This window comes from Salmo salar, chromosome 20 (genome assembly GCF_965601325.2).
Source record: "Salmo salar chromosome 20, fSalSal1, whole genome shotgun sequence".
NCBI classification, from domain to species: domain Eukaryota; kingdom Metazoa; phylum Chordata; class Actinopteri; order Salmoniformes; family Salmonidae; genus Salmo; species Salmo salar.
The window spans coordinates 63,672,000-63,807,561 of NC_138310.1; the positions used below are offsets into that span (position 1 = coordinate 63,672,000).

General features: G+C 44.1%; 4 protein-coding genes across 19 annotated transcripts; 3 read left to right on the top strand and 1 right to left on the bottom strand.

Annotated features, from left to right (window-relative positions):
* The first annotated feature begins 17,447 nt into the window (after window positions 1-17,447).
* LOC123729331 (uncharacterized) lies at window positions 17,448-20,287 on the top strand. 3 transcript variants are annotated; one of them, XM_082966639.1, is made up of 5 exons: window positions 17,448-17,866; window positions 18,655-18,747; window positions 18,887-18,993; window positions 19,090-19,133; window positions 19,309-20,287. In XM_082966639.1, the coding sequence occupies exon 5, from the start codon at window positions 19,489-19,491 to the stop codon at window positions 19,963-19,965; it is 477 nt and encodes a 158-aa protein (XP_082822765.1). In that variant the 5' UTR covers window positions 17,448-17,866; window positions 18,655-18,747; window positions 18,887-18,993; window positions 19,090-19,133; window positions 19,309-19,488; the 3' UTR covers window positions 19,966-20,287. The 3 variants fall into 3 exon arrangements, 2 of the variants coding, with proteins under 2 accessions (XP_082822765.1, XP_082822766.1); XM_082966640.1 differs by having other exon boundaries at window positions 17,449-17,866; window positions 19,375-20,287; XR_006761097.2 differs by having other exon boundaries at window positions 17,478-17,866; window positions 19,326-20,287.
* A 9,394-nt stretch (window positions 20,288-29,681) lies between these two features.
* On the top strand, window positions 29,682-43,265 carry LOC106581187 (transcriptional adapter 2-alpha). Its single transcript, XM_014163083.3, has 15 exons — window positions 29,682-29,921; window positions 30,892-30,998; window positions 31,117-31,176; window positions 31,317-31,408; window positions 33,169-33,326; window positions 35,451-35,539; window positions 35,866-35,938; window positions 36,068-36,131; window positions 38,270-38,313; window positions 40,214-40,324; window positions 40,909-40,980; window positions 41,240-41,372; window positions 41,808-41,851; window positions 42,222-42,301; window positions 42,651-43,265. The coding sequence occupies exons 1-15, from the start codon at window positions 29,897-29,899 to the stop codon at window positions 42,834-42,836; spliced, it is 1,338 nt and encodes a 445-aa protein (XP_014018558.1). The 5' UTR covers window positions 29,682-29,896; the 3' UTR covers window positions 42,837-43,265.
* An 11,137-nt stretch (window positions 43,266-54,402) lies between these two features.
* Window positions 54,403-65,663, top strand: LOC106581186 (dual specificity protein phosphatase 14). The gene is made up of 2 exons (XM_014163081.3): window positions 54,403-54,737; window positions 63,493-65,663. Exon 2 carries the CDS (start codon window positions 63,615-63,617, stop codon window positions 64,242-64,244), a length of 630 nt encoding a protein of 209 aa, XP_014018556.1. The 5' UTR covers window positions 54,403-54,737; window positions 63,493-63,614; the 3' UTR covers window positions 64,245-65,663.
* A 4,578-nt stretch (window positions 65,664-70,241) lies between these two features.
* LOC106581184 (synergin gamma) lies at window positions 70,242-120,186 on the bottom strand. 14 transcript variants are annotated; one of them, XM_045703781.2, is made up of 25 exons: window positions 120,103-120,186; window positions 106,474-106,514; window positions 105,444-105,586; window positions 104,559-104,686; window positions 104,279-104,384; window positions 104,006-104,120; window positions 103,086-103,352; window positions 101,676-101,954; window positions 100,224-100,304; window positions 99,861-100,057; window positions 98,063-98,329; window positions 97,756-97,892; window positions 96,727-96,842; window positions 96,405-96,470; window positions 94,252-95,250; window positions 87,257-87,829; window positions 85,957-86,123; window positions 82,685-82,738; window positions 82,485-82,581; window positions 79,148-79,296; window positions 77,168-77,278; window positions 76,822-76,860; window positions 72,849-72,881; window positions 72,705-72,768; window positions 70,242-71,539 (listed from the first exon to the last, which is right to left on the bottom strand). In XM_045703781.2, exons 1-24 carry the CDS (start codon window positions 120,135-120,137, stop codon window positions 72,733-72,735), a joined length of 4,236 nt encoding a protein of 1,411 aa, XP_045559737.2. In that variant the 5' UTR covers window positions 120,138-120,186; the 3' UTR covers window positions 70,242-71,539; window positions 72,705-72,732. The 14 variants fall into 14 exon arrangements, with proteins under 14 accessions (XP_045559737.2, XP_045559732.2, XP_045559739.2 ...); XM_045703776.2 differs by lacking the exon at window positions 72,705-72,768 and having other exon boundaries at window positions 100,224-100,301; XM_045703783.2 differs by lacking the exon at window positions 76,822-76,860.
* Between the last annotated feature and the right edge of the window lie 15,376 nt (window positions 120,187-135,562).

The window sequence follows — 135,562 nt, forward strand, 5'->3', positions numbered from 1 at the left end:
CAGTTTATCCCTAAGCCTCCTTCACTCATGCCGCCAAACATACCCTCGTAAAACTGACTATCCTACCGATCCTTGACTTCGGCGATGTAATTTACAAAATAGCCTCCAACACTCTACTCAGCAAACTGGATGCAGTCTATCACAGTGCCATCCGTTTTGTCACCAAAGCCCCATATACTTCCCACCACTGCGACCTGTATGATCTCGTTGGCTGGCCCTCACTACATATTCGTCGCAAAACCCACTGGCTCCAGGTCATCTATAAGTCTTTGCTTGGTAAAGCTCCACCTTATCTCAGCTCACTGGTCACCATAGCAGCACCCACCCGTAGCACGCGCTCCAGCAGGTATATTTCACTGATTATCCCCAAAGCCAACACTTCCTTTCGCCTTTCCTTACAGTTCTCTGCTGCCAATGACTGGAAAGAATTGCAAAAATCACTGAAGCTGGAGTCTTATATCTCCCTCTCTAACTTTAAGCATCAGCTGTCAGAGCAGCTTACCGATCACTGTACCTGTACACAGCCAATCTGTAAATAGCAAACCCAACTACCTCATCCCCATATTGTTATTTATCCTCTTGCACCCCAGTATCTCTACTTGCACATCATCATCTGCACATCTGTCACTCCAGTGTTAATGCTAAATTGTAATTATTTCACCTCTATGGCCTATTTATTGCCTTACCGCCCTTCTCTTCTACATTTGCACACACTGTACATACATTTTTCTATTGTGTTATTGACTGTACGTTTGTTTGTGTGTAACTCTGTGTTGTTGTTTTTGTTGCACTGCTTTGCTTTATCTTGGCCAGGTCGCAGTTGTAAATGAGAACTTGTTCTCAATGGGCCTACCTAGTTAAATAAAGGTGAAATTAAAAAATTCACAACTCTTACTGTCATAAATGTTGAAGGCGTGTTGAAGAGACCAAACTGCATGCGGAACGTGGATACTCATCTTTTAATATAATTAAGTAAAGTATACACAGAAAACAATAAACCCTCACAACATGCTAACATGCTACTTACAAACAAACAAAACAAACCCACCAACCAACCAACCAACCAACCAACCAACCAACCAACCAACCAACCAACCAACCAACCAAATAGCAGTGTTAACTCACAACCACCCACAAACCCAAGTGACAAACATACTCCTAAATATATGACTCCCAATCAGGAACAACGATAACCAGCTGTCCCTGATCGGGAGCCACACAGACCAACATAGAAACACAACACCCAGAACAAACATACACAGACATCTTCTGCCACGTCCTGACCAAAATACTACACAACTACACCCTCTGCTGGTCAGGACGTGACACTTACATTGTCCCAAATGACCATTTGCTGTTATTACTATACAATCTGTCAGACCCCTCCCTAGATAATACCCCAAGCACATCACCATTCTTCCCTCAGATTAGTGTTAGGGGGATATTGTGTTAGAGAGTGCGCTGAGACCCGGGATGCGTATTCCCTTTATAGTGCACTATTTTTGACCAGGGCCCTGGTCAAGAATAATGCACTATAAAGACAATAGGACGCCATTTGGGACACAACCCCAGAGAGGGTCAATGGGCTGGTGTGACCAGGCTGTGAGAAAGCAGGAGTGTGGGAGCGATCAGGCCCTCCTCTACTGATGTGCTCTGACAGTGTTGTGGCAGAGCCGCTCTGCCGTGAGAGGTACAGAGAAAACAACAGGGCCACTCACATCGGGTACTCTCTGTCTCTACGGCTGCAGTTGTAGCTTAACCTCCATGGGGTGGACTGTGCGTGTTTGTGTGTGTTGTGCACAAGCGAAAGGAACGCATTTCTTCATTCCAGAAACACACATTATCCACCAGTCCCTTCTAGACTCTCTTCACATTTGTCTCACTCCTCTCGCTCCCTCTCTCTCTCTCTGTGTTTCATTTAACCCAGTGGCTCCTCAAAAACTGTGGCTCATTGGATGCAACCCCAGGGCAGCCCCTTGGCATTCCAGTCTGCTGGGCAGAGGCCCGACACGTGTTTTCTCAGAGCTTATGTGTGTGTGGAGTGTGGAGGTGATCACCGTGTGGGAAACGCGCACATTCCACACTCACTTGTTGACCTTCCTGAACTCTCACTCTCACTGGACTGACTCACGCAGAATCTTCAGGGCTACCTTGGCCGCGGGGAGAGGATGTCCTAGAGAGAACCCCCCCCCCCCACACACACACACACACACACATACTGTAGGGAAAATAAACACACAACATATCTGTGTGGGAGACCATAGGTTTAGTTGGCTCGCTGTGGATATACCATATCCATATAACAATGCCTGCAGTAACGTTACACTGGCTGTGTACGTAGGAGGTCGACAGAGGACAGATTCCTAATGATATTAACATTGCACTGTAGTAGTTGTGCCTCCGGGAACTTCAGCCCCAATCTTTTATATCCTAAATTAATTAAAAGGCATGGCATTAAGGGGGCTTCAAACACCCTCCCAGGCTTTGTTCAGGGGGTAATTAGTGACATCAAGTGACATATGTCATTAACTCAAGTGCTCATTAGACTATTAAGCACATCTCACTCCCTCAGCAGCAGGAAATACCCTATGTCAGATTATCAGGATATTGACAGGAAGTTGAGTTGAAAGCAAACAAGTAAAACAGGAAGGTGGACTCCAGTAGAGACTCTCACTATTTTCAGACCTAAACATCAGGGTTGTATTCACAAAGAATCACAGAGGAGTGCTGGTCTAGGCTCAGTTTAGTCTTTTAGATCATAATAAATATGATTATGGGGAACTGATTTTATATCAGCACTCCTAATCTGAGATAAGTTACAGGCAGTATGTATGATCAAAATATGAAATGCTAGTGCCACCCTGAGACCCTGTGTATTGTCTGACTGAGAGGTGCTCCTACATGTGATGGTCAGCTCCCTGTCTGACTGAGAGGTGCTCCTACATGTGATGGTCAGCTCCCTGTCTGACTGAGAGGTGCTCCTACATGTGATGGTCAGCTCCCTGTCTGACTGAGAGGTGCTCCTACATGTGATGGTCAGCTCCTTGTCTGACTGAGAGGTGCTGCTACATGTGATGGTCAGCTCCCTGTCTGACTGAGAGGTGCTCCTACATGTGATGGTCAGCTCCCTGTCTGACTGAGAGGTGCTCCTACATGTGATGGTCAGCTCCCTGTCTGACTGAGAGGTGCTCCTACATGTGATGGTCAGCTCCCTGTCTGACTGAGAGGTGCTCCTACATGTGATGGTCAGCTCTCTGTGTGACTGAGAGGTGCTCCTACATGTGATGGTCAGCTCCCTGTCTGACTGAGAGGTGCTCCTACATGTGATGGTCAGCTCCCTGTCTGACTGAGAGGTGCTCCTACATGTGATGGTCAGCTCCCTGTCTGACTGAGAGGTGCTCCGACATGTGATGGTCAGCTCCCTGTCTGACTGAGAGGTGCTCCTACATGTGATGGTCAGCTCTCTGTGTGACTGAGAGGTGCTCCTACATGTGATGGTCAGCTCCCTGTCTGACTGAGAGGTGCTCCTACATGTGATGGTCAGCTCCCTGTCTGACTGAGAGGTGCTCCTACATGTGATGGTCAGCTCCCTGTCTGACTGAGAGGTGCTCCTACATGTGATGGTCAGCTCCCTGTCTGACTGAGAGGTGCTCCTACATGTGATGGTCAGCTCCCTGCCATGCCCAGGGTCACTGTTGGAATGTCAGCCTCTTTCCCTGCCATTTTGACCACGTTTCTTTCGCAACATAAGACTTCTCTGACAGCTGAGATTAACATGTGATTAACATGGTATGTGTCCGAAATGGCACCCTATTCCCTTTATAGTGCATTACTTTTAACAAGGGTCCATGGTCAAAAGTAGTGCACTGTATAGGAAATAGGGTGCCATTTGGGAATCATACATGGCCTTTAGGATAAACTCTCCTCTTGTTTTAATAAAGCACATGGTGGGTCAATGCATTGGTTCAAAGAGGTCTGTTGATGTTCAACCTTTGCATTTGTTTTTTCTTTATCACATACTGGGCCAAATGTAGGGCTTTCATTAAAACAACTAGCTAAAGAAAAACAGTGAGATTCATGCTGATTAACAAAGGGGTGTTTCACACACAGTCATTCAAGACTAATATTAAATCCCATAAGAAATCTTTGTGGCTCTGGAGCCCATCCATCAGATCGGCCTGGGGTCATGACATGAACATTACCGTCTCCTCCACCCGGCCCCTCCCCCAGCCCCGAACAATCACCACCAGAGAGTAATGCAGAATCCCTATTCATCTTCATTTCCCCCAAGCCATGTCTGACATCATACTATTACCCATGTTATTATGCTGCTTTTTGTTAATGAAATATTGACTCCTGTTCTTTTCATTTTAGATATTTGTTGTGATGTTTGATGTATTTTGATGGAAGGTCCTGCTTTATTACCATAATGTATCTTTATTGAACTTTTTGATCGTTTTCAACATATGAATGATGTATTAGGAGTCAGATACAGTATCTGTATGTGTTTTCACAATGAACACAAGCTGTATGTCTCAGGTGAAACTGATAAAAATGCATGGAGACAAAAGTGGAAATGAACACCCTTGGACACTGTTGCTGGTTGGTCATGATACATGAGGTAAAGAAGATTTGCTGAGATTTTGAGAGGTTGTGAGGTAGAGCGGTAGAGAGAGGTAGAGAGCGGTAGAGAGAGGTAGAGAGCGGTAGAGAGAGGTAGAGAGCGGTAGAGAGAGGTAGAGCGGTAGAGAGAGGTAGAGCGGTAGAGAGAGGTAGAGAGAGAGACATACTGAACCCTCTCCTGCCAGCATACATGCAGCTAGTTAAGCAGCAGCTGTGTGTTAATTAGAGCGAATGGGCAGGTATCTTAATTAATCAGAGGTGAAAGCAGCCTTTACAGAGGGATTACACATTTACTGCCAACAGATCATTAGCTTAATCCTAAATTAAAGAAATGAAGACAAAAAGGGTTTTGGCGATAACCTTACTGTTTCATCCATTAAACACAGGATACAGCATGTTGTGTTTGTAAACACAGGGATGATGGATCCATCTGTATGGCTACAGTGTATGGCCACATCATTTTGATCCCCTCCACACTAATCAAAGTGTATAGGGGAAACTCAACATCCACTGAACACTATGACCTCCACATTTCAGAAGAGGCTAGTGGGAGGAGCTATAGGAGGACAGGCTCATTGTACTTGATGGAATGGAATTAATGGAACAGAGTCAAACATGTGGTTTCCATATGTTTGATGTGTTTGATACCGTTCCATTGATTCCGTTACAGCCATTACAATGAGCCCCATCCTCCTATTCCGCCTCCCACCAGCCTCCTCTGATGCATTTGCTTCTCATGGCTTATTATGAGTCTGGATTAGAGGGTAGGTAGGCTTTTCTAGGCACTATCAACCACTCCTGTTAGGATTGGTCCCAGGATCTAATGTCTGTTAAACTGGTCTGATCTGATTGGCAGATGCCGTACTGATCAGAGATATAGCTCGAGCTTCAGTCCCTCTCTTTTACTTTTTTATTTAACCTTTATTTAACTAGGCAAGTCAGTTAAGAACAAATTATTATTTACAATGACGGCTTTCCCCCCCGGCCAAACCCTCCCCTAACCCGGACGACGCTAGGCCAATTGTGCGCATACCCTATGGGACTCCCGATCATGGCCGTTTGTGACACAGCCTGGGAACGAACCAGGGTCTGTAGTGATGCCTCTAGCACTGCAATGCAGTGCCGTAGACCGCTGTGCCACTCTCTGCCTGGCTGGTGCATTAATGCAGTGGTGAGGTTGTAACGCCATGCCGTGCTCATCATCATTAAGGGACCGCGTTTCTGTGAGGGACTGTAAAAGCAGAAAAGCATAATGGACCAGACATGATCAGAGAGAGGAGAGATAATGAGATCATTGTTAGTGCTATCTGGCTTCCTTGGGACGTCCCTACCCTAAACCCTAACCCCTACCCTAATCTTAACCATAACTCATACCTTAACCATTTGAAATGTCAACTTCAATGGGGTGGGGATGTCCCAAGGTACCGGATAGCAAGGACCATGAGATCATGGCAATGGGAAAGACTATTAATGATTGAACACATCATCCCTCTCTCTCATCTGAATTGATATAAAACATTACCATACATACAGAACTTGTTCCAGGTACTTGAACAAATTCAGTATTCAGTGCAGTGCTGTACACACTTCAAATATGGTTTCAGGACACTTGGTTTTGATCGTCTAATTGTTTTGTTTTTTCAGCTGCCCTAATGCAGCTCCATATCTAATCTCTCATTTGGTGGATAATGACATCACCCAGGTGCCTTCTGCTGCCATCCCTGTCCTAAAGCTTCAGCTCCAATTCAAAAGTGTATGCACCCATCCATTCCATTTTAGCCCACTTTACTTTTTCAAATGACTTCATCTTGTTACAGGACATCTCCATGAGAGGGAAGCTTTAAATGTGCCTTTTTCTCTGAGGAGAGGCTCTTGAGCATGTGGCAGATGCCCTCCTTTCTTCATGGGGCCCCCATTTAAATCACAGCAGCTGGGGAGTGCAGGGGTGAGGGGAGACAGTAGGGAGGGATGGGGAGTGATGGGGGGTGGAGGAGGGGAATGTGGAGTGATGGGGGGTGGAGGAGGGGAATGGAGAGTGGGGGGCATCTGTTTGGCTAGTGCTTAATCTGGCACACTTCTATACACTGGAACCCCAAGGCTCTGCATCCTTTGATCCACAAAGGGGCCTGCAGGCTGGGGCAGGGGTGTGCCTGGTCTGTCTGGCCTTTCCCCAGGGCTAGGAAGCAGGGAGTCGGAGCCACAGGGTAGGGGCGGGGGGCCATGGATGGAGAGATGGCAGGTTGTCTGTCCACAGACAGTGATGCTGCCGCGGGGGATGTACAGAAGCACACGCGTCAGTCGGAGTGATGCTCACTTTATTCCCTTTGTTAGCCCACGCTGCACTCTCTAGATGTGATTTTATATGCCACCGCATATGGTAACCCTGGCAGGAGTAACGGAGAACTGCAGTGGCAATTTCATTTATTTTCTGAATAGGTTGACGCATGGTGAGTGCATGCTCTCCTGAGGCAGACAGTAGGCTAGACTATATGTCAGGTTCCTGCAGCTTATCTTTGTTGTTTGTCTGTTGTAGCAGCATTTAAACAGGCCTAGAATGATTCAGGCATCTATCTCATAAGTAGTTGTATGAGTTCCAATGTGCAGGAGCAATACTTCATGATCATATAGAAAAACCATTGTAAACAATTGAGTAACAACATGCCACTTTTTAATTTAAGTATGCTCTCTAAAAGGTATTTAGTCTGTCACTGAATGATAAATTGATCATGTGTTCTGAGAGGGTCGTTCAACACACTGAGGTCTATCAGAAAGTGGGTATCCCAGTGAAATTGAAAGTGCTATTGTCCTTTTTATTGTGCTCAATCTGTTGGGAGCCTTTTCTTGGTGATGGTATAGGATGGCTGTCAGCACTCCCGTCCTGTTGCAGCTGGTAAGACGCTGAAGAGGTCTTGCCCCCCAGATTTGCATTTTTTTTGTACCAGAGGGGCAGTTAAAGTGGTAGAGGGGCTCAGGGACCCACTTGTCAGTGTGGGTCTCCTTGGTCTCAGTGCTGCCTCAGGGGGAAAGAAGAGGAGCCTCATCCTTGAGGGGCCTTTGGGATTATGGCTCCTACTGGAGTAGATTTTATATATATATAAATAAATAAGAGAGAGAGGAGAGAGACAGAAGAGAGAAGAGAGATGAGAGAGAGATAGAGAGAGAGAGAGACTGGTTGAGGAAATAGAGTTGTGCAGTCAAACAAAGAGAATGAGAATCTCCAAACGAGGTTAGAGAGAGGGAACCTTGAGAGAAGTGCCCCCATGTGTGAGAGGGAGAGAGAGAGGTAGTTGTAGTTCACCGCTCTATGACTGGTGAGATAACTTGTGCACCATCAGAAAATGACTGGTGCAGGATCATCACCTTGTGGTAAGAAAGAGAATGGCCCGAAAGAACGGCAGGGACAACCAGGCTCGGTGGTCTCCCATTCCTAGTATTTACATTCTTTGTTCATGAAAACTAAAAGACACCAAGTTTCCCACTGCTTTTCCATTATGATCAAGCCGAATGCCATGGTTTGACAAGGCAGTGTAGCTTGTGGACAATGCTCTCAATCAGTCTAAATTACACATTTAAGCCAGCCTTCTGACCATAAGTAAGAGTTACTGTATAAACATTCTGCAGTGAGCAATCTAATTACATAACCACGTCCATGATAAGTATCTGTTCCTGTTCTTAAGTATTTGTTCCTGGACACTCCTCGGAATTCAGAGTATGAAAAGGAAGTCTTGAAAATCTTTTGATCAACAGGCTCATGATCTCAAGCTTTGTTTACCGGAGAAAAGGAACATGAACAACATTTGGATAGATAATAATAATGTTTAACTGAGTCAGTGTGAACTGAAAGGGCATCCATGCAATAACTAGTGGAGTTTTACTCAAGGGCACTATCCTACGGTAAGGAAACTGTGGTTACATACCATCTTCATTCTCAGCATTGGTAACGTTTTATTTGGATAGTCTCAAGTAGATGATTTGTAGACGTTCAGTAGATGTTCAGTAACTGTCAACAACATTTCTACTAACTATCCACTAACCCTAGCCCTAACCTTAACCTTAACCCTTAGCCTAACCAAGTGTGACCTCAGCATTTCTTGAATAATTAATTCAACCGAACACTTATCTTATGTGCAAATTCAAAACAGGTACATTTTATTTATAAATATACACTTTTCAGCTTTAGAAACAAATGACAAATTAGTATGGAGTTCAGACTACGGTAGTGGCATTGATTACGTAGGTCACAGTGACACTTTCATAGTGACACCCTTTTGCATCCGCAAAAAACAATGGCGCACGAGAGTGTTCTTGAAGAAATGGTAAAGTTTTGACTTTGAAGTATTATGCTTATTTTGGTCGCTAAATTAATGAAAAATTAGGCAGAATAGGTTAACCTACTAGATTGTACATTATTGGAACACAGGTGTACATTATGGTGCCTCTAGAGCTCATCCTCTCAAACCTAAATCTATCGTAATGGCGGTAAACATAGTTGAATAAACCACTAATAAGCAGCTTGATAATAACATGACTATGTTCATTATAGTGCACTGCAAACATTAGTTTAGTCATTACACTCAATAATGACTAAAATATACTAGGCATATTTGTTCTTAGAAGGATGTCTTAATGACAATAACAGCAAAAGTAGGAAGCGGTGCCGAACGTGAATTCTTTTCATTTGCCCAGCGTGACTATAATATAACAGTTCAAAACACTGTGAGTGGTGCAATATGCTGTGAAGCCAACCGCTTTAGACTCCAGAATGATACTATGATGTTATTGCTCAGTTGTATTACTACCTTTTTGTTAGATTGGAAGCATAGCTATTTATTCCTTCGATTTTTCTTTTAAAAAACACCAGGTATTGTCTATATATAATTATGGATACATTGTGGCATATTACAGGACCCTACCCAGTGTGTGGACAATGCAGAGCCCAATTCATATGTAGTAGTTTCTGAAACTGACACCTACCATTACTCACGAGATGCACTGGTATGTTTGTTTTACTTTGATTTATCATATACTTACTGAAAGAAGCTTGTAAAATACTTTCTTTGAATGACCGTAATGTCAGGACACTAACTAAATATTTAACTAAAGATGGTTCTTTTTTATAGGTTTCATTGCAGTGTGAGGATGACCAATTTGGTTTCAATGCGGTCATGGTTACAGAAGAGGGGACTTTTTCTTTACGGAGATGTACTCCATTTATAAGCTATAACAGGTGAGTTGTCTGTACATTATATTTTAATTACCAGATAACTAAAATATGTATGAGGTTTGTTCAACTTGGAGGGAAACAGCGATGAGCAGGTAGGACTATGTGATTCTGCTTCTATAAGCACTTTGAAATGAAAGGTCATTGTTTTTATTTTTAGACCAAACAACCTTGCAGAAGCAGACAGAGGTCTGTCTGGAAATAATGTTGAGTTTACCAATTATTATCAGGAAACAGTTATGTAATATATATCAAACCAATATTTGGCAAGACGTGTCACAACGTCTATAGAAGAGGTGTATCAGCCTCTTTCTCATTGATTCCCCGGCGTTACTAGTGGTACTGGGAATTCCCTGGCTGGCCACTCACAATCCTAACATTTCGGGGAGACAGAGGGCTCTTAAGGGGGGGTCGAGGGAGTGCTCGGGCAGGTGTATAGGGGTTTCCATCGGTGCGATTACGGTGGAGAGTCCAGACCAAGTCTCTACCGTGCACATTCCCTCAGAATATGCCGATTTGGCTATCGCCTTCGAAGGCGACTCAATTACCACCTCATCGACGAGGAGATTGTGCGATAAACCTCCAGGCTAAAGCTGCACTTCCCAGGAGTCACATGTATCCTCTGTCTCAGGAGGAGACAGTGGCTATGGAGACATACGTCACTGAGTCCTTGAGACAGGGATACATTCGGCCCTCTAAATCACCCGTCTCCTCAAGCTTCTTTTTTGTGAAGAAGAAGGAGGGAGGTCTGCACCCGTGCATTGACTATAGAGGTCTTAATGCCATCACAGTGGGTTTCAGTTACCCACTACCTCTCATCGCATCGGCGATAGAGTCATTTCACGGGCGCGCTTCTTCACGAAATTGGATCTCAGGAGTGCATATAATTTGGTGCGTATCCGAGGAGGGGACGAGTGGAAAACTGCATTTAGTACCACATCTGGCCATTATGAGTACCTCGTCATGCCGTATGGGTTAAAGAATGCTCCCGCAGTCTTCCAATCCTTTGTGGACGAGATTCTCCGGGACCTGCTCGGTCAGGGTGTAGTGGTGTACATCGATGACATTCTGGTCTACTCCGCTACATGCGCCGAGCATGTGTCTCTGGTGCGTAAAGTGCTTGGGCGACTGGTGGAGCATGACCTATACGTCAAGGCTGAGAAATGTGAGTTTTCCAAACCAGCCGTCTCTTTCTTGGGGTATCGCATTTCCACATCAGGGGTAGTGATGGAATGTGACCGCATAGCAGCCGTGCGTAATTGGCCGACTCCCACCACGGTGAAGGAGGTGCAGCGGTTTTTGGGATTTGCTAATTACTACCGGAGGTTTATCCGGGGCTTTGGGCAGGTGGCGGCTCCCATTACCTCACTGATGAAGGGGGGCCCGGTGCGGTTGCGGTGGTCAGCGGAGGCGGACAGGGCCTTTAGTCGTCTGAAGGTTTTGTTCACCGACGCTCCAGTGCTGGCGCATCCGGATCCCTCTTTGCCCTTCATAGTGGAGAAGGACGCGTCCGAGGCTGGGGTAGGAGCCGTGCTATCCCAGCGCTCGGGCACCCCTCCCAAGCTCCGCCCCTGCGCCTTCTTCTCTAGGAAGTTGAGTCCGGCGGAGCGTAACTATGATGTGGGGGACAGGGAGTTGTTGGCTGTGGTCAGAGCCCTGAAGGTGTGGAGACATTGGCTTGAGGGGGCGCGTCACCCTTTTCTCATCTGGACTGACCACCGCAATCTGGAGTACATCCGGGCAGCGAGGAGACTGAACCCGCGTCAAGCCAGGTGGGCGATGTTCTTTACTCGATTTCAGTTTAACATCTCGTATATCCCAGGTTCCCGGAACACTAAGGCCGACGCACTGTCTCGTCTCCATGATGCCGAGGAACGGTCCACCGATCCCACTCCCATACTTCCAGCCTCCTGCCTGGTGGCACCGGTGGTCTGGGAGGTGGACGCGGACATCGAGCGGGCGTTACGGACGGAGCCTACTCCTCCGCAGTGTCCAGTGGGTCGTAAGTACGTTCCGCTCGGTGTTCGCGATCGTCTGATTCGGTGGACGCACACGCTTCCCTCCTCGGGTCACCCAGGGGTTGAGCGGACAGTGTGTGGTCTTAGTGGTAGATACTGGTGGCCCACCTTGGTGAGGGACGTGAGGCACTATGTCTCCTCCTGTTCGGTGTGCGCCCAGTGTAAGGCTCCCAGGCACCTGCCTAGAGGGAAATTACAGCCCCTCCCGGTTCCACAGCGACCATGGTCCCACCTGGCGGTGGATTTCCTGACCGATCTCCCGCCGTCTCAGGGCAACACCACGATCCTGGTCGTTGTGGACCGGTTCTCTAAGTCCTGCCGTCTGCTTCCTTTACCCGGTCTTCCTACGGCCCTGCAGACCGCGGAAGCCTTATTCACCCACGTCTTCCGGCACTACGTGGTGCCCGAGGATATCGTCTCAGATCGAGGCCCCCAGTTCACGTCCCGAGTGTGGCGGGTGTTTATGGAGCGACTGGGGGTTTCAGTCAGTTTGACCTCAGGGTTTCACCCCGAAAGTAATGGGCAGGTAGAAAGGGTAAACCAGGAAGTGGGCAGGTTCCTGTGGTCCTAGTGCCAGGACCTGCCAGGGGAGTGGGCAAGGTTCGTGCCATGGGCCGAAATGGCTCAGAACTCTTTGCGCCACTCCTCTACCAACATGTCGCCGTTCCAATGTGTGTTGGGTTATCAGCCGGTCCTGGGGCCATGGCATCAGAGCCAGACGGAAGCCCCTGCAGTAGAGGAATGGGTTCAGTGCTCTAGGGAGAACTGGGATGCTGTTCAGGAATCCCTGGAACGAGGCCGGTGTCGGCGCGGTGCGGGAGCCGCGCGTCAGAGGGGGAGTACTGTCACGACACCGACGGATGGTGGCGCCCCTCCTCGACCGGGCGGCGCTTGGCGGTCGTCGTCGCCGGCCTACTAGCTGCCATCGATCCTTTTTGTTTCACTTTCTGTTGGTTAGGTCTAGGTAGGCACGCACCTGTTTTGGTTTAGTTATTAGTAGGGGGGGTTATTTAGTTTAGCAAGGTATGTCTGTGTTTGTGCGTGATTATGTTCCTTGTCAGGTTTGTGGAATCTTGAGGAACGTGTGTTTTTTTCCCCTCTGCCTGTGGTTGTTTTGTGTTTTATCACCGCAGAGGTATTTATGGGCTGCGTCCCTATTTTGGACGTCTATAAGGGTTTTACATTTACATTTACATTTAAGTCATTTAGCACAGGGTTTTGGAGCGTAGTATCTGTTTGGCGCCCTGCCCTGCCGTGTTTGGACTGTCTTTATTTTTTGTGCATACGGATTAAAGTGTGTTCAAGAATTTACTGTCTCCTGCGCTTGTCACGTCCTGACCAGTATAAGGGTTCATTGTTATTGTAGTTTGGTCAGGACGTGGCAGAGGGTATTTGTTTTATGTGGTTCAGGGTGGTGGTTGATTTAGTAGGGCATTTGATTTATGTATTCCGGTGGTTTTGGGCACTGTGTTATGTTTATGTATTTCTATGTTTAGTCTAGTGAATCTGTTTCTATGTTTAGTTAATTGGGGTAGGGACTAGTCCTATATATTAGGGTGTGTTTGAAGTTGTGGGAGATTGTTTCTTGTTTAGCGTGTGTAAGCCTGTTTTGTTGATCGTGAGTTCGTTATGTTGGTGTTCACTTTGTTATTTAAAATAAATCACGATGAGCATCCACATTCCTGCTGCATTTTGGTCCTCCTTTCCCGACGACAACCGTGACAGCGCTTGACTCTACCTCTCCTGCCTCCTTGAGCCAGCCCTGACAGCAGTACAACAGTGGTAAGCAGAATGGCATCTCAGAACACACAACTTGTTGATCCTTGTCACGGATGGGCTATTGCAGCAGACGACCATACCGGGTTTCACTCCTATCAGCTAAAAACAAGAAGAATGTCTGCACTATTTCCTATGCATTCTTCTTAAATGTAGTTAACAGAGTATATATGAGAAGGTATTATGCTGTACCAGATTTGTGTTTGATCATCAAGATTTATCTCCCCTCCAGAAATACTGGATCTGGTGGCAGTAGAAGAACAATCTTTTCAAAACTTCACTCCAAGACCTTCTCACCATGTGCATCTACCTCATACCATTCCTATTGTGAACAACTATCTCACTCAAGGTCAAGGGTATGGCTCACTACAACAAGGTACATACAGCCACAATATCTGTTCCCTAAATAAATAATCATTGAACTATAACTGTTACTACGAATGACGCCTGAAATATCTAAACATCTGGTAAACCAAATGACTTAATCATTTGTGTTGTTATACAATCAAATACACAGAAGCCAAATGGTCCACTGAGCAATCAGTCCAAATGATGTCAAGCAATATTTTTATTTTTTAATTTATTTCACCTTTATTTAACCAGGTAGGCAAGTTGAGAACAAGTTCTCATTTACAATTGCGACCTGGCCAAGATAAAGCAAAGCAGTTCGACACATACAACAACAGAGTTACACATGGAGTAAAACAAACTTACAGTCAATAATACAGTAGAAAAAAAAGTCTATATACAATGTGAGCAAATGAGGTGAGATAAGGGAGGTAAAGGCAAAGGCCATGGTGGCAACGTAAATACAATATAGCAAGTAAAACACTGGAATGGTAGATTTGTAGTGTAAGAAAGTAGAAATATAAATAATGGGGTGCAAAGGAGCTAAATAAATAAATACAGTAGGGGAAGAGGTAGTTGTTTGGGCTAAATTATAGATGGGCTATGTACAGGTGCAGTGATCTATGAGCTGCTCTGACAGCTGGTGCTTAAAGCTAGTGAGGGAGATGTGTTTCAAGTTTCAGAGATTTTTGGAGTTCGTTCCAGTCATTGGCAGCAGAGAACTGGAAGGAGAGACGGCCAAAGGAGGAATTGGCTTTGGGGGTGACCAGAGATATACCTGCTGGAACGCGTGCTACAGGTGGGTGCTGCTATGGTGACCAGTGAGCTGAGATAAGGGGGAACTTTACCAAGCAGGGTCTTGTAGATGGCCTGGAGCCAGTGGGTTTGGCGAACTCTGCATTTTCATTAGCTTTAACGCTGTCCAGAGAACAAATAACTAAAGCCAACCTGCTATGTCTGGTTGCATGTCTTGGTAGATATGGAGCCCTCAGGACTGATCGAGCGTTGGCATGAAGAACCGAACACGGTGGATGATGACAAACAGGATCGGGAGGAATACTGAGTTAAAGTGGCGTGATGTTGTCTGAGCATCAGCATAACTGAACATCACAGAAAGCAAAATTATGTTCATCAGCAAAGGGGGTCATGAAGTGGTGGTTGTCACACAACAGCGTGCTAAGTGCAAGACGTCACGTTAAACGTTTGACAATAACATACAATACTGTAACCTTCCTATTTTCTTTGCTTCCTGCTCCTGTGTTTGTATTGTACAGTTTAACGTTCCTGTAAATAATTATTAAACAACTCTTTTGTTAATAAAGAACAAAAATGTGAATGTTTTGTCCCTCTGGTTCCTAGGGATAGCTGTCAGTAGATCTGTAAAGTAATTTGATCCTTTTACTCACCACCCCTAATAACACTTGACAAACATGATGTTTATTCATAAGTAAACAGTTAACAGCATATACAGTTGAAGTCGGAAGTTTACATACACTTGAGACAAATACATTTAAACTCAGTTTTTCACAATTCCTGACATGTAATCCTAGTAAAAATTCCCTGTCTTAGGTCAGTTAGGATCACCACTTTTATTTTAAGAATGACATTTCAGAATAATAGTAGAGAGAAATATTTATTTCAGCTTTTATTTCTTTCATCACATTCCCAGGGGGTCAGAAGTTTACATACACTCAATTAGTATTTGGTAGCATTGCCTTTAAATTGTTTAACTTGGGTCAAACGTTTCGGGTAGCCTTCCACAAGCTTCCCACAATAAGTTGGGTGAATTTTGGCCCAATCCTCCTGACAGAGCTGGTGTAACTGAGTCAGTTTTGTAGGCCTCCTTGCTTTCATACATTTTTTCAGTTCTGCCCACAAATTTTCTATAGGATGAGGTCAGGGCTTTGTGATGGCCACTCCAATACCTTGACTTTGTTGTCCTTTAGCCATTTTGACAACTTTTGAAGTATCCTAGGGGTCAGTGCTTCTTCCTTGAGCAGCCTTTCAGGTTGTCGATATAGGACCCGTTTTACTGTGGATATAGATACTTTTGTACCTGTTTCCTCCAGCATCTTCACAAGGTCCTTTGCTGTTGTTCTGGGATTGATTTGCACTTTTCACACCAAAGTACGTTCATCTCTAGGAGACAGAACGCGTCTCCTTCCTGAGCGGTATGACGGCTGCGTGGTCCCATGGTGTTTATACTTGCGTACTATTGTTTGTACAGATGAACGTGGTACCTTCAGGCGCTTGGAAATTGCTCCCAAGGATGAACCAGACTTGTGGAGGTCTACCATTTTTTTCTGAGGTCTTGGCTGATTTATTTTGATTTTCCAATGATGTCAAGCAAAGAGGCACTGAGTTGGAAGGTAGGCCTTGAAATACATCCACAGGTACACCTCCAGTTGACTCAAATTATGTCAATTAGCCTATCAGAAGCTTCTAAAGTCATGACTTGGAATTTTCCAAGCTGTTTAAAGGCACAGTCAACTTAGTGTATGTAAACTTCTGACCCACTGGAATTGTGATTCAGTGAATTATAAGTGAAATAATCTGTCTGTAAACAATTGTTGGAAAAATGATTGTGCACAAAGTAGATGTCCTAACTGACTTGCCAAAACTATAGTTTGCTAACAAGAAATTTGTGGAGTGGTTGAAAAAGGAATTTTAATGACTCTAACCTAAGTGTATGTAAACTTCCGACTTCAACTGTAGTTATTCTGGGTACCAGTCTGTTTAGCTATCATTCCACTCTTTGCAACTAACATACGGCATATGACACTGAATACAACGAGTAGAATGTTAGCTAAACAGATGGGTACCCATGCTAGCATATTGCATTATAAGTCAGACGATTGTGAAATAGCAGACTCAGGCATAATGCAATGTCAGTGTGGGCCTAGAGTACAACTTCAGGGGGAAAGGAGGGAAGCCTCTCACGCTAAACCTGGGTCTTTATTTAGCTTTTGAGTGAGTTTGAGCGTGAGCATGTGTGTGAGACCACCACTGTGCTGTGCCATTTTCTCATTTGACTTCAAGAGTGGCGATAACAAGAATGGTCACATAAGGCTTGACAAGTAGTTTACCGCCAAGGTTGGAGTTGGACTTAGTTATGTATGTTAACTTAATATGAATAGTTTCCCATGGCTTCTTATTGACATTATAACAAATACGTGGAGTCTTACAAACCTCATCAAGTCAAATTAAACAATTAATGATGATCAGCAAAATGTTAATGGTTCCACAGTTCTCCTCTGCTCCCACAATCAAGTCTATACAACCCAGGTTCTTTTAATTAACAAAGTCTATACAACCCAGGTTCTTTTAATTAACAAAGTCTATACAACCCAGGTTCTTTTAATTAACAAAGTCTATACAACCCAGGTTCTTTTAATTAACAAAGTCTATACAACCCAGGTTCTTTTAATTAACAAAGTCTATACAACCCAGGTTCTTTTAATTAACAAAGTCTATACAACCCAGGTTCTTTTAATTAACAAAGTAAGCCTAAAACCTGTTTGTTTCTCAATAATGATGACCATGGTGGTTTATTTCCGAACAAGTTTCATTTCCTCTTGTAAAATAACTAGCTACAGATTTAACTCAAATCATGACACGAATGGGAACTAAGCAGCATCGCACAGAGCACAGTGTATATTATAAAACCAGAACATATTTTTGGCAAGAGTTAATTAGTCCAGTATTACTTATGCAGGCCTTTGAACATCCCGTAAGTGCCTTCCGGGTTTTTATTTATCGATCTTTGATGGAGGACACCAAAACAGGTTTTAGTTGGAAGAATACTTTTTCAAAAGCTCCCTGACAGCATATTAAGCCTTTATTTGACTTGGGAATTGGACAATGAACAACATTTGGCACAGTAAGTAACTTATATAAGGATTCATGTAAGGAAACAGATGTATTGCATGGTTTCAATCAGTTTCAATCGGTTTCATCTTAAATATTCAAAATACTGAAATGTCTTCAAAAAATATACAGTTTATTCTATAGTTACTAAATACTAATACAAAAAGTTAAGATTAAGTAAATGAGGCACAGTGGCGCCAAACGTACAGTCACAGTACGAACGTAGGTTGGTGGGCGGTACCTTTCTTCATCCACAACGACTGCAAACATGGCGATCAAACATTTTGATGCCGAAAAGGTAGTGTTTTGTGTTTAAAACTCAAAAAAATATTTATTTCTCTATACATATAGAAATGAAGAACGTTGACCTACATTAAACATAGGCTATGTGCATACATGCATGTAGATTTTTGGCAAGATAGAGATCAACAACATATTGTGTGTGCTATGCTACTCAACAAGTGCAATATAATTACGTAACTTTTATATAATTTTTGCTATAATTTCAAAAGATATTTGGTAATTTTGCACAATAGTTTAGACGGGAGGTTTGACAACCTTTAGACTATAGGGATCATTCGTCCCTCAGGGTATGGCACAAGAAACCGCCTCGGAGACTACAGTCAAAGTCAGTTTTGGCGAGGGTTGCACAAGCAGACCTACTACAATATCCATTGAGTTCCAAATGAGTAAACTACAACAATTTAACTCTATGATAAAGAAAATTAACTTCTTCACTTTATTATGTTTCATTCAATATAGTGGTTATTAAAGTTATGAATGCATTTTGTGATGTTGCAGACCCAGAGTGAGGCTCAGTGTGAGGACAATCCAGGCGTCGGCCCCTCTGAGGTTGAGAATTGTGATGATTGGCATCCTCACCAACCTCTAATGGTATTGGTTTCAACTACAAAACTGTCCAAATACTTATCACTGAATTTCAAATGTTACAATAACAAATGAATTGAATGTGTAAATGAATTAGCTTATATTTTCTGTAACATCAAATTGGTGGCTATGACTATTTTTCTAGATCTCACAACAATGTGAAGAAAACCCATTTGCTTTCAATACAGAGGTGTATTATGAAAATCGATACTTTCCTCAGAGGAGGTGTACTCCATTTAACATCCCAGCCATGTGAGTTGTCTGTGTATTTTTTTTATGACTGGAATGAACCAAAAATGTATAAATTAACTAATGTTTTATATCTAGGTCTACTTTTTTTCTTTTTAGAATTCAGAACAACCATATGGAGTCAACCATGCTTGAAAACAGCAGTGAGTAAACCTAGTGGAATTAAAATAGAATACTTTCTAGTAGGCTATCTACTTGTATGTCTTAAAAATATTTTGATTTCAAAATCTTACCAATTGCCCGTGTGAACATTGTATGATATCATATTACATACTGTTATCACTTTACCTTTAATTTATTCTAATCTACTCACAACAGCGGTGGTCCCATTTCAGGCTGGGGTGGCCGCTGTGAATATACCTCATCTAGGCTTCTTCCCAATAGGACCATCTCCAGACTCAGCCTGGAGCCTCCAGCGATGCTCCTCAGCCTGGAGCCTCCAGTGCTCCCCCACAGCCCGGTCTATCCTGTGCCTGCTCCCAGAGCCAGGCCTCCTGCATGTCTCCCCAGCCTGGTGAGTCCTGTGCCTGCTCCCAGAGCCAGGCCTCCTGCATGTCTCCCCAGCCTGGTGAATCCTGTGCCTGCGCCCAGAGCCAGGCCTCCTGCATGTCTTCCCAGCCTGGTGAATCCTGTGCCTGCGCCCAGAGCCAGGCCTCCTGCATGTCTCCCCAGCCTGGTGAATCCTGTGCCTGCGCCCAGAGCCAGGCCTCCTGCATGTCTCCCCAGCCTGGTGAATCCTGTGCCTGCGCCCAGAGCCAGGCCTACTGCAAGTCCCGCCTGTCCGGCGCTGCCAGAGCCGCCCGCCAGTCCGGCGCTGCCCGAGCCGCCCGCCAGTCCGGCGCTGCCCGAGCCGCCCGCCAGTCCGGCGCTGCCCGAGCCGCCCGACTGTCCGGCGCTGCCAGAGTCGCCCGACTGTCTGCGTCCCGCTCCAGAGCCGCCACCGCGGAGAAATGCCCACCAGACCCTCCTCTATAGGTTCAGGGTTTGCGGCCGGAGTCCGCACCTTTGGGGTGGGGTACTGTCACGCCCTGACCTGAGAGAGTCTTTTTATGTCTCTATTTAGGTTTGGTCAGGGTGTGATTTGGGTGGGCATTCTATGTCCTTTTTCTATTTTTTTGTATTTCTTTGTTTTGGCCTGGTATGGCTCTCAATTGGGAGTCATACTTAGGCAGCCTGTTTTCCTTTGGGGTTTTGTGGGTCGTTGTTTTCTGTCTTGTGTGTGTTCACCTGGCAGAACTGTTGGCTTTCGCTTTCTTGTTTGTTTTAAAGTGTTTCATTAAATATAATTATGACCACTTACCATGCTGCATCTTGGTCCCCTCTTCCAGACGATCGTTACACAGCGCTTCATTTGCACCACATTTTTCCTAATAAGAGTGAATAACAACAGAATTTGGTCAACATTTTTGCATTTGTAATTGATCCCTTCTATCTCTACAAGTTACCACAAAGATATACATAACAGCTGATGGAATTGTTCAATTATGATTTTTAAAACACTGACCTAACAGGGTGGAATGAAGCATAACAGGGTAGAAAGCAATAACAGGGTGGAACTAACACCAATAATTAACAAAATATTTAAACAATTAAAGATATTTTATGAACTTTGAAATCTGTGAAATGGTAAAAAAAAAATGTTTAGTTAATTTTCAATTTACTTCCTTGTCTTTTTGACAACATTGTCAACCTAAGTTTGTTAAACAACAGAAAAACAGATTATTAAAACACGAGTATTGCATTAGAACAACATAGCAAGATGTAAAACAATTGGATTGTATTTGAAAATCATTGTTAGTTCAAGTTTTATAACACTAATCAGGCATTTTATGATAAACAGCCCTACTCATTTTGCTCTTAATAATTCTGTGTTCACGCTTAATAAAATGGTTATTCAAAAAGTTTATAAAATATGTTATACATATAAGGATACATGACCCTTTAAAAAGTGCCGTCATGTGGGCTTGGCCAGAATTATTAGTTTATTCCATTACGGAGCATGCACTTGACCTGGATGTTATCCTTCTCCACATCTGTTATGATTCCTGGGTATGGCTCATTGTCGTAGGACACCACACACTAATGACCAATATGCTGAGAGTGAATGGCCTCTGGTCGCCACAGGGTTTCAATGGTGCACACAGATCTTGGAGCCTCGGCAGCTTCTAAAGTTGCTTCTTTTAACTCAAAGCAGGGACAGGCCATGACCCCTTCATCTCTTTTGGCAGGAACAGGCTATGTCTCTGTACTTGATGTGACCTGGCAACACACTTATCACTTGATGCATCTTCATTGTGCCTTTCACTGCAGTTTTTGGATGACAAAAGTCCACAGCTGTAAAAGCTGCTAGCCATGAATTGGAGATTCTCGTGGGTTTTACGTTGGCACGTCTCACGGTCAGCTTCCGTTGGTGCCACAACCGAAAATGGCCTAAAGGTGCAGAAGAAAGAGTAGGAGATCGAGTCTTGACTTTCTGACAGGAACTTCCTGTGTAGATTCTTCATTGTCTGTCAGCATCCTTTTTTGCATCTTCTGTTTGTTTCGCGTGACAGTTTGTTTCCTCCCTGTAGTCATGCGACTCACATCATCCCTTCTTGGATTCAGCAGTTGCCCAGATTCTCTTCGTCCACACAAAGGTACAAATATATACATCCAATCCAGCCCTCTCCTTTGAAAAACCTAGAGTAGTCTGGGTGAGCCTTTGCATTCGGTACTTCTTCACTATGTTCCCAATAGTTACTCTTGCAATCATCTGCCTCTCCTTTTCTTTTCTGGTGTTGCGATATTTAGTTCTAATGTTTTCAACCAATGAGTGCAACAGAAGGGTTATTCTAGTGGTTGGATGGACAGGAGGATGTTTCAGCATGGCATTCACTTTTCAGCGAGGAGATTTGGAATTTCCTTTAATGCGTTGGAATCTCTTGTACTTTTCCTTTTTCCAAAGTGGCTTTACGTTTCTTGATCTCTTTCGTCAGCCTTTTATTTGTATTGTTGGTCTTTCTTTGACCTTGATGTTACATGTAAGGGATTAAAAAAAAAGTTAACTGTAATCCGGTACGTTACCAGCAAAAATATTGCAATCAGATTACAGATACTTTTGAAAAACTAGATGCTTACTTCGAGGATTACTTTTAAATTCAGAATGTTTTTGCAAACCTTTCTCATTGACATTCAAATCAGCATTGAAAAAAGGCGCATGTTTAAATTTGTTCCACCTGAGCGAGTCTGACCACAAATCAGAGAACACTATGATGACACTCCAAATATGTTTGATGGATCGTGGGAGAATAGCAGGAATAGCCTACAAAAGCCTACAGTCCAAGCAATGTCTTCCGATGGTACGACTGCTGTCGGCATCCAAAGATTATCCAACTTGAACAAATGTTTGGAGGTAAGGATGACAGCAGTGTAATCTATGGCGATACGGATATCACTAATTATTGATATCTACATAGCGCATTGATGTGAATCACACTGCTGCTCTCTCATTTAGCTATTTGCGCCTTACGGATTGTGGTCGTTGTGGATGGCTGTTCACAAATCTGAATGTGTATTTGAACCCAATAATGGTTGAATTCAAGAAGCTTAAGCTGCCTATCAATCATTGTTTTTGAAACCAGTTGACAGCCAGTGAAAATGCGCTCTTGCAACAGCTGAACAGTACGGATCCCATCCTATGGAATAAAAGTGGGGCTTTTTTTTCCTCAACCCATAGCCCTAATGTACACATGTTCAAACTTGCACACTTTTGATAGACTTAAAAGAGGGCAATGTGTAGTTGCTACATCAATTTTTGGATATATAAATGATATACACTACCTGTCAAAAGTTTTGGAACACCTACTCATTCAAGGGTTTTTCTTTATCTTTACTATTTTTTACATTGTATAATAATAGTGAAGACATTAAAACTATGAAATAACCCATATGGAATCATGTAGTAACCAAAAGTGTTAAACAAATATATTGAATATTGAGATTCTTCAATGTAGCCCCCCTTTGCCTTGATGTCAGCGTTGCATACTCTTGGCATTCTCTCAATCAGCTTCACCTGGAATGCTTTTCCAACAGTCTTGAAGGAGTTCCCACATATGCTGAGCACTTGTTGGCTGCTTTTCCTTCACTCTGCAGTCCAACTCATCCCAAACCATCTCAATTGGGTTGAGGTCGGTTGATTGTGGAGGTCAGGTCATCTGATGCAGCACTCCCATCACTCTCCTTCTTGGTCAAATAGCCCTTACACAGCCTGGAGGTGTGTTTTGGGTCATTGTCCTGTTGAAAAACAAATGATAGTCCCACTAAGCGCAAACCAGATGGGATGGCATATCTTTGCAGAATGCTGTGGTAGCCATGCAGGTTAAGTGTGCCTTGAATTCTAAATAAATCACTGATAGTGTCACCATTAAAGCACCCCCACAACATAACACCTCCTCCTCCATGCTTCACGGTGGGAAATACACATGCGGAGACCATCCATTCACCACACTGCGTCTTACAGAGACACGGCGGTTGGAACCATAAATCTCCATAAATGTCCATTGCTCATGTTTCTTGGCCCAAGCAAGTCTCTTCTTCTTATTGGTGTCCTTTAGTAGTGGTTTCTTTGCAGCAATTCGACCATGAAGGCCTGATTCACACAATCTCATCTGAACAGTTGATGTTGAGATGTGTCTTGAACTCTGTGAAGCATTTATTGTAGTTGCAATTTCTGAGGTTGGTAACTCTAATGAACTTATCCTCTGCAACAGAGGTAACTCTGGGTCTTCCATTCCTGTGGCGGTCCTCATGAGAGCCAGTTCTATCATAGCGCTTGATGGTTTCTGCAACTGCACTTGAAGAAACTTTCAAAGTTCTTGAAATGTTCCATGTTGACTGACCTTCATGTCTTAAAGTAATGATGGACTGTTGTTTCCCTTTGCTTATTTGAACTGTTATTGCCATAATATGGGCTTGGTCTTTTACCAAATAAGGCTTTCTTGTAACAACACAACTGATGGGCTCAAACGCATTAAGGAAAGAAATTCCACAAATTAACAAGGCACACCTGTTAATTGAAATGCATTCCAGGTGACTACATCATGAAGCTGGTTGAGAGAATGCCAAGACTGTGCAAAGCTGTCAAGGCAAAAAGGTGGCTATTTGAAGAATCTCAAATATATTGTTTAACACCTTTTTGGTTTATACATGATTCCATATGAGTTATTTCATAATTTTGATGTCTTCACTATTAATCTACAATGTAGAAAACAGTAAAAATATAGAAAAACCTTTGAATGGGTAGGTGTTCTAAAACTTTTGACCGGTAGAGTGGGTGGGTGTGTGTGTATATATATATATATATATATATATATATATATATAGCAAAAAAAGAAACGTCCTCTCACTGTCAACTGCGTTTATTTTCAGCAAACTTAAGATTTGTAAATAGTTGTATGAACATAACAAGATTCAACAACTGATACATAAACTGAACAAGTTCCACAGACATGTGACTAACAGAAATTGAATAATGTGTTCCTGAACAATGGGGGGGTCAAAATCAAAAGTAACAGTCAGTATCTGGTGTGGCCACCTGCTGCATTAAGTTACTGCAGTGCATCTCCTCCTCATGGACTGCACCAGATTAGCCAGTTCTTGCTGTGAGATGTTACCCCCCTCTTCCACCAAGGCACCTGCAAGTTCCGGACATTTCTGGGGTGAATGGCCCTAGCCCTCACCCTCCGATCCAACAGGTCCCAGATGTGCTAAATGGGATTGAGATCTAGGCTCTTTGCTGGCAATGGCAGAACACTGACATTCCTGTCTTGCAGGAAATCACGCACAGAACGAGCAGTACGGCTGGTGGCATTGTCATGCTGGAGGGTCATGTCAGGATAAGCCTGCAGGAAGGGAACCACATGAGGGAGGAGGATGTCTTCCCTGTAACGCACAGCGTTGAGATTGCCTGCAATGACAACAAGCTCAGTCCGATGATGCTGTGACACACTGCCCCAAACCATGACGAACCCTCCACCTCGATCCCGCTCCAGAGTACAGGCCTTGGTGTAACGCTCGTCCTGAAAAAGGGACGTTTCTTTTTTTGCTGAGTTTATATACACTACCGTTCAAAAGTTTGGGGCCACTTACAAATTTCCTTGTTTTTGAAAGAAAAGCGCATTTTTTGTCCATTAAATAACATCAAATTGATCAGAAATACAGTGTAGACATTGTTAATGTTGTAAATGGCTATTGTAGCTGGAAACTGATGATTTTTTATGGAATATATACACATAGGCGTACAGAGGCCCATTATCAGCAACCATCACTCCTGTGTTCCAATGGCACGTTGTGTTAGCTAATCCAAGTTGATCATTTTAAAAGGCTAAACTGTTGTTCTGATTAAAGAAGCAATACAACTGGCCTTCTTTAGACTAATTGAGTATCTGGATCATCAGCATTTGTGGGTTTGATTACAGGCTCAAAAATCGCTAGAAACAAAGAACTTTGTCCCTGAAACTCATCAGTCTATTCTTGTTCTGAGAAATGAAGGCTTGTGAGAAATTACCAAGAAACTGAAGATCTCGTACAACACTGTGCACTACTCCCTTCACAGAACAGCCCAAACTGGCTCTAACCAGAATAGAAAGAGGAGTGGGAGGCCCCGGTGCTCAACTGAGCAAGAGGACAAGTACATTAGAGTGTCTAGTTTGAGAAACAGATGCCTCACAAGTCCTCAACTGGCAGCTTCATTAAATAGTACCCGCAAAACACCAGTCTCAACAGTGAAGAGGCAACTACAGGATGCTGGCCTTCTAGGCAGACTTGCAAAGAAAATGCCATATCTCTGACTCATATATATATATATATAGCCTAGTCGTTGTATATATAGCCTAGTCATTGTAATTGGAAACAAATATGTATCTAAATATACTGTACATAAAATAGAAATGTATCATGTAAATGGTAAGTCGCTCTGGATAAGAGCATCTGCTAAATGACGTAAATATATATATATATATATATATATATATATATATATATATATATATATATAAGGAATGGTATCAACCACATGTAAAACATGTTTGATGTGTTCGATGCCATTCCATTATTCCATTCTAGCCATTACTATGAGCCCGTCCTCCCCAATTAAGGTGCCACCAGCCGCCTGTGATACACACATTGTTGCTAATTACATTACAATTACTAATTAAATGTGATATATACAATTACATATATCACATTTAAGTAAATGTAAATAGGCCTTGTGTAATTAGAAACAAATATGTATCTAAATATACGGTACATAAAATATAAATGCATTATGTAAATAGTAATAAATATTTACATAAGCAATTCCTTTTCTATCTTTTCTGACAAAATGTCCACCCTGATAGGTGTATGTTCCACCCTGTTAGGTGCATCAGTGCATTTGGAAAGTATTCCGACCCGTTGACTTTTTCCACATTTTGTTAGGTTACAGCCTTTTTCTGAAATTGATTAAATCGTTTTTTTCCCTCAATCTGCACACAATACCCCATAATGACAAAGCAAAAACAGATGTTTTAGAAATGTTTGCAAATGTATTAACAAAAAAAACTGAAATATTACATTACCTTAGTATTCAGACTCAGTACTATTTTGAAGCACCTTTGTCAGTGATTGCAGCCTCGAGTCTTCGTGGGTATGATGCTACAAGCTTGGCACACCTGTATTTGGGGAGTTTCTCCCATTCTCCTCTGCAGATCCTCTCAAGCTGTCAGGTTGGATGGTGAGCATCGCTGCACAGCTATTTCCGGGTCTCTCCAGAAATGTTCAATCGGGTTCAAGTCTGGGCTCTGGCTGGTCCACTCAAGGACATTCAGAGACTTGTCCCAAAGCCACTCCTGCGTTGTCTTGACTGTGTGTTTAGGGTCGTTGTCCTGTTGGAAGGGGGACCTTCACCCTAGTCTGAGGTCCTGAGCACTCCGGAGCAGGTTTTCATCAAGGATCCCTCTGAACTTTGCTCTGTTAATCTTTCCCTTAATACTGACTAGTTTTCCAGTCCCTGCCGCTGAAAAATCAAATAAAATGCTATTGGTCACATACACATGGTTAGCAGATGTTATTGCAAGTGCAGCGAAATGTTTGTGATTCTAGTGCAGCAATATCTAACAATTCCACAACAAATACCTAATGGAATAAGGAATGGAATAAGAATATATAAATATATGGATGAGCAATGACAGAGCGGCATAGGCTAAGATGCAATAGATGGTATAGAATACAGTATATACATATGAGATGAGTAATACAAGATATGTAAACATTATTAAAGTGGCATTATTAAAGTGACTAGTGTTCCATTTATTTTACTAGGCGTCAGTTAAGAACACATTCTTATTTTCAATGACGGCCTATGAACAGTGGGTTAACTGCCTTGTTCAGGGGCAGAACGACAGATTTGTACCTAGTCAGCTCGGGGATTTGATCTTGCAACTTTTCGGTTACTAGTCCAACGCTCTAACGACTAGGCTACGCAGCCTCTGTGCTAGTGATGGCTGTTTAACAGTCTGATTGCCTTGATGTAGAAGCTGTTTTTCAGCTCACGGTCCCAGCTTTATTGAACCTGTACTGACCTCTCCTTCTGGATGGTAGTGGGGTGAACAGGCAGTGCCTCAGGTGGTTGTTATCCTTGATCTTTTAGACCTTCCCGTGACATCGGGTGCTGTAGGTATCCTGGAGGGCAGGTAGTTTGACCCCGGTGATGTGTTGTGCAGACCACACCACCCTCGGTTGTGGGTGGTGCAGTTGCAGTACCAGGCAGTGATACAACCCGACAGGATGCTCTCAATTGTGCATCGGTTAAAGTTTGTGAGGTTTTTAGGTGACAAGCCAAATTTCTTCAGCCTAGGTTGAAGAGGCGCTGTCCCGTCGATGTGGATAGGGGGGTGCTCCCTCTGCTGTTTCCTGTAGTCCACGATCATCTCCTTTGTTTTGTTGACGTTGAGTGAGAGGTTATTTTCCTGACACCACACTCCGAAAGACCTCACCTCCTCCCTGTAGGCTGTCTTGTCATTGTTGGTAATCAAGCCTACTACTGTTGTGTCGTCTGCAAAACATCCCCACAGCATGATGCTGCCTCCACACTTCATCGTAGGGATGGTGCCAGGTTTCCTCCAGACATGATGCTTGGCATTCAGGCCAAAGAGTCCAATCTTTGTTTCATCAGACCAGAGAATCTTGTTTCTTATGGTCTGAGAGTCCTTTAGGTGCCTTTTGGCAAACTCCAAGCGGGCTGTCGTGTGCCTTTTACAGAGGAGTGGCTTCCATCTGGCCACTCTACCATAAAGGCCTGATTGGTGGAGTGCTGCAGAGATGGTGCTCCCATCTCCACAGAGGAACTCTGGAGCTCTTTCAGAGTGACCATCGGGTCCTTGGTCACCTCCCTGACCAAGGCCCTTCTCCCCCGAATGCTCAGTTTGGCTAGGCAGCCAGCTCTAGGAAGAGTAATGGTGGTTCCAAACTTCTTCCATTTAAAAATGATGGAGGCCACTGTGTTCTGGGGGACCTTCAATGTTGCAGACATTTTTTTAGTACCCTTCCCCAGATCTGTGCCTCGTCACAATCCTGTCTCGGAGCTCTACGGACAATTCCTTTGAACACATGGCTGTTTTTTTTTTCTCTGACATGCACTGCCAAATGTGGGACCTTATATAGACCATGTCCAATCAATTTAATTTACCACAGGTGAACTCCAATCAAATTAACAGGATGGAAATTTGGAGGCTAAGTTAGCCATAGCACTGTGAGTGATCAAGATCCAGCTAGCATAATGGGGATCACTTGAAGAGAATTGTAACTTTTCTGTCAAACATATTTTGCCTAGTTAAATAAAGGTCAAATAAAAAATAAAAATATTTAGAAATTCAAAAAATGTATAACATGTTAATCTAATGTAGCCTAAGAGGGTGGAAATTTAAGAGTAAGACATACTGACTAACATCATGAAACATTAAAATATAGATTAAAACCGGGTGTTGATACTTACATAGCTATGCACTGTTGTTTTTTCGCCCAAAAAATAATTGACACTTCTTGAATGTGATATCATTGTGGGAAGGGGCTGTTTTTTAAAGGAGTATTACTGCAAACTAACAGGGTGGAAAGTGAAATCACACACAGGAAAAAAACTATAAATACAATAATGAGAGAAAAAAAATATTGATGACAGATATTTTAAGTAGGACTATAAAATAATGAATAAATATTTTATTATTTAATTGCTTATATTTATCGTTGAAGTTGATGAATTAGCAACCGGGGACATGTCAAAAACGTCAACATCCACTGAAAACAAAATGGTCAAAATGCATAAAATTCCCTTTGAGATCCATATCTTTGTATTTTTATTTCAAAGGACATCTAACTTTATATTTTACACTAAATAAGAGGTATTATTAACTGGGGACAGAAAAGGCATAGCATAACACTAATGACCCTGGTGTCCCACTCTGGTTGCAGATACATGAGTTAGACTTCAAAATGTTTTTATTTTGAGCATGAAAGGTGCAGCATTTGCGCGAATACAGTGCATTGATCTAGCCATATTATCCCCTCGATCATACCGACATTGTTTGCGTATTGGTACACCAGAAGTAACCTTACATCAACTTGCAGCGCGTTCTGATTTATCGAACAAATGCATCAAATTGTATGCGTAGACGACTTTACAGAAATGGTAGCAGAAGATGAATGTTGAAGTTTGTTGCACACATATGAAGATGACGCTGCGTACCATTTTTCCTCAAACAGTGTAGGTGTGTTCCATGTGTAGAATCAACAAAGTTGCGCCAACGCTGCGTTTTCAGACACGCTTAATCGAACGCGAAGCAATACACATTGGCAACAAACAACAAATCCAGGCTTCAGCTGTTTGGTTGATCTTATGGACCACTTGGCATCTTTTGGAAGTAAGTGTTGGCTAAAATGCACAGTTAAAAACAGCGTACAAGCATAAATAGTTTGCACGAAATATCGGTATCCATCTAACTAGCTTATTGCTCAGCTCGTCGTGCTACATAGCTAGCTAACGTTAGCTAGGTAGAAGGCAACGCAACTCAGCTAGCGAGATTTCTAACAATTAGCCCAGAGTTAGCCGTTTAGCTAGCTAAACTACATGTGTAATTTTCTTTCGTGTAGCTAATCCATTCAACCAGCTAACTAATCCATCACTTAATTGTCTCCTAGCTTCCGACTTTAAGTACCTAGCTAGCTACATTATCTAGCTAACGTTAACTGTGTTGTTAGCTACTGCTAAATTTATGATGCTGGTTTTAAATCTGACCAATAACACATATTTTAACAGAGGATTTACAGTATCTAAAGTCTGTACGTATTCTTACCAGTAAAACTGGCAAGTTTTGCGACATAACTCTGACTTATTTTCAGATGACACTTTTTTAACATTATTATTCATAGGACATGCATTTAATTCTAATCAGCAGAACAAGATTCACATCATTCAGAAAATCTGAGCATTAAGCCAACACATTTCACTCAGTGGAACATCATCCTTGCAGCGATCACGTCTTCCATTCAGGTTGCAGTATAAATACAAACGAGGAATATCCCCGGTCTCCTGGACAGCCGGCCACCAACGAAACACACTTATTATATGGAGTTATATTACATCTTGAATCCAAGCGCCTTCATACAATCCTTATGTGCCTCGATGAGATCTGTGCAACTTTCTTCACCCTTCTCAATGATGCAAACATCCCTGACTTTCTTCCTCTCAGGGCATGCACAACCGGGTTTCAGTGGTTTCTTCCCTGTGCTCTCAATGGCCAGACACTGGCTGCATACACTGAGGACATTTTTCAGGTTAACTAGCTAGCTGTTACGCCTTCATGCGCATGGATGCCGATTTATGTCTTTCAGATGACCCTTCTGACAAGCCCCCATGTCGAGGTTGCTCATCTAACTTGGTGGAACCCTACATAAAATGTGCAGAGTGTGGACCCTCACCTTTCCTTCTGTGTCTCCAGGTGAGGGGCGTACATTGCTTCCTCGGGCATGCGCATAAAACTGTTGATACATTTTGCCTAGCTTGATAACTTTGCATCTCTACTGACACTTGAATTGTTTTATCCAAATATGTTTCAGTGTTTTACCAGAGGGTTTGAGTTCAAGAAACATGAGAGTAATCACAAGTATGAAATCATGGTAAGACATTGGTAATTGTGCTGTCCATTCTGATTAACATATATAATATTGACTCTTCAGTTATCCATTATTTACCAAAAGTATGCTTCTGGCAAAACTATTGTGATCATGCTCAATACCATGCCTCCTCCCTCACACAGACATCAGACTTCCCTGTGCTGGAACCTAGCTGGACAGCACAGGAGGAGATGGCCCTTCTGGAAGCAGTCATGGACTGTGGCTTTGGGAACTGGTAAGTAGACACACACACTGACTCTCTCGCTCAAGTGTCATATACAGTTGAATTCGGAAGTTTACATACACTTTAGCCAAATACATTTAAACTCAGTTTTTCACAATTCCTGACACTTAATCCTAGTAAAAATTCCCAGTCTTAGGTCAGTTAGGATCACCAGAGAGAATTATTTCAGCTTTTATTTCTTTCATCACATTCCCAGTGGGTCAGAAGTTTACATACACTCAATTAGTATTTGGTAGCATTGCCTTTAAATTGTTTAACTTGGGTCAAACGTTTTGGGTAGCCTTCCACAAGCTTCCCACAATAAGTTGGGTGAATTTTGGCCCATTCCTCCTTACAGAGCTGGTGTAACTGAGTCAGGTTTGTAGGCCTCCTTGCTCGCACACGCTTTTTCAGTTCTTCCCACACATTTACTATGGGATTGAGGTCAGGGATTTGTGATGGCTACTCCAATACCTTGACTTTGTTGTCCTTAAGCCATTTTGCCACAACTTTGGAAGTATGCTTGGGGTCATTGTCCATTTGGAAGACCCATTTGCGACCAAGCTTTAACTTCCTGACTGATGTCTTGAGATGTTGCTTCAATATATCCACATCATTTTCCTGCCTCATGATGCCATCTATTTTGTGAAGTGCACCAGTCCCTCCTGCAGCAAAGCACCCCCACAACATGATGCTGCCACCCCCGTGCTTTACGGTTGGGATGGTGTTCTTTGGCTTCCAAGCCTCCTCTTTTTTCCTCCAAACATAATGATGGTCATTATGGACAAACAGTTCTATTTTTGTTTCATCAGAGCAGAGGACATTTCTCCAAAAAGTACGATCTTTGTCCCCATGTGCAGTTGCATACCGTAGTCTGGCTTTTTTATGGCGGTTTTGGAGCAGTGGCTTCTTCCTTGCTGAGCGGCCTTTCAGGTTATGTCGATATAGGACTCTTTACTATGGATATAGATACTTTTGTACCTGTTTCCTCCAGCATCTTCACAAGGTCCTTTGCTGTTCTGGGATTGATTTGTACTTTTCGCACTAAAGTACGTTCCTCTCTAGGAGACAGAACGCGTCTCCTTCCTGAGCGGTATGACGGCTGCGTGGTCCCATGGTGTTTATACTTGCGTACTATTGTTTGTACAGATGAACATGGTACTTTCAAGCATTTGGAAATTGCTCCCAAGGATGAACCAGACTTGTGGAGGTCTACAATTTTTTTCCTGAGGTCTTGGCTGATTTCTTTGGATTTTCCCATGCTGTCAAGCAAAGAGGCACTGAGTTTGAAGGTAGGCCTTGAAATACATCCCCAAGTACACCTCCAATTGACTCAAATTATGTCAACTAGCCTATCAGAAGCTTCTAAAGCAATGACATAATTTTCCAGGCTGTTTAAAGGCACAGTCAACTTACTGTATGTAAACTTCTGACCCACTGGAATTGTGATACAGTGAAATAATCTGTCTGTAAACAATTGTTGGAAAAATGACTTGTCATGCACAAAGTACATGTCCTAACCGACTTGCCAAAACTATAGTTTGTTAACAAGAAATTTGTGTAGTGGTTGAAAAAGGAGTTTTAATGACTCCAACCTAAGTGTATGTAAACTTCCTACTTCAACTGTATTACAAACTTGCAGACTAGGTGCCATTTGCAGTCTGATTTGTTTCGTAGCATCCCTCACTTGTACTGCCTGACAATATCAATATTAACATGTTCAAATTGATATCAAAACCATAACTGTCACTTTCCTGTTTGACTCTGCACAGGCAGGATGTGGCGTATCAGATGCGCACCAAAAACAAGGAGGAGTGTGAGGCCCACTACATGAAGAACTTCATCAACAATCCCCTGTTCTCCTCCACCCTGCTCAACCTCAGACAGATAGAGGAGGCCCGTACTGCAGACACAGCCATTCCCTTCAAACGTCAGTATACACACCTACTCCTCTGGATTTCTCTCTTTATAGTAATAAGGAGAGTTTGTTTGTCACACAAGTTATAGTAGAATTCTGAAGCCATACAACAAATACACTGCTCAAAAAAATAAAGGGAACACTTAAACAACACAATGTAACTCCAAGTCAATCACACTTCTGTGAAATCAAACTGTCCACTTAGGAAGCAACACTGATTGACAATACATTTCACATGCTGTTGTGCAAATGGAATAGACAACAGGTGGAAATTATAGGCAATTAGCAAGACACTCCCAATAAAGGAGTGGTTCTGCAGGTGGGGACCACAGACCACTTCTCAGTTCCTATGCTTCCTGGCTGATGTTTTGGTCACTTTTGAATGCTGGCGGTGCTTTCACTCTAGTGGTAGCATGAGACGGAGTCTACAACCCACACAAGTGGCTCAGGTAGTGCAGCTCATCCAGGATGGCACATCAATGCAAGCTGTGGCAAGAAGGTTTGCTGTGTCTGTCAGCGTAGTGTCCAGAGCATGGAGGCGCTACCAGGAGACAGGCCAGTACATCAGGAGACGTGGAGGAGGCCGTAGGAGGGCAACAACCCAGCAGCAGGACTGCTACCTCCGCCTTTGTGCAAGGAGGAGCAGGAGGAGCACTGCCAGAGCCCTGCAAAATGACGTCTAGCAGGCCACAAATGTGCATGTGTCTGCTCAAACGGTCAGAAACAGACTCCATGAGGGTGGTATGAGGGCCCGACGTCCACAGGTGGGGGTTGTGCTTACAGCCCAACACCGTGCAGGACGTTTGGCATTTGCCAGAGAACACCAAGATTGGCAAATTCGCCACTGGCGCCCTGTGCTCTTCACAGATGAAAGCAGGTTGACACTGAGCACATGTGACAGACGTGACAGAGACTGGAGACGCCGTGGAGAACGTTCTGCTGCCTGCAACATCCTCCAGCATGACCGGTTTGGCGGTGGGTCAGTCATGGTGTTGGGTGGCATTTCTTTGGGAGGCCGCACAGCCCTCCATGTGCTCGCCAGAGGTAGCCTGACTGCCATTAGGTACCGAGATGAGATCCTCAGACCCCTTGTGAGACCATATGCTGGTGCGGTTGGCCCTGGGTTCCTCCTAATGCAAGACAATGCTAGACCTCATGTGGCTGGAGTGTGTCAGCAGTTCCTGCAAGAGGAAGGCATTGATGCTATGGACTGGCCCGCCCGTTCCCCAGACCTGATCCAATTGAGCACATCTGGGACATCATGTCTCGCTCCATCCACCAACGCCACGTTGCACCACAGACTGTCCAGGAGTTGGCGGATGCTTTAGTCCAGGTCTGGGAGGAGATCCCTCAGGAGACCATCCGCCACCTCATCAGGAGCATGCCCAGGCGTTGTAGGGAGGTCATACAGGCACGTGGAGGCCACACACACTACTGAGCCTCATTTTGACTTGTTTTAAGGACATTACATCAAAGTTGGATCAGCCTGTAGTGTGGTTTTCCACTTTAATTTTGAGTGTGACTCCAAATCCAGACCTCCATGGGTTGATAAATTGGATTTCCATTGATTATTTTTGTGTGATTTTGTTGTCAGCACATTCAACTATGTAAAGAAAAAAGTATTTAATAAGATTATTTCATTCATTCAGATCTAGGATGTGTTATTTTAGTGTTCCCTTAATTTTTTTGAGCAGTGTACAATTTAGGGTATGCTTTAAAAGATAGACTTTTGTGTATGACCTCGACTAACCTGTACCCCCGCACATTGACTTGGTACTGGTACCCCTTGTATATAACCTCAGTATTGTTATTTTGTGTTACTTTTTATTTTTTTACTTTAGTTTATTTAGTAAATATTTTCTTAACCAACAATGCATTTCAAGAAATAGAGTTAAGGCCATGTAAGTAAGCGTTTCACAGGAAGGTCTACCTACACCTGTTGTGTTCAGCACACATTTGATTTGATGTCCAGCTGATAAAGGCAGGGAGGAATACATGGCTTTTTTTCATTTATTATCTGATATGCAACTACATCGTTCTTCATTTATGCTTTCTTTCTTACACAGTAATAACTTGACTGTCATGATAGACTTTTCAGATCACTAGGTAAAAATACTCTGTTGGTTTTCCTCCCAGCTACTGATGACCCCCCCAGGCCCACCTTTGACTCCCTGTTGTCTCGAGACATGGCTGGATACATGCCTGCCAGAGCAGACTTCATGGAGGTGAGAGGAACTAGGGTCTTAAAGCGTCCATGCCTTTAGTAGTTCCAATCTCACGAGCCATAGTCGGACATAGACATTCCATTTTTCTGTTCTGCATGTTCAAGGAATATATCCCCATGTTATAATGAGTATGTTCTCATACTCCTGGCATATTATGATTGGAATCATAGGAATTACTTAAAGATCACCAAGACAGAACCCTTGCCACCCATGCATGAATGAAGATATTAGTTCTCCTGATGGCCGCCTCACTGCAGTCTTATTGAACTCTGACTCATCTCCTTGTACCTCTGTGATTCTCTCCTGCTATTTGTCATCCTGTCTAGGAATTTGACAACTATGCTGAGTGGGATCTGAAAGACATTGATTTTGTGGATGATGACTCAGACATACTACATGGTGAGTTGAAAGTGCTATCATTGTATTTGAATTGAGAGAAAAGTCCAACCCCGCTTATGTTGATTGTACATGTACTGTGTTTTAATATCATCATTGCCTTGTCTGACATATTTGTCTGGTTCTTTCTAGCGCTGAAGATTGCCGTTGTTGACATTTACCATTCAAGGTTAAAGGAGAGAGGAAGAAGAAAGAAGTAAGTTGAAATGTTTTGCATTTAACTATGAAGATGTAATGGACTTATTCAGGTCAAAATTCTTAAAGCTTTGCCCTTCATCATATGCCTGTAATACTCTGCAAATGTTGCCACAATTACATTTTAATTGCTTTCCAAAATCAGAAATGTGATACCTACACAAGTAACATAACACTCTACACTAGCCTGTTAAGATAAAAAAATATATATTTTACCTTTATTTAACTAGGCAAGTCAGTTAAGAACAAATTCTTATTTTCAATGACGGCCTAAGAACAGTGGGTTAACTGCCTTGTTCAGGGGCAGAACAACAGATTTGTACCTTGTCAGCTAACCCTAATCACTGAAGCACTGGTTCAGAATCACCGGTTGCTATTAATGCTGAAAGGCTTAAACATTACACAACTGAAATATATGTATTGTTTGACCTGGCCACCTTTTTAGATGAATATGAGATGTTCATGGATTGTCACTTTCCGTCCACTGCCCCATTCAGTGTGTGTCAGTACTGGTCTTGGCCACGGTGGTCAGTCCATTCATGTGGTAATGCATCCATCATTAAATCAGACTTAACGAGTTGCTGCTTCCCTAACTCTGTGGAATGGCATGTGAGGCAGGTATGGTATGTTAGCTGGCCAGAGCTCCCAGGACCATGCATGTCTGGATATGTCCCAAATGGCATCCTATTCCCTACATAGTGCACTACTTTTGGTGGGCCCTGGTCAAAAGTAGTGCACTATGTAGGGAATAGGGTGCCATTTGGGATGCAAACACTGCTAGCCTCCCCACTGCCCCTCAAGCTGCCCACCCCCAGCTGGTGACATTTTTTATTTTATTTAACTAGGCAAGTCAGTTAATAACAAATTCTTATTTACAATGACAGCCTACCCCAGCTAAACCCTAACCCGGACGACGCTGGGCCAATTGGGCGCCGCCCTATGGGACTCAATCACAGCTGGTTGAATTGAACCAGGGTCTGTTGTGACGCCTCTAGCACTGAGATGCAGTGCCTTACACGGAACCCAAACTGGCTGCGTGCGTGCGCTATCGTGCATACATTTATTTTGTCACCCCACACCAAACACGATCACGACACGCAGGTTAAAATATCAAAACAAACTCTGAACCAATGACATTTAATTTGGGGACAGGTCGAAAAGCATTAAACATGTTGGCAATTTAGCTAGTTAGCTTGCACTTGCTAGCTAATTTGTCCTATTTAGCTAGCTTGCTGTTGCTAGCTAATTTGTCCTGTGATATAAATATTGAGTTGTTATTTTACCTGAAATGCACAAGGTCCTCTACTGCGACAATTAATCCACACATAAAACAGCCAACCAAATCGTTTCTAGTCATCTCTCCTCCTCCCAGGCTTTTTCATCTTTGAACTTATATGGTGATCACTTCTACACTTTCATAGTATTACCACGACAACCGGCAAAACATTTTATCTTTTAATCACCCATGTGGGTATAAACCAATGAGGAGATGGCACGTGGGTACCTGCTTCTATAAACCAATGAGGAGATGGCACGTGGGTACCTGCTTCTATAAACCAATGAGGAGATGGCACATGGGTACCTGCTTCTATAAACCAATGAGGAGATGGCACGTGGGTACCTGCTTCTATAAACCAATGAGGAGATGGGAGAGGCAGGACTTGCAGTGCGATATGCGTCTGAAATAGGAATTGCTTCTATTTTAGCCCTTGGCAATGCAGACGCTCGTTGGCGCGCACAATAATTGAATAACATGGATTTCTAAATATATTTTGCGACACGCGACGTGTCCGGTCTGGTCAGCATGTTAGACCGCTGCGCCACTTGGGAGTGGTCTAATGGCAAAGGCCCAAGGCAGTGACCTGCAGGCCACAGAGTTCACAGACGCAGTAGGCCTCACTGTCAGGTCCTGTTTAACATCACAGGAAGGCTACTTGTTGCAAAGCTGTTCTATATCACAACTTCAAGCTATGTGGTTCAGGTTCAACAGCTATATGGTACCATCACTCATTCAATAAATGTCAGTCTAAACCCTCTGCTGTTTTCACTCACTCTACCAGCCTGAGAGTTGACTGGTATTTACCAATGGACGGTGTCCATATTTTTGGCTTTGGTGTCTTAATGTTGTGTGTCTTCCAGGATAATCCGGGACCATGGACTGATCAACCTGCGGAAGTTCCAGAGTAAGTGCTCTCCTAACAGATTAGAGCTGGGCTGCAGAACCACCAGGAGACCAGGCATTAGTATAACACCCAGACTGAATATGTATCCATGGTTGCAATAATGATCAACAGTAACCTGTGACCCCGGAGGCACTGCCAGTGCTCTTATTTACGATGGAAGCTGAGCCCAGTGCGACAGCATAATTATTGCTCCACTATGAATAGATGCCTATGAAATGAACACTGCAGGTCTAATGACCAACTGTATTGGAGCTTTATGAGCTCTTATTGATCCCCTCTCCATGGGCAGTGTTTCATCTAGCTTGGTAATATAATCAATGTTCATGTCCCACTTTTTATTCATGGGAGATGGGAAGGCAAGAGACTCCCTGAATAGATGTATCCAATCAGTTTCTCTTTTTCCTTTACTGCCCAGTGCAGTGCTATCTCCAGGTCGTGCCCTGGGAAATTGGCTGTAGTTTTATGGGGGGGAAGAGGACACCCTTATGTTTTATTTATTATTTACCAGCCTCCAGTCACTACCGCCCACCTCCTCCCCCTCTCTCCTCTTATCTCTCTAGTCTTTCAAGACAAAAGAGAACCCAGTGTTGCCGTGGAGCTGCAGCCTGGTTGTCATGGAGACTGTCAAAGTGTGCGTGTCACGGTAATAGAAGCCGTTTCCAAGCCTGGGTGACTACGTGTTGTGCCTGGGCTGATCATGCTGTTGCTCCAGGCAGTTTGACCAACAGTCTCACTCCCCTTATAGACATCAGTACCTCAGGACCACCAGCCCATTCCTGTTATGGAGTGTTTCAAATCTTTGACTTAGCTCAGCAGGACATTGACTCTACCTGTGTGTGTTTTGCTGCTATCTACACGTTCCTATCAGCGTACAGCCTACAAATCAATGAGGAACTCAGTTGCCAGCTTGAAGACAGACACAGATGTGCGGGCCACCAGCCATGAGCTGCTGTCATACTACTACCCCACATTCACTGTGAACTGAATATAGAACTATCCAAGAAATCGCCATGTCTGCAAAGCCACCAGAGTCCACTCAATATATACCATAGGTATACAGGTAGAGTCTTACGGCACAAAGTATGAAGTGGCTTTGACTAAATAGGTAATATACTGCCGTTTGGGACACAAACACTGTAGCAATGATTTGAAAGGAGAGCAGCAGCAGCCCTTGAAGGGGTGTGAGTAGGGGGGTATGGGGTGACCTGCCCATCGGGGAAGCTTTACCATTGGCCATGGTAGAGTATCTCATTGATGCAAGGGGGTCACTCAATGTGCGATGTCTGGACATTTCCTCCTCTGGTGTTCCTCAAAAGCCTCTAATCTAACAATATTGAATGTGATTCAGATCTCCAATACAGATCACTGCTGTCATATTCTCTACAACATGGCTGCCAGCCCCTCTTCCTGGAGATCTACCAAGTTTACAGTCCAACTCTAATTTACCAACTCATTCTAATTATTAACTGCTCACCAAGACCTTAACTGGCTGAGTCAGGTATGTAGGGTTAGACTGAACCTACAGGATGGTAGATCTCCAGGAAGAGGGTTAGACTGAACCTACAGGACGGTAGCTCTCCAGGAAGAGGGTTAGACTGAACCTACAGGACGGTAGCTCTCCAGGAAGAGGGTTGGACTGAACCTACAGGACGGTAGATCTCCAGGAAGAGGGTTGGACTGAACCTACAGGACGGTAGATCTCCAGGAAGAGGGTTGGACTGAACCTACAGGACGATAGATCTCCAGGTAGAGGGTTGGACTGAACCTACAGGACGGTAGATCTCCAGGAAGAGGGTTGGACTGAACCTACAGGACGGTAGATCTCCGGGAAGAGGGTTGGGCAGCCCTGCTCTACAATAACAGCTACATATCACATGATCATTGTGTTTTTGTCTTCCAGTTCTGGAGCGTCGCTACCCTAAGGAGGTACAGGATCTGTATGATGCTATGAGACGTTTTGCCAGGGTGGTGGGCCCCATCGAACACGACAAGTTCATAGAGAGTCATGCATGTGAGTTTGACATTATGATATTTTACATGCACACACAGTAGACATTTTGATGTTAACACCAATAGAATTGTTTCTTCCAACCCCTCCCCCTCCGGCTACACAGAGGGCAGTCACACATCCAGTGTTCCCCTGTGTTTAATATTGTGGGTAAAACTAAGGTCATCGGCGTAGTAATGAGCCTGTCAGATTATCTTCCGTCCTTACGCAGCAGCAGACCCCAACGGCTGGCCTGCTGGAGGTCACATGACTGGATGTGTGAACTCCCTTTGAGTGAGAGGCGTGTGTCTGTGCATTTCTGTGCGTGTCTGGGGATGAGACATCATCTCGTTCTGATTAAAGGGCTGGGGCTTCAGAATAGCATGGCGCTACTCCATTGTTGTGTCAGAGAGAACAGCCGTAGAGCCTGCCTGGGCTACAACTCTGGTCTGATGTTGGGAAGCACAGATCTGAGGGGTAAAGAGTTTGTCTCCCTCTCTGTCTGCCTTTCTGTTCGTTTGCCTGTCTGTCTTTCCGCCTGTCTGCAGTAGAGACCGGTGAGGTGAGTGTGGACAGGCCTCATTGACCTCGTCCTCCTTGTCTTTCAGTGGAGTTTGAGCTGAGGAGAGAGATCGGCAGGCTACAGGAGTACAGGAGAGCAGGCATCCAGTCTTTCTGCAGTGAGTCCAGTCTACCCATTTAACCCCATCACGCCTACTGCCAGACAGTCCCCCTCAGATGTTGTGTCCCAAATGGCTCCCTATTTAGTGCACTACTTTTGACCAGGGCCCATACAGCTCTAAAAAGTAGTACAATTTGTAGGAAAATTGTGCATTTTGGGACAGAGCCAGAGCCTCATTAGTAACTCCCTTGTGTCAGCCAGGACCCAGGGCTGACTGACTGGACCAGTAACTCCCTCCCTCCTCTGTCCCCCTGCAGGTGCCAAGGTGTATGAGCGTGTGAAGCAGGTGCGGGAGGATGAGCGGAGGAAGAGGACCATGCTAGTGGATGTGCTGCAGTACATTCAGGACGGACGGGCCTGCCAGCAGTGGCTCAGCAAACAGGCTGCCATGTAATCCTTCCTCCTTACTCTTGTGCGGTGTTTTACAATCCATTCCTCTGAACCCTGTGGTTGTACATTCATGTTCAAGTCCAACACTAGCCCACCTGATTCCACTAATCAAGGGCTTGATAAGTTGACTAGTTGAATTAGGGGTGCTAGCACCGGACTATAACTGAGATACCACCCACCTACTCTGTAGTTTACTGTGTGCTTGGCTCTAACGGCAACAAGTAGTGCTTGATATTTAATGTTTTTATGTAGAGCTATTCTTGTTGTTTATCTTAAGCCCAGCTCTTGGGTATTCTCCAAGTTCTGATAATTATTCTTCATAAAGAACAAAACTGCTAGTGTGTGTGATGATTCATTCTCTCTGTGGACGAGGATCCCAGAGAGTGAGAATTGTGTGTGTGCTGCTTGTAGTGACGCTATTATCTCACTTCACAGTGACGCTGGTATCACTCCTGTTGTCACCACCATCACCACATCAGGTAAGGACTCTTCATCTCCCAGTCCCTCCCTTCTCCGACTTTTCTTGTCATGGCAACAGGTGGAGTCATGTTAATGCATTCTCTGAGATACTCATTCAGAAATATGCTCGACAAACAGGACCGATATGTGTTTTTGTCTCTAGCTTTATCTTTCCGTTGTCATTCTGTAACCTCCAGTGCACAAGTAGGACACATCTATATACACTCAGTCATTTCCATCCATTTACACTAATTTGCCTATTGTAAATATTTGTCTTTCTTTTCCAACAAAACGGATTACCTGGATTCATCAACCTGTCAGTTTGTCATTTAAAACAACTGAACAGTCAGGTTGTATGTCTGTTTAAATGTGTGATTAATTGTTCCACAGCAACAGGCAGAAGATGCGCCCCTCCTCTCAACCTGACTGGCCTGCCAGGGACAGAGAAGCTCAACGACAGGGAGAAAGAGGTACAAATAGAATTGCATATAAAATCCGTTCTATTACATATGAATTCTAGGATCTCTATGGATGTAAGGCTCTCAGCCCCACCAGGTAAGTACATGAATTCCCTACATAGTGCACTACTTTTAGTAGTACACTCTCACCCGAGTTGTGACTAACCTGATTCACCTTATTGGCCAGCTAGATTAGGGTTGGTGCGAAAATCAACATTACATTAGCTTTCCAGGAGCAGGGTTGGGGAATACAGTGGAATTTGGGACGCAGTCATAAACAGCGGGTTGGGGTCATAGTGGGTCATGGTGACTGGTATTGTGTTGATGTAACATGGTGTCTCTGTCCTGTGGCTGTCTGCAGTTGTGCCAGGTGGTGCGTCTGGTGCCAGGTGCCTACCTGGAGTACAAGCAGGCTCTGCTGAACGAGTGCAGGCGGCAGGGTGGTCTACGGCTGGCACAGGCCCGGGCACTCATCAAGATCGACGTCAACAAGACACGCAAGATCTACGACTTCCTGATCAAGGAGGGCTACATCAACAAGGCCTAGGCCAGCCTGAGTGACGGGGTGTGTCCTAAATGGGACCATTTTCCCTATATAGTGCACTACTTTTGACCAGAGCCGGGTGCAATTTGGGACGCATCCAGAGTCAGGACTGTTCCAGCAGGGATCATGGCTGGACTGGACACTAACTGATACATTTTATACTCATGTTGTTTTGGTGAAATGATGTTGTCACGTGCTGTGAGAACTAAGTTTCAATGGCCCTCCTTTGTTTGAATGTTTGTTTTTCTATCGTGTCTCTAAATTTGTCATCAACTTCAGGTCCTACATTTTGCCTTGTATATGTTCTAACTTCTAACCAAACTGACATACCTTCCTATTTGTACAGTACTTTATTGTCAGTGACACAGCAGCAGATGAGAAAATGACAGTGTATTTATTTCTCCTGTAATAAAATGTTTTATGTAAAAAGTATTACAGTATATGGTGTAGTATTTTACTTATTATTGTGTAATAGCAGTTACCTGTTTATTAATGCTATTACATGATAACCAACTTTCCATTATAGCATCAGTGCTGAGTTGCTTTATGTAAGCAGGTCCTGTTAGTGACACCTCTCCCAGATTCCCAGTTTAACAATGGGCACCATCTCTGATTTGATTCCTTCTCTGCCAGTGGAGTGGGTCTGGGGATCGTATACATAGTGTTTCAGACCCCCTCCCCCATCCATGTAATCTTATTCTTTAAGATGTAAAAGGCAAAACTGATCCTCGAATCAGCGCTCTTACTTTGAGATGTTAAATGGCTACGTTTTGGTGTGACGAGGGAGAGCTATGTGACTAATGCTAACTACCACCTAGACCCAGTCAGCCAGCCAGCCCAGCGGCCTCTCCCTCCTCTCTCTACTCTGATGGCATTATCAGAGCAGTGGCGTCACGTCAGAGCAGCTTACAATCTGATTACTGCCCCAGATCCCCCCTTTGATGATAAGGAGGAGGCTGCTTCCTGAAATGGAGGCCTTCGGCCTGGAAATGTGCTCTGCTTACAGGGATGAAGAAGCCACAAAGTCTGTTTTGCAGCCTAATGTTATTTTTCTTGTGAGGTTGTAGGTGTATGTGAGAGTTTAAAAAAAGGTGTCAGCATTTAATTAACTTTCTTTCCGCTGCAGTGCATGTTGGTGTAAGCGCTGCCTCCCAGGTACAAAGACTGGGCTCTCGATCAATGTGACTGCGGGGCCACGTGAGCCCTTATCTGCCTTCCAAGTGGGCCCAGGTTAAAAATAGTGCACTATATAGGGAACAGGGTGTCATTTGGGACATACACACTCTGCCACCCGCCTACCTCCTAGTGAAAAGATGGAGGAGGAGGAGTGTGAAACAGGAAAGAGAGACTGTCCCAAATGGTACATTATTCTCTATAAAGTGCACTACTTTTGACCATAGGCCAGGCCTGGTCAAAAGTAGTGTACTATAAAGTGAATAGGGTGTCGTTTGGGGTGTAGACAGTCAGGTATCATGGGAGGAAATCAGGATGAGGTTCTGTGGGCGAGAGAAAACATTTATCAGGCAGTAAGAAGCTCTGGGACATTCATTTTGAAACCAGGGTCTCATGGCCAGGTAAACAAGTTCATTTGTTGCGTTGTCTGGAGTTCTCTGGTTTTATTGCAGCAGTTGAGTTAGATAAGTGCGGTATACCAGGGTTTCCCAAACTCGATCCTGGGGCCCACCGTGTGCACTACACAGCTGATTCAAATAACCAACTCATCAAGCTTTAATTATTTGAATACGCTGTGTAGTGCTGGGGGGGGGGACAAAATGTGCCCCCAGGGGAGGCCCCAGGACTAGGTTTGGGAAACCCTGCGGTATACAACGGCTGGATGTTTTTTGGAATAAGCGTGACATGGAAATAATGAATAAAAAACTCATTAAGTTTGTTCAAATTACAACAGAAGCTGTTGACAATGAGCTGTAGCTTGTCTTGGGGGGAGTGTAAACCCAAGCAGGCTGGGCCCAGCTACAGTGTAAACCCAAGCAGGCTGGGCCCAGCTACAGTGTAAAACCAAGCAGGCTGGGTTTAACTACAGTGTAAAACCAAGCTGGCTGGGTTTAGCTACAGTGTAAAACCAAAAAGGCTGGGCTCAGCTTAAGTATAAAACCAAGCTGACAGGGTTTTGCTACAGTATAAAACCAAGCTGGCTGGGTTTAGCTACAGTGTAAAACCAAGCTGGCTGGGTTTAGCTACAGTATAAAACCAAGCTGGCTGGGTTTAGCTACAGTGTAAAACCAAAAAGGCTGGGCTCAGCTTAAGTATAAAACCAAGCTGACAGGGTTTTGCTACATTATAAAACCAAGCTGGCTGTGTTTAGCTACAGTATAAAACCAAGCTGGCTGGGTTTAGCTACAGTGTAAAACCAAGCTGGCTGGGTTTAACTACAGTATAAAACCAAGCTGGCTGGGTTTAGCTACAGTGTAAAACCAAGCTGGCTGGGTTTAGCTACAGTATAAAACCAAGCTGGCTGGGTTTAGCTACAGTATAAAACCAAGCTGGCTGGGTTTAACTACAGTATAAAACCAAGCTGGCTGGGTTTAGCTACAGTATAAAACCAAGCTGGCTGGGTTTAACTACAGTATAAAACCAAGCTGGCTGGGTTTAGCTACAGTATAAAACCAAGCTGGCTGGGTTTAGCTACAGTGTAAAACCAAGCTGGCTGGGTTTAGCTACAGTATAAAACCAAGCTGGCTGGGTTTAGCTACAGTATAAAACCAAGCTGGCTGGGTTTAACTACAGTATAAAACCAAGCTGGCTGGGTTTAGCTACAGTATAAAACCAAGCTGGCTGGGTTTAGCTACAGTATAAAACCAAGCTGGCTGGGTTTAGCTACAGTATAAAACCAAGCTGACAGGGTTTAGCTACAGTATAAAACCAAGCTGGCTGGGTTTAGCTACAGTATAAAACCAAGCTGGCTGGGTTTAACTACAGTATAAAACCAAGCTGGCTGGGTTTAACTACAGTATAAAACCAAGCTGGCTGGGTTTAGCTACAGTATAAAACCAAGCTGGCTGGGTTTAGCTACAGTATAAAACCAAGCTGACAGGGTTTAGCTACATTATAAAACCAAGCTGGCTGGGTTTAGCTACAGTATAAAACCAAGCTGGCTGGGTTTAGCTACAGTATAAAACCAAGCTGGCTGGGTTTAGCTACAGTATAAAACCAAGCTGGCTGGGTTTAGCTACAGTATAAAACCAAGCTGGCTGGGTTTAGCTACAGTATAAAACCAAGCTGGCTGGGTTTAGCTACAGTATAAAACCAAGCTGGCTGGGTTTAGCTACAGTATAAAACCAAGCTGGCTGTGTTTAGCTACAGTATAAAACCAAGCTGGCTGGGTTTAGCTACAGTATAAAACCAAGCTGGCTGGGTTTAACTACAGTATAAAACCAAGCTGGCTGGGTTTAGCTACAGTGTAAAACCAAGCTGGCAGGGGCAGCAGGCAGATGGAGCAGATGTTAGTGTCAGTGCTCTGTGTGTGGAGATCTGCCATTTCTCTCTTCACCCACACACTGTCTGTTCATATGCACTCACCATCTCTCCCTTCCAGCATCCATCCCTCCATCCCTCCCTACAAAGGTGAAGTGGTACTGACTTCCTTTGGGGGAAACTCTACTCTGTACATCCATTGAAGTTAAAGTGCATGTGATAGCTCCACTTTCTGCATTTTGCATAAAGCACAGAATGCAAGTGGAACATGTTTTTCCCAGCACACAGTACTGTGGTTTTTCATTTTTGCAGCTGTTAATATACACTATATATACAAAAGTATGTGGACACCCCTTCAAATTTGTGGATTTGGCTATTTCAACCACACCCGTTGCTGACAGGTGTATAAAATCGAGCACACAGCCATGCAATCTCCATAGACAAACATTAGCTGTAGAATGGCCTTACTGAAGAGCTCAGTGACTTTCAACGTGGCACCGTCAAGTCTGTTCGTCAAATTTCGTCCCAGCTGAAGCTGCCCAGTCAACTGTGAGTGCTGTTATTGTGAAGTGGATAGTCTAGCAGGAACAACGGCTCAGCTGCGAAGTGGTAGACCACACAAGCTCACAGAACAGTACCATTGAGTGCTGAAGCGCGTAGCCGTAAGAATTGTCTAACCTCGGTTGCAGCACTCACTACCGAGTTCCAAACTGCCTCTGGAAGCAACGTCAGCACAAGAACTGTTCCGAGCAGCCGCACACAAGCCTAAGATCACCATGAACAACTTTGTGGCAACAGTTTGGGGAAGGCCCTTTCCTCTTTCAGCATGACAATGGCCCCGTGCACAAAGCGAGGTCCATACATGATTTGTCAAGATCGGTGTGGAAGAACTTCACTGGCCTGCACAGAGCCCTGACTTCAACCCCATCGAACACCGTTGGGATGAATTGGAACGCCGACTGCCCAACATCCCAAGCTCAATAATGCTCCTGTGGCTGAATGGAAGCAAGTCCCGGTAGCAATGTTCCAACATCTAGTGAAAAGCCTTCCCAGAAGTGTGGAGGCTGTTATAGCAGCAAAGGGTGGACCAACTCCATATTAATGCCCATTGCTTTGGAATGAGATGTTCGACAATCACATGTCCACATACTTTTGGTCATGTAGTGTATGAGATGGATTGGATTGGATGGCATCAGTACCCTTGTTCTAGTACTCTCAACTACAAGATTAATCAGTTAAATTCTGTCTGCCTATGTTCAGTCATCAAGGAAATATGATCAATCAATAGCTTGCAATACATCTGACAAACATGTATTTGGATGAGTAGCACTCACAGCTCTGTTGTGAACACATACACAGTAAGCACAAGACACTGTAAGATAAGATAAATTGACTCTTCAGGGATCATGCACAGGAAGGAATGTTTATTTGCTGATATTTTGCAGAGGCATTGTTCAGTGCCTGTCAGGTCTCACCTCACATGATCTCGTTCTGTGCAGTTCTCAGTGTTGAAGTGAGGAAGCATTTTACAAAGCCCTAAGTATTGTGTAAACTCTGAAGAGACCTTGGATAAAAACACAGCTCTCCTAAAGAAATGGGGATCTTGGTTTTGAAGCATCCCTCGTCTTCCTCAGTATCGATTTTCAACTTCGCTTTGAACTGCAGTGTTATTCGGTGAAAAGGGAAGAGAGATATTTACTTCCAGTTGGTTGAATAAACAAGCACTCTTGGCTTTTTTTCTGGTCAGTGGAGTCCTAGGCTGTGTGCCAAATGACACACTATTCCATATATAGTATACTACTTTTAACCAGGACCAATAGGGTCCTAAATCCTATATAGTATCCCACTATTTAGGGAATTCCCCTACTGTATTTATTTATTTATTTATTTATTTTGCTCCTTTGCACCCCAGTATTTCTACTTTGCACACTCATCTACTGTCAAATCTACCATTCCAGTTTGAATTGCTATATTGTATTTACTTCGCCACCATGGCCTATTTATTGCCTTTAACTCCCTTATCTCACCTCATTTTCTCACATTGTATATAGACTTATTTTTCTACTGTATTATTGACTGTATGTTTGTTTTACTCCATGTGTAACTCTGTGTTGTTATATGTGTCGAACTGCTTTGCTTCATCTTGGCCAGGTCGTAGTTGTAAATGAGAACTTGTTCTCAACTTGCCTACCTGGTTAAATAAAGGTGAAATAAAATAAAAATAAAAAACAGAAATACCTTATTTACATAAGTATTCAGACACTTAGCAATGAGACTCGAAATTGAGCTCAGGTGCATCCTGTTTCCATTGATCAACCTTGAGATGTTTCTACAACATGACTGGAGTCCACCTGCGGTAAATTCAGTTGATTTGACATGATTTGGAAAGGCACACACCTGTCTATGTAAGGTCCCACAGTTGATAGTGCATGTCAGACATTAACCAAGCCATGAGGTCGAAGGAATTGTCCTTAGAGCTCCGAGACAGGATTGTGTCGAGGCACAGACCTGGGGAAGGGTTCCAAAAAAAGTCTGCAGCAATGAAGGACCCCAAGAACACAGTGGCCTCCATCATTCTTAAATGGAAGAAGTTTGGAACCACCAAGATTCTTCCTAGAGCTGGCTTCTGACTGAGCTCCAGTTCCTGTGGAGATGGAAGAACCTTCCAGGACAACCATCTCCGCAACACTCCACCAATCTAGGCCTTTATGGTAGAGTGGACAGACGGAAGCCACTCCTCAGTAAAAGGCACATGACAGCCTGCATGGGGTTTGCCAAAAGGCACCTAAAGGACTCTCAGACCATGAGAAACAAGATTCTTTGGTCTGATGAAAACAAGATTGAACTCTTTGGTATGAATGCCAAGCGTCACATCTGGAGGACACCTGGCACCATCCCTACGATGAAGCATGGTGGTGGCAGCATGCTGTGGGGATGTTTTTCAGCGGCAGGAACTGGGAGACTAGTCAGGATCGAGGGAAAGATGAACAGAGCAAAGTACAGAGAGATCCTTGATGAAAACCTGCTCCAGAGCACTCAGGACCTCAGACTGGGGCGAAGGTTCACCTTCCAACAGGACAACAGGACAAGTGGCCCAGCCAGAGCCCGGACTTGAACCTGATCGAACATCTCTGGAGAGACCTGAAATAGATGTGCAGGATGCTTCACATCCAACCTGACAGAGTTTGAGAGGATCTGCAGAGAATAATGGGAGAAACTCCCCAAATACAGGTGTGCCAAGCTTGTAGCGTCATACCCAAGAAGACTCGAGGCTGTAATCGCTGCGAAAGGTGCTTCAACAAAGTACTGAGTAAAGGGTCTGTATACTTATGTAAATGTAATATTTTCGTTTTTGCTTTGTCATAATGGGGTATTGTGTGTAGATTGATGAGGGAAAAAAATACATTTTAGAATAAGGCTGTAACGTAACAAAATGTGTAAAAAGCCAAGGGGTCTGAATACTTTCCGAATGCACTGTAACCCTGCTTCTGTTCCTGCTGAAAGAAAAACCTCCCTGCTCCCTTCTGCCTGGACCCTTTCCGCCATTATTACTAGGCAGTGATTAACACAGAGGTGAACATGTCTGCCATTGTCAACATGCTGGGTTCCCTTGGCAACCAGGTCTCAAGCATTCTAGAGTTGAAGTCTAAAAAGAGGATTGGCTCGGGGAAGGAGGAGCAATGAGGGGAGCTGTGTCGACAGCCACACACTCGTATATGCACAGCCACACACACATACACACTCTCTCTCTTGCCCTGTTGCTCACGCTCATCTGCTGGGCAAAAGAGTCGTGACTAACCAGAGCAGAACTCAGAATTGGAGTCGTCGTCGTCGTCGTCCCCCCCCCCCGCCCTTCTCCCCACATCCCTGTACGTGTCCCCACATCCCTGTACGTGTTTCTCCTCACTGACTGAGTCTCTGTAACCAAAGCCCGAAGAGCAAGCAGCTGCATTCCATTAATCACATAACACAGTGTTTTTACACTCAATGTGGCACGCTTATTGAAGACATTTACTCCCAAGCATATGAATTATCAATCAGTCAAATCCTTATCCTATTAGGACAAAGAGCAACAACGAAGCTTGCAACCTCCCTCCTTTAGAGCTCTTTGATGCTCTGGCATCACAGGTTCTGCATGGTTTTCTTTGCAGTAGCTAGCAGCAGCTAAAAGTGTTGTTTGATGTGGGAGTAGTCCTGGTCACAGTGACAGGGAGACACCATGCTGAGCCCAGACTCTCCTGTTCTGTTGCCATTGCAAACACTTACGATCCCAGGTCTATTTACTGCGGTTACAGCTGGAGCGATGCAGGGAGGGAGGCGCCTGCGGGATCAATGGCAGCAGCCAGGGCTTAATTTAGCCTGCCAGCCAAGTCCAGCACATCTACTCTCCATCACTGACAACAAAACACTTTCCACACGCCTCGTCTTACCACCTCCCTGCCAAGGAGGAGAATGCGTCAATGGCAGTCCCAAAATAAATGACAGAACAATCCGCAAGTGGCTCTTCCCTTTTGGTTGAGATAGTGTTGCAGCAAGGCTATGTGACAGAGCAGAGGATCAGAGTGGATCAGACTATATTTTCTCAGATATCATAGTATTATCAGAGTATCAGGTGCTGTCTGAACTTTGTCCTACTAAACCGTCTTTACACAGGCCTTTAATTCCACTATAGACTTACTGTACCGACGTAAAACTCTGTGGAAAGATGCCATGCTGTCTAGAGACATGCCCACCTAAACCATTGAAGCTCCCTGGCACACCCCCATACCCAAAGCCAGTCTCCTCTCACTCTAACCTATCTGGAAGTCTCTCTTTCTGGGAAAGCCACTCAGCTGAAGGGGCCTCCTGGCATGGAGGGTGTGGAGGGTTCTGGGAGAGAGCAGTACACTCTTAGAAAAGAAAAGTGCTATCTAGAACCTAAAAGGGTTCTTTGGCTGTCCCCATAGGAGAACCCTTTGAAGAACCCTTTTTGGTTCTAGGTAGAACCTTTTTGGGTTCCAAGTTGAACCATTTCAACAGATGTTTCTACATGGAACCCAAAAGGGTTCTACCTGTAAACAAAACAGGTGCTCCTATGGGGAAGCCGAATAATGCTTTTTTCTAAGAGTGTACTAACGTCTCTTAAGGGGCAGATCTCTCTCAGCTCCTGCCAATGCTTCTGGAGTAACACTTCTATTTCTTCTGTAGTGCTCTCTCTCAATGGGACACTAAAATGGGTTAGCTGTCAGGTCCAACATTCTTCCTAAATGATTAAATTGAACCTGGCTATCGTGCCATGTTTTAATGTTCTTAATGTATTAGTGGGATTCAAGGTTCTCTATAGGAGCCATTGATAAGCCATAGAGAAACAAACGGCATTGTTATCTAGTAGTTATACCCCACCGGTCTTCATTATTTATGTGGTTACATACTACAATGTTATGTGAAAAGATGCCTGTGTGTGAAATGTTTGACACTCCAGCAGGTGTGACAGACGTCACTGTCCATGCTTAACAGCTTTGCTTCCACAAGTCTGCTACAAACAAACTCTGTTATATACAGTAGGCAGCCGTAGTCAAGTCATTGTGGCCCTAGTGCAACCTGAACCCTACGACTCATCTGAGCACCTCTCTGAGTAGTGGGCAGTGGTACCGCCCACCCATTTGGACCAGACCGCTCCATTGAAATGAGGTTGCAGGTGCTTGTTGTTTTGGGGTGACAGTGAGTGTACATTCTTAGCCTCCATTGCAGAAGGCTCTGGAACCATATTAAACCACCTCACCATCTCACCGCAATGCTTGTGACACATCTGACATTTCTGTCTCAATCGAGTCTCTCTCCCCCTCTCTGCAGCCTCCAGCACTCATACATGCTTTCCTCTCTGTGACTCTCTGTCTCTGTCCCTAATGGCACCCTATTCGTGAAATAATGCACCAAATAAGGAATAGGGTTCCATTAGGGACGCATCCCGTCACTCTCCCTCTATCTTTTTTCAGTGTTGTCCTCCCCCTCTGTCCAAACACTCCTTATTAAATCTTACTGCTGGCTTGTATCTCCTTCATTCTATTGGCAGACATTACTATTTGCTCTGCTATCACAATTTGCTCCTTTCCCAATGCATTTCTCTTGTGATTCTTTGATAAGCACTGACATGTAGCATGAGTTAATATCTGCCTGCTGCACCTCGTCCTGTCCTGTTCAATGAAATATGACTTGACAATATAGAAAGAGGAACAATGTATGACTAGCTTTCCACTCCCTGTGTGTGTGTGTCCCAAATTGCACCCTATTCCTTATATAGTGCAATACTTTTGACCAGGGCCCATAGGGAATAGGGCACCATATGGGACGCACAAAGCTTTTCACTCCCCCCTCCTCCCTCCCCCTTGTTTCTTTGCCATCCTGCCCATCCAATCTAGCCAGGCAGCCAGCTCTAAATCACCAGTGTTGTGTTGTGTTGTGGCTGCACAGCCAGGTAGACCACTGTTTGTTTCACAGTTGATTGACTTTGGTGATTATCAGCATTGAAGGTAATTAGGAGTGACTCAGAGCAGGGACCATGCTTGGGTTTATGGCTAGGATAAACCCCCCTCAGGATCTCTTTAAATAACATTAACTTTGACTGCATCCCAAATGGCACCCTATTCCATACATAGTGCACTACTTCACCAATAAGGCTCTGGTCAAAAGTAGTGCACTTTATAGGAATTACGGTCCCACATGGGATGCAGACTTTGTATATCGCAATGGCTTTATGGAAAGCCCTACAGGAGCAGCTTTTCTGCCTGGTCTCAGAGCTGTGCCATGGGTCATGTACGGTCATCTCACCCAGCCAGCAGACTGCCTCAGCACAGCTCACAGCTTTGGCTGCCTCCGTCTGCTCCGCTCTACAAGGAAATCAAACAGATTACTCACAGGATAGGGCCTATAGTAATAGGCCTTTGGAGTCCAGTCTTTGTGAAATAAATGTACCTCATTGCTTGCAGTTATTGTGTGTTTGTGGTTACATTTCCTGAATCACTTAATTCAAATGTAATGTGAAGAATGAAAGGATACCCAAAGGCAGAAAAAGGTCAAGCGGTACACTGTAGTGCATGGAATTCTCCATCCTGTGTTATGTCTCTGAGCCTTTCGTTCAATCCCCTAATGAGACCAGCCAGACCTTCACAAGGGCTTGGTAACTGTCCAACAGCATTCATAGGACTGGGATGTCTATGGTTGTGTGCATTCCAAATGGCACCCGTTTCCTAATGTAGTGCACTACTTTTGACCAGGACCCACAGGACTCTGGTCAAAAAGTAGTGCACTATGTAGGGAATAGGGTGCCATTTGGGATATAACATAGACATCACAGATCTGATTCCTGCTAAAGGTATCAGGTTTTCCTCTGACCTTTTCTCTCTTTGTTTTCTTCCTTCAAACTCCGACCATGAGGGCCACTGGCTGTTCTGACAAACAACAAACACTGGCATTGTGGCATTGTGTCTTGGTTTGGAAAGTTTCAAGTTCAAGTATGCTTCCTTGCAGTTATATTAGGAGACATCGGTCAACTATGGCAGCCACAGGCATGAAAGAGTATGGCAGAACATTTTATTGCTTTTGGTTGCTCTTAACGCACGGCCCTACTTTGACCTGTGGCTGTGACATTTTTTAAAAGATGCAGTTGTTCCTGTTTATGTTTTCAAAGAGAACTTCCTTTTGGAGAGATGTCCCATGTGACCAGCTATGTGATGCAATGTAGGTGAAGTTCTGTAGACTACCTAGTAGCAAGTCAGATTTCACCACCATTTCATGAAAAATAATGTATGGTACTACCAACCTATTGTACCCTATCCATTGCAGGTTACACTGCACTAGATTATCTCTGCCTGCATCAAAGGCAATCATCTGGAACTAGCCAGCCATTTTGTTTTCCCCCCTAAAGCTGATCAGACTGAGTGAGGACATTTGCCCCATCTCAATGAAGACATTTCTGATGGAAAAAGTGATGTTTTTGCAATAGAGAAGAATAACATTTCAGCATTATGCCCACAACCAAAGCATGTATTTCAGTGGTCCAAACTCAACGTTTCCTTACTATAGCCTAATTCACAATCATGCCTCCGAGTCCGAGATCAGTTTGGGAGTGTAAACATCTCTTTCTAGCTGTCTGACAGCTTCTTCTACTGCATTGTTTAGAGGGGAGGCGCTTCAATCTACCACCTAGGTTTTTGCTTCAGTACCGAATGTTTTCCTGCGCGACACGGTTGCTGCGCGAACGTTGGAGAGCTGGCTGAAAACATTTCATTCGCATGGAGTTCTCTTTCTGCTCACTTTGACATTTTAGTGATATTGTTACATAATTATTCATTAATATTCTATTTTATTTCCCACAAGGCTACGACTGTGTGAATTCTCTGCTTTACCTAATGTTCAGAGTTTTAATCATCTGCCTGGAGTGGTGTTAGCAACGCGCTTGGAAAATCACCGCCTCAGGCAAAGTAAAGTGGTTTGGTAAGTTGGTTTTATACTCTATGCTAGCCCACAGATCAAATATCTAGATTTTGTTTTATTCTTGTGAAGATAATATTTTATGTAAAACTCACATATTATGCAAAGCATAGCCTATGCATGTCTTTCTGAATGATTTTCTACATGATCTTATAGGAAGCAGAGAAGGTAGGATATACTGCTTATCAAAGCCTGACAGTAGCCTATAAGTCAAGAGACCAAAACATGTTATCAAGCCTATATGCTCTATATACATTCGCAATTCATTTGCATAATTTGTAGTTATTTTATCATACCCTGCTCATTTGGTGTGACTAAAAGGGGAATAATGTGTTTGCCCTACAATCAAATAGACTACTGTGTAATTTACAAGACATTACAGAAATCATAAGTCCTTGTATTATTGTTGTCTACTGGAATACTGTTCAACACATGGCATACACGCACACATATTCACTTTTCGCACACACACACGAGCGTGCACACACACGTGCACGTACACATACACACAGGTTGAGGTTTCCACTCTCTATGAAAGTAGAAGGGATGAAAAGGAGATGACTACTCAATAAAACAACCTTCCATATGAAATGAAGTATCCTCTTTTCCATGTATCTCCAACCTCTTTTTTAATACTGTACAATGCCATAGTCTGATCATAACAGCTAATACTATACCTGGGACATAAAAATAGTAGGAGATTGTACAATCCTCACTCACTCTCTCACTCACTCACTCACTCACTCACTCACTCACTCACTCACTCACTCACTCACTCACTCACTCACTCACTCACTCACTCACTCACTCACTCACTCTCTCACTCTTTCACTCACTCACTCACTCACTCACTCACTCACTCACTCACTCACTCACTCACTCACTCACTCACTCACTCACTCACTCACTCACTCACTCACGCCCATCATGCCAGCTGGCCATAGGGCAGCAACAAAGGCTCTCCATGTTAGTAAATGCATTATAAATACAGTGATACCTATCATATCATTTATACTGTGTATTTTGCTACAACAACCAACGGATGTGTTCATTCTTTGTGTCTGTATCGACTAGAGAGAGAGGGATCAAATGATATACATTGAACAAATCAAACAGCATAGGCAAAAAAACAACAACATTTAAACATAGCCTTATCTTATGGTCACTCCTCCATAATGTCCTGTCATTAAATGAGCTGGTGCTGCAGGTGGCTGGGGTCAACTTCTCTACCTGGGAGAGAGAGGGACTTTAAAACCCCAGAGCTGGACTCCCTGTGTAGCTGGTTACACGGCAGCTTCCACAGACAGGCGACAAATTGGTGGTGTGAATGAGCAGCACCAGGCGCTGGTGCCATAGGGAGGTGGTACTCTGCTCAGACAGGTGCCAAGATATCCTAACCCTGACCACAAGTGTGAGGTGTCATCTCTGATATACTGGAAAACATACATAACCAACCAGACCAGATTCTCATCTAGCACTTCAAGTTAGGCTGAAGAGGTTCACTAATCTATGGCTGACCCGGTAAAACAACACTTTTCTACGCATCTATCTGGTGTAAGTACCAATATATCATCTTTAAAAAAATATATCAGAATCAGCTAAACGTATAGGTGCAGAGCCCTTTATTGTACATAGAAGGCTCTGGGTAGGTGTACAGTTTCTCACAGCACCCATTTAGCGATAGAATAAAGAGTAACTCTGTGGGAACAATGTCTATGAGGGTGAATTAATATGGATTGCATTGTGGGAGAACAGCACACTGCTGCTTACATCCTTCTCTGTTCCATTCAGACAGCCACTTGTTGATTCAGGAATTTTCGGTGTTTTCAAACACGTCTTGTCCGGCAGGTGTGATTGTCATTGAGCTGCTAAGCTAGCTGCACATGCCCAGTTCAGATCTGGATTCGAATGTCCACATTTGATGTGGGAGAAGAGCCAATTTATGAGCCTCCATTTTCTCTGCAATGTCGCTCAGATTCCCCATTCGTGCTGTCGGAGGTGGAACCAGACCGGCGCGGAATCTCCCCATGCAGAGAGAGAGAGAGAGAGTCGAGATGTGCATCAGAGAATCTGTGATGGGCCCTGTGTTGACAGGCCCTGAAACGCACACTGAGTGATGGGCTGTGTGTTTGCAATGCAGATGTAGGAGAGCCAAGTGAAGTCAAGCACCAGCCACATGGCAGGCCTCATGTGTGGTGAGAACGGGCCCTGATGTGCCTCGAAAGCGGATGGACAGATGGATAACACTGTGGAAGGTGCTAACCACTTTTATAAGCGTCCTGTAAATATGTCTCAAACTGCTCCCTCCATCTCAGCTTTATTTTCCGCTGACATATTTATTCTGGAGAATTAAACGGCAGAGCAGATTCGATTGACAGAGAGACATCTCTTATCCAACATATAGTAGGTTCATCTCTGTGATAGCCCCTGCATAGCCTCCTTACCTCCTCTGCTTCTCTTCTCCACTCCCTGCCTCCTCAGACCCTCTGCCCAGGCCAAGCCGGTTATAAATAGCCATGTGGATGGAGGGAGATAATGTCAGCAAAGCCAGTGCCATGGCACATCAGCACTTTGGAAGAGCCAGGCAGGAGTTTTGTGCTTATTTCCTGTTTTTTCATTCCCTCCATTGCCCTGCTGTTTTGGCCAACAGGTACTGCCTCACGCTGGTCACATGAGCTCTGTTTATACCTAGTTCTAACATGCAGCCTTTGTCCTGATCTTCAAGTGTTGATGATTAAAGACGCATTTCAATCTGATTTTGATGAGATCTTATAAGTGTAAACAGACAAGATCAGGTCATGACAAAGGAGGCATGTTAACTGCAGGTATAAACAGGGCTTAGGTCACTGCAGCAAAACAGTTTGCCTTTATCCTGACTATGGACTAAACTTAGCCTTAAAAAAAGACGCACAAAATGAATCTCCGGCCAGTCGGTGTATGTGGTATGTCCCAGGGGAGTCATGTACCCCAAAGATCTGAGGGCGCACAACGTACATGCCGAGGAGGTGGTTGGATAATTTTGCTTTTTCAAACACCTGAAACAGCTTTTTCCTGCAATCTAGAGCCATAATCATTATCATACTATGTCAAAAATGTATTTTTCTGCATATCTAAGCATACCTCTGGAGCTGTTTGTATCCTCCTGACTGGTGCTTATTATGCTTCTCTCCATCTCTTCTAAAATCTGGTAAAAGATTGAAAGGAATGTGAGTCTTATTCAGTACATTCAGTAATTTCTTCAAAAGCCTAAAGCCTATCAGCCTTGCCAGCAGGCATGCCAGATAAGATAGCTAGACAAGCTAGCTACTCTAACTTGATTGACAACCTGAAAGGTTCCCAATCTCCCAACCTATCTTGGTTAGCTAAAGCCAACTTCATAAAATTGCTCGGTGGATAGAAGTATTACAGAGAAACGACTTTTTTTTTGGTTCATAAAGATGAAATAAATAAAAAGAAGAGGACAAATCTGAGGGGACACGTGCCTCTGTGCCCCCTATGGGCATGACGCCTCTGGCATATCCTGTCCCCTTTCTCCAATTAAATGTCATTTTGAATCAGTCACTATCTGTCTATACACAGTCATAAACTGTTCCTAGTATTGCTGTCACTGCAGGTATTTTTGGTTTATCACCAGCGGCAACTGTGAGAAAGATTGTGGTCAGCTGCACCTAAGTGTTCCGTGGCAACCACTGCATGTGTGAACAGTCAAGGTGCAGACCAGAGTGAATGGTAGCTCGGGAACAAGGGATTCGGTGACCAGGCTGAGAAGATAGATTTCTTTGCAGTTAGCATCGGAGGGGAATAGGATAGCAGGATGTGTGTTAGTCCTGGGGAGGGAGGGAAGGCAAGGGGATAAGGGAGACAAACAACTTGCTCAAACTGGGCCATATAGGTTCATTGATGGGAATGCAGCCTCAGCCCCCAGGCTGAATGACATTCCTGTGCTGTGCACTAAAGCAGAAGGATATTCCTGTTACTACCATTAAAACTAAGCTCTCTGTTAGACAGCAGGCGCTATCAGTCCTGGTTACGGGCATTATGATATGTGTGTGTGTGTGTGTGTGTGTGTGTCATACAGAGAGAGCCTCAGAGAACAACCACATTGAGGTGGAGGGTGACATGGGGTGTGCAGGTGCTTTCAGCACAGACGGCAGATTTAATTCCTATTTAATGTGTTTGATTTGATCCGTGTGGCTTGTTAACCAGACTGTGGCAGAGAGGGAGAGAGACAGCTCCCCCGGCTAGTGTGCAAGGTGTGGATGGGATGACGCACGACGGGTGCAACAGTGTGTGAAGTAGTGCCTTAAGCTCTGTGCTCCCCCCAGATAACTAACTTCAATTTAAATGCAGATGGATGAAGGGTCTTACTCATCAGAGACTGTAGCGATGTGATCTGTATGTAGGAGATCTGGAGGAGCTGGCGTTGTGTATCTGCCTCCAGAGGACTAATGTCCATATGGTAGAGCCAGGCAGGGGGGGAGAGAGACAGACAGTGGGAGACAGAGGGAGATATAGAGGGTCAGAGAGAAACAGGGTGACAGGGTGAGTCAGAGAAAGACAGAGAGAGGCGGAGAGAAACAAAGGAAGGAAGAGGGAGGCCAACGGAGACAGAGAGACAGTAAGACATAGAGAGTCAGAGGGAGACAGGAAGACATAGAGAGTCAGAGGGAGACAAGAAGACATAGAGAGTCAGAGGGAGACAAGAAGACATAGGGAGACAGAAAGAGATAGGGGGAGACAGGAAGACATAGGGAGACAGAAAGAGACAGGGGGACAGGAAGACATAGAGAGTCAGAGGGAGACAAGAAGACATAGGGAGACAGAAAGAGATAGGGGGAGACAGGAAGACATAGGGAGACAGAAAGAGATAGGGGGAGACAGGAAGACATAGGGAGACAGAAAGAGATAGGGGGAGACAGGAAGACATAGGGAGACAGAAAGAGATAGGGGGAGACAGGAAGACATAGGGAGACAGAAAGAGACAGGGGGAGACAGGAAGACATAGAGAGTCAGAGGGAGACAAGAAGACATAGGGAGTCAGAGGGAGACAGGAAGACATAGGGAGACAGAAAGAGATAGGGGGAGACAGGAAGACATAGGGAGTCAGAAAGAGACAGGGGGAGACAGGAAGACATAGAGAGTCAGAGGGAGACAAGAAGACATAGGGAGTCAGAGGGAGACAGGAAGACATAGGGAGACAGAAAGAGACAGGGGGAGACAGGAAGACATAGGGAGACAGAAAGAGACAGGGGGAGACAGGAAGACATAGGGAGACAGAAAGAGACAGGGGGAGACAGGAAGACATAGGGAGACAGAAAGAGACAGGGGGAGACAGGAAGACATAGGGAGACAGAAAGAGACAGGGGGAGACAGGAAGACATAGGGAGACAGAAAGAGACAGGGGGAGACAGGAAGACATAGGGAGACAGAAAGAGACAGGGGGAGACAGGAAGACATAGGGAGACAGAAAGAGACAGGGGGAGACAGGAAGACATAGGGAGACAGGAAGACAGAGGGAGATAGAGGGAGATAGAGAGACAGAGGGAGACAGGAATACAAAGGGAGACATAGGGAGACAGAGGGAGACATAGGGAGACAGAGGGAGACAGGAAGACAGAGGGAAACAGGAAGACATAGGGAGACAGGAAAACAGAGGGAGACAGAGGGAGATAGAGAGACAGAGGGAGACAGGAATACAGAGGGAGATAGAGAGACAGAGGGAGACAGGAAGACAGAGGGAAACAGGAAGACATAGGGAGACAGGAATACAAAGGGAGATAGGAAGATAGAGGGAGACAGAGGGAGATAGAGAGACAGAGGGAGACAGGAATACAGAGGGAGATAGAGAGACAGAGGGAGACAGGAATACAAAGGGAGATAGGAAGATAGAGGGAGACAGAGGGAGATAGAGAGACAGAGGGAGACAGGAATACAAAGGGAGACATTGGGAGACAGGAAAACAGAGGGAGATAGGAAGATAGAGGGAGACAGAGGGAGATAGAGAGACAGAGGGAGACAGGAATACAGAGGGAGATAGAGAGACAGAGGGAGACAGGAAGACAGAGGGAGATAGGAAGACAGAGGGAGATAGGAAGATAGAGGGAGACAGAGGGAGATAGAGAGACAGAGGGAGACAGGAATACAGAGGGAGATAGAGAGACAGAGGGAGACAGGAAGACAGAGGGAGATAGGAAGACAGAGGGAGATAGGAAGATAGAGGGAGACAGAGGGAGATAGAGAGACAGAGGGAGACAGGAATACAGAGGGAGATAGAGAGACAGAGGGAGACAGGAAGACAGAGGGAGATAGGAAGACAGAGGGAGATAGAGAGACAGAGGGAGACAGGAATACAGAGGGAGATAGAGAGACAGAGGGAGACAGGAAGACAGAGGGAGATAGGAAGACAGAGGGAGATAGAGAGACAGAGGGAGACAGGAATACAAAGGGAGACATTGGGAGACAGGAAGACAGAGGGAAACAGGAAGACATAGGGAGACATAGGCAGGCATAGGGAGACTTTATTTTCTATTTTTATTTTAATAAATACAATATAAATATAGGACAAAACACACATCACAACAAGAGAGACATCACAACTCTACATAGAGACCTTTGACAACAACATAGCAAGGCAGCAACACATGACAACACAGCATGGTAGCAACATAACAACAACATGGTAGCAACACAACATGGTAGCAGCACAAAACATGGTACAAACATTATTGGGTACAGACAACAGCACAAAGGTCAAGAAGGTAGAGACAACAATACATCACACAAAGCAGCCACAACTGTCAGTAAGAGTGTCCATGATTGAGTCTTTGAATGAAGAGATTGAGATAAAACTGTCCAGTCGCTAGCTGCAGCGAACTGAAAAGAGGAGTGACCCAGGGATGTGTGTACTATGGGGACCTTTAACAGAATGTGACTGGCAGAACAGGTGTTGTATGTGGAGGATGAGGGCTGCAGTAGATATCTCAGATAGGGGGGAGTGAGGCCTAAGAGGGTTTTATAAATAAGCATCAACCAGTGGGTCTTGCGACAGGTATACAGAGATGACCAGTTTACAGAGGAGTATAGAGTGCAGTGATGTGTCCTATAAGGATCATTGGTGGCAAATCTGATGGCCGAATGTTAAAGAACATCTAGCCGCTCGAGAGCACCCTTACCTGCCAATCTATAAATTATGTCTCCGTAATCTAGCATGGGTAGGATGGTCATCTGAATCAGGGTTAGTTTGGCAGCTGGGGTGAAAGAGGAGCGATTATGATAGAGGAAACCAAGTCTAGATTTAACTTTAGCCTGCAGCTTTGATATGTGCTGAGAGAAGGACAGTGTACTGTCTAACCATACACCCAAGTACTTGTATGAGGTGACTACCTCAAGCTCTAAACCCTCAGAGGTAGTAATAATACCTGTGTACACCATAGGGGGACAGGAAGACATAGGAAGACAGGGAGAGACAGAGGGAGACAGAGGTAGATAGGTAGACAGGAAGACATAGGGAGACAGAAGGAGACATAGGGAGACAGAGGGAGACAGGAAGACAGGGGGAGACAGGAAGACATAGGAAGGGGGAGATATAGGGAGACAGGGAGGGACAGGAAGACACAGGGAGACAGGGAGAGACAGAGGGAGACAGGGGAAGACATAGAGAGACAGAGGAAGACAGAGGAAGACAGGGAGAGACATAGGGAGACAGGGAGAGAAAGGGGAAGACATAGGGAGACATAGGAAGACAGGAAGACACAGGGAGACAGAGGGAGTCAGGGAGACAGAGGGAGTCAGGGAGAGACTGTTAAAGGAATAAGTCCCCAGCCCAGTGTATTTGTTTAGTTTACTGTGTTGTTCAGTTTGTTCTTGTTAGCCTCTCCTGTGCTGTGATGGGGCATCTGGCTCTCTGGCTCCCCTCCATATATGCCTTCGAGGCGTTTTACAGCCACTGACCCACCACCATACCTTACCTGAGGGGGTAAAAAGACCCTTGCTGGTACTGGCACTGCAGGCCACACACCCATCTCTCTCTCCTGGAAAAGCGATGGATGACTTGGCGCAACATTTGCCATACACAGAACTGTTCTGTCACAGTACAAGGTCATCCAGAAAGATCCATAAACCTAATTTGATGAGTCATTGCAAATAGCTTTAATGGCACCATCTGATGTAATTGTGTAGGTAACTTCCAAAATAATGGAAACACTTGAGTAAATGAGGGATACCAAGTATATTGAAAGCAGGTGCTTCCACACAGGTGTGGTTCCTGAGTTAATTAAGAAATTAACATCCCATCATGCTTAGGGTCATGTATAAAACATGCTGGGCAGGCCATTATTTTGATTACCATGGATATGCCCCCATAGGATGACAATGCCCCCATTCACAGGGCACAAATGGTCACTGAATGGTTTGAGGAGCATAAAAATGTAAACCATATGCCATGGCTGTCTCAGTCACCAGATCTCAACCCAATTGAACACTTATGAGAGATTCTGGATTGGCGCCAAGTGATGAATGGTGTCGCATCCCTCCAATAGAGTTCCAGACACTTGTAGAATCTATGCCAAAGTGCATTGAAGCTGTTCTGGCTCATGGTGGCTAACACCCTATTAAGACACTATATGTTGGTGTTTCCTTTATTTTGACAGTTACCTGTATGTTTGCCAGTCTGAATGAAAACATTTTTTTATATATATAAATGGAAAAAACTGATGCCCAATTTGGTCTGAAATTGGGATGTGTGCCTTTGTTGTTTCAGGTGAATCTCCTGTTGTCTGGTTCTGCTGTTCAAACATGACCTCAGGCTACTGAAGACTTTTCTGTTATTCCTCCTCCTGCTCTCTCTGTACCACTCTCCTGTCACTCTTACTCTATTCTCCAATGGGTTCCCGCAGCCAAGGCAGCTTTTTCCACCATCACCACCACCGCAGCTCGGTGGTGCCCACGGCCGTGCCCAGGCTTCTCACAGAGAACAGCAGTCTGCTAGGGGGCATCGCCCAGATCACCCCCAATCTCTTCCTGAGCCGGGGCAACGTGGCGTCCAACCGCAGCCTACTGCTGTCCAAGGGCATCACCTGCGTGGTCAACGCCACTATCGAGCTGCCCAACTTCAACTGGCCCCACGTAGAGTATGTAAAGGTACCCCTGGCGGACATGCCCCACTCCCCCCTCTCCCTGTACTTCGACAGCATAGCTGATAAGATCCACAGTGTGGGAAGAAAGCGGGGGGCCGTGCTGGTGCATTGTGCTGCAGGGGTGAGCCGCTCAGCCTCCCTGTGCCTGGCCTACCTGATGAAGTACCACCGTGTGTCTCTGGCCGAGGCCCACGCTTGGGTCAAGTCCCGCCGGCCAGTCATCCGGCCCAACGGGGGCTTCTGGCGTCAGCTCATCGACTACGAGAGGAAGCTGTTTGGCAGGAACTCTGTGAAAATGGTGCAGACACCCTACGGGGTGATACCTGACGTCTACGAGCGGGAGCGCAGGAATCTGTCACCCTACTGGGGCCTGTAGAGGAGGGCTGGGGCCTCGCCAATGGGAGGGAAGGAGACGGAGATTAGAGTGAGCAGGGCGGATGACCGACTCTGTTGCATCCCAGTCCTTCTCCCCTCCAGTCCTCCAGGGCTGCCAGCTCATGCATGTTCCCCCAGCCAGAGATGCAGAGTGATATGAAGCGTGTGACTGTCTGTCTATGTGAAGCTTAATTAATGAATGCATTGGGATGGAGGGAGTCTTAGTAATCAGTCACTACACTGCAGACTGGTTACTGGTGGGTGATGCTACACTACACCGCATCAACCCCCGTCTGTCTGTCTCTGAGAGGGAGCAAGGCCACCTTAAGTCTAGAATCCTCAGGACCAAAGGAGTAACAGAACCACAACCAAGCCAGACCCCAGATCAGCTGAAATGGCCAGACCCAGACTGTGACTTTGGAGTCTAGCTTGACTCCCCAGACTCCAAAGAACAGGAGCATTCTGGGAAGGTGTAGGTGGTGCTTTAGACTCTGACAGGCAGCGGTGTGACTCACTGAAGTCCAGTCCCGACGTAAAGTCATGTGATAGTTTCGTGCCAGTTTTGCTGTTGTCTTTAATGTGAGAACTAGCAGCAGTCCTGTTCTCAGTTTAAAACTGTACAGAAATGTTTTGACAAATTGAATTATGCTCTTGGGAGATATTCGAAATCAAGAAAAGAAAATATATGGTGCCCAATGAATATTTAAAGCTGTTAGTGTATACACATTTTTAATCAAGACATCTAAGGTTTAGTGTATACACTTAAAGGTCCCTATTTACTATGGGGATGGTATTGCAGAATATACTGTACTGGTACTAATATTGTACAATATTATGCTGTTTTAGAATGTCACCACCCTCTGTTAAGAGGAAGACAGTACTGTGTTAGGGGCTTGGGAGAAACACTTTCTATTTCCCTCTTTTTGCCTCATATTGATGTTTAAGTGAAAAGAGGTCCTAGAAAGAATACAACCAGACAGTCCTGGGCTTAACTGGTGTACTGTCATTGATAAACCTTCCTCTTTTTGGGGGTTTGGAAGAAGTCTATACTCTATACACGAAAAGCTTTTAAATAAAATACTAATATTACTGTAGCAAGTGAACAATGCCCTTGTCACAAGCGTAACCAGAAAGCCAAGTTTACATGAATTTAGTGCTCTATTCAATCTATCGCTGAAGCCTTACAGATTGTGCAATAGAAATGTAAAGGTCATTTCTGATTATGCAGCGTTTACCGTGAATGCAGTCTCTGAGAACATATATAAACATACATTTGTATTATGCTGTAACTCTGAACTTCCGCGATACGGATTGAATAGAGCCCTTAGTTTCATACCCTAAGGCATTGAATGATTAACAAGCTAATGTAACTGTTTGTGTTCGAAATTTATGACAAAATAAAATAAATTACTGATATGCATTATTGTCAGTTTATACTTTGCCTTGTAAATATGGAATAGTACTGAAGCAGAGTAACATAATGGATCCAGATACAGCGTGACTGCACTAGTGTATATACAAAATATAATATATACACTGAGTATACCAAACATTAGGAACTAATATCGAGTTGCCTTTTGCCCTCAGAACAGCCTCAATTCATCAGGGCATGGACTCTACAAGGTGTCGAAAGCGTTCCACAGGGATGCTGGCCCATGTTGACTCCAATGCTTCCCACAGTTGTGTCAAATTGGCTGGATGTCCTTTGGGTGGTGGATCATTCTTGACACATGGGAAACCCAGCAGCGTTGCAGTTCATGACACAAACTGGTACGCCTGGCACCTACTACCATACCCCGTTCAAAGGCACTTCAATCTTTTGTCTTGCCCATTCAACCTCTAAATGGCACACATACACAATCCATGTCTCAATAGTCTCAAGGCTTAAAAATCCTTCTTTAACCTCTCCCCCCTTCATCTACACTGATTGAAGTGGATTTAACAAGGGATCATAACTTTCACCTGGATTCACCTGGTAAGTCTATGTCATGGAAAGAGCAGGTGTTCTTAATGTTTTGTATATGGAATGTTTCGGTAAGAATTTGGGGGAGATTTTCAAGTCCCTCACTGAAGCACCTGATTCCTTTTTTGTTTTAGCTGGGCTGAAGCGTGATTTTGGGTACTCTTGTTTTTTTATTTGATTGATAATGGTCAATATTCATCCTTGGTGTTGGTAAAGTCATCGTCAGTTTGAGAGCTAATCAGTTAATTGTATCTGACCATGTAGACAGTCATTGTAATATTCATAGTGATACTCACGTTCATTTGTAAGAAACATTGTTTGTCAGGTATATTATTCAGACCAGTGGCAAATAAAGACGTAATGAGGTTAACAGGACAATCAGTTTAGAATAATTGCAGCATTTTTCACTTTTGAAAGATCCTGTTAAAGTCCTGCTATCCAGCTGTGCCAACAGTGAGGTTGGAATGATTATAACATGGCTCTCTATAGCAACAAGAAGTTGCTGTAAAACATGATTGAATTTCATGGCTAATTTCAAAATACACATTCCTACAACTTAACCGTGTGCTCTCTGTGTTTCTGTGACTTTAAACGTCTTTAATAGAGAGGTTGATATAAAAGTACACTCTGTACACCTGCTCCTTCAACAGAAGACCATGGTTGCATCCCAAATGGCACCCTTTTCCCTATATAGTGCACTTTGTTTGACCAGAGCCCGATGGTGTCTGTTCGCAAGTAGTGCTCAAGAAAGGGAATAGGTTGTCATTTGATTTGGGACGCAAACTATTGATGTTACTCACAACCATTTGCCCCAGAGAAGTCTTCATGTGACAGAAACGTTCTATTCATTTTCATTTGGCATGGCCACAGAGAACCAGACAGACAGTGATGGGAACTGTCTTGTGGCCCATTCTACTGAGGGATCTCCAGAATGGTCTACACAATAAACACCATTAACCACACAGACACTGGCTCCATCAGATGACAGGCCAGGCATGATGAAGATGCAGGAGGGATGGGCCCAAATGATACATTTCTGTACCAGCTTGCTTTCCCCAATGGACCGACGCTCTGTGTATGTGTGTGTGTGTATGTCTCTCTGATTCTCAGGGAATAGTTAGCCATCCTAGAGTAAACACATCTTTCATTAGCAGCAGAATATGACTATTAATCAGGAAACCAGTAAGCAGAGCGATCAACATCACCCTGAACATCAAAGGCAGTAGACTGGGCAACAGTGCCGTAGTGCGGGCCATGCGGAACAAACTGCTGTGATGAACTTGGATGAGATGTCATTAGGCTGTAGGAAGGAGATGTGACTGGCAAATGAGCTCACAACAACCTGCCTGCAGATTATTATGCTCCGCAGAGCTTGGAAGGTTGCACCCACACCAAATTTGTCTCTTAGAAGATCCTCCACTTTAAATTAGAATATGATTAAATGCAAATGATGTGAACAAGCAAATAATATTTCTCATGACACTAACATAGTAGTAATGTTATGTTATGAGGCATCGCATCTCTGTAAAAAAGGAAAGCGTTTCTATTCCATCAGCCTTGAACTTGAATTGATGCCCTGAACACTACAGGTGTAGGATCTTAATTTGAGTCAGTTTGTTACAGCAGGAAAATAATCATTCAGCAACAGGAAATGTGAATTAATTATGTGCATTATAATTCATGGATATTTTTGTAGAGGTTGATACATTTTACGGTAGGGAAAATCAAGTCTCAAATGTTAAAGTGTAAATTACAAACTCTAGGAGCCTTTTTAAACCTTGATTTCACTACAAGTTTGCATTTCCTGCTGTGCAAGTAAATTCTCAAAATAGTGATCAAATTAAGATCTTACATCTGTATAACAGGTGTGGTTTAATTTTGTCTTTTAATCCATTTTAATTAAAGCAGCTCATACTGTTTTTTTCCTGGTATATATCATGCTTTTCTATTTAATAACCAGGCACAGACGAGAGCATAGCCACAATATTCGGACAAATAATAATCACGCTTGTCACACCATTGATGGCATAAGAGAAGACTGCCTAAAAGGGACATGATTTTCTAAAGCAGCAATCAATCCTCACACGGTGGGGGGGGGGGGGTCACTTTGTGTGACAATACCTTGACAGCGAATTAAAACTACAGTAACCTTGGTAACCATCACCAATGGCAACGGTGCTGTTAGTGATGAATATTAACACTGAATCAATGCCTGGGCACAGTAATCAATTTCTGTGGCAAGCGGGTGTTGTGGAGGAAAAAATGGTGGAAGAGGGAGGTGAGGAAGAGAGAGAGAAAGAGTGTATTGTATGAATGATAGACTGAGTTCATGTCCATTTGAAATTTAAACTCAATAAAAAATGGAGACAGAATGTGATGGGTGAGGAATAGCCCAAGCATCATCAAAGCACTGTGACAAATACAATTTGATTTGATATATTTGTCCATTACGAAACACTCTGTGTTCATTCCAAAACCATTTGGTACGACAATCATGGATGTTTCGGGAACCGATTGCAGAATTATTGCTCCTTCTCCATAGTCATATAGTTAAAGATTGAAGTTCAATCGAGAGAGAGAGAGACTAAGTAATTCAATTTAAGCAGGGTTGGATGAAGTCATTCTTTATCAGCCAGCGTTTGACTGTGATTCTAGCCTCTCTTCGAGACTGGCTTTCACTCATCTGTCCATTCTCTTTTAGAATGAACACTGAGGAGCTCTAAATCCATGGCCCTACCTCACTGGGTTGTCTGGATCCGTTTATAGAAAGGACATAGATGCTGAATACTGCTATCTATTTGAAAGAAAACATTTATAATAAATGAATGATTAATACATAGTAAGGAATTCTAATAGTTCCATCTTGTCATTGTTAAACTGAACAATTGAAAGTGTCTATAGGAGATATGACAAATCTTGTCAGTGCTTCATCAAATACCCATATTTGACCAGACTTGGTCAACTGAACAGGTTTTCAAATCATTCATTTCAAAGTACAAGATCTTGGACACTCAAGTGAAAATCTCCACAGATCTCGAGCCCTTTAAGCCTTTGAACATCTGCAAAACTACATCTTAGTCTGAAATATCACCCAGATTAGGCTGTGAACACTAGTTTTTATGGCCAATAGGACTACAAAGACCAACGAATTATCTAGGGACACCAAAGTAATACAAATCCTCACTAGAGAATTAAGGATAAAGGCAATTATTTATATTGAAATAAAAAAATATGAAAGAGCCTGCAGCTGAAGAATAGCAGTCAATACAGTAGGGTAGCACTCCCATCTCTCAAGACCAATCCTCCTGAGGTGATCCTCTGAGGCACGGCCCTGCAGACAATACTAGGCATGAAGAAGACAGGACATGGGGAGAGACGGGTGGATATGCATTTCAAATTTACACAGCCTTATTATTCAATCACTGATTTGTAATTTTCTGTAATCCGGCAGCTCACAGTGAGTAGAGGACACGACAGAGAAAGGAATTCATTTTCAGCAGGATGTTCAATTAGGGAATGGTGAGAGATAAAATGTATGTTGGAGAACACACACACACACACACACACACCTGTCCTGGACACACGAGACAGAAATGATAATGAGACTGGCTCCATGCATGGTGCCACTGTAGGCATCTTTTCATTTGATTGTTTTAGCACGCTGTCCTCCAGCAGGCTTGTCTGAGGATAATGTATTTCATTTGGTCACAAAGTGATAGAGATGAGGCCTCTCTGGTCTGAGAAAAAGCATGCTATTGAGTGAAATACAAAAGGTGAGAATCTCAATCCATTTGGCATTTTAGGAGAAGTACTGCTTATATATTGCTGCAATAGATTCTGAACATAATTGGTACAGACTAAACGACTGGTGCTATTGGGACAATAGAATGCCTTCAGGATTCATGTTGACATTCAAACCAACCTTCTCAATTATATCAGAAAAGATTAAAAACAATTCGGCAGAATTGATTAGTATGGTAATAGGCTTCCAGGTAATACATTAATTGATGACTTGATCAATGACCATGAAAAGTATTGAATTTATGCATCAATGTATTATTTATGTAAATATCATCACTTCACATTACAGTTAGTCATTGTAATTACAATATTATGATACTGTAATCCACACAAAGTGCTGCTGAAATAGTAGTCCATAATCAGTTGACTTCATTCAAGACTTAGATCTGCCAAAACATCCCCATCATCAGTGTGAGTATATACACACTGGCACAGCAAGACAGAAAAACAAAACCTACAGCCAACAATCTTTAAGAATTAAGACTCCCTTTCAAGTCCCAGTATCACAAAAATGTTCAAACAGCACATTAACATTCATTTAGATAAAGCAGTCCCTATCCACCAATACAAAGACATTAAAAAGCAGTTAATGTCACACAATACTTAAAATGGTAAATATAAATTAAAATGTTAACAGCCATGGACTATGCTTTTAGAGACCCGAGCGTCAGTGATTCAGTACCAGCAGTGTGATGATACAAGTGACATCATGGGAAACAGATCGCTTTACATCTCAGTTTGTCTCCCAAGTTTCTTCAGCCTTCAATGTTAGTATATTGCAGTTTTAATAGTTTCTTATGGACTTGTTGAGAACAGAAAGAGTGCATTACAGAAAGTGTTGAGACCCACAACCCTATTCATATCACTGTCCACATTTTCTCCTGCTGACATAGGGACTAGACCTCCATTGGGTTAACATAGCACAACATTGGTTAATTATCTGAATACTGTTTCCCAAAATAAATCAAGCCTGCCAGAGAAGTCACAAACATCAATGCTAAAAGGCATCCTGTAACTTACATTGCATTATACTGTATATGAGACCAGACAAAGGAAAAAAGTAACAATGACACCATTAATAAAGTACAATTTTACAATACATTATGATACAGAACAGGCTTTACTGTGTCAAGCCTTGAATTTGTACAAACTAGCAGATTTGCACTTCTTCACCACTGCAAAGAGCATGGAGACTACCTCAGAGAGAGAAGGAAAAGGAGAGAATAGAAGGCTAATAAATAAAGAGAATTCCAGTGACTTCTGAGGTCTCTCTCGCTCTGTGATATCTGTGCTCGCAGCCCAAGGTGAGAGGCTGTGCGGTGTGCAGGGAGAACCCGGCTGCCGCACCTCGCCAGTGTTGATTACCCGGCGCACGTTGCCATGGCAACGTTGTCCGGCGCTCAGAGCAAGTCGGGCAGAATGAGGCCCGGCGGTTTGGGCTCCACGCAGTTAATCCAAAAATTGGCACAGCTGGCGTGGTACTGGTGGCCCCCGTACAGCAGCTTGAAGTTGTCCGTCTCTGAGTTGAAAGCCTGGCGGAAGGGTCAAATAAGGGCGAAATGGGGGTGATGGTTAGGACAACAAGGTTCAACTGAATAGTTAATGAACAGATGAACCTGGCAGTACCTCTGGCTAACAAATAGAAAGCAGTGGTAAAGATAAATCAACAGGAACTAAATAACTCATCTATGAGAGTAATGCTAGAAGCAGGGATTTGTGGGCAGCTTAACCTGCATATCTCCACTGTGGCACACAAACAAGAGGTCAACAAGAACTGACCCTTTGAAAATATGACTCATGTTTGGCACAATGCTCTGTCTACTGATCAATAAGAGTGTTGCTCATTGCTCGATCTCCTGACAGTTAGTTGAATCTATCGAGATAGCTGAATGGCACTCCCACATAACATCTGAATATAGCCGTTGAGAAAATAAACTTAGTGAACTGAGAGGGGCAGAGAGCTGTTACGTGAGCTTGCATTTAGCTGAGCCCAGCAGTAGCAGCAGGTTGGTGATAAGGAGGAGATGCTAATGTTGGTGTTGTGCAGTTTAAGTGTTTGTATCCCTGATGAAATATCCGAGCTAAAGCATGAAAGAGAATGTGGTGAATCATATCCTCCCAGACAGACAAACTGCATATACAACAACCTGGGAACACGCACACACCATATAGTATACTCATACCTGTCCACATGCTCACAAACCATTTACAGTACATTTACTATGCTGCGCACACCTGTTGCCTTTCTCACATACACCGACACACACTCAGGTTTCACAATGTATTCTCATTCCATCTGCCTCATCCAACTTCTTTCCTCCAACCTTTATTTATCCCGTGTGCCAAAGCCTGGACTGTTGGAGAGGAAGAGTGAAAAAAGAAAGAACAGAACACAAAGGCATAACCCCTTGTCTCCTTCTCCCCTCTCTTCTTCAATCCCACCCCCTCTCCACCTCTCCCTCACCTCCATCTCCCCAGTCCTTGCCTGCAGAACCGGGATTATGTGCAATTTACCCATCAAACATGATCGTGCCAACAGACATGTAATGTGGGCGAGAACAAAAGTAGAAAGTGCTGCAGAGAGGATATGCTTGGGAGAGTTAGACCATTGGATGGTAGAATAAGACCAAAATGAAAGGTCAGCATGATTAATCCTAGGTGTTAATTCTAACTGTAATCTAAAGGTTAATGACCCACCATTAGGAAACCAAGAGGACAGTGCTGCTCATGGTGCTACAGGGCTCCAGACTAGAAACACCACCTGTTAATGCAAATGAATAAAGGTGTAGGCTACAGTCTACTGCTGCTTAAGAGGCGAAAATAAGTGAAATACACCCTTACCCTTAACCTCTTGTCATGGTCTTTAGCCAGTGCCTGTAAGTAGCACAAGAGGTGTCAGCATTTTCCTGGTTTCATGCATTGTCCTGAGTAAGCAAAGTGAAACTGTACAATAACTGAGGATCAGTCCGTCAGTATGAACGGAACGTTGGTACACCAAAGGAAGTGAAAGAGCAACCCGTCTCCAGAACATTTCAAGAGCCCCAAAGTGAAAGAATCTAAAGTACCACACTACGATCATCCATCTCATTTTCCAATAAACAGGGATGGGCATCTTTGAAGCAGGATTCCAGACTCCGCAATAGATTTGAGAGAAATACTGTGCAGTCTGCAAACCCATGGAATTAGGCGCCCACTGCCAAGTAAACTTGATTTAATGTTATTGGCCTTTTCCAGAGAAAGTCATAACCAAATTAAACTGAAAAATCACTTCAAATCCTTGAGATATTTCAGAATCTGACATTTATGAATAATAATGCATAAATGATTCTTTGGAAAAAAAGCACACTTCTACTTTTGAGAATAATTGCACTCATTAGCATTTATCATTGGGAGAAAATAGCATTAAACTCAAATTATCACAGAGTTTTATAGCTTGTTGCAGTCTCCAAGTTTATTTTTAATGTATTTATTTAACTAGGCAAGTCAGTTAAGAACAAATTCTTATTTACAATGACGTCCTATGGGACTCCCAATCACGGCCGGATACGATAGAACCTGGATTTGAACCAGGGACTGTAGTGACGCCTCTTGCACTGAGATGCAGTGCCTTAGACCGCTGCGCCACTTGGGAGCCCAAGTAACAAACTATGTTTAGATGCTATCTGTTGCTTAGCCTGATAGCAGATACATTACATGTCCAAAAGTATGTGGACACCTACTCGTCAAACATCTCATTCCAAAATCATGTGCATTAATATGAAGTTGGTCCCCCCTTTGCTGTTATAACAGCCTCCACTCTTCTGGGAAGGCTTTCCACTAGATGTTGGAACATTTCTGCGGGGACTTGCTTCCATCCAGCCACAAGAGTATTAGTGAGGTCGGACACTGATGTTGGGCGATTAGGCCTGGCTCGCAGTCGGCGTTCAAACTCATCCCAAAGGTGTTCGATGGGGTTGAGGTCAGGGCTCTGTGCAGGCCAGTCAAGTTCTTCCACATCGATCTCGACAAACAATTTCTGTATGGACTTCACTTTGTGCTCGGGGGCATTGTCATGATGAAACAGAAAAGGGCCTTCCCCAAACTGTTGCCACAAAGTTGGAAGCACAGAATTGTCTAGAATGTCATTGTATGCTATACCATCAAGATTTCCCTTCACTGGAACTAAGAGGCCTAGCCCGAACCATGAAAAACAGCCACAGAACATTATTCCTCACCCACCAAACTTTACAGTTGGCACTACGCATTGGGTCAGGAAGCGTTCTCCTGGCATCCGCCAAATCCAGATTCGTCCATCGGACAGCCAAACGGTGAAGCATGATTCATCACTCCAGAGAGCGCGTTTCCACTCCTCCAGAGTCCACTCCAGCCGACGCTTGGCATTGCGCATGGTCATCTTAGGCTTGTGTGCAGCTGCTTGGCCATGGAAACCCATTTCATGAAGGTCCTGACGAACAGTTCTTGTGCTGACGTTGCTTCCAGAGGCAGTTTGGAACTCAGTAGTGAGTGTTGCAACCGTGGACAGACGATTTTTACTCGCTACGAGCTTCAGCACTCGGCGCTCCCATTCTGTGAGTTTGTGTGGCCTACCACGTCACAGCCTAGCCGTTGTTACTCCTAGATGTTTCTACCTCACAATAACGGCACTTCCAGTTGACCATGGCAGCTCTAGCAGCACAGAAATTTGATGAACTGACTAGTTGGAAAGATGGTATCCTATGACGGTGTCACATTGAAAGTCTCTGAGTTCTTCAGTAAGGTCATTCTACTGCCAATGTTTGTCAATGGAGATTGCATGGATGTGTGCTCGATTTTATACACCTGTCAGCAACGTGTGTGGCTGAAATAGCCAAATCCACTCATTTGAAGAGGTGTCCACATGCTTTTGTATATATAGTGTGTTTATGTGCTTTAGCCAACCCCCTTGTCATTCGTTGTCATGCCATACATGTTTGACATGACATCAAACATGACTTAGCTAAAACCCAGACTGATCTGCTAACAGGCTACATGTGTTGCTGTTGCCCATCCCTGACTCAACATATGAGGATGATTGGACGAAGAACATGGAGACAGGCCTCCATTGGATAAGATAAAACCCAGACCCGAGTCAGCAGTATCAATGAACAACAACCTAGCTCCAGTCTCTCAATGGTGCCCATCATAATATTATGCCAGTGATGCCATCATCACCACATGCCTACCTCTAGTTGGTAGACAGACAGAACCTACCTGTACTCTGAAGGACGATAGTATTATCGACTTCTGTATTAAAACACTTTCTGTGATTTCATTATTCTCAGAGGGGTTGCTATTCTCTGTTTGGCTTTTATGCTTTCTTACAAACGCTCCACTAGGCAAAAAAGTAATTAAAAGGTGAGTTATTAATCTGATGTCAGGGGAATACAAAAAAACAACAACTATTATTTAGCCTGACTCACTCCACACGAGCGAGCGAGAAAAGCACAGAGTGTGTGAGAGATAAGATAGAGAAACAGAATGATAGAGAGAAATTGCATGCGACAGACAGACAGACAGACAGACAGACAGACAGACAGACAGACAGACAGACAGACAGACAGACAGACCCTAACCCTCAGCAGATTTCTTAGCACCTGTGCTCCTGGCTCCTGCCTGGTCTGATGAGTGAGGCTGTGACCCACATCTGCTGTCTAAACTCAGTCCAGACTCACATCCCTCTCAGCCATATCAATCTATCTGGCTAAATGATGCAGGGGAACAACGTAAGAAACAATCAAAGCAATCTTGCCCTGCAGACCGTACAGTCAAACTATATTATAAATGGTCCCCAATTTGACACCTAGTTACTGATGATCAGGTTTTGACAAGTGGAAAAGAAAGTGTCACAATAAACACATTTTAAGCCATAGTAGAACTCAAATGATGAGATGAGTAGTTAGAACACACAGATATGGATGCATATGGCATAGACTTGCTGTTAGTAGCTGGTAAGAGGTGAAGTGAAAGGTGGCCGTCAGATGAAGGCATCAGCGCTACAATCCCGTTATTGTCAGAGTAAAGTTGAATGCTTCACTGACCCTCCAGAAACCTTCCCACAATTCCCTCAGCCCAACCAGAGGTGCCAAAAGTACAACTTTACTCTTATCACATCCTGTCTGTCTCCTCCAACTCTATTTTTACCTCCCTCTTTTTCTCCTTCTCTCCCTTCCAGCAGAGTTATCATCTTAACAGTTATCATCATCTTCTCTAATAAGACTCAGAAATGAAGATGACCTGAAATTATTGTGGAGAGGAATTTGGTGTAATAGGATAGCCTGGTCATTTCTAACGCCTCTGTGCATGGACACAGTGCTGCCTCTGTGCATGGACACAGTGCTGCCTCTGTGCATGGACACAGTGCTGCCTCTGTGCATGGACACAGTGCTGCCTCTGTGCATGGACACAGTGCTGCCTCTGTGCATGGACACAGTGCTGCCTCTGTGCATGGACACAGTGCTGCCTCTGTGCATGGACACAGTGCTGCCTCTGTGCATGGACACAGTGCTGCCTCTGTGCATGGACACAGTGCTGCCTCTGTGCATGGACACAGTGCTGCAGCTGTCGGCACCGGTAACGTCTCCAATGGCACTCTATTCTCTAAACAGTGCACTACTTTTGACCAGGGCCCATAGGGAATAGGGTGCCATTTGGGATGCAGCCAGTGTGAAGGGAGGGAGCTGTGAGAAGAAGAATGTGCTGTCATTTTGGCACCACATCGCCTGTCTGTCAGTGGAGAATTTGGCCCCCAGTAGGAGAGACTGAAGTGAGATTCAGTTGACAGTTCACCGCATCATACTCTTTTAAACAGACGTCCAATAGTTGTCTCTTCTTTGCTCTGCAAAATGTTCAATGTCAAAGAAACAATCATTTAGTTATTATGCGTCAACCACTAGTTTAAAAACAACTCTCAAATGGCAAAATGATTCATGGTTTATTCAACTTGAGAAATGTGTTGGAGCATATTTGTAATCAAATGTTTCAACAGTTGTTGGGTCCATCTGTTGAGGGATTGAGGGTGTGTTGGTTGGCAATCGTGATTGTGTGTTGACTGACAATTAGTGTATGTTTACAGTATATGTGTTGACTTGACACAAGTGTGTGTCTGTACATGAGTGTGTGTGTGTGTGTGTGTGTGTGCAGACCTTGCTGCGTGAGTCCACGTTGAGCAGGCACACCCCACAGGCCAGCTCCTTGGCGTTCTTGATGCCGTGTCTCAGGATACAGGAGGAGAAGTCCAGCGAGCTCTCATCAGGCTGGACAGAGAAACACACAGATGCACACGCACACACATTTTAAATACTTTATTTGAATCCACAAATCAAATTACATTCAAGAAGGATTCAAAACATTTCAACGGTCTTTGTATGCATGGACACTTAAGGACAGCTGAATAACAGAGCAGTACCTAGTAATTATTTTTGCTTTAGGCAGGTCTTTAGGCAGGTCTGTCTTTCTCTCGGAGGACCTGAGCCCTAGGACCATGCCTCAGGACTACCTGGCATGATGACTCCTTGCTGTCCCCAGTCCACCTGGCCGTGCTGCTGCTCCAGTTTCAACTGTTCTGCCTGCGGCTATGGAACCCTGACCTGTTCACCGGACGTGCTTGTTGCACCCTCGACAACTACTATGATTATTATTATTTGACCATGCTGGTCATTTATGAACATTTTAACATCTTGACCATGTTCTGTTATAATATCCACCCTGCACAGCCAGAAGAGGACTGGCCACCCCTCATAGCCTGGTTCCTCTCTAGGTTTCTTCCTAGGTTTTTGGCCTTTCTAGGGAGTTTTTCCTAGGGAGTTTTTCCTAGCCACCGTGCTTCTTTCACATGCATTGCTTGCTGTTTGGGGTTTGAGGCTGGGTTTCTGTACAGCACTTTGAGATATCAGCTGATGTACGAAGGGCTATATAAATAAATTTGATCATCACATCAAGAACCATTTGCTACTTCACAAAACACTGCATGAAATGAGAGATCTACGGTTGACAGTTGAGGAAAAGTACCATATGTGCAAGGAGTTTCATCATTTAAATGTACATTTAAAAAACAAGTTATATATTTAAGCAATAAGGCCCGAGGGGGTGTGGTATACAGCCAACATACCATGGCTAAGGGCTGTTCTTAGGCACGGCGCAACGCATCAGGGCGCGAACGACGCGGTTTATAATACCTGGATACAGACCACTATACACATGGATTTTGTGTTGTAGATATGTGGTAGTAGAGTGGTGGCCTGAGGGCACACACTTCATGTGTTGTGAAATCTGTTGGGAATGTATTATAATGTTTTTAAAATTGCATAACTGCCTTCATTTAGCTGGACCCCAGGAAGAGCTGCTGCCTTGGCAGAACACTGCTCTAAGGAATACACATTTCTCTATTAATTTATTCATTAACCAGCTTAATAAACTGAAGTAGAAATATGTCTTTAATCTGGGAAATGAAAGTAAATACAGTCCATTAGTCTGTTGGCAGCAGAGCTGTGTGAACAGGTGAGTGTGCCCAGACAGCTCCTCTCTCTCTCTCTCTGAGGGCAGAGCCTGCAGAATCAGAAAGCAGCTGCAGGTCTACGGTCTGAGATAACGCAGATTACTACTCACTCACTCCGTCTCCCTCTACCTCCCCCTGTCCCTCTCCGCTCCACTAATTCTCTCTCTTTCTGCACTGACATTATCTCGAGTCAGGAGATGGCCGGTCTGTTTTATCTGCTGGCATTTGAGAAGCAATGTTCTTTGTGAGGCTGACTGAGGCAGTGAACTGTCAACTGGATCTCACTGCCTCTGTTCTCCACACATCACTACAGCCTACAACAGACTGCTCTACACTCCCCATCCCCACAGCTACACACACTAACAGATACCACCATAGGGCTTGGTTTAGTACACTGTCACACAATCAAGGTTTCATTGATAATCCTACTTGGCATGAGTCATTGATAATCCACTCAACATTTCATCAGGAACATTTTCTAGACAAAGCAGCTAGTTACAATCAAGTGTCAATTTCTCAGGTCTATGTGTAGCCTAACCCACTGCATTGGAGGAAGGGAGGTCTGTGTGTGTGTGTGTGTGCGTGTGTGTGCGTGTGTATGTGTGTGTGTTGACTGTATGTTTCTTACCGCCAGGTTGGCCAGGGACATGAAGCCCATGAGGTTGTTCCAGACGCGGCTGATATCCTTCAACAGCTGCTGCAGCTTCTCAGAACACACGGCCGTGGCCTTGATCCCCAGCTCCACACGCTTGGTCACGCGGTACACCTCCACCACACCTGCCACATAAACACAGGTCGACATTAACACACAACCTTAACACACCTGCTCCCAGTTCTCTCCCACAGCCAGCTCCAACATAAGCCAAGGTTAGACAGTGAGAAATACAACAAGGGCAATAAAAAAGATGCTTCCAGGAAAACAGCTAACATGATGCAGAAAAATGTATCCATGCTTTTGTTACTTCTAGGTTGGACTACTGCAATGCTCTACTTTCCGGCTACCCGGATAAAGCACTAAATAAACTTCAGTTAGTGCTAAATACGGCTGCTAGAATCCTGACTAGAACCAAAAAAATGTGATCATATTACTCCAGTGCTAGCCTCCCTACACTGGCTTCCTGTTATGGCAAGGGCTGATGTCAAGGTTTTACTGCTAACCTACAAAGCATTACATGGGCTTGCTCCTACCTATCTTTCTGATTTGGTCCTGCCGTACATACCTACACGTACGCTACGGTCACAAGACGCAGGCCTCCTAATTGTCCCTAGAATTTCTAAGCAAACAGCTGGAGGCAGGGCTTTCTCCTATAGAGCTCCATTTTTATGGAATGGTCTGCCTACCCATGTGAGAGATGCAGACTCGGTCTCAACCTTTAAGTCTTTACTGAAGACTCATCTCTTCAGTGGATCCTATGATTGAGTGTAGTCTGGCCCAGGATTGTGAAGGTGAACGGAAAGGCTCTGGAGCAACGAACCGCCCTTGCTGTCTCTGCCTGGCCGGTTCCCATCTCTCCACTGGGATTCTCTGCCTCTAACCCTATTACAGGGTCTGAGTCACTGGCTTATTGGTGTTCTTTCATGCCGTCCCTAGGAGGGGTGCGTCACTTGAGTGGGTTGAGTCACTGACATGGTCTTCCTGTCTGGGTTGTGCCGTGGCGGAGATCTTTGTGGGCTATACTCGGCCTTGTCTCAGGATGGTAAGTTGGTGGTTGAAGATATCCCTCTAGTGGTGTGGGGGCTGTGCTTTGGCAAAGTGGGTGGGGTTATATCCTTCCTGTTTGGCCCTGTCCGGGGGTATCATCGGATGGAGCCACAGTGTCTCCTGACCCCTCCTGTCTCAGCCTCCAGTATTTATGCTGCAGTAGTTTATGTGTCGGGGGGCTAGGGTCAGTTTGTTATATCTGGAGTATTTCTCCTGTCTTATCCAGTGTCCTGTGTGAATTTAAGTATGCTCTCTCTAATTCTCTCAGGTCAGGGTTCCATGCCTCAGGACTACCGGACATGATGACTCCTTGCTGTCCCCAGTCCACCTGACCGTGCTGCTGCTCCAGTTTCAACTGTTCTGCCTGCGGCTATGTAACCCTGACCTGTTCACCGGACGTGCTACCTGTCCCAGACCTGCTGTTTTCTACTCTCTAGAGACAGCAGGAGCGGTAGAGATACTCTCAATGATCGGCTATGAAAAGCCAACTGACATTAACTCTTGAGGTGCTGACTTGTTGCACCCTCGACAACTACTGTGATTATTATTATTTGACCATGCTGGTCATTTATGAACATTTGAACATCTTGGCCATGTTCTGTTATAATCTCCACCCGGCACAGACAGAAGAGGACAGGCCACCCCTCATAGCCTGGTTCCTCTCTAGGTTTCGGCCTTTCTAGGGAGTTTTTCCTAGCCACCATGCTTCTACACCTGCATTGCTTGCTGTTTGGGGTTTTAGGCTGGGTTTCTGTACAGCACTTTGAGATATCAGCTGATGTAAGAAGGGCTATATAAATACATTTGATTTGAACATGTCTACCGTCCCCTATGTTGAAACCTCCTCTGAAGTTGGATCATTAGACCAAGCTGGGATACTTTTGGCAGTGCCACGAGAAATACCTGGAGGATAACAGCAGCAAACACATTAAGACTCCTTATGTAAAATAGCCCTCTGAAGCTGGATCAACCTGACATAATGTTGGCTGTAACACTACGCTCTCTCTAAGGGTTAACGTGGAATGGTGATTGACAGAGTTGTTGTTCTCCGTTGAGAGGGGCACAGCTCAAAGGTTTATAATGGTGTGTTTTTGGAAGAAGACTCACAGCAGAGGTGGTACACTGTGTTCTGTTCTCAGCCCCTCACAATGGTATGTGTGCCTGTACCAATCTCACAGCTCATTAAAAAGAGACACTGCTGTCTGTCTGTGTACACACCAAATGGCACCCTACTCCCTACATAGTGCACTACCTTTGACAAGAGCCCTATGGGGCCCGGTCAAAATGAATAAGGTGCCATTTGGGAGGCATCCACAGTCAGGCCGAGCAAAGATAAGCCATCACTAGTATCCACAGTCTGTCAGGCCGAGCAAAGATAAGCCATCACTAGTATCCACAGTCTGTCAGGCAGAGCAAAGATAAGCCATCACTAGGATCCACAGTCTGTCAGGCCTAGTAAAGATAAGCCATCACTAGGATCCACAGTCTGTCAGGCCGAGGAAAGATAAGCCATCACTAGTATCCACAGTCTGTCAGGCAGAGCAAAGATAAGCCATCACTAGTATCCACAGTCTGTCAGGCCGATCAAAGATAAGCCATCACTAGTATCCACAGTCTGTCAGGCAGAGCAAAGATAAGCCATCACTAGTATCCACAGTCAGTCAGGCTGAGCAAAGATAAGCCCCCTCTAGGATCCACAGTCAGTCAGGCCGAGCAAAGATAAGCCATCACTAGTATCCACAGTCTGTCAGGCTGAGCAAAGATAAGCCATCACTAGTATCCACAGTCTGTCAGGCCGAGCAAAGATAAGCCGTCACTAGTATCCACAGTCTGTCAGGCCGAGCAAAGATAAGCCATCACTAGTATCCACAGTCTGTCAGGCCGAGCAAAGATAAGCCATCACTAGGATCCACAGTCTGTCAGGCCGAGCAAAGATAAGCCCCCTCTAGGATCCACAGTCTGTCAGGCCGAGCAAAGATAAGCCCCCTCTAGGATCCACAGGCAACTCTGTGGTGCTGGACAAATCTGTCAGAGGGGATCAGGCAGAGTTTGGGGTTCTAGCTGAAGACTGTTCGGCCTTTTTAAAGCTCAGGACCTCCCTGTCGGCGGGTGTCGGTGTGTGTGTCAGTGATGTGTGTGTGTCAGTGATGTGAGTTTGTCAGTGTTGTGTGTGTGTGTGTGTCAGTGTGGTGTGTGTGTGTCAGTGTGGTGTGTGTGTGTCAGTGTGGTGTGTGTGTGTGTCAGTGTGGTGTGTGTGTCTCACCCAGCAAGTACTCCATGCCCTGAGCAGACTGGATGACCTCAGTGCAAACAGTAGAGCTGCTGATGCTGTTCAGGGTGTTGTTGGCTTTAGTGATGACCTGGGGACAGAGACGGACAGCAGAGTGGGTTAGGGTTACACACACCCACATGTGTGGATATAGCAACAAAGGAGAGGGGGAACAGTCCTGTACAGTATCTTACCTGTAGAGCACTCACCAGACACCTCTGCCACTCATATGCATAGCGCTCACTCTCCTGAAACAACATGCATAGTTGTTAGAATGAGTTCAGATATACATTTTTATTTTATTTCACCTTTATTTAACCAGGTAGGCTAGTTGAGAACAAGTTCTCATTTGCAACTGCGACCTGGCCAAGATAAAGCATAGCAATTCGACACATACAACAACACAGAGTTACACATGGAATAACCTGTTAGGGCTAGGGGGCAGTATTGACACGGCTGGATAAAAAACGTACCCGATTTAATCTGGTTACTACTCCTGCCCAGTAACTAGAACATGCATATAATTATTGGCTTTGGATAGAAAACACTCCAAAGTTTCTAAAACTGTTTGAATGGTGTCTGTGAGTATAACAGAACTCAAATGGCAGGTCAAAACCTGAGAAGATTCTGTACAGGAAGTACCCTGTCTGACCATTTCTTGGCCTTCTTTGCCATCTCTATCCATTACAAAGGATCTCTGCTGTTACGTGACACTTCCTACGGCTGCCATAGGCTCTCAGAAGGCGGCAAAAAGCTGAATCGTGGCTTTGCAGGCTCTGGCTGAAAAAAAGTAGCGCGTTTGGGTAGTGGCTGGTTACAGTACTGTGAGACTCAGGCTCGTGCCCGCGTCGACCGAATGCTTTGTTTACCGAATGCTCTGTTTACCTAAACGGAGATTCCCGGTTGGAATATTATCGCTTTTTTACGAAAAAATGGCATAAAAATAGATTTTAAACAGCGGTTGACATGCTTCGAAGTACGGTAATGGAATATTTAGAAATCTTTTGTCACGAATTGCGCCATGCTCGTAACCCTGATTTACCATTCCGGATAGTGTCTGGAACGCACGAACAAAACGCCGCTATTTGGATATAACGATGGATTATTTTGGACCAAACCAACATTTGTTATTGAAGTAGCAGTCCTGGGAGTGCATTCTGACGAAGACAACAAAGGTAATCAAACTTTTGTAATAGTAAATCTGACTTTGGTCAGGGCTAAACTTGGTGGGTGTCTAAATAGCTAGCCCGTGATGGCTGGGCTATCTACTGAGAATATTGCAAAATGTGCTTTCACCGAAAAGCTATTTTAAAATCGGACACCTCGATTGCACAAAGGAGTTCTGTATCTATAATTCTTAAAATAATTGTTATGTTTTTTGTGAACGTTTATCGTGAGTAATTTAGTAAATTGTTAGTAAATTCCCCGGAAGTTTGCGGGGGGTATGCTAGTTCTGAACGTCACATGCTAATGTAAAAAGCTGGTTTTTGATATAAATATGAACTTGATTGAACAAAACATGCATGTATTGTATAACATAATGTCCTAGGTGTGTCATCTGATGAAGATCATCAAAGGTTAGTGCTGCATTTAGCTGTCTGCTGGGTTTTTGTGACATTATATGCTAGCTTGAAAAATGGGTGTCTGATTATTTCTGGCTGGGTACTCTGCTGACATAATCTAATGTTTTGCTTTCGTTGTAAAGCCTTTTTGAAATCGGACAGTGTGGTTAGATTAACGAGAGTGTTGTCTTTAAAATGCTGTAAAATAGTCATATGTTTGAGAAATTGAAGTAATAGCATTTCTAAGGTATTTGAAAATCGCGCCACGGGATTCAACTGGCTGTTGCGTAGGTGGGACGAATTCGTCCCGCCTAGCCCAGAGAGGATAAACAAAACATACAGTCAATAATACAGTAGAACAAAAGAAAACAAAAAGTCTATATACAGTGAGTGCAAATGAGGTAAGTTAAATAGGCCATGGTGGCGAAGTAATTACAATATAGCAATTAAACACTGGAATGGTAGATGTGCAGATGAATGTGCAAGTAGAGATACTGGGGTGCAAAGGAGCAAGATAAATAAATAAATACAGTATGGGGATGAGGTAGGTAGATAGATGGGCTGTTTACAGATGGGCTATGTACAGGTGCAGTGATCTGTGAGCTGCTCTGACAGCTGGTGCTTAAAGCTATTGAGGGAGATATGAGTCTCCAGCTTCAGAGATTTTTGCAGTTCGTTCCAGTCATTGGCAGCAGAGAACTGGAAGGAAAGACGACCAAAGGAGGAATTGGCTTTGGGGGTGACCAGTGAGATATACCTGCTGGAGCACGTGCTACGAGTGGGTGCTGCTATGGTGACCAGTGAGCTGAGATAAGGCGGGGCTTTACCTAGCAGAGACTTGTAGATAACCTGTAGCCAGTGGGTTTGGCGACGAGTATGAAGCGAGGGCCAACCAAAGTAGTGATGCTGGACGGGCGAGCAGGTGCGGGCAGTGATCGATTGAATAGCATGCATTCAGTTTTACTTGCGTTTAAGAGCAGTTGGACGCCACGGAAGGAGAGTTGTATGGCATTGAAGCTCGTCTGGAGGTTAGTTAACACAGTGTCCAAAGAGGGGCCAGAAGTATACAAAATGGTGTCGTATGCGTAGAGGTGGATCAGAGAATCACCAGCAGCAAGCGCGACATCATTGATGTATACAGAGAAGAGAGTCGGCCCGAGACTTGAACCCTGTGGCACACCCATAGAGACTGCCAGAGGTCCGGACAACAGGCCCTCCGATTTGACACACTGAACTCTATCAGAGAAGTAGTTGGTAAACCAGGCTAGGCAATCATTTGAGAAACCAAGGCTGTCGAGTCTGCCAATAAGAATGTGGTGATTGACAGAGTCGAAAGCCTTGGCCAGGTCGATGAATACGGCTGCACAGTAAATTCTCTTATCAATGTAGGTTATGATGTCGTTTAGGACCTTGAGCGTGGCTGAGGTGCACCCATGACCAGCTCTGAAACCAGATTGCATAGCAGAGAAGGTACGGTGGGATTCCAAATGGTCGGTAATCTGTTTGTTAACTTGGCTTTCGAAGACCTTAGAAAGACAGAGTAGGATAGATATAGGTCTGTAGCAGTTTAGGTCTAGTGTCACCCCCTTTGAAGAGGGGAATGACCGCGGCAGCTTTCCAATCTTTGGGAATCTCAGACGATACGAAAGAGAGGTTGAACAGGCTAGTAATAGGGGTTGCAACAATTTCGGCAGATAATTTTAGAAAGAGAGGGTCCTATATGAGAAGACATTTATACATTTCCATAAAAAAATACTAAAAAACTAACTTATTAAGGCCAAAGTCTCTGTGGTTTGCTAATGAAATCAATGTCTACTGAATTTGTAAACCCTCCACAGAGCATCTGGATAATTGGCAAACGTAGTTAACATGTCTGGGATAGCGTGACTGTGTGTGGGTCTCACCTCCACCTCCCCAGTCAGGTCCTTGTACTTGTCTCTGATGACGGGCAGGGCAGGCTTCTTCTCACTCAGGGTGCCGGAGCGGTCTCTGAAGGGCTGCTCTGGGGCTGGGGAGGGGGGCGAGCGCCCAATCTCCTTCTCCCCCAAACTGTGGCTACGCTTGTGGGAGCCTGAGGCAAGGACATGAGGAAAGAGTGTCTTGATACATACATATATAGTATATACAGGCAATGTCTGGCATACATACAAATGCCCTTTTAAAAATGGTCACTTATACCAACCCAGAGATGTTGGCTAATTCCAGATATGCACCTGTTTGTTTACTATGGCATAATTGTGACTTTTTACCAGAGCTCATATTCTGTTGTGGCTAATTACTTCCGGACAAGGACACAGACGACAAACACTTCATTTACAACAAATGCTAATTATGTACAAAACAGCGCCACGGCAACCAACGCAAGTATAAATAATTTATGAGGGCTCACTCGCTCACACAGAAAAAATGGACAGGTACACACACACAAACACGAAAATAGACAGGCACACGAAAAAAGACAAACACACAGTCACATGCTGAGCCCAAACTATTCAACACGGGCTCTGTCTCTCTGAGTCTGTGTGTCTGCGTGTGTGTGTGTGAGAGAACCAGGTAATCACCTCCTGCAGAGACATGCATCATCTTCCCCACAACATGACAGCACTTATACATTCCCCCACTACCACACAACGATCAGATAACCATTCAATAAGGACAGGGGAATAACAACTGAAAACTAATTACGTTTAACACTGGGAGAGAAATCAATGAGGCAAATTAGCTTTTATCACTTTGGAGGTAGGAAAAGCTAATGAACTATGCATGAAACATAACACCGGAAAACAGCAGTAAAAAATGAACACCCAAGGAGTGAATACAGTTAATTTTGTATAGGCACGGATTTCTGGGCTGTGTTGGTAATTTATCTCAACTGCCTGTGTTGTGTACCAAGGATGTGTTTTACAGTCTCTGGGCTGTAGTCACAACACTGCCATCTATTGTCTGACAGTGGAACTGCACTGAGCTGCCGGAGGGGCCACATATGCTCCAATATGAGGTGATGAAAGTCCTGACATCAGGGCCAGCTGATCTGCTTCACACCACTACATCAGAACTAGAAGGCATGGTGTAACTGGATGCAATTTACATTTTGAAACCAGCATCTACTGACAGGATCAGAAAATGAATGTATATCTACTTATCAGTTGACTTCTGAAAATAAATCAACAAGAGGAAAGAGAGAATACAGGTCAGGTGACTCACCTTGTACGGAGAGGTCAAAGGTGGCGAGTTCGCTCTTGATCATCTCTTCACTGGACTTGACCTTGGTCTGAGAGCTGGCCTTCAGAAAGTCTGACTTCCCAAACTTGGCTTTGTCCCCCTGAAAGGCGCCGAACTCATCTGAGGCCTCATTCAGGTTCCCCTCGGAGCCCGGCTCGGCCGCGGGGGAGTCTGACTTCTCCGACACCGTGCTGGCAAAGTCCCCAAAGTCATCATCCTCGTCCCCACCCAAACCTACCGGCTCACAAGATCCAAAGTCAGCAAAGGCCTCAAACTTGCTGTCGGTCAACACACTATCCTCTGTTGAGAAGGTGGTGATCTTTGTCTGGCAGGTGTGTGTGATGGGGATGTTCTCTGTGCTGCCGAACGGCGTCTCCTTCCTGTGGACTATGTCTGAGGAAGGGAAAGAGGAGGAAACACCAACACCGTCCAGGACCAGATGCTTTTTGGCATGACCCTGAGCAGACAGGCATTCCTCTCTTTCTGACCAATCATAGCTGGCCAGCCTGCTGACTGCTGATGTTCCGAAGGGGTCAAACTTCATGTCGTCTCCTTCTGTAATGACAACACAAAATATACACTGGTGGCTCTAAGTGGGAAAAGCATAGGGTGCTGAAATGATAGCAACTAGTCAGTCAGCCATGATAAAGTGACAAGGCATCTGGCGAAGCTATGATATCTTATACGAAACATACTTACTGTGGAAGCCATATTCTGTTTCTGATGCTGAATTTGTGTTGACTTACAAGAAGAAGCTTTACTTTGGTCAGAGTAACACCCCATCTCCCCTACATTATGACAGTGAGCTCACATGCACTGCATTTAATCTAGTGCTGCACTATAGTTTGGGTAAGGGTTCACTTACTGGTGACATAGATGACAGAAAATATAGGGGTACAACATACGTCACTCACATACAGAATCACTTGATCTGTACAGTCGTGGCCAAAAGTTGAGAATGAGAATGACACAAATATTACTTTTCACAAAGTTTGCTGCTTCCGTGTCTTTAGATATTTTTGTCAGATGTTACTATGGAATACTGAAGTATAATTACAAGCATTTCATAAGTGTCAAAGACTTTTATTGACAATTACATGAAGTTGATGCAAAGAGTCAATATTTGCAGTGTTGACCCTTCTTTTTCAAGACCTCTGCAATCCGCCCTGGCATGCTGTCAATTAACTTCTGGGCCACATCCTGACTGATGGCAGCCCATTCTTGCATAATCAATGCTTGGAGTTTGTCAGAATTTGTGGGGTTTTGTTTGTCCACCCACCTCTTGAAGATTGACCACAAGTTCTCAATGGGATTAAGGTCTGGGGAGTTTCCTGGCCATGGACCCAAAATATCGATGTTTTGTTCCCCGAGCCATTTAGTTATCACTTTTGCCTTATGGCAAGGTGCTCCATCATGCTGGAAAAGGCATTGTTCGTCACCAAACTGTTCCTGGATGGTTGGGAGAAGTTGCTCTCAGAGGATGTGTTGGTACCATTCTATATTCATGGCTGTGTTCTTAGGCAAAACTGTGAGTGAGCCCACTCCCTTGGCTGAGAAGCACCCCCACACATGAATGGTCTCAGGATGCTTTACTGTTGGCATGACACAGGACTGATGGTAGCGCTCACCTTGTCTTCCCCGGACAAGCTTTTTTCCCGGATGCCCCAAACAATCGGAAAGGGGATTCATCAGAGAAAATGACTTCACCCCAGTCCTCAGCAGTCCAATCCCTGTACCTTTTGCAGAATATCAGTCAGTCCCTGATGTTTTTCCTGGAGAGAAGTGGCTTCATTGCTGCCCTTCTTGACACCAGGCCATCCTCCAAAAGTCTTCGCCTCACTGTGCGTGCAGATGCACTCACACCTGCCTGCTGCCATTCATGAGCAAGCTCTGTACTGGTGGTGCCCCGATCCTACAGCTGAATCAACTTTAGGAGACGGTCCTGGCGCTTGCTGGACTTTCTTGGGCGCCCTGAAGCCTTCTTCACAACAATTGAACCGCTCTACTTGAAGTTCTTGATGATCCGATAAATGGTTGATTCAGGTGCAATCTTACTGGCAGCAATATCCTTGCCTGTGAAGCCCTTTTCGTGCAAAGCAATGATGATGGCACATGTTTCCTTGCAGGGAACCATGGTTGACAGAGGAAGAACAATGATTCTAAGCACCACCCTCCTTTCGAAGCTTCCAGTCTGTTATTCGAACTCAATCAGCATGACAGAGTGATCTCCAGCCTTGTCCTCGTCAACACTCACACCTGTGTTAACGAGAGAATCACTGACATGATGTCAGCTGGTCCTTTTATGGCAGGGCTGAAATGCAGTGGAAATGTTTTTGGGGGATTCAGTTCATTTGCATGGCAAGAGGGACGTTGCAATTAATTGCAATTCATCTGGTCACTCTTCATAACATTCTGGAGTATATGCAAATTGCCATTATACAAACTGAGGCAGCAGACTTTGTGAAAATGTATATTTGTTTCATTCTCAAAACTTTTGGCCACGACTGTAGTTGTGACAGTGGAATATTTGTTTTGATAATACCAATAGGTTTAGGCTAAAGTGATACTTAGGTATTGTGGCAACGAGGCCCTTTATCTACTTCCCCAGAATCAGATGAACTTGTGGATACCATTTTTATGTCTCTGTGTCCAGTATGAAGGATGTTAGATGTCGTTTGGTGAGCCAATGCTAACTAGCATTAGCACAATGACTGGAAGTCCATGGGTATCTGCTAGCATGCAGATACCCATAGACTTCCAGTCATTGCGCTAACGCTAGTTAGCAATTGCACTAGCGCTAGTTAGCAACTTCCTTCAAACCGTATGCCGAGACATAGAAATGGTATCCACAAGTTCATCTGACTCTGGGGAAGTAGATAAAGGGCATCATTGCCAAACTCCCGAAGTATCCCTTTAATTGCTACTGAAAAGGAGAACATAGCATTGACCTCTATTAATTTGATGTGTCACATGTAAATTAACCAAGGGTTGAGTTAGCTGTCCCCTGATACAAATGAAATAGATGTCCTGTCAGGGTTGGCTGCTGGGGCTGTGAGGTAGATTGGAGATCAGACAGTTCTGAGGCAGATAAGACAGGACATGACGCCCTGCTGTAGAACACCTCTCTATGGTTTTCTCTAGGTGTGTGACAATACTGCAGCACAAACTATTAGGAGCAGACAGTTCTGCTAACATGACGATACAAAATGATATGCATTTCATGAGATTGCCATGGCAACATCAGTCGTGGAGTGGAGCAGTTCTGTGTCTGTATTGATTATCTACCCCACAAACTGTGTTGTACAAGCAGAACACTGCTCAATTCATAACATATCAGGCAGGAATCATATAATTACTGGCAACACAAACAAGCACACATTCTTACAAGTGCAAACAGTCACACACACTCAGAGATACACACTCCTTCTAAGATACAGTATAACCTGCAGGCACATGTGGACCCCAGTCAGTGTAGCCTAATGCCTGACACAACCCTTGCACACAAAAAAGCAATTTGTGAAATTGACAAGGAGCTAGTGTAGATGTAAGCCTAATGTAGCTAGATCATAATCTGCCCTCAGGATAGGGAAGGGAGAAAATAAGACGGTACGCATTTCAGCAATACCAATAGTAATATTTATTACGACAACATGGGTAAAGAGAGAAAGATCACAAAATACACTGAGAGAGGTCTATTGTTACAAGAGGTTTGTCAAACTAACACTTGTAAAAGTATATTTGAATCATTTAGACTACTACGGCATGCAGAGTCAGAAAATAAGAAAAACAAACGGTAAAAGAAAGAAAAGCCCCAGAAGAATATAGATGCAGAATGAGAAGGCACATTCACAGACTAAAATGAGTAGATCTCGGTAGAAGACGACACACTGTAGTTGTACTAATAGGGTGGAAAGCAACAGGTTGATTGATAGAAAGATAATTGAATACAGAACATTTGAAAAGCCAAGGTGATTTAAAGGACAGGTTCAAGGCAGGAGAGTGATTAACCCTTTGAGGACCTGAATGCTTCTCTACTGTTCTCGCCATGATAGTAACTCAAATGTCAACAGCAGACTTTTGAGCTAAAATAAACAAGGGTTTTGTCATTTTTAAATCACAACTGTTTGTGTCTTACTACAATTACATAATGTCAACATCATATACATAGGATATATTTCAATGGTCTAATACATTCTATTGCTGAGAATTTGGAGGAGAGGTATGGATCTCCAAATTCATTATTTAGCACATGTAAACTTGTCAAGTGATCCAGCTACATCTCTCCATTTGTGTTTTTTGCATGAATCTTTGTAAAACCATTCTGCTCAAGCTCTCAAAGGGTTAAATAAAACAAGTGGACTATCCTACCACAAGACCTAAGAGAGGATCTTCATCTTGTCCAATCACATGTGACAAAATAGATTTAAAGAGACAGTATCATTTTTCTCTCGCTACCTGTTAGTTCTAGGCTCCTGTGTACAAGCTCTTAATAGTAGCCATTCAATAACTAACAGCAAGATAGGGTTTCTCAAGACAACAATCAATCTTTGATTCTGAACCAACCTAAAATATTTTCCAGAACTTGACTATCCTCATATATACATTTCATCTTCAAATAGTTTACACAACACATTGTTTAAAATAATATCAGGAAGTCTATCTAGTTTGAAAATAAATACGAATTTTCCTGTAATAAAAATACACTATTAAATCTGTATACATTGTCTTTTTTTCTTTGCTTTAATAAAAACAACTAGTAATACTGTTATGCAGAAAAATGTCATCCTATAATATGTTCTTGTCAATTTCACAAATTGAACAGGCAGGCACACTGCAGCAAAAAAAGCAAGGCAGGGAGGGTATCACTAACTTCAGTGTGTTCTCAGAGAGCCTGTTCATGGACCCACACATAACAAAACATACCTGAATATCAAAGACAAATGAAAAGGCTTCCTTTTGAGCTGCTCTGACCCAAAGGAGCACCGGGTTGGGAAAAATAGATACTGTCTCTTTAAGGTTGGTTACATTTTCTCCAGGATTGAACGCAGTGCAAGCATGGTGAGGCTTTCACACTCCAAGGCCTGCTACTGCCCGCTTTCTCAGAGATGAGATTTGATTGGTGCTGTCCAAGAACAACAATACTGACTGGATTAACGTGGGTGAGAATAAAAGGAGAAGCAATTAACAGGTTCTGAGGAATGTTTTCAATGCTCCACTACACGAGCTTCATCATAAAAATGGCAACCATTTTGCTGCAGCTCCTGGATCAGTTGCCATTGGTTATTGTCTTACTCTCTCCTTCGAGAGTAGCCTAACCATTTCAGTTAAACTGAAAGTTGATTTATTCTGATGTGCAATAAAACTGAAACAAATAAATTGGCATCATTACATCGATCATTTTCGATTTAGAATAACTCAAATGCTCAATTCCTAGATGGAATTTGATTGAGATGCCCCTTTGCCCAAACTGCTAAAACCAATGAACTGATATGTTGGCTAGTGTTGAAATATTATAGTCTATATAAGGACATCTCACTGCAAACTGGGTGTTAAAAGGAGTGTGCTGCTCACACACAGAGGCTGTAAGGAGAGACCTTGTACTTGAAGGAATATATGAGACATGACATGGAAGATGAGATGCTTGGTAAATTAATGATGATCATGGGAAGGGAGAGGAGAGGGTGCTGATATGGACAATGCCTGGACATTAAGGCTAATTAGATTCCATGAGAGTGTTTCCATTTAGAGGTTCAGGGCAGGGCAGACCCTGAGAGCAGTGCCTTTGTGCCTCTACTGTCTGCTATGCCAACCTTTGACCTCTTTGTAGTGATGTGGGCTGTGTGAGACCACTTAGGTTTAGGGAGTTGGAACAAAAGCACTATGGGAGATTGATACCCAACACTGGGAGTGCCAAGGAATACTATATGGGTACTCTCACACACCGTAGGAAAACTCACTCGTACACATACAAAACACAATCAACCAATCACACTCACACATAACAACACACAATGAGCAATCAAAACGATTTACTCAATGCAATATTAAAACTGTAGAGGTGAGGTGATTTCTGCCATTCAAAAAATACTTTCTGCCTTTTCATAAATACTTTCTTTTCACATAATAAGTATGTCCACTATCAGCGAACATCTTTACACATTTGTCTTGTACGCCTCTTATTATCACCATGCTTGATTTGATAACTGAGCATTAAGCGTCAACATAATATAATCAATCTGAGGAAGAATTTGGCTCGCTGTGAGTAAAATGAAAGCCTGTTGCAGCATACAGGAACTGGCCAATCTGAGAGTGATGAGAATAAATAACATCTCCTGGTACAAAAACCCATCACCACTACATGGCCCTGTGTTCATCTGCATTCAGCTATTTTAGTCGCATCCCTCAACACAATCACGACTGGGGAGACAAAAGGTGCATTGAGGTGATGAGCGATGTGGGCTATGACAGCAGACAGGGAATGAAGGCCAGTGGTAGCATAGAGCAGACTGACTACATCACATCAACCTGACTGTCTCTCATCAACTCTATATGAATGGAGTTCAGAGGAGGCAGAAAGGCCTGTGCTTTTTGTCTGTGATACAAATGCTAAACAAATGAACAATAAATAAATTCATCTAATGTACCTTAATATGTTTAATAAATAATAAATAAATAAATATTAAGTGAATAAATATGCTGAAATGAATACCAGGTAATGATGGGTTTGGGAATGAATAACTGGTGGGTGTGATGAGATGATATGCTAATAGTGTGTGGCGTTTGACTGTCTCCTCATGATTCAGCAGTGATGTGGATGAGCTAGCTCACTGCTGTGCCCTCTAGTCTAACTCCTGGTTTAGTGGCCGCTAAGGGGCACTGAGGGGGGTGTAGACAGAGGGGCCACCACCAGGCCTACGATTGGTTCTTTATGTGTGACTGGGCGGGGCCTCACCAGAGGAGGCGCACTAGTTCCTCACCTGCGGCGGGGGGTTGGTGAGCCGAGAGGCCCGGCAGATCCAGAGAGCTGTCTGACATCACGTGCTTCAGGTCTCCGCCCATGTCCGACAGCTTCATGTCCAGCTGCACTGACAGAGCGTCCTCAGAGTCCTCCTTGCCCACGCTGCTGCCCCCGATGGATGGGAGGTCTAGGGACTTGACTGAAGTCGAGTCCTCCTTGCCTCCTTGTTTGAAGGCTGCCACCTTATCCACCAGGCTCTTTTCCGAGGCCCCCAGCGCTGTGCAGAACTTGGACGACTGGAAGTCGGTGAAGTCATCTGCTTCGCTCCTAAGGGAAGAGAATGAGCCGCCGGCGCTGTGCTTGTTGTCGTCGTATGCCAGGCCTCCTTCCTGAGACAGCTGCTTGAACACGTCATACTTGTCAGAGCCCTGAGGGGAGCGCTGTGGAGCGGTGGTGGTCTCTCCTCTCCCCTGTGCCCTCCCCTCTCCAGACCTCAACCCCTCACCCTTGGCCTCCCCCCCAGAGCTGCCGAAAGCCATGAAGTCTGCAAAGTCATCATGAGACGCTGCCACACCCCCTCCCACATCAGGGCCAATAGGAGCAGCCTCAGAAGAGGAGGTCGGGCCAAAAAGGGAAAAGTCACCAAAGTCCTCGGCCCCGCCCCCGGGGGGCTTGGCCCTGCCTGGTGGGAGCACTAGGGAGGGGGGCACAGAGGGGAAGGGACTGGGCTTGATCTCAGCAGGGGTGGGGGCTGAGGGAGTCATAGAGGAGAAGAGATCCAGGTCAGCCATGTTGAGAGGGTTTTTAGGCTGAGAGAGAGACACTGCTGGTTGTTGTTGTTGATGTAGCTGGTGTTGTAGTTGTGGTAGAGACTGAGAGTTAGGGAAAGCAGGAGGGAAGGCTGGCTGAAACATCTTGGCCTGGTCTGGAGGTTCTAGTGGAGAGATGCTGTCGGCGGTTTTAAAGTCTGTGAAGCCATCATCCACACTGACAGACTTGAAATCGGCAAATCCTTCCCCTGCGAAACAAACAGAACAATTGAAAGGCATTGCAAAAGCATTTAACACAGCAGCCAGACAGGGAGGACATTGGCATAACACAAAGTAACATCAGTCGCCTCAGTTCCGGATTTTTTTCAAATTTCACAATCCTACAAGAAAGAGAGGGGATTAGTTACGCCTCTGTCACATAGCGGAGGCTCGTGGTGAATTTCAAGCTGTGGAGAGAACTGTGCTGGGCTGTAGTCCGAGACACCGCTATGAGAGAACAGCAGCAGCAGACAGCAGTGCACAAACCAGGCTGGGCTGTCTACAGAGACATGCACTTGCCATCTGTCAGTCCCTAACTGGGACAGCACATGATTAAGCTGCGACTTCAGAGGAAAGAACTCCCTTACGACAATCTACAAAGACTTCCTCAGTAGTGTCATGTTTTTAGATTTTTAGAACCACACAATCATTGACAGGAGGGCTATAAGAAAACCCACAAAGGAAAAGTGGGTAGAGAGAGTTGTGGTTGTAGGGGCTGTTCACACCACTGCAATGACAGGAGCATGAAATAGTGTTCACACCACTGCTGTTTTGTGGGAAAGATTGAACTAATGGGCTCACTATGGAGAGTGAGCCTGGCAGGCAACACACAGGAAAGGTCACTGCAATCAGACTCAGGCAGGACTTACTGGAGTCATGGGAGCTGCTGTCCCCATCGGAAACTGTTCTAGTGAAACAGGGAACAGCAGGAAACAGACCGACATCAGGGATACTGCTGAATGTACTGAGTACTCTGGAAATGTGTGCAACATAAAAGCACACAGACCACTCAGATATTATACAAACAGCATTCTTCTTGGTACACAGTCTCTCTCCAACCTATTTCTGTCTACCTACAAAAACAAGTCATCCGAAGTATTTTCTCCTCCAAGGCTGCTGTGACTTTGTGTTTGAAGGTCTGTCAGTTTCTTCCTCTAGCCATCTGTTGAGTACAGGGACCATCTAAGAGCCCAGTCCCACTACGCAATCTCTGTCAAAAGGCTTGGAAGCTGTGGGTTTTGGCTTGGGAACTGTGTGTGTGTGTGTGTGTGTGTGTGTGTGTGTGTGTGTGTGTGTGTGTGTGTGTGTGTGTGTGTGTGTGTAACCCAGCCCAGAGCCAGGGAGGAGGGAGAGCTCTACTTACCAACTGGTTTCCTGTCACCTGGTGGCTCTAGCTGTCGGAACACACTGTATTTGTCTCCGTCAAAATCTGGGTCAAACGAGATAAACAAAACAGGTACGCTTTCAACTGAATGATAAATCACAGCATATTTGGCAGGCAGGCAAATGTACTGTACTACAATACCACTTAAATACTATTAGGCAAGTATTCTATGACAAACATCATCAGAAATGTCTTCTATTTTCTACACATCTGTTAGTTGTGGTGGAGGATGTGTATCAGTAGTGATTAGTTGTTGAGGTTTGTGTGTGTGTGTGTGTTGTAGGGCCAGGTGAGTGTGTACCTGAGGCAGGCTGAGAGGGCTCTGGAGGCTCCTCCACAGAGAGCTGCTTGAAAACAGCATACTTATCAGAGGATGACGAGGAGGAGCCAGAGACCGGAGTCAGAATGGCAGGAGCACTGCAGACAGACAACACACCATGCTCAGTCCACAGGGGAGTCTGGGGTTGCATCCCAAATGGCACCCCATTCCCTACATAGTGCACTACTCTTGACCAGGGTCCTGGTCAAAAGTACTGCACTATGTATGTAGGGAATAGGGTGCCATTGGGGACACACTCTGGGGGTCAAGGCTTCGCCCATCTCCTCTACCTTAATCCCCTTAAGCTGCCTGAGCTGATTGGACACATACAATGGTGAAATTCAACTGCAGTTGTACACCATACTGGACTGCAGATAAGACCCAGGAATCAAAAGCCTGGAGGGAATGAGGGATCTCTCCTGAAGCCTTCCACTGAACATCATCTCGTTAAGAGCCATTGTACTGCTGCTGTCAGAGTACACCTGTCTATCCTGACTGGCTGAAGATTCAGCATGGGGCTTCCTTTAAATTAGAAAGGGATCTGAGACCAGGGGGATTGGAGATACGCAGGAGGAAACAATGAAGCTTTTGTTTTTGAGGAAGTGGAAGGGGATTGTAAGTGACGATGCCACTCAAACGTTAGATCCTTTATTTCCACATTCTCTTTGTCTTATAAGATAACGGGCTTTGGGCTGCCTCTCCCTGAGAGACAGACTCCCCACGCAGGGTTTGAAAAGTAATATAAAGCAACTCTACTGTCCATTGAAATGGATTCATTAAGAGATGGCGAGGTGCAATTGCTATGCTGGAGAAACTACTACAAGCAACTAAGGGACCATGTACCTGTTACCCACAATACCTGTATAACATGTAGTATTCAGCTTTACTTCCATACAGAATGTGTAATCTGATTTAAAGTAATACCAAACACTGATCCAGCCACTGAAGTCAGTCACTCCAGTCAGTCAGTCAGCCAGTCAAGTCAGTCAGTCAGTCCAGTCAGCACTGTACCTGTTCTGGTGCAGAGAGGGTGTGGTGGTGGGGAAGGTTTCCCCTGACTCCCCCTGGAACTCAGTGAAGGACTGGTCCCCTCCTCCTGCCCTGGGGGCCTCCTGGAAGTCCTGGAAGTCATCATCGTCTGCTTTCCCCTAAACACACCACCAAGACGATGGACACATGACCAAAGTAAACACAGAATGAATGCACACACTACTGTAAGTCGCTTATACATTACTATTATACATAATGTGAAATGAAACCACATGCATCTGTATATACTATGGAGAGGCTTGGTTGGCCCATTGGCTGGATGTGTTACCTGCACATGTGGGAAGTTGGTGATGAAGTTGGTGGGTGGTTGGGCGGAGGGTAAAGGAGCAGCAGGAGGAGCCCTGCCCATGACTGCTGGTGCTGGTGTAGGCATGGCCATGGACATTGGGACAGGGGGCTGAGTCATCATGGGCTGCTGGTGTTGGTGCTGGTGCTGCATGACAGGGGCCATAGCCATGGCCAGGGCAGGCAGGTTGGGCACCGGGGGAGAGGGGAACTGGCTCAGGATCTCCACATTCATGGCTGGAAGACCACTCTGAAGGGGAGGGATGAACAGGGATCAGTGGTCAGGTTCAGATAAGGCTGCGTGACATCACTGAAAGTCCCAGTTGAGTAACTGCTTAATGCGTTAATGTGGATTTTCATATGTTAGACATTTAGAAAGTTACTTAAACGGGGGCATTAAACATCGCAAAGGCACCGTCATCATATATTGAACAGACAATACAGTGTCAGTGTGAGTGCATCGTTATTATAAAGCAGTGATGGTGGAAAATTTAGATTTTTCTTTCATCCAACCCAATCATCTATTAACATTCTATTCCATCCAGCAGGACCCAGACAGATGTTTTGCTGAAATAAATAATTAATTAAAGTCAAGTTCCATTTTAACAGCATCCACTGGCGCCGGCTTCCCAAACCTTTTCATCACTCTACAAAGGACGCAGCTCATGGCGGCACTCCCTCAAGGCTCTTACATTTACATAACTAAATAAGTGTTATTATTCTCGCTGTGGCAGGTGGCGGTGGCGTGCAGAGTGAGTTGTGAGGTGCCTGGGATTGTCAGACTCCCAGGGGTGCTGGTGAGCGGCAGGGCCGGGCCAGGCCAGGCCGGGGGAGATAAGAGGTCTGCTGTCACACTAGGCTGAGAGGAGATTCAGTCACTTTCACCTGGCTGCCTGAGCTCAGTCACACCACCACCACCCTCCCAGAGCAGAGATTCAGCACAGTCACTCACTATCAGCCTCCCTTTGCACACGTCATAGCATGTCTCAACTGCACACGTCATAGCATGTCTCAACTGCACACGTCATAGCATGTCTCAACTGCACACGTCATAGCATGTCTCAACTGCACACGTCATAGCATGTCTCAACTGCACACGTCATAGCATGTCTCAACTGCACACGTCATAGCATGTCTCAACTGCACACGTCATAGCATGTCTCAACTGCACACGTCATAGCATGTCTCAACTGCACGCGTCATAGCATGTCTCAACTGCACACGTCATAGCATGTCTCAACTGCACGCGTCATAGCATGTCTCAACTGCACGCGTCATAGCATGTCTCAACTGCACATGTCATAGCATGTCTCAACTGCACACGTCATAGCATGTCTCAACTGCACGCGTCATAGCATGTCTCAACTGCACGCGTCATAGCATGTCTCAACTGCACGCGTCATAGCATGTCTCAACTGCACGCGTCAAAGCATGTCTCAACTGCACGCGTCATAGCATGTCTCAACTGCACGCGTCATAGCATGTCTCAACTGCACGCGTCATAGCATGTCTCAACTGCACGCGTCATAGCATGTCTCAACTGCACGCGTCATAGCATGTCTCAACTGCACGCGTCATAGCATGCAGTAGGCCTAACTACTGAAGTGAAGCAAGGTGCAATGAAACATAATATTAGGGACTGTCCTTTACTTCACATGAAGAAAAGATCACAGTGAAGGATGGTCTTACAGGATGGTCTTACTGACAGAAAAAAGCCTCAAATCTTTCTGTTGTTAATAACTCCGAACCTTTAAAAAACATAAGGTGATGCAAATGCCTACCTGTGCCACACCAATCAGAGCCAGGACTGTGTAGAGCTCCTCCTTGGTCAGCATGCCAGGCGTGGTGCGATTGGCTGAGGCCCAGATCTGGCCCAGTGCTTCCCTGGGCAGGCCTGATGACATCAGGATGGGGTAGAGCTTGGGTGTGTCGATGCCCCCCGGAGTCATGGTGAACTGCAGGACCTTTTTGAACATCTCTGGAAGGGAGAAAGAGAAGGCATAGCAACAGGTCAAACATATTACAGAAAGACTGGGTAGAACTAGGAAGTTTTCTCTGATTGACTTGTTGGAAAGGATCTGAGTAGACACGATAGACCATAATACATCATTGGTAGAAACCTGTTCCAAAACGTAGGCGTTTACCTGGGATGAGGCTGTCGTTGTAGAGCCAGCCTGGTACCATGGGCTGGATGTGCTCTTGTTGAGGGTAACCACCAACACCTGCTGTCAGCAACACAGGGACAGTTAGGTTAGGAGCTGAAGCAGAGACTTAGGGCTGGGTGTACTACCTGCTCTGCTCAGCATCTCACCAGACCAGAGCCTGCCTGTATAGTATTCTCCACCTGTCTGGAGATCTGAGTAGAAGTGTAATGATGCTCTGCACTGATTCACTAAGGATGCATCCCAAATGGCACCCTAGTGCATTACCTTTGACCAGGGCCCATATGGATCTGGTCAAAAGTAGTGCACTATAATGGGAATCGGGTGCCATTTGGGATGCCGCATCCTAAGCTTCCTGGTGCTTCATACAACTATTCATCTGTCCTTGGACCAGAACCAACTACTCCAACATCTCCTGAGGGGAAAGAGAGGGTTGGATTTGGGTTGTTAAACAAATAAATGAGCCTCTCTCTTCAATTCATTCTAACATTGATCTAAATCTTCTGTGCAACCATGAGGTCATTTTTTCATTAGTGTACTAGGGTGGAGTTAGTGTTTCAGCAGGGGTAAAAGCAGCTCCTAAAATACACTTAACAAGGTGCATTTGGAGAGGAAGATGCCTCAATGGAAGCCTCAGACAAAATGACAAATGTTGACTCAAGCAGCTAATCCTCTCATCAGACCTCTAAGATGAGGAATCTCCACATTTCCCTGGGACAGACAGCGAGCTACTGAGGAGAAAGACAAACAAACGAGAGCAAAGAGATAGTAGCAGAGTGTCAGAGCAGCAGAGTGGCTGAGTGGCAGAAAGGCACAAAGGCTGAGCTGCAGAAAGGCTGAGCAGCGGAAAGACTGAGTGGCAGAGGGCTGAGTGGCAGAAACGCAGAGCGGCTGAGCAGCAGAAAGGCAGAGCGGCATGCAGAATCCAACTGAGGCACCAGCTCTAGACCCACGGGACTCCAGTAGGTACGGGTCAATCCAAGCGTAGCATCTCATCCGTGTAAAACCCAAGCAGTCAGTAGCATGCGTCAGTCTCTCTCTGACGGCGTCAAATGACACCTATTCCCTACAGAGCTCTATTTAGGGAATAGGGGCCAAGCAGAAAGATTCCTCAGCTATATAGGAGAGTTCCAAAGCAGTTACCCAACAAAACTGGATGAATGACATCAAGAGCTTTTAGGGTTGGTTAGTATGATTTCCATTACAGATAGGACAATCAAGAGAAGCATCAGGGGTATAGACAGTAAAATCACATTGTCTGAAGTCTTACTAGTCAACGTTGAAGTGTTTGCTGCAAAATAAGAGATAGGAATCGGGGGCATTCGACCATTAGCTAGAAAAAAACAGGCCCCATGCTCCGCGCTGATTGTGTGTTAATTCTGCAGTGATCGAAGGCAGAGAAAGAGACTGTTAATAAATGGTTTCTTTTCTCACCACCGTCACTACTGGTTTGGGGAGGAGGGGGGTCGGCTGCTGGTGAGGGGGCTGTGGGCCCCGGTGCTGGTGCCTCTGGTTGTGGTGTTTCTATAGTGAAAGCAGAACTCAGGTCCCCAGGAGCCTCAGCCCAGTTCCGGGCCTTGGTGCTGGAATGAAACTGGGTCGAGACTGTAGCTCGGTTAGGGGCCAGGGTCCTCTGGGACTTAAAGCTAACCTGGGCCTTCTTTTCAGCCATTAAATCACACGAGGAGAACAGTTTCTCTTCCAGGGATGGGCCTAGAGAGGTGGGTGAGGAGGAACACAGCTGATTGATATCACAACCATTCATAATGCCTGTTTCTTAGTTCTATTGGCCCCTCCTCAGTAATGAGGGTAGAGCGAATTTGGATTTAACAGAAACGGACCATCATTACTTTACAGCTGTCAGTCAGCGTGCAAATCTCAACTCAGGGACACTTTAAGAGTGTAGAAATGTAGTGCTTCGGCAGCTTCACACATTACATGACAAATATGTTGCACCTAGGTGGAGCTACTGGCTGCTTATTGAATGCTACTGATAGGCTAGGCTATCACTTTCCAGGTCGGTGGCACTGGCAGCATATCAAAGAGCTAGAGCAGAGGTGTCAAACTCATTTTGCCCCAGAGGCTGCATTCGGCCTTCAGTGAGGTCCGGAGGTCCGCACTGAAAATTGGTTGGAATTTTCGATGCTCCATGTCTGTTTAGCTTTCATTTCGGTGATTATAAGCGAGCTGGAAACAGTCAAGAAACTGTAGGAATATAGGTCCATTATAATTTCTACAGTTTCTATTTGATTTAAGTCATTTTAAAATACATTTTAAAATGACCACCCGCGGACAGGATTGGACCCCCTCGCAGGCCGGATCCAGCCGGATGTTTGACACCCCTGTGCTAGAGCAGGTTTGCGCCATCTAATTGGCTCATGACAGATGGGAGACAAGTATCAGCTCTGTCTCCTGTCCTCCTGATGTGTTTACTGTCTGTCAGAGTCTTCCATCTCTTCCTCACTAGAACTGGCTTATCAGGGCCTCTGCCAACCAGAGTGAGCAGTGACAGTCACGTGCTACTGGGAGTATTTTACTAAATGTCAGTACTGATTTTAATGGAGGCAGAACCGGTTGTTAGGTACAGCACTCACACGGTTTACTTTGTAGTGTGCGTTAACTTAAAGGCTGGAGCGATCTGACCATCTGTCGTGCCGTCTGTATGCTTACACACAGTAAACTGACTACAAACCGAGTCTGACGCTAGAGGGTTTTCAACACCACGATGCGGTATGGCCTATCGTCGCATCAGCAGCACTGGTCACAATTTCCAAACTGTATTATTGGTTGATTATGTACACTAAACAGTGACTTAAGAGGTTGATGCGAACAAAAAACAGTTACCTTGAAATGCAGATGGGGAGCTGGAGTTGACAGTAGAGTGTTGGGTGGCAGTAAGAATGGACATAGAGGCAGGGAGGGACTGGGGGAAGGGGGCAGAGGAGGGTCTCTGACAAGGACCTGGGTCTAAAGAATGGGGATGGGCCTGGGAGGAGGGGGGGAAGGAGGAAGAGGCATCTAAGGGACCCTGCATAAAGTCACTAAACTCGTCATCGGGGAAAGCAGGGGGGAGGGAGTGAGAGGTGACAGAAGAGTGGGATGGCGATGAGTCTGTAAAAATGGAGAAATAATCATAATGGCAGAACAAGACAACACAGGCTACGATGACGGGAGGTGGACACAGTGCACAGTGCTATAGTAGAGAAACAAAGGCTAGTTTGTGCAGGATCAGAAAATGTATCACGCATTTAAGAAAAAATATTTTTGAATATGTTTATCATACGAAATAATAAATATGATAATGTCCATAGTTAGTATGAACTAAGGATGTCAGATCAGTTAATACTAAATAAATAAGGTGGTTAGTTTGATGTTTGCTAATAGACAACTTTCTGTAACGCACAAGGTAATGACAGTGAGAGACACAGTAGGTCAAGTTGAAGATTTAAAGCAAAGTGAAACGTGACAGAAAAACAGAAGATTATGTTGGTCTCCTACTAAGTATGATATAATCTTTGTGAGACACAGAGGCAGATACAGACTGCTCTGTCCATTGCAACAGCTGCTGTCACATAGGCTGGTGACTGCCAGACTGTCTCGTCTGACTGTCTGTGTGCCTACACCCCAGAGGCAGCCTTATCATTCTCAGGGGAGGCTGTTCAGTCAGGCAGCAGGGGAGTGGAGCTGTGTCCTGACTGAACAGCCTGAGGACAGATAAGCAGGAAACACAGAGTGAAGGACAATGACTGTACTGATGAGTGTACCTGGCTTCTTGGGGTGCGAGGATGGCGTGGGGTGCATCTTGGCGTCTCTGCTGAACCCGTCCAGATTGCCTTTGATGGCCTCCAGCGCGTCGTCCCGACTCGTCCCCATCTGTCCCTGTGGATGGGACAAAGCAGGGCTCAGGAGGGGAATGTGACTGACAGCATGGATGCGTCCTACATTGCACCCCATGTGTCTTTATCACACTCTGGGAACTAGGACCGAACGAGGGCAGTACTGAGGCAGTAGCCAGGCATGATGATGATGTGGCTCACCTTGGGTTTGACGCTGCTCAGCAGCCTCAGCTTCTGTTTCTGCTCCTCAAACTGCCTCCTCTTCCTGTCCTCCTCCAGCATCCGCTGCTGCTGCTCCAGACGCTTCCTACACAACATAACACATAGAGAGCATACAGCTAACACACACACTGACCACATAGACAGACAGAACAACATGTAGAGAGAGAAAAACAGAGAGGGGAAAGAGAGAGAGAGAGAGAGAGAGAGAGAGAGAGAGAGCAAGGGAGAGCAAGACAGACAGAGACAGAAAGGCTCTTACTGGTGTTCCTCAGCCATCTGTTTCTGCATGTCGGCAGTGTACTGGGGCCCGGGGCCCCTCATGCTCATGAACTGTGGCTGGCCCATGAACTGCATCCCAGGGGCCTGCATCCCCATGGCCATCCCACCCTGCACAGAACGAACGAACGCACGCACACACACAAAGCGGAAGTCTCGTTAGCAATCATGGCATTCCTTTCATTCAATATTATCACAGCAGTAGCAGGAAACCAATGTATTTCTAAAGTGGTTGTCATACAGCAATCACTGCATAACTACAACCACTTAGACTGGAAATAATGTGTGCTATTAACACTATACAATGCAGAGATGTCGTAACATGACAGCAGTGAATGGAGGAAAAGCTGTCATTTGATAAAAGAAAGAGCAAAGAGACAGAGATAAAGGCAGAGGATTTGGTAAGGATGAGGCAATGCCCTGCAAAGGGCTCCTTCTTCTAAATGTCTAGCCTGAATGAGAGGTAGCTTGAGGCAGTCTGCTCTCTTGTAAAGAGCAGCATTACAGGAGAGATTGTCTTGACCTTCTTATTTTGACTTATTTAAAAGCTCAGAGGACCACATTGCCAGTCATGTAAAACAGAGTACCTTTCACTCTAGAGTAGGGGTGTCAAACTCATTCCACGGAGGACCTAGTGTCTGCAGGTTTTAGGTTTTTCCTTTCAATTAAGACCTAGACAACCAGGTGAGGGGAGTTCCTTACTAACTAGTGAACTTAATTAATCAATCAAGTACAAGGGAGGAGTGAAAACCCGCAGACACTCGGCCCTCGGTTGAATGAGTTTGACACGTGCTCTAGAGTAATGAGAGGAATATGTTGTGGCCATTGCCTTCAAATACACACACTCATACACGCACACACAACCCACCTGCATAGGCATGGCACCAGGAGGCATCTGGCCTCCGAAGTTCATTCCCATCATTCCTTGCATGTTGGGCTGCATTTGGACTTGAACCATACCAGGGAATCCCTGTTGTTGCTGCTGCTGCTGTTGCTGCATGGGCATCATACCTGGACGAAAACACACAACAAATGTCCAGTCAATCATAAGCTCTGCAAATGGCTATACTGACAAAGGGTTGTTGCAAACCGTAAAGATAACATGTAGTCATTAAAGCGTGAACATGTACTATATAAGTAGAGTTGGCCCCACTGGACTGGAGTGTGCTATTGGAACTCCCCTAGACATAGGCTAGATGAGCATTGTACAGTGAATTATTATTGCAAACACATTTCCTGGACAGCGAAGAGTAAACAGAGGCTCAGCAACAAACCAATCTGTTTTGCCCGTGTGAGTGGAGTGCTGTGACAGCTCAGAGCAAAACAGAGGAGTACTAGGGAATAGAACTAGAGAGAGTGTTTGTTTGCACAGATGCTCTGGCTGACAGTCCTCCTGGAGCCTCCACATGATTTACCATATAACACCTCAACCAGGCTGAATAATGGGTTATGGCTCATCCAAACAAAGTGCTGCATGCATTCTGATGCGTATTTGCTGAAACATCTAACGACCCCCAACACACCACAAGGGTGTGTGTGAGTTTGTTTACCTAAAACACTATCAGGAACAGATAGGACATAAGCCTAGGCCCTATGTATTGTATTTGACTGATGTTGTTGTTGATAGTGCACAATGCACATCTGAACTGACTTCACTCTGAACTCTGATAGATAAACATCATTATGAGTTATTGGTTAGGTCTATTTACTGAATTCAAAAACTTCTCAAGAAACCAGGGCACATAGGAGAGTGAAGTGCCTGGGGAGATTAGGAAAAGTAGCGCTGACTGAGAGGACGCGTCACAAATGGCACACTATTCCCTATATAGTGCACAACTGGTCAAAAGTACTGCACTAAATAGGGAGCCATTTGGGTTGTAGAGTGTAGGATGACTCACCTTGTGGCGGACCCAGGCCCCCTCCACCAGGATAAATAAAACTGCAGGAGAGAAGGAAAAACACAGGTCAATAACACAGCTAGAGACAAGCCTAAAGGGAAGACTAATGGAGAACATCTAGGCTGAAATCATTCAACTGTCACTCATATAGGTTCAGAGATGTTAGAAATCAAACTGGATGGACAACAGAAGTAGAGGAAGGACTGAAAACAAACTAAATATAACTATTGTAAAATGGCTTGTGTCTGTAAAATGTGCATAATATGTATAAACTGAAGGTAGTGTTATTGTTTATCAGTTTGCTCCAATTGGGGGAGGGGTGGTAGGGTTTGCGGGAATAATAAACGAATATTCAAAAAAAATGTGTATGTATGTTTATGCGAATATATATATATATATATATATATATATATATATATATATATATATATATATATATATATATATATATATTTATATACACACATACATACAGTTGGAAGTCGGAAGTTTACATACACTTACGTTGGAGTCATTAAAACTCATTTTTCAACCACTCTACAAATTTCTTGTTAACAAACTACAGTTTTGGCAAGTCGGTTAGGACATCTACTTTGTGCATGACAAGTAATTTTTCCAACAATTGTTTACAGACAGATTATTTCACTTATAATTCACTGTATCATAATTCTAGTGGGTCAGAAGTTTATATACACTAAGCTGACTGTGCCATTAAACAGCTTGGAAAATTCCAGAAAATTATGTCATGCTTTAGAAGCTTCTGATAGGCTAATTGACATAATTTGAGTCAATTGGAGGTGTACCTGTGGATGTATTTCAAGGCCTACCTTCAAACTCAGTGCCTCCTTGCTTGACATCATGGGAAAATCTAAATAAATCAGCCAAGACCTCAGAAAAAAATGGTAGACCTCCACAAGTCTGGTTCATCCTTGGGAGAAATTTCCAAACGCCTGAAGGTACCACATTCATCTGTACAAACAATAGTACGCAAGTATAAACACCATGGGACCACGCAGCCGTCATACCGCTCAGGAAGGAGACGTGTTCTGTCTCCTAGAGATGAACGTACTTTAGTGCGAAAAGTGCAAATCAATCCCAGAACAACAGCAAAGGACCTTGTGAAGATGCTGGAGGAAACAGGTACAAAAGTATCTATATCCACAATAAAAAGAGTCCTATATTGACATAACCTGAAAGGCCGCTCAGCAAGGAAAAAGCCACTGTTCCAAAACTGCCATAAAAAAGCAAGACTACGGTTTGCAACTGCACATGGGGACAAAGATTGTACTTTTTGGAGAAATGTCCTCTGGTCTGATGAAACATAAATAGAACTGTTTGGCCATAATGACCATCGTTATGTTTGGAGGAAAAAGTGGGAAGCTTGCAAGCCTAAGAACACCATCCCAACCGTGAAGCATGGGGGTGGCAGCATCATGTTGTGGGGGTGCTTTGCTGCAGGAAGGACTGGTGCACTTCACAAAATAGATGGCATCATGAGGAAGAACAATTATGTGGATATATTGAAGCAACATCTCAAGACATCAGTCAGGAAGTTAAAGCTTGGTTGCAAATGGATCTTCCAAGTGGACAATGACCCCAAGAATGCTTCCAAAGTTGTGACAAAACGGCTTAAGGACAACAAAGTCAAGGTATTGGAGTAGCCATCACAAATCCCTGACCTCAATCCCATAGAAAATTTGTGAGCAGAACTGAAAAAGCGTGTGCGAACAAGGAGGCCTACAAACCTGACTCAGTTACACCAGCTCTGTCAGGAGGAATGAGCCAAAATTCACCCAACTTATTGTGGGAAGCTTTGACACCTTTGACCAAAGTTAAACAATTTATAAAGGCAATGCTACCAAATACTAATTGAGTGTATGTAAACTTCTGACCCACTGGGAATGTGATGAAAGAAATAAAAGCTGAAATAAATCTCTCTCTACTATTATTCTGACATTTCACATTCTTAAAATAAAGTGGTGATCCTAACTGACCTAAAATAGGGAATTTTCAATTGGATTAAATGTCAGGAATTGTGAAAAACTGAGTTTAAATGTATTTGGCTAAGGTGTACGTAAACGTCTGACTTCAACTGTGTACATATATATATATATATATATATATATATATATATATATATATATACTGCTCAAAAAAATAAAGGGAACACTTAAACAACACATCCTAGATCTGAATGAAAGAAATAATCTTATTAAATACTTTTTTTCTTTACGTAGTTGAATGTGCTGACAACAAAATCACACAAAAATAATCAATGGAAATCCAATTTATCAACCCATGGAGGTCTGGATTTGGAGTCACACTCAAAATTAAAGTGGAAAACCACCCTACAGGCTGATCCAACTTTGATGTAATGTCCTTAAAACAAGTCAAAATGAGGCTCAGTAGTGTGTGTGGCCTCCACGTGCCTGTATGACCTCCCTACAACGCCTGGGCATGCTCCTGATGAGGTGGCGGATGGTCTCCTGAGGGATCTCCTCCCAGACCTGGACTAAAGCATCCGCCAACTCCTGGACAGTCTGTGGTGCAACATGGCGTTGGTGGATGGAGCGAGACATGATGTCCCAGATGTGCTCAATTGGATTCAGGTCTGGGGAACAGGCGGGCCAGTCCATAGCATTAATGCCTTCCTCTTGCAGGAACTGCTGACACACTCCAGCCACATGAGGTCTAGCATTGTCTTGCATTAGGAGGAACCCAGGGCCAACCGAACCAGCATATGGTCTCACAAGGGGTCTGAGGATCTCATCTCGGTACCTAATGGCAGTCAGGCTACTTCTGGCGAGCACATGGAGGGCTGTGCGGCCCCCCAAAGAAATGCCACCCCACACCATGACTGACCCACCGCCAAACCGGTCATGCTGGAGGATGTTGCAGGCAGCAGAACGTTCTCCACGGCGTCTCCAGACTCTGTCACGTCTGTCACATGTGCTCAGTGTGAACCTGCTTTCATCTGTGAAGAGCACAGATGAAGATTGGCGAATTTGCCAATCTTGGTGTTCTCTGGCAAATGCCAAACGTCCTGCACGGTGTTGGGCTGTAAGCACAACCCCCACCTGTGGACGTCGGGCCCTCATACCACCCTCATGGAGTCTGTTTCTGACCGTTTGAGCAGACACATGCACATTTGTGGCCTGCTGGAGGTCATTTTGCAGGGCTCTGGCAGTGCTCCTCCTGCTCCTCCTTGCACAAAGGCGGAGGTAGCGGTCCTGCTGCTGGGTTGTTGCCCTCCTATGGCCTCCTCCACGTCTCCTGATGTACTGGCCTGTCTCCTGGTAGCGCCTCCATGCTCTGGACACTACGCTGACAGACACAGCAAACCTTCTTGCCACAGCTCGCATTGATGTGCCATCCTGGATGAGCTGCACTACCTGAGCCACTTGTGTGGGTTGTAGACTCTGTCTCATGCTACCACTAGAGTGAAAGCACCGCTAGCATTCAAAAGTGACCAAAACATCAGCCAGGAAGCATAGGAACTGAGAAGTGGTCTGCGGTCCCCACCTGCAGAACCACTCCTTTATTGGGGGTGTCTTGCTAATTGCCTATAATTTCCACCTGTTGTCTATTCCATTTGCACAACAGCATGTGAAATTTATTGTCAATCAGTGTTGCTTCCTAAGTGGACAGTTTGATTTCACAGAAGTGTGATTGACTTGGAGTTACATTGTGTTGTTTAAGTGTTCCCTTTATTTTTTTGAGCAGTGTATATATATATATATATATATATATATATATATATATATATATATATATATATATATATATATATATATATATATGGGTATGTATGTATATATATACATATTTACCCCAAAAATATATGGGGGATTGGAAATTACATTGATGGAAGCAACAATCTATCCGCAATATTAAAGCTGATCCACCCCCTAAAAAACGATAAATAAACAAAAACTGTCTCTCATAATAGGCTATGGCATAAAGATAGGAAAGATTGAGCTATTCATCGAACATCATTCAGGAAATGGATCATTATCAGTTCACACACCAATCATTTGTCAGACTTTAGGCAATGTGACACAATAGCTATCATTTTAACAATGGAGTCATCATTCACATCACAAAGCATTACCAAAACTGGAGATTAGATGTGATTTCCTTACAATGGCACAGAGACCAATAATAAACATGCAACTGTATGGTGATGTGGCAGCACCTAGCCTCCCTTTCTCTGTTCCGTCTTTTTATTTCGGGCACTTTTCTGTTCGGCTAGGCAGCCTGGACTTGAATTCAGTGTGGCCCTTACTGTTCTAGCTCACCGCTTTCCAGGGAATGCATGAATAAATATTGCATTGATCGCGAGGACTAAACTTGACAGGCAGGAAGAAAAATGTATCAAATAACACTTTGCTGTTGCTCAGAACAACATTTATCAATCAGGGAATGAGCTCCTCTGACAACAGCCATTACGGAATACTTTTCCTAGTGTATCCGTGCTCTAATTTGCCATAATGGTTAAGTAATAACAGCCAGACATATGGTTTTAATGGGAATGCACGTTAGTGGTTGTTTCATGTGCTGTAATTGATGGAGAATATGTTTAGATCATGATGCGGCAGGGAAATTGAGACAGAGCAGGAATCTATAGAAACTTCATTATCTATAGCAACCCAAAATATAGGCTAGATTCTAAGCGCAGACGGAGTCAGAGAATGAGGTAAGAGACAGAGGGATAAAGAGTGAACAAGGCCAGCTTGGCACTATGACGCAGTCTGCTTCTTCTCTGACACCTCCTCTCACTGGCTCTGTGGTCACACTGATGCTGGAGGAGAAAAGAGATGGATGAGGATACAAGCAGACAGCATTAGCCTTCCTGCGCCCATCATAACACCTGAGACTACCAATACCCAGCTAAGCCCACTAGCCCAGTCCATCCTACAGAGCAGTACACTGGACAATGAGGCTTCACTTCACAACTGCCATTTCAGGCAAATCCATTAATCCATCCAAATGGCACTTGCAAGCTCGGCTTTTTTCTCTGTTGTCAAAATAATCCTTTCCCAATGGTACCAAAGTGTCATACGAGACAGAAAACTTTGTTTTTCTATTTTAGAATCCCAGAATCATAAAATGATCATTTGAAAAAACGTAATATTCCTTTGTTTACAAATGCAATAACAATACCAGGATGCTTTCCCTTGACCTGGGCTTGATGTGGAGTGAGAGATTCTGGCTCACATCTGTTCTCCCTCAGATTTAGCCTGTAGCTTTACAGAGCTTTAAAAGCAGCGCTATACTACGCAACCACAGCAAATGAAACCCCCTGGAACAACAGTGCAGATTAACCCAGAGTGAGATCAGCAGTGCCAGTGATGCGAGCTGTGGGCTCTGTATAGGCCAGCGCATTGTACAAGGCCTGTGTTCATTGATACAACATCGTAGGACTAATTTAAGGCTTGAGCCATGCCACCAGGTGCTTCTACCACAGTAACTAGCGTACCAGATCCTTGTCTATCTTTAGGCCTAATGTGCTTACTCCTTTTCACTCTGGTAACAAATTTCAACAAAAGCACTGATCATTCAACATTAATGAACACCTCATATGAGCCTTAAATTATGTAGTGCATCTATCTATTGCAATGTGCACTCACTGCACTGTAACCTAAAGTAAACCATACTTTTGAAGTCTTTCATACTTTGAATTCTCTTGGCATTTTGGACACAATTAATGAATACTGTGCATACTGAAGGTTCTGGAAGCACCAGTTAGGCTATTAGCTAGGTTGTTGTCCTACATCTTAGTCATGTACCCTCCCAAAATCAGATTAAACAGCTCGGCTTTAAAACATTAATATGATACTTAACTATGAACCTATTAAATAACAATTTACCCAGTCTTGAGCAATTCATCCAAGTACAATTTCTCAGTCTCACTCATCCAACCACTTTGAATGAAGATGAATGCTACATATAGCTGAGGTTTTCCCACAAGCTCAACAGAACTCCAAAAGTTAGCTAGTACCTGTTGCTATAGTACAGCTCTCCTATCGCAACTCCCTATAGGCCTAGTGGTGTGCTAGTCATATCAAATCAAACTTTATTTGCCACATGTGCCGAATACAACAAGTGTAGACTTTACCGTGAAATGCTAACTTACAAGCCCTTAACCAACAGTGCAGTTCAAGAAGAAGAAAATATTTACCTACTAGGCTAAAATAAAAAGTCATAATAAAAAGTAACAATAACGAGGCTATATATACAGGGGTACAGGCTGGTTGAGGTAATCTGTACATGTAGGTGGGGGCGAAGTGACTATGCAGGATATATAACAAACAAACAGCGAGTAGCAACAGTATACGGGGGGGGTGTCAATGTAAATTGTCCGGTGGCGATTTTTATGAGTAGTTCAGCAGTCTAATGGCTTGGGGGTAGAAGCTGTTGAGGAGCCTTTTGGTCCTAGACTTGGCTGACAATTTTATGGGCTTTCCTCTGACACTGCCTATTATATACAGGAAGCTTGGCCCCAGTGATGTACTGGGCCATTTGCACTACCCTCTAGCGCCTTACGGTCAGATGCCGAGCAGTTACCATACCAGGCGGTGATGGAACCGGTCAGGATGCTCTCGATGGTGCAGCTGTAGAACCTTTTGAGGATCTGGGGGCAGATGCAAAATCTTTTCAGTCTCCTGAGGGGGAAATGGTTTTATTGTGCCCTCTTCACGACTGTCTTGACTATGTTTGGACCATAATGATGTGGACACCAAGGAACTTGAAACTCTCGACCCGCTCCACTACAGCCCCGTCGATGTTAATGGGGGCCTGTTCGGCCCGCCTTTTCCTGTAGTCCACGATCAGCTCCGTTGTCTTGCTCACATTGAGGGAGAGGTTGTTGTCCTGGCACCATACTGCCAGTTCTCTGACCTCCTCCCTATAGGCCATCTCATCGTTGTCAGTGATCAGGCCTACCACTGTTGTGTCACCAGCAAACTTAATGATGGTGTTGGAGTCGTGTTTGGCCACGCAGTCGTGGGTGAACAGGGAATACAGGAGGGGACTAAGTACACACCCCTGAGGGGCCCCAGTGTTAAGGATCTGCGTGGCAGACGTGTTGTTGCCTACTCTTACCACCTGGGGGGCAGCCCGTCTGGAAGTCCAGGATCCAGATGCAGAGGGGGGTATTCAGTCCCAGAGTCCTTAGCTTAGTGATGAGCTTCGTGGGCACTATGGTGTTGAATGCTGAGCTGTAGTCGATGACCAGCATTCTCACATAGGTGTTCCTTTTGTCCAGGTGAGAAAGGGCAGTATTGAGTGCCATTGAGATTGCATCATCTGTGGATCTGTTGGGGCGATATGCGAATTGGAGTGGGTCTAGGGTGTCCGGGAGAATGCTGTTGATGTGAGCCATGACCAGCCTTTCAAAGCACTTCATGGCTACCGATATGAGTGCCACGGGGCGGTAATCATTTAGGCAGGTTACCGTCACTTCCTTGGGCACAGGGACTATGGTGGTCTGCTTGAAACATGTAGGTATTATAGACTCAGTCAGGGAGAGGTTAAAAATGTCAGTGAAGACACTTGACAGTTGGTCCACACATGCTTTGAGTACACGTCCTGGTAATCCGTATGGCCCAGTGGCTTTGTGAATGTTAACCTGTTTAAAGGTTTTGTTCACATCGGCTACCGAGAGCATTATCACACAGTCATCCAGAACAGCTGGTGCTCTCGTGCATGCTTCAGTGTTGCTTGCCTCGAAGTGAGCATAAAAGGCATTTAGCCTGTCTGGTAGGCTCGTGTCACTGGGCAGCTCGCGTCTGGGTTTCCCTTTGTAGTCTGTAATAGTTTTCAAGCCCTGTCACATCCGACGAGCGTCAGAGCTGGTGTAGTAGGATTCAATCTTAATCCTGTATTGACACTTTGCTTGTTTGATGGTTCGTCTGAGGGCACAGCGGGATTCCTTATAAGCGTCCGGATTAGTCTCCTGCTCCTTGAAAGCGGCAGCTCTAGACTTTAGCTTGATGCGGATGTTGCCTGTAATCCATGGCTTCTGTTTGGGATATGTATTGACATCATTGATGCACTTATTGATGAAGCCGATGACTGAGGTGGTGTATTCCTCAATGCCATTGGATGAATCCCGGAACATATTCCAGTCTGTTTTCTAATGATTGCTAGCAAAACAGTCCTGTAGCTATGAATAATACAGATGAGAACTCTCTTGGTAGATAGTGTGGTCGACAACTTATCATAAGGTACTCTACCTCAGGCGAGCAATACCTCGAGACTTCCTTAATATTAGACATCACGCACCAGCTGTTATTGACAAAAAGACACACCCCCCTACCCCTCGTCTTACCAGAGGTAGCGTCTCTGTTCTGCTGGTGCATGGAAAATCCCACCAGCTCTATATTGTCTGCGTCTTCGTTCAGCTACATCTCGGCGAAACATAAGATGTTAAAATTTTTTATGTCCTGTTGGTAGGATAATCTTAATAGTATGTCATCAATTTTATTTTCTAATGATTGCACGTTAACAAGGAGAATGGAAGGCATTGGATTTCACTTATTCGCTTGCCTCCGGCTTCTCAGAAGGATCCCCGATCTGCGTCTCGTTTCCCGGCATCTTTTCTTCACGCAAAAGGCGTGGATCTGGGCCCGTTCCAGTGAAAGCATGATATCCTTCTCGTCGGACTCGTTAAAGGAAAAAGTTTCTTCCAGTCCGCGGTGAGTAATCGCTTTTCTGATGTCCAGAAGCTGTTTTCCGTCATAAGAGACGGTAGCAGCAACATTATGTACACAATAAGTTAAAAAATAAGGTACACAAAACGCAAAAAAATTACAAAATTGCACAATTGGTTGGGAAAATGTAAAACATCAGCCATGTTCTTCGGCGCCATCTTTTCTTTTCTTAGTCCCATGATATGTCAGACCTTCTGGTCAAAAGTAGTGCACTGCATAGATAATAGGGTGCCATTTGGGACATAACATCAGTGCTATGCCAGGCAGCAGGGCCAGTGAAGAGTAGACTCATGCCTCTGGCTCCTGCTGACAGCCTGGTATCAGGATGGGTTTCATTATTTCCAGGCTTACCTGCCAGCACAGCGCCTGCCTGCTCCTCTTCCCTGGCTCAGTGTGCCACATTCTGTCATCAAGTAGCATGCCCACACCACACACTATCACAGTCACACACAACACAGCAGAGCTATGCACAGCTAGCCCCGGTCACATTCGCCGATCTGAGACCACTCTTCTTGAACTGCACTGTTGGATAAGGGCTTGTAAGTAAGAATTGAATGGTAAAGTCAACACTTGTTGTATTCGGCGCATGTGACAAATAAAGTTTGATTTGATTTTATAGACTCCTCACTAATAGAGAAGGGGGAGAGGCCTGAATAATACCCATAAAACCAGAGAAGCAGTCTTCTCTACAGATCTTAGATTTCAATATGGATGACTTCAGCTGCTCAGCACTCTAAATCAGCACTTCACCTATATCTGACCCCCACCAATGGTCTTCAAGTACACCAATGCCAGGACAAGAAATGTCTCCAGAACATTTGTTAGCCAGAGACAAACATCACCTGTTATTTTCTATGAGACCATATGTGAGATAGACTACTCTGGCCAGCCTAATCTGTAAACCTAATCTTAAACTATATGGTTTCCTCAGCTGCAGTATCTGTATCACCTAGCTGGTCGGGTTCAGAGGCATGTATCAGGCAGACATTCATTATTCACACTGCTCAGCTCAGGCCCAAGCTGCTGATGAAAAAGTCATGAGGCTAGCCTTTTCATCTCCACTGTAGGACGAGCTGCTGCTTCACCAATATCAACAGGCTCATGCAGGAGTCAGCAGGACTCAAGATTGAACTAAATATTTACCATTTATCTTAGACCTCTACACCAATCACTAATAACTGAGAGGAGATTTAAAACCAAGGCTTTATTTCACTACAACTGCTCAGGTTTAACACTTGAACTGCCTGGCCTTTCAGCCTAGAAGTACGCTGGTGATTCGCTGATCCACCTCTATGCAGAAAACACCATTCTGTATACATCTGGCCCTTCTTTGGACACTCTGTTAACAAACCTCCAAACGAGCTTCAATGCCATGCAACACTCCTTCCGTGGCCTCCAACTGCTCTTAAATGCTAGTAAAACTAAGTGCATGCTCTTCAACCGATTGCTGCCCGCACCCGCCTGCCCGACTAGCATCACTACTCTGGACGGTTCTGACTTAGAATATGTGGACAACTACAAATAACTAGGTGTCTGGTTAGACTGTAAACTCTCCTTCTAGACTCACATTAAGCATCTCCAATCCAAAATTAAATCTAGAATCGGCATCCTATTTCGCAACAAAGCTTCCTTCACTCATGCTGCCAAACATACCCTAGTAAAACTGACTATACTACCGATCCTTGACTTCAGCGATGTCATTTACAAAATAGCATCCCAACACTCTACTCAACAAATTGGATGTAGTCTATCACAGTGCCATCCATTTTGTCACCAAAGCCCCATATACTACCCACCACTGCGACCTGTATGCTCTCGTTGGCTGGTCCTCACTACATATTCGTCGCCAAACCCACTGGCTCCAAGTAATCAATAAGTCTTTGCTAGGTAAAGCCCCCACCTTATCTCAGCTCACTGGTCACCATAGCAACACCCACCCATAGCACACGCTCCAGCAGGTATATTTCACTGGTCATCCCCAAAGCCAACACTTCCTTTGGTCGCCTTGCCTTCCAGTTCTCTGCTGCCAATGACTGAAACGAATTGCAAAAATCACTGAAGCTGGAGACTTATATCTCCCTCTCTAACTTTAAGCATCAGCTGTACTTGTACACAGCCAATCTGTAAATAGCACACCCAACTACCTCATCCCCATATTGTTATTTATCCTCTTGCTCTTTTGCACCCCAGTATCTCTACTTGCACATCCTCATCTGCACATCTATCACTCCAGTGTTAATGCTAAATTGTAATTATTTCACCTCTATGGCCTATTTATTGCCTTAGCTCCCTACTCTTCTACATTTACACACACCGTACATAGATTTTTCTATTGTGTTATTGACTGTACGTTTGTTTATGTGTAACTCTGTGTTGTTGTCTTTGTCGCACTGCTTTGCTTTATCTAGGCCAGGTCGCAGTCGTAACTGAGAACTTGTTCTCAACTGGCCTACCTGGAAAAATAAAGGTGAAATAAAAAAAATATACAAAAAACACACTAGAGAACGTAACCGGGCATCTCCTTTAGCATACTCATCAGATTCATATCAACCCGCAAGGTGCACAAACATAAGCACTTAGACTTGATAAATAGTGCATAAACAATTGTAAAGCATGAATTGCATGAAGAAATATTGGTGAAAATATATAACCAAATATAACAATAAAATAACGTCGGCCTAAAGTATATTCGACACTTCCAGCCAATGCCACATTAACATTTTAAAAGTCTAATAAATATATTTCATATATGCTAATCATTTGGTTGTGCTTATAACGGTCTTAGGTAACATTAGAAAACGAAAAAACTTATTTCAAAGAACATAATAGCATTTTCATTAGTTTGTTATTTTAGGCTATAAGTAAGTCCATCACAAAGAAGTCTATTATAATTTTGTTTTGGTAGGTCTAAAGAAACATTGCAGAAATAAGAAAAAGTATTTAAAAGAAAGCAGAATAGCATATTTTACATTTATTATGTTACTAGTCTTTGCTCAGTTGCCAGAGCAATGTTGCCACGCGGTCATGTGCTGAACGCATGGACAACACAAATATTCTTGGAAAAAGTAACATTTGGAAATAGAGCAGCACCTCTTGAATTGAGAGTTATTTGACAAAGGTAAGTGTCATAGAAACTGCAGAATGTCTTTCTGATACTATATAGAAAGCAAAAAAATTTACACGCATGTGACTCTGAAGATGCACCCATCTCTTCATGTACAATTTGACAACTGATAATATTATCACTCAGACTATTGTCAATTTAATCTTGTCTATAGGCTAGGTCTATAGGCTAACTCTTATTATGCATGAAATTATTTTTGGTATAGTTTAGATGTAGTTTCGATGGGCCGGCTACGCGGGGTGACTGGCATCGTTTGTTTCCCCTTGCTCGTCAACTTGGATAGCCAAGGACACATTTTCATTATTCTAAAGGCCTAGTACAGCACATAGCAAGTTTTTGTTTCCCTTACAATAAATGTGATTAATAATATAGCTAAATAAATAAATCAGTACTGTAACAGCTTCTTTTTAGCAAAGTAAAACATCAAAAGAAAATTATATTAACATGCTGTGCCCGGTGAAATTATTTGCCATAAACATGAGCGCCAACGCTGATAAATTGGCATAACACAAACTCATCATTACAATATTGTCTTTCTAAATTAAATTAACCTCTTCACCCTCCTTATCATTCAGTTAGGCCTAATTTTAATTCAATTGTGAAGTAATGTGCACAATTATCACCCATTCATCCAGTAAGGAGAGAGAGACGTATTAGCGCCTGGGTAGGTATAGGTGTGAGAAAACAGTTAAAAACATTTAGGAAAAGTTAGGGCAGGCTCAAGACCTTGCTTTTTTGGGGGGGCAATTTTTTTTGTACAAAATCAAACGTCAGTGTTTATTGGCCTATGGTGGTTCTAGTGTTAAGACATGACTGATCGAGCTGACTGACTGAACTACAATAGATGTATTATAATAACATCAGACCAGAAAAGCAACGTTTTTAGTCTGAGCATAGAGGATTTATCTTTCATGGGGGAGATCTAGGCTATAAGCAGGTGTGAGGAGATCATGATAAAGCCTAGATTTGGTCACTGAAACTATAAGGCCATGGCAGCTTGCACGTCATGATATCATCCCACATCTGATCAGACATCAACTTTGTCCAGGTAGATTCACCATGGCAGCACAGGTTAGCTGCTTTAGTGCTTGAACGTTTAGGGGATAACATCTTATGGGATATTTACATGATTTGACCTCGTTTTTTTACGAGTTCCCAGTTGTCTTGAAAGCACCATCACCATTGAAGGAGGTTGGGGAGAATGTGTGGATGCTCTGATGTAACGTTAGTTGCTACCTTATTAGCTCGGGCTATATGTTATCTCGCTAGCTTGTCAGCTCAATCCAACAATCTGAAAATGGCGGTGTGTTTAGGTATCGAATCATTTTAGCACAGGTATGGATTGGCAGGCTGTTTGCACAGGCTAGTTAGCGTTTCAGTAACGTTAGCTAGCAAACATCTGACAACTCAGCTGACCTGGCTACCAGTTAACTTTAGCTGGATGGCTAGTTAGAAAACTACATTACCGTGCTGCAAATACGCCTTATATCAGCTATAATACATTATTCATGTTATGATTGACTATTATTATTCGACAGCCAGCAAAAATGTGACAGTACAGCTACCGTTAGCACTTCACCAAAGCTGCATTCCTATGAGAGTTAGCTAATTAGGTAAGGTTATTAGCTGTCTGGCTAGCTCGTCTCGCCTACCAGAAACGCTCATTCTTCACTCGCTATTCCGTGTGTAAATAGCATTTTCGAACAATTTAAACCGCCACGGTCAAGTGCAGAATACCGTCAAACAAATAATTGACTCGTTTCTTATATATTTTACACACAAAATAAGTACCTGCCACCTCCCCCAGATCCTGGCCGTAACGCCATCTTGATAACAGTGGTCTGTGACAAAAACAAAATCGTCGGCAGTGACGGTGTGTGACGGATGTTCCGGGTCACAGTTTTTTTCTTCTCCACTAGATGTCGCTGTTGTGCTTCTGTCAAACTCAAAATGTTTAGTCTTGGCTATCAGGAACATGATGCCAAGGCTCTTGGCAGGTTTACAGTAAGTATGTCGATTGTGTACCTGTCTTCATTATATGGGGAAGATGCTTCTCATATCATGATGGGTCTAGTAGAAATAATTCAAATCAAATCAATTTTTATTAGTCACATACACATGGTTAGCAGATGTTAATGCGAGTGTAGCGCAATGCTTGTGCTTCTAGTTCCGACACTGCAGTAATATCCAACGAGTAATCTAACCTAACAATTTCACAACAATTACCTTATACACACAAGTGTAAAGGAATGAATAAGAATATGTACATAAAAAAATATATGAATGAGTGATGGTATAGAACGGCATAGGCCAGATGCAGTGGATGGTATAGAGTACAGTATATACATATGAGATGAGTAATGTAGGATATGTAAACATTATATGAAGTGGCATTGTTTAAAGTGGCTAGTGATACATTTATTACATCAATCTTTCCATTATTAAAGTGGCTGGAGTTGAGTCAGTATGTTGGCAGCAGCCACTCAATGTTAGTGATGGCTGTTTAACAGTCTGATGGTCTTCAGATAGAAGCTGTTTTTCAGTCTCTCGGTCCCCGCTTTGATGCACCTGTACTGACCTCGCCTTCTGGATGATAGCGGGGTGAACAAGCAGTGACTCGGGTGGTTGTTGTCCTTGATGATCTTTTTGGCCTTCCTGTGACATCGGGTGGTGTAGGTGTCCTGGAGGGCAGGTAGTTTGCCCCCGGTGATGTGTTGTACAGACCTCACTACCCTCTGGAGAGCCTTACAGTTGTGGGCGAAGCAGTTGCCGTACCAGGCGGTGATACAACCCGACAGGATGCTCTCGATTGTGCATCTGTAAAAGTTTGAGTGTTTTTGGTGACAAGACGAATTTCTTCAGCCGCCTGAGGTTGAAGAGGCACTGCTGCACCTTCTTCACCACGCTGTCTGTGTGGGTGGACCATTTCAGTTTGTCCGTGATGTGTACGCCGAGGAACTTAAAACTTTCTACCCTCTCCACTACTGTCCCGTCGATGTGGATAGGGGGGTGCTCCCTCTGCTGTTTCCTGAAGTCCACGATCATCTCCTTTGTTTTGTTGACGTTGAGTGTGAGGTTATTTTCCTGACACCACACTCCGAGGGCCCTCACCTCCTCCCTGTAGGCCGTCTCGTCGTTGTTGGTAATCAAGCCTACCACTGTAGTGTCGTCTGCAAACTTGATGATTGAGTTGGAGGTGTGCATGGCCACCCAGTCATGGGTAAACAGGGAGTACAGGAGAGGGCTGAGAACACACCCTTGTGGGGCCCCAGTGTTGAGGATCAGCGGGGTGGAGATGTTGTTACCTACCCTCAACACCTGGGGGCGGCTCATCAGGAAGTCCAGGACCCAGTTGCACAGGGCGGGGTCAAGACCCAGGGTCTCGAGCTTGATGACGAGTTTGGAGGGTACTATGGTGTTAAATGCTGAGCTGTAGTTGATGAACAGCATTCTCACATAGGTATTCCTCTTGTCCAGATGGGTTAGGGCAGTGTGCAGTGTGATTGCGATTGTGTCGATTGTGTCGTCTGTGGACCTATTGGGGCGGTAAGCAAATTGGAGTGGGTCTAGGGTGTCAGGTAGGGTGGAGGTGATATGGTCCTTGACTAGTCTCTCAAAGCACTTCATGATGACGGAAGTGAGTACTACGGGGCGGTAGTCATTTAGCTCTCTTTTAGTCATTTAGCTTTCTTGGGAACAGGAAAAATGGTGTCATTTAGCTCTCATTTAGTCATTTAGCTTTCTTGGGAACAGGAAAAATGGTGTCCCTCTTGAAGCATGTGGGGACAGCAGACTGGGATAAGGATTGATTGAATATGTCCGTAAACACACCAGCCAGCTGGTCTGCACATGCTCTGAGGACGCGGCTGGGGATGCCGTCTGGGTCTGCAGCCTTGAGAGGGTTGACACGTTTAAATGTTTTGCTCACGTTGGCTCCAGCAAAGGAGAGCCCACAGGTTTTGGTAGCGGGCCATGTCAGTGGCACTGTATTGTCCTCAAAGCGAGCAAAGAAGTTGTTTAGTCTTTCTGGGAGCAAGACATCCTGGTCCACGACGGGGCTGGTTTTCCTTTTATTGTCCGTGATTGACTGTAGACCCTGCCACATACCTCTCGTGTCTGAGCCGTTGAATTGTGACTCCACTTTGTCTCTATACTGACGCTTAGCTTGTTTGATTGCCTTGCGGAGAGAATAGCTACACTGTTTGTATTCGGTCATGTTTCCGGTCACCTTGCCCTGATTAAAAGCAGTGGTTCGGCTTTCAGTTTTGCGCGAATGCTGCCATTGTCACAAGACAAACCTTTTCAAATAGTCCCACATTTCTCAGTTATTTTAGATTTGAGATAAATTAATTTCACTAAGTCACTGTTGATGATTAATTGTCCTAGGTCTGTTCCATATCACTGACATTATAACCCTCTCCTGGGCTGTATTGGATTAAACCTGCCTCTGCAAGGTTTGCAATATGTGTGTTTTACATAAATACAGTCAGTTCAACACATGCATCAATCATGGTGTTTTTTCAGTCGCTCAAACACTGATTTTATTTGATTACATGGGAAAAGTTATCTTCATGGGTAGGCCTACTGCAACATGAGTTCAATTGACTTGACCCCTCAGTCTTCCTAATTGATAAGATTACATTTCCCTAATACAGATGTAGGATCTTAATTTGATCAACCTGTTGCAGGATAACTTTCCCACCATGGAGGACATTTTAAACATTTAGTGTATTTGAGGTTTTAAAAGGCTTCTGAAGTTTGTAATTTCCACTTTGACATTTCATACTTTATTTTCCCTTACGAAATGTTTTATCAACCCCTACAGAAAATGTCCATTAAATATAATCCACATAATAATGAACATTTCCTGTTGCTGCATTATTATTTTTCTGATGTAGCAAACTGGCTCAAATTAAGATCCTACATCTGTATAACTGTTATCAGCATGTCAAATAAACAGATATTCTTTACAGATTGTTGTATTTCATGACACCTGCATTTGTCTCATGAAGGATTTGTCTAACATTTATACAGGATGAATGAGGTATTGAGGCTATTGTGTGGCCCCTCACATAAATGTTTTCAGCAAGCATCTTCATTGTTGCACCAGGTAGAGTCACAAGGATGAGCCCTTCTCCCATTGTTCTGTGGGTGTTGTTGTGAAAGATTTACAGTTTAATGAGGGTCGGGTGAGACATAGGATGACAGGCCCCTCTGCTATCCATCACCCGGTCTGCCTCACACCCAGCCTCTGCCCCGGATCTATTCAATAGACACGTTCACAGTCATATCCACAACAGAAAGAGCAAAGCCACCAGCTAGGATTGACTGCATTTATATCATTTTTACTCTGAATGCATCTGATGCTTTCAGTACTTCACAGTTCAGGGTTGATCCTGATTGTGTAGAATAATACCCAAATATGCAAAGAAGGATATTGTATATTTATACCTTTGTGTATAACAGTGTGCATCCACATTGGTATACTGTACTTTCTGACATAAACTACCATTGCCAGGATACAAATTGCTACAGGTAAATGACTGCACTACAAATATAAACAAATGACTTAACCCCTCATTCCACATTGAAGCCATATTAAATACACTGACACATGGCTAATGACACACATTTAACTGATACTTGGTGCAATACATTCTTTGAAATAAAATACTAACTACTCTTTAATAAACTCTCATTACAGATACACTTATTAGAAGTTGTCCTATCCTGTGATATGTTTTATTGCGAAGTGCTGATTTATACATTATCTTTTGAAGTAATTTTACTTTGTTTGCTACTTTTTGCTCCTTGTGAATCTCCTCAGCAGCTCCTCATCAGTCTCCTCAGTCCCTCCTACACAGCTCTTTGAATCCATTCACAGGCCTTGAAGAGAGCATGGGTCTCCTACCCTGCTGGGAACCAAGAGTTTAGCTGGAGGCCAGCAGAGTCAGGCAGGTCCCCCTACTGTGGAGCTGCCTGGGCAGGCTGTGGGCAGGCAGACCCCAGAAGTAGCCCTGTGAGAGAGGTGGACATTAACCATGGCCCACTCTGGGCATCCCACCATTCTCCATAAATCATTAACCTCTTCAGCACCAGGCCAGTGACAGCATCAGCATGACAACTGCAATCTGTCAGGATCCTTCTGTACTGTATATGATCTGTCTCTGACAGGAGAAGACAAGATGAGACACATCTCATTTACTATCCATTTAGGAACAATGGGCCAAAAAGAGCCCTCATTCTTATTCTGCCTTATTCCTCTGATGGCCTGCTAGTAAGATTGATTCCCTCAGGCTGTGAAAGGACTCCCCATTCGACTTATTTATCCTTTAACAATGTTATGTATCACATCTGATGGTTTATGGCCTACTGGATAAGATCATTTGTTGATATTTGTAGGGCAGTAATTTACTTGGAGCAATTTGTATCCTGGGAATGGTTGTTTCTGTCAGAAATTTTAGTATAGGCTACTGTGACAATAACTCTCAGAAGTATAGCACTTACGTAGCTCTATTGACTGTTTGTTTCTCCACTTCAGTTGTGTTGTCTCCTGTGTTTATGATACACAACTGTCAGGCTCTCAACTAAATTATGGCTTGTAATTGATAGACCATCTTCCAGGAGGATTTGTCACACTTTTTCCATGCTAATTGATCCCTTTGTGTTGATCTGGACAACTACTTTTTAATTCAGTATGGCATAAGGGGTTATATACTTGCACGCTGAAGGCAATAAAGTAATTCCACAACAATGACTGAGTAGGTTACATCCACTTACAGTACTAGACATTTTTACTTGACATAGGAATTTCTGTCAGTTTAATTGCTAAGAAAAATTACTGTAGATTAATTATATGCCAAGGAAAAAAGGGGATAAAATGGTTTCAAAATATCACAAAAGCAAAAGAGTTTTCAAATGTAATCGGAACCTACAACAACAAAGAATTGCATTGAAATGCGTCTGTAAGAAAGAACCAAAGGCCTCCTATACTGTCTACACTTGTCAAACTACATCACTGTAGGTGGTGGTGAGGGAGATGTACGGTGAAGGGTTGTGATTGTTCTAATTCAGGCCTGTCTGAGAACAGAAGCACAACAGAGGATCTCTCTCTCTCTCAGTCAGATCAAGGGCTTTGATGGAAGACGCCTCTATCAAAGCTGCTGTATACATGTGTATGTATTTCTCCATGGAGGGCTGGCCGGTGGGCCTGAACTCTGTTCGCTGTGGCCAATTAGCCCTGGTGGAGAGTGGCCTCCTGACCCCTGACCCCTGCTGGGCAGTCTTATCCATTAACCTCTTGGGCCCAAGCTGGAGTTGATGTAGTACCCATTCTTTTGGGACTGCTAAACACACGGTCACATTCACCCTGCCGCTTCCACTTTCCGTCCCTTTGTCCAATCCCTCTGTTCCCCACGTGTCCATCTCGCTCCTTGCGTTGACCTCTGGGTCCACACTGGAAATGAAGATTCACTCCTCTCTCTTGGCAATACACCAGTGAACAAATGTAAACTCTCTGGGTGGTGAAACCTATCCTTACATGTTCTACTCTCTTATTACAATTTAGCCATGTTGTAATTGGCATCTGTATGGCTTTTCTCTTTCCGGCTTAATTTTCTCCTCTACCTCCCTTTATCACCAACTCTACATCTTCCTTTTTCTGTCTTCTTTCTTTTTCACATTGTGGTCCAATGACATTAATGATGACAACACCATGTCGGTGATTAACCTGAGCTCTCTGCCTAGAGATTCCATAACAGAGAGAGACTGGGTGACAAATGGGGACAGAAGTCGGGGAAGAGACTGTAGGTTAATTTGTTTAACAATGGTTGATGGATCAACATCACACCAAATACTATTGAAACAAAAACAATGATGTAAGTCTAAAATAAATGCACAAATACAATCACTAGATTCTATGTTCAGATATGAAGATATTACAAGCTGCCTAGCATTTAGATTGCCCACCAATTTTAGTTAGGATATAATATTTCAAGATAGACAGTCAAATATTTCCTCTCACAGAGCCAAAATACAAACGTTGCCAAATGATGCAATAAAACACATAATGACAATGTACAATATTACATATTCAGTCCAATGCTATTGTCAATATGTGCTCACATGAGCAAACATAATCTGTGATTTCAATTGTAAATCAAATGAGCCCCAGAAAAATGTAACTATTTATTGAATTATACTTTTATTGAAATAGTTGTGTTAGCCAATAGGCTATTGGGTGACTTTAGTGCTGTATAATATAGCATTGTAAACTGCCTTTTCCAAAAGGATGCAAATGAGTATAGTTCTCTTTCTTCTATAACCTGTGTTTCTTTCAGTGAAAAGTAGTAGAACAGCAGTAGTCAGATCTTCAGTGGCTCCCTGGGCCTAAAATCAAAGGGCTCATTGATAACCAAACAAAGCAACATCATTGGATTACAAGGGTTTCCCCAGCATGACTCCTCCTCTTAGAACTATGGAGGACAGTCTCTTTCAGGGTCTTTCAGTTCTCTTTAAACTCAGGATAGAATAGCTCAGACAAGAGTATTACTAGAGTAATTTCCCGTCACATTACATTAACTCTTACAAGAAATATCCAATCACCCTCCTGTATATTGCTGCCCCTCATTGTGTATTCAGGTTTTCTTGGACAGCGCACAATAAATTGCATTGTAACACTTCGTAAAATAACATGCTCACTGACTCACAGATTAATTTATCAAAGTTGTCCCCTTCCAGAGAACAAAAAAACATGGGGGCTAATCTTGAACGTTGCTTTTTGTATGGCTGAGATGAGATCCTGTCATAAACAAATGATATGCAAAGCACTCACTGGTGTCAGTGGGGGAGAGCCGACCTTGAGAGTTGGACACTATAAACTGGAAGAATGCTATACTAAAACCATATCATATTACTCCACAGAGGATGCCGTTTAAGTTCAGACTTGAGACACTATATGTTTGTTTTAGTTTTGAGAGAATGTTGTAGTATTGTACAGGTGAATTTGTTTTGTCTAACTCTGACTCCCACTATAACTGTGTTTTCAAAACAGTTTCAACATATGAATATTTCCATCCTCCCCATGTGTCATCCTCCCCATTTTCAACTGTTGTAATAAAGTTTGCATGAAGGAAAGACCCTTGGGTATTCAAGCAAAGAAATGATAAACTAACCTGTTAATGATTCACTCATTTGAAGTGCAGTACATTTCCAAATCATTTCTTTCTCAACCATAGCAAGTAAAATGTATTATTACTTTGATAAGGAAATAGTGTATACCAATTGGTTTTATATTTGTAAGTATAATCAAGTTATCAGGGGCCTCGTTTATTTAAAAAATGTTTTTGCTTAATTACAAGCAAATCTGCACTGCACCTATGAACGTTTTTGGAATGAGGCCCCCTGGAATGTCAGGATATTACAGTATGTGCAGGTCAAACGTTTGCACATTCAAATACACACACACAAAAATTGCTCAACAGCAGTCAGGTCCTCATTAATTCGCCCATCATGAAACAGCTGAATTCTCACTGGAGACCTGAAAGCCTGAAAGTCGGTTAGGACATCTACTTCGTGCATGACAAGTAATCTTTCCAACAATTGTTTACAAACAGATTATTTCACTTATAATTCACTGTATCACAATTCCAGTGGGTCAGAAGTTTACATACACTAAGTTGACTGTGCCTTTAAACCGCTTGGAAAATTCCAGAAAATTATGTCATGGCTTGTCGTCATCATGAGACCAAAATGCAAGCGGGATGTGGATACTCATCTTTAATGATAAAGAATAACGCAAACACGGAAAACAATAAACAAGAATGACTCAAGACAGGCTAACAGGCTATACATACAAAATAATAGCAGTGCTAGCGCAACAACCCACAAACCCAAGTGAAAAACACACACCTAATATATGACTCCCAATCAGGAACAACGATAACCAGCTGTCCCTGATCGGGAGCCACACAGACCAACATAGAAACATACAACCCAGAACAAACATACACAGACATCTTCTGCCACGTCCTGACCAAAATACAATACAACTACACCCTCTGCCGGTCAGGACGTGACACATGGCTTTAGAAGCTTCTGATAGGCTAATTGACATCATTTGAGTCAATTGGAGGTGTACCTGTGGATGTTTTTTAAGGCCTACCTTCAAACTCAGTGCCTCTTTGCTTGACATCATGGGAAAATCAAAATAAATCAGCCAAGACCTCAGAAAAAAATGGTAGACCTCCACAAGTCTGGTTCATCCTTGGAATAAATTTCCAAACACCTGAAGGTACCACGTTCATCTGTACAAACAATAGTACGCAAGTATAAACACCATGGGACCACGCAGCCGTCATACTGCTCAGGAAGGAGATGCGTTCTGTCTCCTAGAGATTAACGTACTTTAGTGCGAAAAGTGCAAATCAATCCCAGAGCAACAGCAAAGGACCTTGTGAAGATGCTGGAGGAAACAGGTACAAAAGTATCTATATCCACAGTTAAACGAGTCCTATATCGACATAACCTGAAAGGCCGCTCAGCAAGGAAGAAGCCACTGCTCCAAAACTGCCATAAAAAAACAGACTACGGTTTGAAACTGCACATGGGGACAAAGATCGTACTTTTTGGAGAAATGTCCTCTGGTCTGATGAAACAAAAATAGAACTGTTTGGCCATAATCACCATCGTTATGTTTGGAGGAAAAAGGGGGATGCTTGCAAGCTGAAGAACACCATCCCAACCGTGAAGCATGGGGGCATCCTGTTGTGGGGGTGCTTTGCTGCAGGAGGGACTGGTGCACTTCACAAAATAGATGGCATCATGAGAAGGAAAATGATGTGGATATAGTGAAGCAACATCTCAAGACATCAGTCAGGAAGTTAAAGTTTGGTCGCAAATGGGTCTTCCAAATGAACAATGACCCCAAGAATACTTCCAAAGTTGTGGCAAAATGGCTTAAGGACAACAAAGTCAAGGTATTGGAGTGGCCATCACAAATCCCTGACCTCAATCCTATAGAAAATTTGTGAGCAGAACTGAAAAAGCGTGTGCGAGCAAGGAGGCCTACAAACCTGACTCAGTTACATCAGCTCTGTCAGGAGGAATGGGCCAAAATTCACCCAAGTTATTGTGGGAAGCTTGTGGAAGGCTACCCAAAACGTTTGACCCAGGTGAAACAATTTAAAGGCAATGCTACCAAATACTAATTGAGTGTATGTAAACTTCTGACCCACTGGGAATGTGATGAAAGAAAAAAAAGCTGAAATAAATAATTCTCTCTACTATTATTCTGACATTTCACATTCTTAAAATAAAGTAGTGATCCTAACTGACCTAAAGCAGGGAATTTTTCTCGGATTAAATGTCAGGAATTGTGAAAAACTGAGATTAAATGTATTTGGCTAAGGTGTATGTAAACTTTCGACTTCAACTGTACATACCCACCACCCCTCCACTGTCCTCTTCTGTAGACAACATAGGTCATCGATTGATATGGGACTAAATGTATACTTATGACTTAGCAGCAGAGGAAGGTCAGAGGCAGAGCTATAGAGATATGCTGTATAGTTCTGGACAGAGACACCCAAGAGGGCCCTGGGCATCCTCTCACATAGCCTCTCACATGGCCTCTCACATGGCCTCTCACATGGCCTCTCACATGGCCTCTCACATAGCCTCTCACATGGCCTCTCACATGGCCTCTCACATAGCCTCTCACATGGCCTCTCACATAGCCTCTCACATGACACTCTCACATGTCCTCTCACAAGGTCTCTCACATGGCCTCCTACATGGCCTCTCACATGGCCTCTCACATGGCCTCTCACATAGCCTCTCACATGGCCTCTCACATAGCCTCTCACATGGCCTCTCACATAGCCTCTCACATGGCCTCTCACATGGTCTCTCACATGGCCTCTCACATGGCCTCTCACATGGCCTCTCACATGGCCTCTCACATAGCCTCTCACATAGCCTCTCACATAGCAACACAATCATGCTCAACCTCAGCTGAGCAATGTGAGAGACGGTGTCCAGGGTCTGTGTATGAATTACACGTCATACATGTTGTTAGCAATGGCTTCCCCTCTGTGTGCCCTCTAAAGGCCTAGCCCATCCATAATAACAATGTGAGACTCCCAATATGGTGCTTACCGAGACACCAGACAGGGCCTTTCAAGTTGTTCTTTCTGAGGGATATTTCAGTTGTTATTCCAGACAGGTAGGAGAGGTCTTCCACTGACTCCCTGTACTGTTGGTCTGTCTGTCGCACAGGGAAGGAATGAAAATAATTCTCTGCAGTGACAATATTATGATTTAATATGGGGACGTTTTCATGTCTTTGCTCAGATCATAAGAAATGTACTGATGATGCTTAGAACACACCACGGTAGGTGCACTTTAGATCTACAAACTTCAAAGGCACTGTCGTCTTATCACATAGGAATACAACAGATCTTTGTAGAGGGCGCTGTCGTCTTATCACAGAGAAATACAACAGATCTTTGTAGAGGGCGCTGTCGTCTTATCACATAGAAATACTACAGATCTTTGTAGAGGGCGCTGTCGTCTTATCACATAGAAATACTACAGATCTTTGTAGAAGGCGCTGTCGTCTTATCACATAGGAATACTACAGATCTTTGTAGAGGGCGCTGTCGTCTTATCACATAGAAATACAACAGATCTTTGTAGAGGGCGCTGTCGTCTTATCACATAGAAATACTACAGATCTTTGTAGAGGGCGCTGTCGTCTTATCACATAGAAATACTACAGATCTTTGTAGAGGGCGCTGTCGTCTTATCACATAGAAATACTACAGATCTTTGTAGAGGGCGCTGTCGTCTTATCACATAGAAATTCTACAGATCTTTGTAGAGGGCGCTGTCGTCTTATCACATAGAAATACTACAGATCTTTGTAGAGGGCGCTGTCGTCTTATCACATAGAAATACTACAGATCTTTGTAGAGGGCGCTGTCGTCTTATCACATAGAAATTCTACAGATCTTTGTAGAGGGCGCTGTCGTCTTATCACATAGAAATACAACAGATCTTTGTAGAGGGCGCTGTCGTCTTATCACATAGAAATACTACAGATCTTTGTAGAGGGCGCTGTCGTCTTATCACATCGGAATACTACAGATCTTTGTAGAGGGCGCTGTCGTCTTATCACATAGAAATACTACAGATCTTTGTAGAGGGCGCTGTCGTCTTATCACATCGAAATACAACAGATCTTTGTCGAGGGCGCTGTCGTCTTATCACATAGAAATACTACAGATCTTTGTAGAGGGCGCTGTCGTCTTATCACATCGGAATACTACAGATCTTTGTAGAGGGCGCTGTCGTCTTATCACATAGGAATACTACAGATCTTTGTAGAAGGCGCTGTCGTCTTATCACATAGAAATACTACAGATCTTTGTAGAAGGCGCTGTCGTATTATCACATAGAAATACAACAGATCTTTGTAGAAGGCGCTGTCGTATTATCACATAGAAATACTACAGATCTTTGTAGAGGGCGCTGTCGTCTTATCACATCGAAATACAACAGATCTTTGTAGAAGGCGCTGTCGTCTTATCACATAGAAATACAACAGATCTTTGTAGAGGGCGCTGTCGTCTTATCACATCGAAATACAACAGATCTTTGTAGAGGGCGCTGTCGTCTTATCACATCGAAGTACTACAGATCTTTGTAGAGGGCGCTGTCGTCTTATCACATCGAAATACAACAGATCTTTGTAGAAGGCGCTGTCGTCTTATCACATAGAAATACTACAGATCTTTGTAGAGGGCGCTGTCGTCTTATCACATCGAAGTACTACAGATCTTTGTAGAGGGCGCTGTCGTCTTATCACATCGAAATACAACAGATCTTTGTAGAAGGCGCTGTCGTCTTATCACATAGAAATACTACAGATCTTTGTAGAGGGCGCTGTCGTCTTATCACATCGAAATACAACAGATCTTTGTAGAGGGCGCTGTCGTCTTATCACATCGAAGTACTACAGATCTTTGTAGAGGGCGCTGTCGTCTTATCACATCGAAGTACTACAGATCTTTGTAGAGGGCGCTGTCGTCTTATCACATAGAAATACTACAGATCTTTGTAGAGGGCGTTGTCGTCTTATCACATCAAAATACAACAGATCTTTGTCGAGGGCGCTGTCGTCTTATCACATAGAAATACTACAGATCTTTGTAGAGGGCGCTGTCGCCTTATCACATAGAAATACTACAGATCTTTGTAGAGGGCGCTGTCGTCTTATCACATAGAAATACTACAGATCTTTGTAGAGGGCGCTGTCGTGTTATCACATCGAAATACTACAGATCTTTGTAGAGGGCGCTGTCGTCTTATCACATAGAAATATTACAGATCTTTGTAGAGGGCGTTGTCGTCTTATCACATAGAAATACAACAGATCTTTGTAGAGGGCGCTGTCGTCTTATCACATAGAAATACTACAGATCTTTGTAGAGGGCGCTGTTGTCTTATCACATCAAAATACAACAGATCTTTGTCGAGGGCGCTGTCGTCTTATCACATAGAAATACTACAGATCTTTGTAGAGGGCGTTGTCGTCTTATCACATCAAAATACAACAGATCTTTGTCGAGGGCGCTGTCGTCTTATCACATAGAAATACTACAGATCTTTGTAGAGGGCGCTGTCGTGTTATCACATCGAAATACTACAGATCTTTGTAGAGGGCGCTGTCGTCTTATCACATAGAAATGCAACAGATCTTTGTAGAGGGCGCTGTCGTCTTATCACATAGAAATGCAACAGATCTTTGTAGAAGGCGCTGTCGTCTTATCACATAGAAATACAACAGATCTTTGTAGAGGGCGCTGTCGCCTTATCACATAGAAATACTACAGATCTTTGTAGAAGGCGCTGTTGTATTATCACATCGAAATACAACAGATCTTTGTAGAAGGCGCTGTTGTATTATCACATCGAAATACAACAGATCTTTGTAGAGGGCGCTGTCGTCTTATCACATAGAAATACACCCGGAGACACCTGAAACCCCACCTCTTCAAGGAATACCTGGGATAGGATAAAGTAATCCTTCTAACCCCCCCCTTAAAGATTTAGATGCACTTTTGTAAAGTGGTTGTTCCACTGGATATTATAAGGTGAATTCACCAATTTGTAAGTCGCTCTGGATAAGAGCGTCTGCTAAATGACTTAAATGTAAATGTAAATGTAAATACTACAGATCTTTGTAGAGGGCGCTGTCGCCTTATCACATAGAAATACTACAGATCTTTGTAGAGGGTGCTGTCGTCTTATCACATAGAAATACTACAGATCTTTGTTGAGGGTGCTGTCGTCTAATCACATAGAAATACTACAGATCTTTGTAGAGGGCGCTGTCGTCTTATCACATCAAAATACAACAGATCTTTGTCGAGGGCGCTGTCGTCTTATCACATAGAAATACTACAGATCTCTGTAGAGGGCGCTGTCGTGTTATCACATCGAAATACTACAGATCTTTGTAGAGGGCGCTGTCGTCTTATCACATAGAAATGCAACAGATCTTTGTAGAGGGCGCTGTCGTCTTATCACATCGAAATACAACAGATCTTTGTAGAGGGCGCTGTCGTCTTATCACATAGAAATACTACAGATCTTTGTAGAGGGCGTTGTCGTCTTATCACATCAAAATACAACAGATCTTTGTCGAGGGCGCTGTCGTCTTATCACATAGAAATACTACAGATCTTTGTAGAGGGCGCTGTCGCCTTATCACATAGAAATACTACAGATCTTTGTAGAGGGCGCTGTCGTGTTATCACATAGAAATACTACAGATCTTTGTAGAGGGCGCTGTCGTCTTATCACATAGAAATACTACAGATCTTTGTAGAGGGCGCTGTCGTGTTATCACATCGAAATACTACAGATCTTTGTAGAGGGCGCTGTCGTCTTATCACATAGAAATACAACAGATCTTTGTAGAGGGCGCTGTTGTCTTATCACATAGAAATACTACAGATCTTTGTAGAGGGCGCTGTCGTCTTATCACATCAAAATACAACAGATCTTTGTCGAGGGCGCTGTCATCTTATCACATAGAAATACTACAGATCTTTGTAGAGGGCGCTGTCGTGTTATCACATCGAAATACTACAGATCTTTGTAGAGGGCGCTGTCGTCTTATCACATAGAAATGCAACAGATCTTTGTAGAGGGCGCTGTCGTCTTATCACATCGAAATACAACAGATCTTTGTAGAAGGCGCTGTCGTATTATCACATCGAAATACTACAGATCTTTGTAGAGGGTGCTGTCGTCTTATCACATAGAAATACTACAGATCTTTGTAGAGGGCGCTGACCGTCTTATCACATCAAAATACAACAGATCTTTGTAGAGGGCGCTGTCGTCTTATCACATAGAAATACACCCGGAGACACATGAAACCCCACCTCTTCAAGGAATACCTGGGATAGGATAAAGTAATCCTTCTAACCCCCCCCCCCCTTAAAGATTTAGATGCACTTTTGTAAAGTGGTTGTTCCACTGGATATTATAAGGTGAATGCACCAATTTGTAAGTCGCTCTGGATAAGAGCGTCTGCTAAATGACTTAAATGTAAATGTAAATGTAAATACTACAGATCTTTGTAGAGGGCGCTGTCGCCTTATCACATAGAAATACTACAGATCTTTGTAGAGGGTGCTGTCGTCTTATCACATAGAAATACTACAGATCTTTGTTGAGGGTGCTGTCGTCTAATCACATAGAAATACTACAGATCTTTGTTGAGGGTGCTGTCGTCTAATCACATAGAAATGCAACAGATCTTTGTAGAGGGCGCTGTCGTCTTATCACATCAAAATAAAACAGATCTTTGTAGAGGGCGCTGTCGTCTTATCACATCGAAATACAACATATCTTTGTAGAGGGCGCTGTCGCCTTATCACATAGAAATACAACAGATCTTTGTAGAGGGCGCTGTCGCCTTATCACGTCGAAGTACTACAGATCTTTGTAGAGGGCGCTTTCGTCTTATCACATAGAAATACAACAGATCTTTGTAGAGGGCGCTGTCGTCTTATCACATAGAAATACTACAGATCTTTGTAGAGGGCCATAAACACAGAAATTGACCAATAGGGCTCACTGCTTCAAGGGTTATGTGCATTGTGTTACACATTGCTCCAACTGGCAAGACACACACACACACACACACACACACACACACACACACACACACACACAC

Excerpts from the sequence above, each read along its gene's own strand:
- LOC123729331 (XM_082966639.1), top strand. The coding sequence starts at position 19,489 with ATGTCTCCCCAGCCTGGTGAGTCCTGTGCCTGCTCCCAGAGCCAGGCC.
- LOC106581187 (XM_014163083.3), top strand. The coding sequence starts at position 29,897 with ATGGACCACTTGGCATCTTTTGGAA. Across the intron at positions 29,922-30,891 it reads CCACTTGGCATCTTTTGGAA|ATGACCCTTCTGACAAGCCC; the intron begins GTAAGTGTTGGC and ends TATGTCTTTCAG. Across the intron at positions 36,132-38,269 it reads GAGAGAGGAAGAAGAAAGAA|GATAATCCGGGACCATGGAC; the intron begins GTAAGTTGAAAT and ends TGTGTCTTCCAG.
- LOC106581186 (XM_014163081.3), top strand. The coding sequence starts at position 63,615 with ATGGGTTCCCGCAGCCAAGGCAGCTTTTTCCACCATCACCACCACCGC.
- LOC106581184 (XM_014163069.3), bottom strand. The coding sequence starts at position 120,137 with ATGGCGTTACGGCCAGGATCTGGGGGAGGTGGCAG. Across the intron at positions 104,687-105,443 it reads CTGGTGCCATGCCTATGCAG|GGTGGGATGGCCATGGGGAT; the intron begins GTGGGTTGTGTG and ends CGTTCTGTGCAG. Across the intron at positions 71,540-72,848 it reads ACCATGACAAGAGGTTAAGG|GCTTTCAACTCAGAGACGGA; the intron begins GTAAGGGTGTAT and ends CCCTTCCGCCAG.